At 43.9% G+C, this 139,592-nt stretch overlaps 13 protein-coding genes across 38 annotated transcripts in view; 6 read left to right on the top strand and 7 right to left on the bottom strand.

Moving 5' to 3' along the window:
• katnal1 (katanin p60 subunit A-like 1) overlaps positions 1-5,886 on the bottom strand; it is a 10,739-nt gene extending 4,853 nt beyond the window's left edge. Inside the window, exons 1-6 of one of the 2 annotated variants that reach the window (XM_010755283.3) lie at positions 5,750-5,886; positions 4,925-5,098; positions 3,566-3,726; positions 2,944-3,112; positions 2,733-2,860; positions 2,526-2,631 (exon numbers count right to left, since the gene is read on the bottom strand). In XM_010755283.3, the coding sequence (XP_010753585.2) occupies positions 2,526-2,631; positions 2,733-2,860; positions 2,944-3,112; positions 3,566-3,726; positions 4,925-5,098; positions 5,750-5,755 (744 nt within the window). In that variant the 5' untranslated portion in view covers positions 5,756-5,886. The other variant, XM_027290840.1, reaches the window with a different exon arrangement.
• Positions 5,887-7,300: 1,414 nt separating this feature from the next.
• LOC104938833 (ras-related protein Rab-33B) lies at positions 7,301-10,955 on the bottom strand. 2 transcript variants are annotated; one of them, XM_027290841.1, is made up of 2 exons: positions 10,619-10,955; positions 7,301-8,545 (listed from the first exon to the last, which is right to left on the bottom strand). In XM_027290841.1, exons 1-2 carry the CDS (start codon positions 10,874-10,876, stop codon positions 8,099-8,101), a joined length of 705 nt encoding a protein of 234 aa, XP_027146642.1. In that variant the 5' UTR covers positions 10,877-10,955; the 3' UTR covers positions 7,301-8,098. The 2 variants fall into 2 exon arrangements, with proteins under 2 accessions (XP_027146642.1, XP_027146643.1); XM_027290842.1 differs by having other exon boundaries at positions 7,301-8,539.
• Positions 10,956-13,969: 3,014 nt separating this feature from the next.
• On the bottom strand, positions 13,970-17,605 carry kbtbd7 (kelch repeat and BTB (POZ) domain containing 7). Its single transcript, XM_010733983.3, has one exon. The coding sequence runs from the start codon at positions 17,317-17,319 to the stop codon at positions 15,439-15,441; it is 1,881 nt and encodes a 626-aa protein (XP_010732285.2). The 5' UTR covers positions 17,320-17,605; the 3' UTR covers positions 13,970-15,438.
• Positions 17,606-20,242: 2,637 nt separating this feature from the next.
• On the top strand, positions 20,243-21,904 carry LOC113748245 (tripartite motif-containing protein 16-like; the record flags this gene model as incomplete). The annotated part of the gene is made up of 1 exon (XM_027291344.1): positions 20,243-21,904. A coding segment is annotated over exon 1 (1,662 nt), but the record flags the coding sequence as incomplete, so codon positions are not given.
• Positions 21,905-22,429: 525 nt separating this feature from the next.
• slain1a (SLAIN motif family, member 1a) lies at positions 22,430-32,836 on the bottom strand. 2 transcript variants are annotated; one of them, XM_019257356.2, is made up of 9 exons: positions 32,108-32,834; positions 30,311-30,447; positions 27,932-28,048; positions 26,082-26,192; positions 25,825-25,977; positions 24,860-25,189; positions 23,783-23,971; positions 23,345-23,678; positions 22,430-23,264 (listed from the first exon to the last, which is right to left on the bottom strand). In XM_019257356.2, exons 1-9 carry the CDS (start codon positions 32,584-32,586, stop codon positions 23,189-23,191), a joined length of 1,926 nt encoding a protein of 641 aa, XP_019112901.1. In that variant the 5' UTR covers positions 32,587-32,834; the 3' UTR covers positions 22,430-23,188. The 2 variants fall into 2 exon arrangements, with proteins under 2 accessions (XP_019112901.1, XP_019112902.1); XM_019257357.2 differs by lacking the exon at positions 27,932-28,048 and having other exon boundaries at positions 32,108-32,836.
• A 1,217-nt stretch (positions 32,837-34,053) lies between these two features.
• scel (sciellin) lies at positions 34,054-43,917 on the bottom strand. 7 transcript variants are annotated; one of them, XM_027290761.1, is made up of 28 exons: positions 43,721-43,907; positions 42,570-42,601; positions 42,314-42,383; positions 42,082-42,144; positions 41,861-41,932; positions 41,709-41,741; positions 41,587-41,628; positions 41,475-41,510; positions 41,278-41,337; positions 41,141-41,191; positions 40,823-40,894; positions 40,667-40,735; positions 40,519-40,575; positions 39,590-39,658; positions 39,436-39,489; positions 39,231-39,287; positions 38,693-38,755; positions 38,539-38,592; positions 38,420-38,461; positions 38,273-38,329; positions 38,147-38,191; positions 37,507-37,575; positions 37,337-37,387; positions 37,207-37,254; positions 37,047-37,121; positions 36,302-36,410; positions 34,609-34,711; positions 34,054-34,511 (listed from the first exon to the last, which is right to left on the bottom strand). In XM_027290761.1, the coding sequence occupies exons 2-28, from the start codon at positions 42,586-42,588 to the stop codon at positions 34,495-34,497; spliced, it is 1,557 nt and encodes a 518-aa protein (XP_027146562.1). In that variant the 5' UTR covers positions 42,589-42,601; positions 43,721-43,907; the 3' UTR covers positions 34,054-34,494. The 7 variants fall into 7 exon arrangements, with proteins under 7 accessions (XP_027146562.1, XP_027146563.1, XP_027146564.1 ...); XM_027290762.1 differs by having other exon boundaries at positions 37,207-37,251; XM_027290763.1 differs by lacking the exon at positions 41,861-41,932 and having other exon boundaries at positions 43,721-43,909.
• A 4,039-nt stretch (positions 43,918-47,956) lies between these two features.
• mycbp2 (MYC binding protein 2) lies at positions 47,957-105,665 on the top strand. 17 transcript variants are annotated; one of them, XM_019257378.2, is made up of 85 exons: positions 47,957-48,293; positions 51,962-52,037; positions 57,780-57,995; positions 59,845-59,998; positions 60,109-60,305; positions 61,360-61,602; positions 61,787-61,858; positions 61,988-62,084; positions 62,182-62,255; positions 64,782-64,920; positions 65,455-65,531; positions 67,393-67,597; positions 67,702-67,866; positions 68,056-68,214; positions 68,316-68,520; positions 68,620-68,765; positions 69,210-69,296; positions 69,633-69,737; positions 71,963-72,082; positions 72,190-72,271; positions 72,403-72,520; positions 72,649-73,007; positions 73,091-73,263; positions 73,447-73,572; positions 73,814-73,941; positions 74,318-74,409; positions 74,504-74,638; positions 74,726-74,809; positions 75,053-75,149; positions 75,245-75,437; positions 75,666-75,940; positions 76,028-76,249; positions 76,343-76,534; positions 77,181-77,387; positions 77,483-77,620; positions 78,000-78,178; positions 78,262-78,404; positions 78,487-78,587; positions 78,680-78,898; positions 78,988-79,210; positions 79,530-79,648; positions 79,834-79,921; positions 80,018-80,067; positions 80,159-80,331; positions 80,439-80,583; positions 80,678-80,884; positions 81,135-81,190; positions 81,275-81,390; positions 81,479-81,576; positions 83,068-83,184; positions 83,789-83,929; positions 85,147-85,224; positions 87,289-87,513; positions 88,521-88,653; positions 88,738-88,863; positions 91,404-91,589; positions 93,306-93,410; positions 94,003-95,637; positions 95,724-95,893; positions 95,985-96,232; positions 96,321-96,488; positions 96,768-96,925; positions 97,015-97,214; positions 97,374-97,523; positions 97,615-97,775; positions 97,856-98,012; positions 98,093-98,317; positions 98,438-98,503; positions 98,591-98,830; positions 99,341-99,430; positions 99,521-99,601; positions 99,688-99,954; positions 100,640-100,923; positions 101,011-101,107; positions 101,202-101,321; positions 101,421-101,522; positions 101,598-101,726; positions 101,821-101,953; positions 102,045-102,148; positions 102,682-102,870; positions 102,962-103,069; positions 103,207-103,416; positions 103,500-103,607; positions 103,863-104,028; positions 104,114-105,665. In XM_019257378.2, exons 1-85 carry the CDS (start codon positions 47,992-47,994, stop codon positions 104,227-104,229), a joined length of 14,370 nt encoding a protein of 4,789 aa, XP_019112923.1. In that variant the 5' UTR covers positions 47,957-47,991; the 3' UTR covers positions 104,230-105,665. The 17 variants fall into 17 exon arrangements, with proteins under 17 accessions (XP_019112923.1, XP_019112931.1, XP_019112927.1 ...); XM_019257386.2 differs by having other exon boundaries at positions 69,186-69,296; positions 87,289-87,324; XM_019257382.2 differs by having other exon boundaries at positions 69,186-69,296; positions 87,289-87,405.
• Positions 105,666-107,589: 1,924 nt separating this feature from the next.
• On the top strand, positions 107,590-113,593 carry fbxl3a (F-box and leucine-rich repeat protein 3a). The gene is made up of 5 exons (XM_019257413.2): positions 107,590-107,900; positions 109,463-109,850; positions 109,949-110,071; positions 111,115-111,286; positions 111,383-113,593. Exons 2-5 carry the CDS (start codon positions 109,464-109,466, stop codon positions 112,021-112,023), a joined length of 1,323 nt encoding a protein of 440 aa, XP_019112958.1. The 5' UTR covers positions 107,590-107,900; position 109,463; the 3' UTR covers positions 112,024-113,593.
• A 1,957-nt stretch (positions 113,594-115,550) lies between these two features.
• Positions 115,551-118,265, bottom strand: cln5 (CLN5 lysosomal BMP synthase). Its single transcript, XM_027290806.1, has 4 exons — positions 118,082-118,265; positions 116,975-117,149; positions 116,596-116,821; positions 115,551-116,357 (listed from the first exon to the last, which is right to left on the bottom strand). The coding sequence occupies exons 1-4, from the start codon at positions 118,261-118,263 to the stop codon at positions 115,870-115,872; spliced, it is 1,071 nt and encodes a 356-aa protein (XP_027146607.1). The 5' UTR covers positions 118,264-118,265; the 3' UTR covers positions 115,551-115,869.
• An 810-nt stretch (positions 118,266-119,075) lies between these two features.
• On the top strand, positions 119,076-121,946 carry zgc:162944 (glutamine amidotransferase-like class 1 domain-containing protein 3A, mitochondrial). Its single transcript, XM_010733998.3, has 4 exons — positions 119,076-119,331; positions 120,768-120,939; positions 121,022-121,220; positions 121,486-121,946. Exons 1-4 carry the CDS (start codon positions 119,137-119,139, stop codon positions 121,679-121,681), a joined length of 762 nt encoding a protein of 253 aa, XP_010732300.3. The 5' UTR covers positions 119,076-119,136; the 3' UTR covers positions 121,682-121,946.
• acod1 (aconitate decarboxylase 1) lies at positions 121,936-125,352 on the bottom strand. The gene is made up of 5 exons (XM_010733999.3): positions 125,268-125,352; positions 124,959-125,120; positions 124,621-124,710; positions 124,330-124,529; positions 121,936-123,002 (listed from the first exon to the last, which is right to left on the bottom strand). Exons 1-5 carry the CDS (start codon positions 125,277-125,279, stop codon positions 122,048-122,050), a joined length of 1,419 nt encoding a protein of 472 aa, XP_010732301.3. The 5' UTR covers positions 125,280-125,352; the 3' UTR covers positions 121,936-122,047.
• A 1,907-nt stretch (positions 125,353-127,259) lies between these two features.
• Positions 127,260-128,696, top strand: kctd12.1 (potassium channel tetramerisation domain containing 12.1). The gene has a single exon (XM_010734000.3). The coding sequence runs from the start codon at positions 127,336-127,338 to the stop codon at positions 128,194-128,196; it is 861 nt and encodes a 286-aa protein (XP_010732302.2). The 5' UTR covers positions 127,260-127,335; the 3' UTR covers positions 128,197-128,696.
• A 7,530-nt stretch (positions 128,697-136,226) lies between these two features.
• Positions 136,227-138,049, top strand: LOC104930746 (tripartite motif-containing protein 16). The gene has a single exon (XM_019261503.2). The coding sequence runs from the start codon at positions 136,227-136,229 to the stop codon at positions 137,898-137,900; it is 1,674 nt and encodes a 557-aa protein (XP_019117048.2). The 3' UTR covers positions 137,901-138,049.
• The last annotated feature ends 1,543 nt before the right edge of the window (positions 138,050-139,592 follow it).

Raw genomic sequence — 139,592 nt, 5'->3', positions numbered from 1 at the left:
AGACCCAGAACCAGCTGGAGGAACTACATAGCCCATCTGGCCTGGGAGCTCCTCGGGATCCTCCAGGAGGAGCTGGAATGTGTTGCTGGGAAGAAGAACGTCTGGAGTGCCCTGCTAAACCTGCTGCCACCGCACCCGACCCCGGATAAGAGGAAGAAGATGGACGGATGGACCTACAGTATTTTCTAGTGACTCTCATCGACCGAGCTGGTACCATTCCACACGGTGTTGGGTACCGAGCCGCAGAGATGTTACCACTCTACCACCCTGTTTATTCTCCCAACTTATCTTGACTGAATGCATTTATTTGTTTCAGTCCCTCTCCAGTCAAAGATGTTTTTATTACAGTTCGAACTTCACCGTGCAGAATGATGCAATCCACACGGGCGATGTGGAAACTCGAAGCCTGCAGGTCTTTTTCGGCGAAGTCGGAGACATGTTATGATAGACGTGCGAAGATGATTCAACGGATGCAATTAAAAATAACGAGTTAATTCGCTGGCGGAGTCTTTTGAGGATGCTGGACGGCAGTGATTTCTCTGGTAATCTTCGGCATTAAAAGCCCTCAGTGTTTCAAATCTCAAATACATTAAATATGAATAAGAGTGTGAGCTTGCCGTCAGCGTGGAACTGCAATTATTGTGTATTTTTAGGAGTGAGCTGCTGCAAACTCTGTACGTCATTCCGATCCATTAGAGACAAACTGGTGAGGAAGTACAGCATTTAGATCCGCGGGGCTGATAAACAGGAGGCGAGTGCATCCGCTCCATGACAGTACTACAGATTACACACATGGCACAACTTGTACCCCGACATGGAGCAAGAGAGTATGTGTGTTCCCTCCAAAGTTCAAACAAGGCAACACTGAAGTATTCTGTCCGGATGTGCTGCAGAGAAGTGATGATGATCGTGTTTGCTGTTTAAGCTCTGATTCGTGCAACTCCAATGAGCTCATGCCAACAGAAACACTGATTCGCAGCTGTTCATTCGGTGAGTTTAATGTCAGAGCTGCACTTAATTAGAGGGATGAAACGAGACCGTGGGACTACAACACAACCATTGTAGACTCGGGAATCATCACACATTGTCAGCGCGGCGATGAAATCGGTTATTATTGGGCTTAACGGTGCATGTAAAAGAATTGTCTTCCACTAAACCGAACAGATACAGTTTGAGCTTGTCGCTTTCGTGTCATCGGTTACATACGGTTCTTTTAAATGTCGATACTATTAAACTAACTTTCCATGTCTGATGCAAATCTCTTCTGCTGCCGTCTGACGTTTCTGCATCTGGTTTGTGTACGCTGCTAAACAGATTACGTAAACCACAAAAGGAGCATCGTCTAGTCGCAGTCCTTACTGTCACGCGATGCATACGGCAAATAAAAGGATGGGGCAGACACATTTTTTTATTTAAAACACTGATGTGGGCCGGGTTGATCAGAATCTCAGCAGCAGCAGCAGGTCGGAGTGTAAAGTAATAATCACAAATCCAGCAGGGGAGGACTGAAAACTCAGAGCAGCACAGACCTGTGATGACACAAATAGCTTCAGCCGACGAGTCTTTTAAATGTCTTTTTGTCCTGTGACTAACTTATTAATCATTCTTTGTACTGCATTTCCAGTTATCTGAAGAGAGTCTAAGTGAAGCGTTCAATTATGCATTTATCAGACGCCGTGATGCCGGAGGAAACGATAACATATTGACCCCTCACATGGCCCGCCTGAGGGGGAAGAGTCCTCACATGATGGGAGTTCAGCCGAGGCTGGATACGGAAAGAAACGCCCTGACTGGTCATTCAGCTCAGTCACGCCCATGCTGAGAGGAAGCATGACCGTGCAGGCAAGGGAGAAATGTTAGTGACCGGCTGTTGTACCTGGTTCAAATACAGCTGTATGTACTATAACTTCGTGAAGACGGGGTGCACCAAGTTTTGTAGTTCTGTGAAAAGAAGAAAAGTTTGGAGTCTGAGAGAATGTTCGGGGTCAGCCTTGGTTGTCTGCGCTTCAGCGAGAACTGGACGTGAGATTTTACCTGTCAGTTTTAATATCTGTCAGCGGCAGTTTGCTAGCGAACGTTCTCGTCCTCGAGGGCTAGAGTTTTTACCGTGGCTTGGCAACACCTCAGCTGCTCTGGGACCAATGTCTCCTAGTAGACTTGCGGTCCCGCTTGGAGGGTACTGACGTATTAATCCAGATTTTAACTCCTGAATATCAAACATGTTGATGTCTGCGAGCAATTGGGGAGGACTGGATCGGTTACCAGATGATCTGAACCAGATTTCTCCTCCAGCTGTCAGGATGAATCGACCCAAAGCTCCCGTAGTCTGAGCTTTAGTTACAACTTAAGATAAATATTAAAATGTACACGTCCCTGAGCAGCTATGAGCGAGTATTTGTGCTGCATTCACCTGGTGTTGCAGCTGCAATGAGGTTTTGATTATTTATGAACTTTTCTGTGTAACACAGCCATCCTCGCCTTTGTAAAGAGGCATCAACAGAGTGTGTGTGTTTGTGCGTGTGTACCTTCCAGGGACGACGAATGCCCTTAAAGAAGTCAGGCATCCACATGGGCAGAACTACTGCTTCTCTCAGCAGCTTCTTTGCATCTTCCAGATCAGCAATGTCATCCCTACAGTTCATGCGGAGAACTCAGTCAGCAGTGCTAAGAAAAGACACGTCTCCAGCAGCAAAAAAAAATGTGTATGAAAGAATCTGTTTATGCTACCTTACCAGTGTACGTTAGGGTTACGAGACACGATGTCTCTCTCTAGTGAGTCCACCAGGTCGCTGTCGTATCCTGTGCCGTCAAACTTCTTCTGCTCTACGTCCCCTGGTGTGTCTCCGGCCGCCTTCTTTCCCTGATAAAGAAAGAAGAAGATAATAAAACCCAAACAGGGACAGATTTTAGGTTTCCCCGCTCAATCAGATGCTGTGGACTGACCTTATCGTCTTTGGCCTTCGTGCCTCGGGCGTCTTTGAATCCTGGACGGTCTGGTTTAGGGTTGGCCTGACCACGGCCTCCTGGCCCTGCCCCTCGATGCTGCAGCCCGGGCGACTCCTTCCTCTGCTGCTTCACCGCACTGCTGGGGCGCTTCACTGCGACGGGATTCCTGCAGAGACACAAACAGGCATAATACTTCACACACACCTGCAGACAGGAACATCAAAGATCATGTTCAATGGGGAAAATAGCGGTAATAACGCAGGGTGAAATTAACTTTAAACCAGCTCTGCTAGTTCTCTGGGGAGTTTGATCTCCCCTTCAAAGACGACAGTAAAAAAACAAAACACGGTGAGTCACATTGTTCTAGTGGAGATGAAACTGATTATGCAAATGAGCTCTTTGCACGGCATTTTTTTCTCTTCTGGGTAGCATCAATAATCAGTTCTCCCTGGATCACAGTCGGCACACTAAATAAATGCTACCTCCTGTTTTCACACTAATACCCGAACCAGATTTTATTGGTTCTAGCACACACATTAAAAACTTTGCAGGAAAAGCTCCGTGAAGTTTTATTGCGTGACGACGGACCCTGTATGGAGCACACAGAGGACACACTCACCTGTGCTCTGCAGGGGTGGGAGGGGGCCAAACTGCTGGATCCTCGGGTCTCTCCTCGGACTGAGGGGCGAGGACGTCAGCTGGCTTCTCTGACTTGAAACTCTCGAGCGTGCCCATGATGCCCTTCACCTGCTCGTACTCCTCGGTCAGCTCCTGCCTGACCTGGCCGCGAACAGAAGAGAGAGGAGAGCGCTGTAAAAGTGTGTCGACGTCTGTGGTGAAATGATGTAAGTAAAGGTGAAGTCCATCCATCCATCCATCTTCTGTATCCACTTATCCTCATCAGGGTCACGCGGGGCTGGAACCAATCCCAGCTGACTTAGGGTGAGTTCATTACAGGCCACACCTATGTGCAGGTTAGAGTCACTGCCTGTTAAGTGTATGTATGCTGAGTATTTCTTTGGACTGAGGGAGGAAGCCGGAGTATCCCGACACAGGGAGAACATGCAGACTCCACACGAAAGGCCACAGACGAGGTTCAAACCTTCTTCCTGTGAAGCAACAGTGCTAACCACTGCAGCACCTCAGGAAGACGGTTCCCGTTCTCCCCGAGTCTGTGTGGGTTCACTCCGGGAACTCCAGCTTCCCCCCACAGTCCCAAGACGTGCACTACCTGTCGGAGCCAGAACGTGTGTACATACAGTAGTTTGATTTGTTTGGATCACCTTATTTTTACCTGGGCTCTTGGTGGTGGGAGTTAGACACAGAGGGTCACATGTAGGCTCCAATATTTTCTGTCGACCGCCTCATCATTTAGTACGTCTCACTAATTATCTCATGTAGTTTTAGTTGTTATTCGATCGTTAATAATCGTTACTTTCTTTGCATTATATCACGTCATAGTAAGAGCCTACTCAGCCTCTTAGCTGCCTTTTTTTTTTTTAAGGGATAGTTTAATTCACTAATTCATCAATTAATTGGTGAATTGCCCGTGTCTGTTTGTCTGTATGCGCCCTGTGTTAAAACCCACCTCTTCTCATTGGCTTTTGACACCATGCAGAGTTGATTTTATGTGTATACATGCATATTTTTATTTAATTATGTATTTTATCTTGTGCGGGTAGTGCTTTTTATTTATTCTATTGTTTTTTTTTATCTTTCTATTGTCTACTTCATGTTTCTGTTGTGTTATTTATTGTGTTTTATCTTGTTGTGCAGCACTTTGGAAACCTTGTGTTTGCTCAAAAAATCGTGCTATAGAAATAAAGTGGACTGGACTGTGATGAACTGGTGACTTGTGTAAGGTGTAAGTCAGCTGGGATGGGCTGCTGATAAGGATATAATGGGTCTAATAGCTGAGATAAAAGGCAGAGGCTCCACCTGTGATGACGGTGTAACGCTCAGGTGGTTTATAACTCACCTGTTGCCATTTGACTTTGAGTGCGGGGTCTCTGAGGGACTGGCAGTGTCTGTGGATCTGCTGGATGACGCCCTGGTAGTACACCACAGAGGAGTCATAGTTCCCCAGCAGAGCGTACTCACGACCCTTCTTGGCGTTGTCACATATCTCTGCCAGATTCATGCTGAATAACAGCTACGTGAGGGGGGAACAAGGGAGCTAACGTTAACACGACACAGATTATACACCCGGTGTTTCGGCTTAACGAGCGACCGTGTTAATTGGAGACAAAGGCGGAAAGATACGTAGCCGTCTCAGTGTTTAATTTGTTTGTTATTAACGTTAAAAAACAGCTGCCACGTAGCCGCCTCGGTGTTTAATTTGTTTGGTTTTAACGTTAAAACGTTTTAAAAAATAATAAGTTTGACAGCGTTGTGTTTCAACGGCTCTTGTAACTACGGCAACCGCAGACGCATCCGGGCTCCGACTTAACACGGTCGCTCGTTAACCCGAAACACCTGCAAGAGCATGTCGGTCGTTTTACACCAGGTAAACGCCAGGGACTGTGATATTTTATTTTATTTTTAAATGAACGTGTTGATCACAGACAAGTGCAGCTGGCGGTAAAATCAGCCGACGGTTTAAATCAGCTCAACAGCCCCCGACGTTAGCATTGTTAGCTCCCCTGCTAGGCCACAGAAAGCAAACAAAAACGAATAAATAACGTAAACGTATGCTTAATCCTCCCGGTATGTGTTAAATATGCAAGTAGGCAACAGCAACAGACCGACAGCTTTACATTTCATTCTTCAGACGGCGTGTAAGAGGTGAAAATAGTCCACATACCCGCATTAAAGCGCTTGTTTTGAATCACAGGTTGGAGGAAAGTGTTACCATGGCCGCGGAGAGACGCCGCGTGAAGCATACAGACCGCGCTGCGTTCACGGGCAAGGGGAAAAATGACAACCCCACTACGTGATCGACGACACCAAAGAGAGCCAATCTCACTGTAACATTTGTTTTTTTATCGATCCAGGAGAAGGTTCTTCTCTCGGAATTGCATTATCAGTCGTGTTTATTGTTATACACCATTAACAGTCGTCTGCGTGTACTTTAAACTACAACGTTTGCTAGTTTACAGGATTCCTTTAACGTATCATCAGAGCTATAGCTATGCAACACTTGGCCACTAGTCGTCGCTAAACTGCAGTAATATATTATTATTATTAAGGAGATATAATATTCATGAGTAGGTTTTTATTCATGTATATTCTATTTTTTATATAGTTTTTGTATAGATGTTTATTATTAATAATAATAATACATTTTATTTTCGAAGGCGCCTTTCTGGCACCCAAGGACACCGTACAATAAGTGAGAGTAGACAGCAAATAACAGAAACAAACAAAAAGAACCATAAAAGTATATGAAATTACAAGAATACAACATTAAAAACAGGTTAAAATAGGACAATGCATTTGAATCAGATGGAAAAGGCTGTTGTAAACAGGTGGGTTTTGAGTGCGGACTTGAATTGTGAGAGTGAGTTGATGTTCCTTGTGACGGGGGGTAAAGAGGTCCAGAGCTGGGGAGCAGAGCGACTGAAAGATCTGCTCGCCATGGTGGTGAGACAGGTGGAGGGGGGACATTCAGGTGGATGGAGGAGGAAGATCTGAGGGAGCGAGGTGGAGCAGCAACATGGAGAAGATCCGAGAGATATGGTGGTGCAAGGTTATGAATGGCTTTGAATGTGAGCAGAAGGATTTGTGCAATTTGGCCAGAAACCAGTGGAGCTGTTGCAGGACAGCATGGGTTAACTTCTTGACACAGTTATATATTTATTTTCTATGCAAATGTTGAATTCCCCTGCCCATCTATCTATCTATCTATCTATCTATCTATCTATCTATCTATCTATCTAGCCCACAAAAAACCATTTAACAGGGAAAAAAGGTGGATAAACCTCCGGAAGAGCCACAGAGGAGGACCTCCAGCATCTGTAGATATAAAGGTTCATTCTGAAGTAAGAAAAATGTAAAAAGTCTTACTTTGATTTGTGATTACGCACTAATGAAAACATAATTTGCATATTATATTCCATTTCTGGCATACTCTATTAGTAGTAGAGGCCCCTAAATCTTACACAATGAACCTTCAGTCCTAGCACATGATCTTCATCAGCAGTTCATTGTAATGGAATTATTATTTCTATGTTCTTCTGAACATTTCAAGGACCTCTCGTCTTTGTTGGCTTAAAGATGTCTTTCGCAAAATTTGATAATGAATCAAGATAACCTAAAATCAAATAACTTTATCCTTCATTATATGTGAGTATTTACATGCACAAAGCCTGAGATGGCAGCATAGCAAACAAACACACCAGAAACCTCAAAGATCTACCAATAAAACCATTTTTTATTGATTTGCAGCTTAACATCGTCATAGATCTCCACATTGTTGTAAAGTGTTTTGCATTATTGTACACATGCAACAAAAGTTGTGATTTTACCTCACATCATCATCATCAATACCATCCAGCGTAACAATTTTCAAAGACTGCTGAGCGCCATGCTCACTCATGTGTTTCGAGTGAACCACGTCGATTTGCATTTTCTCCCAAGAGATGGCTACATTTTGTCATAAGCGAGCTCTCTCCAACCAACCGTGTAGGCAAACGAGCTGACACACAATGCTGACGTTCATATTTAGATTAGAGAGGTACGTAATCAGCAGCAGCAGCAGCAGCAGCACCAAAACTCATGCTGCGTTATAAAGAAAATGCACACTTTTTGTTCACAGTTTCAAATTACCTTATTGGTCCCTTCGCTTTCACGTAAATCTATGTTTTCTCCCTTAAATTCACTGCCTGCTTTGAATATTGTAGATAAGTTGTAGCGCTACGAGACGGCTGATTGCATATAATTTGTCTGGGTATTAAAGTGCACTCTGCAATGCTTTGCTTTTTGACTCAAAGTGATTTTATGTGCAGTTTTGAGCTACAAATGTTGGGCATATCTCCACATCCATTCATGCATTTCATTGAAATGTTGATTTAATATTGTGCAAACTTATACTGTCACTAGCTGTGCCTTACATCAGGCAGGGAAAAGGGTAAAACCACAGGAGGCTTCTTCCTTTATTGTTCCTGAAGGCTGTGATGACCTTCGCGCACACTCGTAGACACTCATTAAGACCTCAGCATTGACAAATTGCTGCTTCCTCCTCTCTCTGGTTCCACAGCTGCCTGACGCTGCCCTCACTCAGCTGCTTCAGTCTCATCGGTTTGTGGCTTTTCAGTCTATAAGCCAAAGTCAGAAAGATAGCGTCGACGTGTTCCTTCTCGGCTGGGTCCTTGGCTGAAGTCTCAAACAGTGGGAAGCTGTAGCTGTCGGCGAGACACTGCGCGGCCGAGGTGGGGACCTCCCGGCGGTCCCTCAGGTCGCACTTGTTGCCCACCATGATGCGCGGCACCATGGGCCCGACAGAGTGCCGGCTGCACTCCTCGATCCACTCGGGGATGCTCTCGAAGGAGGTGAGGCTGGTCACGTCGTACACGAAGATGACGGCGTGGACACTGCGGTAGTAGTGCTCCACCATGCTCTTCCTGAAGCGCTCCTGACCTGCCGTGTCCCAGATCTGCAACTGGCACAGCAAAGACAGATACTGACATGACTGATCAATATTTAAAGGATAACACCAGTTTTCCTATTGTCACAGTAACCATTTTGACATGATGTAGTTGGGTGAATGCAGGTGTTTCCTTTTATCCGGGGTCGGGTCGCTGTGGCAGCAGGTCTAGCAGGGCGTTCCAGACGTCCTTCTCATCAGCAACATATTCCAGCTCCTCCTGGAGGATCCCGAGGCGTTCCCAGGTTGGACGTACCCAGGACACCTCCAAAAGGAGGCACCTCGGCTGGTGGCTCTACTCCGAGCTCCCTCCAGATGCTCCTCACCTGATCTCTAAGGCTGAGCTCATTTCGCATGATCTCATTCCTTTGGTCACTACCCAAAGCTCATGAGGGGTTTGAGTGTAGATGGACTGGAAGATTGAGAGCTTTGCCTCCAGTACAGCGTCTGCACCAACCTGCCGGTTCATCTCACGCTCCATTTTCCCCATCACTGAGATACTTGAACTCCAAGGTGGGTCAGCGCAGGTGTTTCCAATGATGTTAATTAAGGTTCAGTTCCATTTGTTGCAGCAGAGACTGACCTGAATGGAACTGGACCTTTATCAGTATCACTGGTAATACCTGTGTTTACTGTTTCATGTCAGAATGGCTGCTGTGACAAAGACTAAAGCCAAACAATGTGTTAGTCTGTCTGTCAATACTCTGTGACTTCCCACCCCGCCTGTCTTGAAAATCTAGTTGAAAAACAGCTGGTTACAGTTTTTAAAAAAAGGCTGAGTCATTTCCTAAAAAAAAAACAGCTGGGCGGTGTAGTTTTTAGCTCAAACAAGCAAACGGTGCATTTCTTTGGGCTATTTTCAGCACAATCCATACAGACGTGGTACATTATTGAGTTTGTATGGCTCAAAATAAACTCCTGTGTGTGTGTGTGGAAGTGAAGGTGAACATGTCACCCAGTGCAAGCTCAACCGTTTTTATTTCATAGATTTTGGACACGGAGGCGTGTGACAAAGAGGAGAGGATGATGAGGTGTCTGTTTCGTGGCGTCGCTGTCGGAAAAGGACAGGCACAAATCATTAATGAATGATGGCTGGGTTCCATTCCTCTGCTTCAGTTTCAGGGTTCTGGCGTTGTTCATGCTGGCTCACTATCGCAATGTCATTCTTGAATGAACGGACATGACTGGACTGAGTGGCAGACGTCATGTGTCACTCGTTGATCGGCTGCACCTCCACCTCCCACCCGGGACAGAAACTTTTCGAGACACTCCCGACTACCACTGGCCTCATCGACAAAGCCCAGGACCCCTTTCTGACACTGACTCTCACCCTCCACCCCTCCGTTACATTAACGTACGGTGTACTGACTCTGCGTGTTACATTAACATCTTTTGGATCTTGAAAAAATATCTGCATACTGTGAACTTTTGCACAGTCTGGTGAAAATCTTCAGGGTATGACGGTTTAAATCTGGTATTTATAGTATTTATATATTTATATATATATATATATAGACATGCCTTCTCCATAGATATGTATGTATATCTTCTAGTCCAGTGTTTTTTAAACTTTTTACACCATGTACCACCTCAGAAAATACTGTGTAACATACTGAAAAATATATATTCTACTGTTGGAGAATATATAAATATGTTTTGTTTATGTTTATGTTTATGTTTACCTATGTACTCCTGTGTATCTATACATACACTGAGAGGAGTCAAATTCAACGCGTGTGTGTACACAAGTGATTATTTGATTATTATACTTGAGAAAGCTCACATACAGTTTGAGAAACAGTGTTCTTATTATTATTATTCTTATTTATTAATGTTTGTACATACATTAAAACAACATAACTATGTGAAAACCTGTTTTTATAAATGTCTGCTGTGTTTTGTTGGTCAACAGAGATGTGCATGTGGTTATTAAATCCACTATAAAAGGATGTTTTTTATTTTTTAATATATGGGGACACCTTTTATAGAGGCAGGCCTGTGTTTGGCACCATGCACAGACTGCACATATTTGCACAGGCTGTTATTTGCATGGATCATTGAGGTGTGTGTGTGTGTGTGTGTTCTCACCTTGATCGTCTCTCCATCGAGCTGCAGCGTCCTCTCTCTGAAATCGACCCCGATCGTCGCCTCTGGGTTTTTCAGGAAAGTGCCCCCGCAGAATCTGTAAGTCAGACACGTCTTCCCGACGTTTGAGTCTCCGATGACGATGATCTTGAAGATCCGAGCCTGCGCAGCGTCATAATCGTGATGCGAGCCGAGCCCCACGGAGTCGTTTTGACAGAAAACGGTGTCAAATCCATCCCCAGGTTTGTTTTCTATTGCCATCGCTCATCTTCTCGCGGTCTGGATGTGAACGGCGCCGAAACATCGCGAGAACACGGAGGACCAATAGACGACAGCGGAACGTTATCGTCACAGAGGTGCTGTAACCGTTATATCAGTGCCGTTATACATGATAACGGCACAGCCACTCACCGTTATTCACCGTTATAGCCACATTTCTACAATATGTTGGTCATTTTTCATTTTATTTGATCTATTTTTGGTTCCCACACCTCTTTTCTTCAACATGTTTATCAAAGAAGTCCTTAAAACAATATCAAATCAAATCAAATCAGATTTTATTTGTACAGCCCAAAGTCACAAAGTACATTTTGCCTCAGAGGGCTTTACAATCTGTACAGGGAGTGACACCCTCTGTCCTTAGACCCTCAGTTCAAGTGAGGAAAAACTTGCCCACAAAAAATATTTTAACAGGGAAAAAAGGTGGAAGAAACCTCAGGAAGAGCCACAGAGGAGGGATCCCTCTCCCAGGACGGACAGACGTGCAATAGATGTCACGTGTACAGGACAAATCAACACAAACATATTGTACAATTACAATAACTGATAAAATGACAATGAATTATAATGAATGATAAAAATGATTACAGTAATAGATATGGTAGTAATAATGACAGTAATAATATGCGTAGTGGACGTCGTGCAGGATCACAACCGCAGCCACGATCCACGAGAACCTGCTGGACGACAGAGCACAGAAACTCCGGGGAAGGTGGGGTCCCCCGGCAGTCTAATCCTATGGCAGCATAACTAAGGGATGACCTGAGCCAGCCCTAACTATAGGCTCTATCAAAAAGGAAAGTCTTATGTCCATTCTTAAAAGTGTTGACCGTGTCTGCCTCCCAAACCCAGAAAGGTAGTTTGTGTCAGAACACGTGCAGCAGCATTCTGAATTAATATAATTTAAAGAAATTAGCATTCTTATGACTTCCCTGAGTATCTCTAATGATTTCTTTTTCATTATTTTAACATCAGTATTTATCTTTTGTTTCGTTAATGTGTTGTTTATTATTATATTGTAAATGTAAATGTACTTTATTTATACAGCCCTTTACAACAGTCCTTTCGGTGTACCAAAGTGCTTTACAGCAGATAATAAATAAAGAGAACAATAAGTAAAAACAAACAAAATGAAAACAATAAAGAACAATAAAAACAATAAAATACAACAAAATAGAATAAGATAAGATAAAAGTGTCATCATATTACTGGGTATTAAAAGCCATCCTAAATAAGTGGGTTTTTAGCCTGGACTTAAAAAGGTCCAGGTCAGAAACAAGACGCATCTAGACGGGGAGCTTATTCCAGAGTCTGGGGGCGGCAACGGAAAAGGCTCAGTCACCCCAGTGTTTGTATTTCAACCTGGGCACTTCCAGCAAAAGTTGATCTTTAGACCTCAGAGCTCTACCAGGTTTGCGGACAGTTAAAAGCTCAGATAAATACGAAGGGGCGAGGCCGTTAGGAGCTTTAAAAACAAATATTAAAAGTTTAAAATCAATTCTATAAAGGACAGGAAGCCAATGAAGGGAGTTAAGAACAGGAGAGATATGCGCATGTCTGCTGGTGTTGGTTAAAAGACGGGCAGCAGCGTTTTGCACAAGTTGAAGTCGACTGAGGGAAGACTGGGAGACGCCGACATAAAGTGCATTGCAGCAGTCTAACCTTGAGCTTATTAAGGCATGGATGGATTTCTCAAGGTCGTGACGGTATTGAATTTATTATGAATAAATACATTAATGAATGATGTAGTAATTGTGACAAAACGTAAAAAAAAAAAGTAGTTACATTTAAAATAAAAGCCTTTTGATTTTCTTTGCCCCTGATGTGATTACGACAGATTAACGACATCAGCAGCAACATTAATATTAAGGTCTAGTAGGTCTGTTGTTATGGACATGTGCGGTCTCCTAACGGCGCTAACGTGGAGCCATGCAGAGTATGAATGCAGTCTGATGTCTTCACAGAGACATGGCTGCACAGGGACACTACAGACCAGAACATCTCCGCTGATGGCTTCCACACTGTCCAGGCTGACCGGGATTGAACCTGTCACATCACAACCAAAGAATAGCTCTGCAGCCCGGATGTTGACCTGTTGACCTGCTTGCGGTTGGACTCCGTCCATACTGTCTGCTGAGACAGATCCCGCATGTCAGCATCGTTGTCCTGTCCATCCCTCCCTCTGCAAATCAACATCTGCCTGCAGCACCATTGGACCTTTTAACATATATAGTTTATATATATATTTTGTTCTTAATAGATGGTTACGTGTTTACATATGTTGTTTATGTTTGTTTGTATACTGGAGTATAGTAACAAAAAATTATTTCCCCCTGGGATTATTAAAGTATTTTTGATTCTGATTCTGATATTAGCATTGTGCTAAACATTACGACATGTAATAAGGACAAATCATCTGATATCTGGAAATAGTCTGGGTCGCAAATCACTGGTACCGTTGTTTTTGGTGGGTCACAGGCTGAAAAGTTTGGGAACCCCTGGTATAGAGCACAGGGGCGTCATCACCAATGACAGTATAAAGAATAGAGAGCGTATGTGTGATCACCCACAGGTTTTCAAAGCTGGAGTGGAGTGTGCAGGACTGAGGACTTATTTCTGTGGTGTGGGATCATTAACATCCGTCTTGTCTTGTCTTATCTTATCTTATTTGATTCTCTGGCCCTTAACAAGTTAATCAATAATAAACCAAACAGTAACACACGTATACCCACCTCTCTATCAGCACAATATGTCGTAATGACTGTCCAAATTCTCAGTTGCTTTGTAGGTGATGTGGTGTCAGACTTTGGCTGCTGTGAAAAAGGTACAGATACTCTCACCTCATGTATAACCCAGTAACACTCCTATACTACAGATTAAATTTTGTACTGTACACTAACTTACTGAACAACATTTAGGAAAAAACACACACACAAACACAAATACTCCTCTGCATCAGACAGATATTTATTTGACACGTACACCAAAACAGCTCTATGATCCAGACCACGAGCCAATCACGCCTTCGACATAATAACACTTCTATCCATCGTACAGAGAGCGAGGGACAACAGCTACACTCATTTACCGGTTTATTACCTGTTTCACAGAGGTGTTGATACAACTTAACGGTCCCTTCGGAGGCTGTGGTTTGTGCACTGAGAGGTGATACAGCTAATAAACTGGTAACTGAGTGCAGGGGGAGGAAAATGGCTTCCAAACATGCAGAAAAAAAAAAGTCCTCCAACTAAAATAATTCATCAGCACCAAACAATATGCAAAACAGCTCGTGAACCTCGATTCCTGCGTGTAACATGAACGTTACAAACCAAATCACAGATAGGAAAAAAACACACACGCACATACACTCCATAAATTTTGTCACCAAAAACCACCGACACCTCATTTAACGACATCGAAAATAAAACTCAATCATGGCATACAGGCCGAAGGCTGATCCTGAGTGAGCGTACAGTGCATTGGCTTCTACATTTTCATAACTGTGTGTGTGTGTGTGTGTGTGTGAGGTCTCGACATAAGCCCTGTATAAACGACCGGTTGCTCGTCATAAACACGAGGCACTTTTAGCTGCCCAACCTTCCAGAAGTCACAGTTATTCAAACTAAATAAAACGTTATTAGCAAATGTTTCTGTCTCAAACTTCACACAAGCAAGGGGTGGGGTGGGGGATCTTCTGCCAATTAAAAGTCAATTTACGCATCATAGGGAGGAGTGCACAGCTCTGCAGCTGTAGCTGAAGTCTCGCTGGTTTGCAAACTAGGAGTGGGAAGAATGTGGGTGCTCACCAGGCAGGAACAATAAAAGAACACGCGGTGGTTCCCTAAACGCCTTTTGGAAAATGTGGCTGACTGACACAGAAGACATAAAGCTTTCCTGCTTTGAACTTAAAAAGCAAGAACGGGCGTCTCTGTGTTTAGGATCTGTGTCAAAAATCTGCTCGTCTTTGTGCTTTAAATGTCATTTCCCTTCTCGGAGAGAATTCAAATTCACAGCCGACGTTAACGACGACGCGCTACACTTTGGTTTCATGCCACATTTTCTCCGTCTAGTCTTGTGCATCTAACTAAGTTTGGAAACCAGTGCATCATGGGAAGTGTAGGATTCAGTGTTTTTCTTCAATTTCTGGGCGTTCTTTGTCGCCAGTGCCCTTAATTTTATGTGCTACATCTCTGGCTTACCCTTCATTCAACTGCTCTTATGAAGGAGGAACCTATCGCTGCACAGTTTTATGTATTTGTCTTGCAAACAAGAGTCTAGCAGACATCATACTGTCCTTCACGCTGGCAGGACTTGAAGTCTTTTGGCCTCACTGTGTGAAAAAAATGAACTAACACCAACTCTTCTTCTCTCGTTCTTTAAATTATCTTTAGTCAGACCGGTGGAGTAAAGATTCTGATGGCTTCTTCTGTCCATGGCTGGCTTTAATACTGAACTGTACATGGATCTGTGCAGACAGAAGCCTGTAAATATCCATTAAGTTATAAATAAGTTAACCCTTTCTTTGACACACTAACACATTTTCACTACCAGTTCTCGTCTGAGAAAGAGCTCGAGCTGCCCGAGTCGAAGTCCACGTCCGTCAGCCCGTCAAGGTCCCAGTCTGAGCCACTGTCGTCGTCCTCCTCCGTGGAGAAGCTGTGCGCGGAGCCGAGGCACGCCGGGTACACGCGTGTCGAAACGCACACGGGCCCCAGGGTGGACACGTACACGGCCATGATGTTCTTCCAGGTGTCTCTGGCGGGGTCGTACTCGTGGATGAGGACTCTGTTTTTGTTGTGCTGCAGTAAAGTCTGAGTGAGGAGGAGCAGCTTGCTGTTGTGTTGGATCACCTGGTAATTTAAAGCGCGGCTGTCGATGGGAATGTCGCCCAGCCTCTTCCACTCGCCCCTGCTGGGGCTGTAGGCTTTCACCACAGGGATGTCGCACACGCAGACTATCTGGTCCTGAAACACGCAGGCCTTGTGGAGCTTGTCCCGCCTCAGTGACCCACAGTGTCGCCAGCGGTTCCTCTTGGGATCATAGCAGAGCATCTTCCGTTTGTTCACCACGTACAAGTGGTCGTTCAGCGTCACTACCTGCATTTTACCCAAAGAGTGAGGCAGAGGAGCCACAAACGTCCACTGGTTCCTCTGGACGCTGTAACACTCCACCTCTTTTAGCCTGCCATCCGTCACCGGGTTCCTTCCACCCAGAAGGTACACGTGGCCGTTCAGGTAGCCCATCCCGGAGTGTATCCTCCCCAGCGGTCTCTCCGCCAACTCCTGCCAGCGGTTGAGCACCGGGTTGTAGAGCCAGAAGTGTTTAGAGAGGTGTGAAGCGAGGAACAAGTTGTTTTCAGGTGTGGAGCAGGCGATTAAGGACTCCATGGTGGAGCGTTTGTAATCCTGACTGCTCAGATCTTCTAAAGGTGGAGCCATGAAATAAAGGTCCTCTGAGTAAGGGTCACAGCACATGATGTTGTCATTGGGCAGGCCGAAGAAGAGGATCATTTCTTTGGCGCTCACGCCTATTCTGTGTTTGGGCGCGTCCAGAGACGCAGACATCCCACAGCTGTCCTCCGCGGACCTGTTGAAGAAATACGCGAGGTACTTCTCGATCAGAGGCATCGCCATGAGGCCCTCCAGGTAACACTTGTCCTTCTCGGCGAACAAGTTCCAGCGGACGCACTTGAGCGCCTGCAAGGCGTCCTCTCTTTTCTGCGGCGCGTTGGCCTCTATCCACTGCAGGGCGGCCGAGCACACCTTCCTCTCGCAGTCCACGTCCAGGGCGTTCAGAGACAGCAGCTCCTTCAGCTGCACCAGGTCCAGCTCGCAGAGATCCCCTCCGAGACACACCTGGATGAAGTTCCTGGCTATGAAGGCCAGCGCGTTCTCCTTGAGCTCGGGGTTGTCGTAGGTGTCTGCGAACTTCAGCACCCCGACGCAGTTGGAGACGTCCAGCCTCCTGGTCATGAAGCTGGAACAGGCCGTCCTGATGTAGTCCAGCTGGAGCATGTTGGCGGCCGCGTACAGCCTCTGCACGTTGCTCTCCGTGATGGTCACCCTGCCTGTGTAGCAGTAATCGATGATGACAGACATGGACTCAGCGTCCACCCCTCGGATGACCACCCTCTCCTGCATGCTCTCGGTCAACCCCCCGGTGAACATGCTCTTGAAGTAGGGGCTTGCAGCTGCAAGGACGTTGCGGCTGCACAGGAACATCTGCTGGATGTCACCTCTGGAGGTCTCACCCTGCAGTGACCCCTCTCCTTCTTCTTCTTCTTCTTCATGCTCGACCCCGATGGTGACATCCCCGAGCAGGCGGCAGTCGTACAGCATCTTCAGCTCTCTCATCAGACCCTGAGCGTGGTCCACGTCCTCCAGCACCTCCGGACCGGTGAAGCAGCTGAGAACAGCCGAGGCCATGGCTGCAAACCCCGGGGAGCTTCTCTGTGATGTTACGATTCAAACGAGAAGACAGTAGGATCACAACATCAACACATGACCAGCTGACCGAACAGCTGAGCGGGTCGCCCGCGTGCACCAAACTCAACAACCCCCCCGCCTGCACGTGGACATAATGCGAGTTTACGTCAGACACGGTCCGGGAATCGAACCCACGCACTGTTCGAGATTTTCTGCTGTTTTCGGTCAGTCAGCTGTTTGGACCGCAGGCTCGTGAAATAACATTGGACGGACGACTTCCGGAGAAGTTACCAAAATAAAACCGTATTGGATTTAAAGTTCATACGCGAATCAGTCTTTGTTTCGCTCTTTATCGACCCCACGTGATTTTAAAACCATGCTTCACCGCTTATCGCTTCCCAACTCTTCGGTTAGTGTTTTTAACCCGCGATGTAAAAAAATGGAATCTCTTATTTTGAAGGCGAACTCGCCTGGCTTCCGCTCGGGCTCTCTGCTCGCTCATACAACCTTGCTAAGAACGGCTTCAGCTCTCTGATTGGTCAGTGTGGAAAGTGAGCCGATTCACTGATTGGTTGAACCGGAGTGAGGTCCGTTAATTTAAATTTAAATTTAAATTTCATTTCATTTCATTTCATTTCATTTCATCAAATTTAAAATTAATTTAATTTTTATTTTTTTTTTATTTATAAATCCACCAATGATGATAAAATATTAAAAGTTTTGTTTATTTATATTTCTTCTTCCTCTACTTCTCATTTTATTATTATTATTATTATTATTATTATTATATTATTATTATTATTATACTATTATTATATTATTAACATTAGTATTATTATATTATTATTATTATTATTGCTATATTATTATTATAACTTATTATTATTATTATTATTATTATTATTGTTATCATTTTATTATTATTATTTATTATATTATTATTTATTATTATTATTATTATTAGTTGTAGTAGTGTAGTAGTAGTAGTTCTGTTATCATTATTGGTAATATCATTTTATTTATTTATTTATTTTAATGTAATTTTTATTTTGTAAATCAGTCTTTATTTTGTTGGCAATCTATATAAATAATAATAATAATAATAATAATAATAATAATAATAATAATAATAATAATAGTTATTTTGATCAAATTATTCTTCCTCTTCTTCTTGTGCAACATTATACAATAATCACATTTTCTCTTACTCTACACTCTTTTTATCGTCACTGTAAATTAAGTAGCTCACTTTAGTGAATGAAGGGGATCCAAAGTGGGTCCAAAACATTTTTATTTATTTTTTTTATCTTTATTGCAAAGCTTAAATTTCTAACAAGACATTTTTTTATCTTTATTGCAAAGCTTAAATTTCTAACAAGACAAAAAGTGGCATGTCTACATAGACTACATTTAAGAGCAGAGTATTTTCACCCAGCTTCAAGTGAATCTACGGTTCAGGTCGTTGATCCTGCGTAGTGCGTCTTGGTTGTGGATGGTCTTGTGGACTGTGATGAGGAAGGGGAAGGCGGAGGGCAGCTCCACCCTACGGCTCAGCTTCTGCTGACCCCAGTGGAGGCATCGCAGCTTCTCAGCCAGGTCCCGTCTGCCTGCTCGCTCCAGTCCATCTTGCAGCAGTTTGGTCTTGTTGGACTTGTCCCATGACTTCTCATACCTGTGAAACATTTGAGATGGGAACAGGAGAATGTCAGCTGAAGATAACCCCAAGATAAAGTCCACACGATAACTAAACATCACAACACATACTGTACCAGTTTTCCAACATGGTCCTCGCCTGGACGCTCTTCTCTGTAGATCTGATGTGGAAGCGTCTGATCTCAGTTCTGTTGAAGCCAAGCTCATACGCCAAAACTGTCCACTCAAAGCCGAGCTGACTGGAAATCTCCTGCAGTGTCTTCAGGTTAATTACAGCGTCCTAAAAAATATATATAAATATCGATTAAATATCTTTGTTGATTTGAAATATATGAAGAAGAAGAAGAACAGATTACAAACACACCTCTTGAGCTTTGTTGGGCATTATCTCAAATTCCAAAAGATCAGCACGTCACAGTCTGAGTCTTCATAAACCTGACTTAACAAACACAGATATTAATTAAACATACATTTACCTTCAAAACTCCAAACAGCAGGCAGAGATTGTGTTCACTTACCCGGTGGTACAATGTGCCAGAAATGAGCATGGTTACTCTGGAGATTCATCATCAACACACTAACCTGTTAAACATTAGTCACTTTAGCTCCAGTGTCCCCCTGTGGAGTTGTTGTCCTCACTTGGTCTCAGGTAAACGAATCTACTCAATAAATAATTGGACTTCACCTTTAGGCTACGATACTTTGGATCGTCATTTTGCCACCATTGATAGTAACTAAGGTTCAGTTCCATTCAGGTCAAACAGAGACAGGGTGCTGTTTATATTACATATAATATAAAGAGTGGACAGCCTATGTGTGACCTCCCATGGTGGATTTACTGCTTTCACCTCCTGATTAATCTAAATAGTGGCAAAGATGTAGGTGTGATACAGGTGTCATTCATCACTGAGCTGAATGACGCCTGTTAGCTCACCTTTTACAGACAGTCGAGGATTTCATCACTGAAGATGAAGAAGATGAAATGATTGCCTTTATTAGTGGTTGTTGGGCTGATGATTGTCACTGACTGGAGGAATGACTCAGCTCTTGATAAGCCCTCCCTCTTCTTCCTGCTCTCAAACACAGCCAGCTCCTCTCTGCTCAGGTGTTTCCTTGTTCCCTCCCCCTCAGATCTACAGTTTGAAGATGGGTGGAACCAACATGTGCTGACGTGTCAGCTGACAGGCCGCATGTTGTTGAGATCAGAGCTCAAACTAGTTTCATTTCTGAGGAAGTCAAACTCAGACAGTCGTCGACGCGGAGAGGAGAAATGGCGCAGCAAGGAAATAAACTGGACCGGGAAACCTTCTCTTGTCCGATCTGTCTGGATCTACTGAAGGATCCGGTGACTACTTCCTGTGGACACAGCTACTGCATGAACTGTATTCAAAACTTCTGGGATGGAGAGGATGAGAAGAGAATCCACAGCTGCCCTCAGTGTAGGCAGACCTTCACACCGAGGCCTGTCCTGAAGAAAAACACCATGTTAGCAGCTTTAGTGGAGGAACTGAAGAAGACTGGACTCCAAGCTGCTCCTGCTGATCACTGCTATGCTGGACCTGAAGATGTGGCCTGTGATGTCTGCACTGGGAGAAAACTGAAAGCTCTGAAGTCCTGTCTGGTCTGTCTGGCCTCTTACTGTGAGAAACACCTCCAGCCTCATCATGATGTAGCTCCATTAAAGAAACACAAGCTGGTGGAGCCCTCCAAGAAGCTCCAGGAGAACATCTGCTCTCGTCATGATGAGGTGATGAAGATGTTCTGCCGTACTGATCAGCAGTGTATCTGTTATCTCTGCTCTGTGGATGAACATAAAGGCCACGACACAGTCTCAGCTGCAGCAGAAAGGACTGAGAGGCAGAGAGAGCTCGAGGTGAGTCGACTAAACATCCAGCAGAGAATCCAGGACAGAGAGAAAGATGTGAAGGAGCTCCAACAGGAGGTGGAGGCTATCAATGGCTCTGCTGATAAAGCAGTGGAGGACAGTGAGAAGATCTTCACTGAGCTGATCCGTCTCATGGAGAAAAGAAGGTCTGATGTGAAGCAGCAGGTCAGATCCCAGCAGGAAACTGAAGTGAGTCGAGTCAAAGATCTTCAGGAGAAGCTGGAGCAGGAGATCACTGAGCTGAAGAGGAAAGACGCTGAGCTGGAGAAGCTCTCACACACAGAGGACCACAACCAGTTTCTACACAACTACCCCTCACTGTCACGACTCAGCCAATCTACAGACTCATCCAGCATCAATATCCGTCCTCTGAGGGACTTTGAGGATGTGACAGCTGCTGTGTCAGAGCTCAGAGATAAACTACAGGACGTTCTGAGGGACCAACGGACAAACATCTCACTGACAGACACTGAAGTCCATGTTTCACTGTCAGGACCAGAACCAGAGCCCAAGACCAGAGCTGAGTTCTTAAAATATTCACGTGAACTCACACTGGATCCAAACACAGCATACACACAGCTGTTATTATCTGAGGGGAACAGAAAAGTGACAAGAATGAGACAACATCAGTCTTATTCTAGTCACCCAGACAGATTCACTGTATATCCTCAGGTCCTGAGTAGAGAGAGACTGACTGGACGTTGTTACTGGGAGGTGGAGAGGAGAGGAGGAGTTGATGTAGCAGTCACATACAAGAATATCAGCAGAGCAGGGATCTCACATGAATGTTTATTTGGATTCAATGACAAATCTTGGAGGTTAGATTGTGACACAAACAGTTATAACTTTTATTACAACAAAGTCCAAACTCCCGTCTCAGGTCCTCGGTCCTCCAGAGTTGGAGTGTACCTGGATCACAGTGCAGGTATTCTGTCCTTCTACAGCGTCTCTGAAACCATGACTCTCCTCCACAGAGTCCAGACCACGTTCACTCAGCCTCTCTATGCTGGACTTCATATTTATTCTGGATCCTCTGCTGAGTTGTGTGAAGTCAAATAGACAGAAGTCATTGAAGGGTTAAATTCTGTGTTTCATGTCTTCAGCTTGTTTTGTTTCCATCATTGTTGCTGACAGCTGATTGTTGTGGCATTTCTTCACCTGTCAATCAAACACTGTGGGCGGTACTTTGCCCTCTTCTCATTGGTGGTTGTGTAAATGTTTGAGTTTCTTTAGGTGGCGCTCCTTCCTGTGTCTGTTTAGCCATGGAGGCTATCACTGCTCATGATGACTTTAGTTTGTATGATCAGAATCAATAAGGAGATGATTCATTCTTTTCTTTGGACATGGACATTTGGACATGGGGACTTATGGAGACTGACTCACTTCTGGAGCCAGCCTCAAGTGGACGTTAGAGGAACTGCAGTTTAGTTTCATGTCCTTCATTTCAACAGCTGTCTCTTTAACAGCAGCATGACTTCATGACTTTCTTCTACATACTTCTTATTTATGAGTAATCTCTTTAAACCACCAAATAAAGTATATTCAAGGGAAAAAACAAACACTTTTTTTTTTAAAGGCTTTTATTCACTTTAAAAACTCACCTCCTCTTTAAATTCTTCTCATCCATAAAAAGCATCAGGGCTCTGTGTGCAATATCATCGGATCGATTATGTTTATCAAAGAACATTAAAAATATCAGCTCTTATGTAAACAATAATGGAAAAGATAAACCGTGTGCACACTTACTTTAACGTGACGTCGTACTTTACTTAAGAAAAACAAAGCATATCATTTATTTTAATGTGTTAATCATAATTCTGATTAAAAGTGCTGCGAGGTCCAGCCAATAAATATAACTGACATGAATTACACTACTTTTTTTTTTTTTTGTAACAAACTTCATATCTGACATCACACAGTCTGACAAAAATGAATAAATCACAAATCATGAAATCATTACAAAGCAAAAAAAGCGTTTTTTGTATTCTGTTGAATGAAAGCCTTAAACTATCCACAATGAAATAAAAAAAAAAACACATTTAACAACTGATTATCAGAATATTGCCAGGTTGCTTCATAGTGTGTCAGTGTGTGTGTGTGTGTGTGTTTCAGCAGGTAGTAAGTTAAAGATCCAGCCTGCTGGACCCGTACTGTTATCGGTCACTACGTCGTCCTTCAGTGGAGAGTAGTGCCTTTTAGAAATGTTAACAGTCACTCTCTCTTGGGTCGCAGCCCAAGACTGGGCCCTCCTGACATCAACATTTTAAATCAGTTGGGTCCCATGCAGTGTTACCCTGTGCACCTCCTCTCGTACGTCAGTTCGTCTGGGCTTCAGTAGCAGCCGTCTTTCCAGCTGCCGTCCCTCAAGGTGCTCAGGGCGGCTAGGCTCTTTGGAGGAGTCAGCAAACTGCAGACGGAAACAAACAAGTCACCCACACTGCCTCCCCATATGTGTCAGACAGATTACCTGTTTATATCTGCCCTCACCTGCGTGTAGGTTGGGTGATTTTGCTTGCACGTGGAAGACCACTCGTTCCCACAAAGGAGGCCGGGCGAGGAAGGGAGCTGCGAGGTATGGCCAACTGGTTGGCGCCGGTCTTTAAAGGTTGCGGTACCAAACTGATGCTCGGTTTTAGGGGCTGAGACAGCGCGGTGCTGCTGGGGATGGAGTGTAGACTGATAGAGCTGGACAGGGAGGTGGAATTGGGGCCCTGCTGCACCGTGGGGCTTACGTAAGCTGTTGCTTTTAGCGGGTGCCGGGTCGTGGTGGGGAAGTTGCCCACGCTTTGGACTCGCTGACTGAGCTGCCCCGGGGAAGGAACTGAAACACAGCAGGAGAACAGTTAGAGGAAATAAGTTTAACATCAGCGACACGACGGCAATCACTGCATTTGGTAGTGCCATGCTTTAAGGAAGGGGTCTTACTGGAGGACTGGAGTCGTGCGAGCCCATTGGATGAGTCAAAACTCTGGCTGCTCCGGAGGGAGGATATCATTGGCAAGGAGGAGGGACCGTGGGAGGGTGGGTTGACGGGGGAAGCCAGGCATGGAATACTGGGAACGCTTGGCATGCTGGGAGCTCGGATCAGATTGGGCATGCTTCTCCGTAGCTTGTCTATGCGACCATATCAACAAAGCAGATCGGGTAATAAGTAATAGTTATAATTAAAAAAGGAAGTCACAGGCCAAGAAATAATCCTGCACACAGAACCAGAACTTGTCATTTTCTCAACTGGGTTTCCGTACGAATTAAACAAACAAGTCATAACGAGTTAATTAGTGAGTTTCCGAGGTGATTTAGTTACTTTTGGACAGAGCCAGGCTGACTGTGTCCCTCACATTCAGACAGGACAGGTGTGTTTGTGTTGAACGTAACCGCCTCTCTCTCAGACCATTGGACACAAACCAAATTAAACTTCTTTGTGTCTTTTTTTTTCTCAGTCAGACTCAGATTTAGAAGCTGGTTCATGAAATAAACAAAGACTGAACACAAGAGGTATCAGAGTTTAGATGTCAGGCTGACTGTGGAGGTTTGACCGGTCTGAACGTCTGATTGGCGGTCACAGCGTGACCTCGAGCTGTGTGTTTTTCTAAAAGTTGGATCCGGCTCGATTCTCCACTGCAGGGCACAGCGTTTTTTTTGGAGGGGGGCGGCACCGTGCAGCCAAAATGGACCACCAGCACTCAAATGAATGGAAGAAACGACATTTTTGCCACAGAGCTGGGTCCTTTTGAATGCAGCCTTATATTTACTGTACAGACATCAGAGTGGTATCAACCTTCTCGTCTCTCTGCAAGCAAACTGCGTATTTTCCTACTATTCCTACACATTCTTAATTAAACATGCAAAGCAGCTGTTTCATGCGATAGAACAAAGTACAGTGACACGCTGTAACTCTTTAGATTCTTCTTGGCACGCACAGAACAGGTCTGGTCAGAAGTCCGGGCACTCATGTTGTTATTTAGGACGATATTCAGCGATCTCGCAACTTAAACATCTCACCTGTGCTATTCCTGTATGCTGTGTGTGTTTCTGTGGTCAGGCTGGAGGGTCCAGAGTACTGGGAGAGTCCACTGAGTGAAAACTGAGGGGTGGCTGAGGTCCGTCTGCAGTCTCTGATACTGGAGAAGGTGTGAGAGTGGGGCAGGCCGCCCCGCTGCATAGACCCTGTGCGGAACAGTCGAGGCTGGGGAGGAGGGAGCTGGTCGTACCCCTCGTCCTCCTCGTCCTCCTCCTCCAGATCCATCTCGCTGCGCCTGAGGGAGTGTAAGGAGAAGCTGGAGCTGCGACGGCTGGCTGTGGCTGAGGTAGAGGCGTAGTCCTGTCGGAGACCTAAAGGGTGACAGATCAATGCTCTCATCTGTGGAAAACACCAACCTGGACCTCATATAGTATGAGATACATTTCTATCTGGAGGCGCCGCTCATACATTATTCAGTGACGAGCTCCTGACCAGACTGATTTTCTCAAAGCTCCTGCATAATTCAACAACACAACATCAGGATATTACTGCATACTGAACTCTTCAAAGGTCAAACATTTATCTTAGTTTTAGCTGGATATCAGCAATGTAGTAATTTATTTCTGTCTCTTCATGAGGTCAAAAATCAGTGTTTTTTAATTTGACTTGATGCCATTCATTTCTATCAAGGCACAGCTGATGAGGACGTGTTAGTGCAGCAATAAGTACTACTCGCATAGAATCAAGGTCCAGTTGTAGAAGCGGATAGTGATTTTACTTATCCACCTACTCCAAATCAACAAAATAGCAGCTAGGAGTCAGCAAGTTAAACCTCCAACCGTATGGGAGCTGATAATTGTACCAAACTGGATTGTGAAACATAGAAAATATAGAGGGTGGATGAATATTTGTTATTTGCAGAGGTGACTGATTTACTTCACGTCCTTTTTTTGTTTTGTTTTTTCTATCCCATTGTGCCTAAAAGACATGCAGACAGTCTACTCACTCTCCTCCTGAAGTCGTGCCATGACCTCCACGTCTGTCATGTCCTGCAGTTTGTAGCTCATAACAGAGATGGTGTCATCCTCCAGCTCCGACACACCCACCTCGCTGTCCAGGGAAGACTGGGGGCTGATCGCTGCATGGCGCCGACCCACGTCTAAAAAAGAAAAAAGAAAAAAAGAGAGAAGACAGCCTGTAAATAATAATTACAGATGGACGGTGACTCACGCCAGATGAAACTGCAGAAATAAATGGTCTTACTGTGGAGAGTGGAGTTCGATAGGAAGGTGGGCGCTCTGTCACTGAAGCTGCAGCTGGGCCTGAGCGGGAGAGTCGGCTGGACAAAGGACTGACCTGATGACGGCAACGGGGCTTGGAAGGAGAAACACAACGACACATAGTGAAGAAGAAGAAGGAGGAGATTAGATCAGTGATGATCAGCCTTACATGCAAATCAAAACTCAACCTGCACTTTGTAAAGTATGGATTATCAGGCAGAAGGTTTTGTTGTTTTATTAGAGTTTGAGCTCCATCTGTTCGACCTCATAATCCCTTCCCTGGAATTTGGTGTAATCTGATTGTAAACTGGAAATAACAGGTTGTTAGGAATCTGGGTTATGTTTACACAGGCAGTATTTTGGAAGCAGCAGACGCTTTTGGCTCTGTGTTCTTATTACTTTGGGTTTGAAATGGAGCGATGACTGTGAGGTTTTAATTTGAACAATTGGAATCATGATGACTCGGCTTCATTTGCACATTTGTGTGAGCTTGAGAGGAAAATAAAAAAAAGCATCAACTGTGGCTGCACTGGGCAGTTTTTAAGGAGATATTCTGGTTAAATAGAAAATGATCAAGACCGATGGCCCTTTCAGACACAACCTGATTCAAGTAGCGCTTTGCTCAGTGCAGCAAAAAAATGTGGTGCAGCACAAGCCGCTGGAATTAATGAGTGTCGGAGCGCAGTCGTGCCGTTGTTTCTAAAAGGGCCATAAAAGTCTAAGTTTGCTCTAATAATGTACGGAAGCCCAAAGCGGTCAAACATTTTATTTGTTTTCTCGAGATCTCGAGTTATTTATGTCATTACGTCAAAATAACAAGTGTTAACAGGATATTTTTCTTGAGATTTCAAGATAACGAAACATTTTCTGAGTTAATGCGATCATTAATTTGGTATCTTGAGAAAACTAAAGAATAATCCAGTATATTAATGATGTTTCCTGCAGAGATTTTACTAGTCTGTCCTTTTGTTTTCTACAGCTCTCTATGTATTTATTTATTTTGAAATGACCCCGAGATAACGGGATTATTTTCACGAGATCTTGAGGTAATGAAACTTTATTTTTCAGAGATTCATAATTTATTAATTTGTGATCTCAAGAGAACAAGTAGTTTAGTATATTAAATCATTGCAGGATGTTTCCTGCAACTGTTTTGCCGAGATCTCAAATGAATCATGTTGTTATCTCGGGAAAACAATGTTTCGTTATCTTGAGATATCGAGATAATTATTCCAGGATAACGAGATTTCTCATTTCGACATAACGACATCAATTATCATGCAAACATTTAGCAGGTAATGTTTTACCATCCTCATCATTTTAGTTGTTGTACTAAACACACATGTTCATGTACATGTTGAGATATTTTGCAGAATAAGTAAATATGAGGATCACATAAATCATCAGGATTCATCCTCTTGGGATCGGGTATATCTGTGTAAACTGTGTAAATATAATTATTTTTTAGATATTTGAGTCTCTCTCCAGTCTACCTGGACCTTGAAGCACCATGAAATAATAATAAATGACTAAAATGATCCATCGGTTGTAATGAAATCTGCACTGACACTAATCAATTGATTGACTCAGTGAATTGTTAAACAAATCCCTGCATCAGCAGACGGTTTTTTGGTCTTGCAAAGGTCAGACCGGCCGACTTAAGATATGTGATCTACGATAACAATCAATACACTTAAGCCCAGCCGCCCTGATCGAGCTACAAACCAGATTAGTTTGTGCCACTGATCTAAATAATCCTCAGCAGAGGTTAGCGACTCTTTCGTGGTTAGCAGGAGGTTACATGCATGTGTGAGTATGTTATGTTCGTGTTACCTGGGGACTCGGTTAGTGCAGCAGTTTTAGTGTAAGGCAGGACGGGGCAGCTGAGGGTGGAGAGCCCCTCTATGCAGCTGTACGGACGGACGGAGGAGACTCCTCGCCTCCGCTTGGCTGGACACAAGATCGTAGCAAAGGACATGTTAGTTATGACTGCTTTTCCATGTAACACACACACACACACACATATATATGTACATCAATTATATTTGAACACGCTCTGCCCAAATGTTAATCTGCTCTTACAGTCAGATGAAGGTTTAGCTTACAGCTGTAGCTTACTGCAGATTTGTCAGGATAAGCACGGATTGTGCATGTCGGCCGCATCCCATTCCCAAAATCAGAATTAGATCCAGTGTGGTCTACTTTGGGATGAGGTGGTTACATTATTTTTTTTTTACATACATTTACATCCCGCTGCATTAAATTCACGGTATAACACTGTCACAGTGCATATTTTATTAATTAAAGTGGTACACTTGTCTGTTAATTGCTTGTTAACAATCTGCAAACCTTAATAAGCGACAATTTATAAACTGCTAATGTAAGATACCCTTTTACAGAGCGATGCTATTCTTTTTCACTAATTAATGCTGACTCACAGTCAGTAAATTTGGCTCAAATGACTTGACTGACATTAGTTAATGTGTGTTCGGTGTGTAAACACAGAGCTCGCCCCTCGCTGATTGGTAGTCAAGAGAGAGGCGCACACCTGACAGAGTGGAGCATTTGGCATTCCTGACACAATTAGGCTGAACCCCGCTGCTGGATAAAAACTCGCATTCACAGCAAGTTACACAAACAACGGCTAGTGGAGCTCAGGGACAAGGATGTATTCATGACCCAGAGGAGGAGAGCCAACCTTCACTGAATACAGCTTCAGAGAAAGAAGAGGACCTTGAACAGCACACACACACACACACACACACACACACACACTAATGAACGTCCAAACAAACACGGATCACAGTTTGGACACAGCAGATCCGTAATATAAGAATAACTGATCACTGTTAAAATCAAAGCACACACACACACACAGTGTAAGAGTCTCTTGCAGAGGCTGTTTGAGCAGCAAGTGCTCTGCAAGTCAACCCAGTTAATGTAAGCACGGTCTCCATGGCAACCATATCCCTCTGCCTATGAGTGTGTAGAAACTGTAAAAGTACACCGAATCTAAAACTGGGTCCAGCAGAAAATATCATCCAAGTAGCACACGAGTATCCTGGTTTCTGTTTGTGCTATCCAGGTTATCTGTGTGATTCCTGTAAATAATCAACAGTTTAGTTGTAAATGTCATATACGGGGCTGCCATGAGTCATAAACAACAAAAAAATATGATGATAAATGATAGTACTGACAATAATCTACATGCTGAAGTGAAGAACTTTAAGGAAAATCCCACAAAAACCCGAGGAGCGTCACCTTCAGCTCCCGAGGTGACTCAGACGGTGCAGAAATGAAAGAGAAACGACATTTTCTGGATGTGGGTGAGTCAAAGACTGCAACACCAAAAGCTGCAGTTCCTCTAACGTCCACTTGAGGCTGGCTCCAGAAGTGAGTCAGTCTCCATCAGTCCCCATGTCCAAATGTCCAACTTCACAGCAGAAATAAACATGTTTACAGCCTGGTACAAAAAACAGTTTTGGTCTCTGTAGCTAATTTCCCCGTTCATGACAACTGTACTGAGGGTGAATTTATATACAACTCACCTGTTCACATTATATTAAGGCTTAAAGTTATGCAGGATTCTTCTTATCTAACTCTCAACAAGTGAGTGGATAAGCATATTTCCTAAAAAATCTGTTTAATATTTCAAAAGCATTTCTTATTTTCCTTTATAAAGTCGAAGATGGAAAACACAAATATAAACAGAACCACTTGTTGGCGGCGTAGTGTAACGGTGATACTTTAACCACAGCTTTATAATCCTCTCTACGCTGTTTTCCACTTAATACAGCGTAATGGCATCCAACCGCACAGCGCGAGTTCCTCCAAATGGAATTGTTTTTCTTGTTACATAAGCGGAGTAGTAAATCCTTTAAACTGATCTTAATTGTTCTCCGGGAGATACTGATAGGTGTAAATGGGAGCCCATCCAACTACCACAGGAATAATCACTCTGTGGGACGTTTGGCTGCGCTACTTTAAAACCCATAAATTTAAAGAGAGTGAGTTAAAAACGGTCGGATGGTGAGAAACGATTGAGCTGGGCACTGTGAGAAAGAAAAACGCTCCCACGGCTCAGAGATCGCTGCAGAAATCCTGCATGTGGAGACATTTTGTGCGCCTAGGAGCTTATGATCACATGTCGGCAGTCAGAGAGACACATGTCCAGACGAAGGACAGTTAATCTGAGTTGTGTGTAAACTCTACCTTGGTCCAGTCTGTGACAGAGGGTCATCTTGGCCAGCTCCACCTCCGGCCCCGGGTGGTCCAGTACCTGCCTGCACCACTGGAGAGGGCTGAGGATACTCTCGCCATGCAGCTTGGCTTTGGGACTCACATACAGCCTGGAACACACACACACACACACACAACTCGTAGTTTAGTTTAGACACTTCTACTGTCACTTTACAGAGAAAACTGAAGTGATACACAACTGTATATCGACTAGTTTTACAGTGGCAATATAATAAAAGGAGTGATTTCCATAAAATCCAAATTCCAGTACACCCTACAAGACTGTAAAATATGCCCTGAAATATAACAGTCATATTGTAAAACCTTTATTTATATGGCATTTTCGGGAATCTATACAGAATAAAGTAGTATTTTGTATATTAAAGACTGTTAATAATACAGTAAAAAATATTTTACGGTCTTTTACTGTCGTGCTTTGGCAGTATTTCACTGTAAAATCTACAGACATATGGAATAAAATGTCAATATTAATCGTTGTAATCAACAGTACGACTCCAGTCCTGTCACCGTAATATTAGAAAAGGTTATTATGTTTTTTTTTACCATAAAAACAACAGGTTTTTTAAATTATTATTTTTATTTTTTACAGTGTACAGGTTTCAGTAATTGTCAATTTACTATGAACTAAACATAAACTATGAAACCAACAGTGTAAAAATAAAAAATTCAAGTGGCGACAGCTTCGTTCAGTGCAGCGTTGTATGGGATGTGATGTGTGTACGTGACTGCTACAGAGAGAGAAACACCAAGCTGTGGGTGGGCAGATATTTATAACGCTGAAACAGTCCATTATTATATTAGATCATAAAGAAAAGATTCCTCTGAAGCTATTTGAATGATTGATTATCAATTCTTACATGAAAAATGACAAATAAATCTGGTTTCAGCTTGTAAAATTTGAGGATTTGCTGCTGCTGTGACTGCTGGCAGGATTTAAAGATGAATTTGGGGAAACTCTGGGAAATTATAACTAGACATCAAACATTTTATACACCAAAAGATGAACCGGTTTAACAAAACAATCAAAATACAGTGGATAATCTTAGTTTGTTGCAGCCCTGTGCAGAAGTAGATCCCCATTTTATCATCTGCTTTGTATCTGATCACTGAAAAATGAGCAAAACAAGATATCGGATTGGAGATCAATAAATCTGTAGGCGTGGGAGTGAACGTGCTACACCCGGATTCCTAAAATATGAACGAAACTGGGTTGTGGAAAAGTGATGTGTCACCTCAAGTAGAGGAACCAAGAAGACATTTTATTCTGCAACTAGGCCATGGTGTTACACCGACTTAGGGGTCAATTAGTGATGTTGAACCGACACGGTGCGTGGATGCTTCATTTGAGCTGTGTGCTACATTTTCCACATCATCACATCAGATACATAAAGCTGGAAACGGTTCAGTAGTCAGTCAGGATGTCAGTGTGTGAGCTATACCTAAGTCAGCAGCAGCAGCAGCAGCTTCAAAGTAGTCCAGCCTGGGGCTGTACACTAACACACAAAGCCGAGCTGTTTCATCACAGGCTGAAGGGGGTCATTGTTTCTAATTTCATCCCCACTGCTGCTGTCTTACTCTGAATAAGACACCTATGCTGCATGCACAGTGCATTTGTGGGATGCAAGAGGCCAGTGTCTGCAAGTCTATCCCAATACTGTGATCAATAACAGGGCAGCATCACATATAATGTCACAAAGCTGTGGCCTATGGAGCATCTATTATTGCCATTGTGATAAACAGAGTAGTTACCAGCTATCAGGCTCTCCGACAGGGAGCACCATGTTCAGGTCCAAGATATCAACCTCATCCAGGACAGTTCCAGAGGCTCCAGCGGTGCTGCTGTCCCCCACAGCGGCGTCAGGAGACACCGAGCTCGGCTGAAAATAGGCGAACGAATCCTCCTCCTCCTCCTCCGCTGGACCTCCGAGTCCCGGTGCGCACGGATGCGTCTGCGCCGGGCTCGAAATGCCATATTTAGCGGAGAAATTGTCACTCGGACACGGCGTCGTAGCGCCTCCGTGCAGACACGGCAGTAACGAGGTCTGGCTGAGATGAGGGCCGATGGAGCAATTGTTTACAGCGTTCGCTCTGCTCCGCAATTGTTCGTTTTGCTTCTCCAGTTTTCGGACCAATTCCTGCAGCTTTAACACCTCCAGCTCCGCGTTGCTGATTTTATTGTTGCCATTGACGTCTGCCATCATCTGGGGGTTTAACACCTCTGCTTCCATTTGGTAAAAAACACATTGAGAGGGGGCAACAACAACAAAAAAACACAGAAGCACGGCCTGCCTGCCTGCAGAGAGGGTCCTATTCAATCCAGAGAGGGTGTCCAGATTCCCCCCCTGTTTGAGGCTACTACACCCGCACACACACACACACACACTCTCTCTCTCTCTCACACACACACACGCTCACTCACAGTTACACACACTGATGCTGCTGCTGCTGCTGGGATGATTATACAGGCTGCATCTCATTGGTCAGCAGCTTGGATTTCAACTCCCATCACACCACTGCTGAGGAGGTATTTATCATGGGCGCCTTACTTGCACACATGCACAGCCCGTGGAGAGGCATTTGCATCCTCTTTGACTCTTTTATGGATCTCCCTTTTTATAGTTTTGGACATGCATCAAAGCCCCAGACTTTATTTTAAAGGTCTAGTGTGTTTACTGTTTTTAGAATATGGCAGAATATAATCTGCATGTTTTCATGTGTGTATAATCACCTGAAAATAACAATTTTAATGTTTTTCTCACCTTGGAATGAGACTTTTATATCTACACTGCACCATGATGGAGTACCATCTTTCTACAGTAGCCCAGAAAGGACAAAATAAACACTAGAAATGTCCTTTAAGGTTTTCCCCTAAACTAATTGTCTTCATGCTGTCAGGGAAACATTTCTGAGGGAGGAAATAAATCATAATTCATTTATATATGTCAAAAGATAACTTTGATATCTTAAAAACACTAAACAGGCAGAATATCCTAAAGGAGATTAAACAAGTTTCTTCAAGATATGACCAGGAATTTTAGGTCAAATGGCCTCCAGAGCATTAAAGTTGTGAATGCAGTAGGGTTGATCATTTTCCGTTATGGTAGAGTACCATAAAAGACATATAAATACATAAATACATATAAACTAAACTGAAGAATGGACACGTTATTAGTATCTCTATAGCATGGCTGTTCCAGATGTACTGTATAAAGCTGATACAGGCCTATAATCAGCGTTTTGACATTATAAATACTCGTCCTTGACTTGTGAGTCTAATACCTGTGCAACTAGATGATATTTTCTTTTATAGATAATATAATACATCTAATAAAGAGACAATATTAGATGAACATATTGTATTTTTGGATGTTTGACGTCTCAAATCACTCTTTAAACATGGAAATATCATTACTCATACATAATCTATGCATGCGTATGGTGCATACTGTTTATACACCTGATCTTTATTCTATGTAAATGTTATTGCTGTTTTTATATATAGGTGGTGCAGTGGTTAGCACCGTGTCTGCTTCTCCTCCCACAGTCCAAAGACATGCACGACTAAATTAACTGCATTCTATACAGTCCACTCATTTAATTTTGATTATTTTAGTAATTTAAAGTAATTACAAATGCAATAACTATTGTAGACTTTAAATGAAATTAGTAAAAGAAAGATAAAGGTTATATTCTGTTGAAATATTTTCATCTTTATTCCATTTTATTCTGCTGCATTCCAATTTGTATTTCTTCATACGGACAATCAAAGCGTGAACAATGACATGAACAAAGAAAAATAGCTAAAGATGCACTGATTGCCTTTATTGCACAAAGAAAAGCCCCCGGCCCAAAAATATTGCAATAATATCTCTTGACATGTAACACACAAGAGTCTCGCTGAAGGCTGCAGACTTAAGGAGAATATCAGAAACGCTTTCCCAGATTTGTGAAAGGACTAAATACAGAGAATATCATGATGTCAACAACTAGCTGCAAAAGTTTGTGTGCCTGTTACTCATTCATAATGTATCTGTTGAATGACAAAACACCCAGATGAAGTAAAATCAAACCCAGGTCACCCAAAAACTGTAATCCATCTTCATGTGTGGATGTCTCCAAGGAAGGCCGGAAAAAACTCAGCGACGCCACTTCTCTGTGGGGGGAAAAGAATATTACCTGGTTAATTCAAGGTGTGTTCATGAATACACATAAAGTGTCTTTCATTTGGAGTTTGACTTTTTTGTTTTTACCTCTGGTGACCTCAAAGCAGTTCTCACAGTGCACCATGCGTTTGTAGATCCACATGCTGTCCCCAGCTTTCATATGACCCAGAGTGCCGTCACACACCTCACACTGCCAGAAACACAAGCAAACAGAGATACACGCTGAGCAGTCAGCTGCACGGCTCCCCACAACATCTTGTTGCTCAGGGGTGGAATATAAATACATTTCCTCAAGTAATCCTGAGGTATCTGTACTCAAAGAAAGACATTCTGCTTTCATATAGGAGGAACATGTTGTGCCTTTCACTCCACATTTATCTGACAGCTGTAGTTACGTTTCTTTGCAGATGACTCCCACACAGGTGTTTCTAATGTCTGTGATTAGACTTCTAAGTCGAGTGTTCGTTGGGTGGAATTATGCAGAGGATAGACCTTTTTCCATTTTGACGTCTACATTTAGTCATTCAAGGTACAGTGCGACAAGGACAAGTTAGTGCAGCAATAAGTACTGTGACAGTTGTAGAGGGGGATAGATTTGTCATGTCCAGTTGTTGGTAGTGTTGTAGAGGAGGACCTCTCTGAAGAGCTGGAGGTCTTCAGCGAAGGTAGAGAGGGACGCCCCTGATCTGGTGGGACGTTCCACCAACGGATGAGAAGAGTTTGGATCGCACATGAGCGTTCATTGGCGGAGAATGCCTGTATAAGGGCATTCAAGTAGATGGGTGCAAAAGTGGAGACTGCAGTCAGTGTCAGGGTTCTGAGTTTAATGTGGGCTGCTACATGTAGCCAGTGGAGCTCAACGAGCAGCGCGGCGACATGTGACCTTTTGGGTTGATTGAAAACTAGGCGGGCTGCAACGTTCTGGATCATCTGGTTTCCCTGTGCAGGCTGGGAGGCCTGTCGGGAGGACGTTACAGGAGTCGAGTCATGAGATAACCACAGCCTGCACCGGCGTTACCAATGATACCATGACTTCATGTGCAAATATTAATATTATTGATCCCAGGACCCAGTTTCACCAAATTTGAAGCCTGCAAGCTGCAATTTCCAACATGACCTAACTTCTTCTTGAGATAATTTTGACATGTTTCTCTACTAAAACTCAAAGTGTGACAGTGAATCAGACATGGGCATGAAAGTGCCCTGCACATCACCCAAATATATCCCCAGTTTGCAAGCAACAGACATTAACGAAACGTGACTGCTGCCATCGTTTGCGATCTACGTCTGAGCAGTGCTGAAGAATCCTCTTCATGAAACAGGCCCAGGGTTTTTTTGGTGAATGCTGACTCACTGTCACACTGTCACAGCTTACTCGGACGCTGAGTCATCGTTAAGGGTTATTAGAAACACCTGCGCTTCACCCACCATGACAAGTCCAAATGTCGGCTGTGAAAAGGCTACAACAAAACCAACCGAAGGGTGAGGAAGAATAGATGTTTGAGTGAAAACACCTTTGTGGTTGGTTTTTGGGATTTTAAATACAAACTATATGATCGCTTTTTAAAAGATTGCATGCAGTATTACTGAATAAACTACAAGTATAACACATATTTGCTCTACAGTACCATAACCAGCCTAAACTTGAAGGCATCAATCAAATCAATGACATTTTTACAGTGTATTATTGTTCTATTTACCTAAGTAGACCATCTTAATGCTTCTTTTTCAACCACTGTTTCTGTCTTTTATGGAGGAGAGACTAAAATAATCTGCCTACCTTGAAGCAGTGTGCGTGGCAGTTGATCTTCATGTCATCCAGGATCATCTTGGCGTCGCCAGTGAAGGGTTTGCGGCAGTAGGTGCACAGGTCCTTCTCGAGCACCGTCCTGTATGTGACAGAGGTTGATGAACATCAGTGAGCATTCTTTACACTGTCAGTGGTTTGTACAAATATTGATGGTGGTTCCCAGAAGGTGAATCCCAACAATTTTGGTCAAGTGATCCCTTGATTTTAACTCTAGTGCCAACCTGAGGTTAAACTCTATATCCACATGTGAATGCAGAATCTGGAGTCACGGGACCAAGATTTTGGTAGGAGCATGTTGGGATAGTATTAACACCTCTTGCGCGGGCATTGGTCTCAGAACCCATCGGCTATCCTCTAAAGTCGATATGCAGGTATCTGAAATGAGCTGAATTTGTTTCTAATCAGACTGCAGAGAAAGTCTTGGCTTCAATATCCATTATCCGTCTTCGCTGCTGCACTGGGAGCCCAAAAACATTGTCCAGTTGTCGTTAGATGAGGTTGACATTTGCGGTTTTGAATGAAATGTCAGTGGAATAAAATTTAGTTCAGACATTCATGCCACCTTCAGGATGAATTCGCTTTCCTTTTTCTGTTCTTTTGAGGTTTATGACCAAATAACTGCAGGATTAGTGACGCTCCTGTGAGCTTCAGCTGTATTTTTTTATTTGGACTGGTTTTGCAAGGTGAAGAGAGCATGGTGTCAGACTTTTCTTACCTCTCAGGAGATGCATACAGGCTCTTGATGGAGGATCTAGAGTAGGATGTATCTGACAGGATGTCGTCCGAGCTGCTGTTCGAGTTTAACACAGTTATAAGTTTCCAGGAGTGACAGTGACAATATTAAACCCAGCCATGTATTTAATATCACTGAATACCTGCTGCTCCTATATGCTGTCGTGTAGGTAGATGGACTGGTGATGCTGCTGACAAAGTGAACCACAGGTCACACGTGAGAAAACGAGAATATTTCTGTAAACTCAAAGATGCTGCATGCATCCGTCATACCTGGAGTCTGATCTGGTGTAACTGTATTTACGGTCGCTGCTGTAGTCCTCACTGTGTGTGCAAACACACGACAGATTAGCCACAATAGAAACGCTGCAGCCACATTTTAATCTGTTTGTACAGACACTCACACACACACACACGCCTGCAAGAGGCAGTCAAATTATTACCTGGGCTTGGTGCTGATGGTGCGGGTGGTGGTGCGGACCGAAGGAACGTCATCAGTGTACGAGCTGTAGCTGTGTGCGTCAAAGAGGGATAGGAATGAGTTGGATATGGTGGCAAATGAACATTTATATACTTAAGTATTTATTTGGATGTTTATAAAGATATTAGAATCAACGCATATCATAAACTAGTTTGCTGATTGCAACCCCATCGCCTCACTTTCTCCTTTCTAGCATGTGAGAGAAACTACGGTGGCAACTCGACCATGAAGGCGTAATCGAGTCAGTTTAGGGCCGCTTTAGAAAACATGATGGATTAACATGGCAGCAGCGCCTGTAGCTATAGAAATCTCATTTTAAGATAACAAAAACATCACAATTTTATTATTTTTTACGCACATTTTATTCAATTTCTGCCATATTCTGTAAATCAAGACACTCTGGACCTTTAAAGTAACTCATTTTAGATCTAGGTTAACTTGGACTTTTTAAAATATTGTATTTTAGTTACCGTAAGTGACAAATTAATAAAAAATGCTCTTGGATTTATTTACTCTAACAAAACATCTGGAGTCACCCATTCCAACAGCAGTAAATAGACAATAAAAAATCAGTTTTCTTGCACAGTCTGCAGCGTGGTTACCTTCGGCGGGTGGTGGATGTCGATGAGTAAGTTGGGCTTTCATCTCTAAAGGACACAAAAGACAGAGTCAGAACAAAGTGGGATAACTTGACTGTACATAGAAACATCTCCGTAAACGGTCGTCACCTGGTGGGTGAGGTGATGGATTTAGGCAGGAGGGTGTCGTACAGGTCATCCACAGGCCTGCAAACATAAAATATGGTGATTATGAGTGCAGTCCTCGTTTTTTTGAGTATGTTTACATTAAAAATGACTGATGAAGGTTTATCTTACGTAGAGGAAGTCGTTGTGGTTGTTGTAATTTTAAAACCATCTCTGAAAAAAACAAGACAAAATATTATTTTCATCCGACTGTCTAATATTTAATGCCGCCGTCACTGAGTGAAACTCACGCATCAGGGCTGCTCTTCACCGTCACAGTCTCAGAGCTGGAGACAGTCGTTTTGCTGTAAAGAACAAAATACATCTTGTTACAGTGTATAATCATTGACTGACTGGTGTCATCACTCATATGATTTATTTTCTGGGGTTAAATGAAAATATCACCTGTCTGTGTAATCATTCTTGATAGACGACGGGATGAGCGTGTCGTAAAGTTTGTCCTCCGCACTGCACAGAAAACACAGCAATCTATGCATCCATGTTCATGATATAAAAAAATTTAACTGGGCATTGGGGACTATTTTCAGCGGTGGACTAATACACATTTGGTGGCAGCAGGATTTTGTGTGTGGGGTGGACTGAAAAAACACGATGATAAAGGAACATTTTACTTGTTTTCAACAGCGCTGGAGCTCTACGACACAGATAAGACACTTCAGGCTTTAATTATAAGTTTGTAAAACTGTTTTTACATATATTTTAGGGGCATTTGAAGCTTTATTCGACAGGAAATTCAAAGGAGATGACATGTAGCAAATGACCCCTGACTGGAATCAAACTGGGTTGCTGCGTTAAGGACTTTAGCCTTGATACATGAGGCGCATGCTTCACCAGTTGATCCTCATATTGATTGTTTTTTAATCAACAGCAGAGAAATAAAGAATATCACCACCAGTCTCATCCACTGTGGGAAGAAACTCACTCAATGTCAGGGCTGCTTTTCACCGTCACAATCTCAGTAGTGGAGTAGGTTCTTTCGCTGCAAAGAGGAAAATATACAGTAATAATTAATAATTGTAATTAATAATTGATTACCTGTACAATTCATTTTCCAAGCTTGGAAGTGGAAATATTATTTTTATCCGACTGTCTAATATTTAATGCCACCGTCACTGAGTGAAACTCACCCATCAGGGCTGCTCTTCACCGTCACAGTCTCAGAGCTGGAGACAGTCGTTTTGCTGTAAAGAACAAAATACATCTTGTTACAGTGTATAATCATTGATTGACTGGTGTCATCACTCATATGATTTATTTTCTGGGGTTAAATGAAAATATCACCTGTCTGTGGGTGAGTAATCATTCTTGATAGACGACGGGATGAGCGTGTCGTAAAGTTTGTCCTCCGCACTGCACAGAAAACACAGCGATGTATGCATTCATGAGAAAAATGTTCTGATATAACAAGTACCTGTAGGATAATATTACTTAATATGTCATTATTACATGTTATCTGAGCTCCAGGGCTGTAAGACAAAGAGTCGGAAGAAGAAGAAGAAGACCACACTCATTCACCTTCAGGCCTTCTGGGCCTCCAGTTAGCCTACATGTCTCTCGTGGTGGAGATTATGTAAGGACTCAGTGACATTGCAATATAAATCTAACCTTGTTATAGTTTTAAAGGCCAACATTAGTCTATATGTTTCATCTCGGTAACAAATCCCAGGAAACCAACTCGGTAATCACTTCTACCCTCTCTCTGTAGCGCTCAACCTCAACCTCAACCCTTGGTTCCTACTGAGGATATTCATATCATTTCATTTGTTTAAAAGAAGCTCAGTCATTTCCTTCATCAGCTGGGCACTGTAGTGTTTAGCAAACATTACTCCAACGGGGGAAAATCGTGCATTTGTTGGGGACTATTTTCAGCGGCGATGCTGTGTGTGGGTTTGACTGAAAAAACACGATAATAAAGGAACATTTTACTTGTTTTTGACAGCGCTGGAGCTCTACGGCACAGATAAGACACTTCAGGCTTTAAATCTAAGTTTGTAGAATTGTTTTTACATATATTTTGGGGGCATTTGAAGCTTTATTCGACAGGAAATTCAGAGGAGACGACATGTAGCAAATGACCCCTGACTGGAACCGAACTGGGTTGCTGCGTTAAGGACTTTATCCTTGATACATGAGGCGCATGCTTCACCAATCAACAGCAGAGAAATAAAGAATATCACCACCAGTCTCATCCACTGTGGGAAGAAACTCACTCAGTGTCAGGGCTGCTTTTCACCGTCACGATCTCAGTAGTGGAGTAGGTTCTTTTGCTGCAAAGAGGAAAATATGCAGTAATAATTAATAATTGTAATTAATAATTGATTACCTGTACAATTCATTTTCCAAGTTTGGAAGTATCACCTGTCTGTGGGTGAGTAATCATTCTTGATAGACGACGGGATGAGCGTGTCGTAAAGCTTGTCCTCCGCACTGCAAATACAAGTTAGATTATGAGTGATGTAAAGATTTTAATTAGACTAATTTAATAAGTTTTTTAATGATCTGATAATATCTTACTCTTTATCACTGGTAACAATTGTCTCAGTCACTTTGGTTGTTCTGGTAGGTGAGTAGGTTGTGTATTGTGCCCTGTGTGAAGATCACAGGTGAGGTTATGTGCCACATTTCAGATGTCTATATCTTTATTTATATTTATTTATACTGTCAGAGGCCCAAAGAGGTCAAATTAGAGCAAAAATTAGAAAAGAGTTTAAAAAACAAATCTAAATTTTGTGTAGCAGATGATCATATTTTTATATTCTTATCTCATGACCCCTCAGATTTATCTTATGAACCAAAACTGATGATTAGGTAGTAGCATATTAAATATTTTACCCTTTGCTTGAAGACTTGACACGCTCGGTGAACGTCGTGGTAACAGGGGATCTGCAAAAAAAAACAAAACTCAGTTGTTATTAAACTGATTAAACGTGTGACAGGACGGTAACATATCAATGCTGTCATATTCTCACCTAAGCGTGGTGGTGGGGCTCTCAGTGCCTCCCCTCTCGGTCACAGTAGTGGTTGTGGTGCTAAAGGAGGAATAAAACAAAACCAGGTTAGAAGATGCTCGGGTGTAGTGCTTTTCTTGTGGCTTTTCTTATTCACATTATTTTTTATTGTTGATTTTTTTTTGCATTGTGTGTAATAAACTGGAGCTTTCACGTACATCTTGGGAGAATCAGACTTCAAGCTTGAATATGAGCTGCAACAAAGAGGTAAGACATTCAGATGATTCCAAATCACTCGATATTGTTGCATTAGATTTGAATGGAATGTACCTTTTAGTGTAGGTGGATGTAGTCTTGCTGGAAGGGAGGGTGCTGCCAATAGAAAAGAAGCAATAGGAATGAGGAATGAGGAGGTGTCTCTATAAATGTGTGTCTATAAATTGAGCACCAACCTGCTCCTCAGCTCATCCTGACTGCCACTGAATCTGCAGGGGGCGGAAATAAAAATAAAATCTGATTTTTTTACAACCGCTGAGATGGAAAAAATCAAAATAATTCATAAATTCTACAGAAAAAGAGACCAGAATGTTAATAAAAATAATACCTCTTGGTGAGAGCCTGCACAGAGGTTGATGTGCGAATAGTTTTGGTGGTAGTAATTTCTTCCGTGTCTGCACTAAGAGCAACACACAATATGTCACAAAACGTAAATGAATGTCTCAGATTATTATTTGTATAACACCCAGTCTCCACAGTAAATATATTTGAATTCTGTCCTTTTATTTGAGGGGGAGAAGTTGAAATGTTTTTGTGTTTGTTTTTTACCCCCCGAGATTCTCAGTGGATCTGTACTGGCTCAGAACAGACCGGCCAAAGTTTGGGTCACGGCTGAAGAGGAGGAAAAAAAAACAAAACAGGAACAAATAAATTCAGTCATACCACAGAGGATGATTCAACACTGAATGTATGAGGAAGGAAAAGTGAGGCGTGAAGTCACACCCAACAGTTTCCTTAGGTGTGTATTTGTGTGGAATGTGTTTTGCGTTGTAGGACTTACTCAACATCTTCATCCTCTTCATCCGCTTTTCGGATCCAGCTGTTGTCCTTCAGGAGGGACGTCTTAGTGGCTGCAAAGACGACATCAGGACGACATGAGTGTTCACATATTTAAATCAGTTAGACATCTTTTAAACACTTAATTTAACCCCTCCGAGGCAAATGTATTTTGATTTGATTTATCATAAGAAAAGCTATTAAATATGTACAAATTAATAAAACTTGAATTGAATTTGATGCTTTTTGTTGTAACTTACTTGATGAGTAGCGGCTCATTTTGTAACTTCACCTGTAAAGAGGGGAAGAGAGTTCATCACACAGTGAAACTACAGCACATGAACCACTAGGTGGCACCGTAGGCTGAGACCTTTCACATATATATATATACATACTCCAGTGCATGTTCAGTGTTAAAGCTTGACCTGAGATCAGCTCACATGCAAACTCATGGAGCTCCTCCAACTAACAAGCCCTCAAATGCACATTCTCCTTCTTCTTTATATTATTGCTATGTTTATTATACATCAAGTTCGGCGTCTGCTCAACCCCAGACTCCCAGATTGAGCCCTGAACTGGTTTGTCTTGATCTGTAGTGACATGACACACCCACCCTCCCTCCACAACACACCTTCTCTAAACAAACCATTGTCAGCACAACAGAAGGGGCGTACAGGTGACATGCCTATTAGCCACTGATGATAAAAATCATGCCCTTTCAACTACGTGCACGCTCCAGCATGAGCACAAACATTTCTATATCAGTAAAACCTCAAGGTGTGTGAAGGCGACATTTGTGCTGTCAGTCACAGTCGAACTGTTTAAAAAGTGCCATTAGTGTGTTTAGTGTTGAGTTTGTCTATATAAATTTGCAGTTTCTAGTAGAAGTAGTCTGACAGGTCCTTGTAACTGATGTCTAGAGGCAAAGAACTTTTCTCTGAGCTTCTCTGACAGTTGAACATGTTCAGATAGATGAAGTATAATCTCCTGTTTCTGCTGTCTACACACATTTGAGCCTTAAGCGTTGTCTTGTGAGGATTTTAAAGTATTTACTTGTGCTGTCTTATTTGTATTTGGACAGGTTGTTTGGCAGTGTGCTTGTTTTCTACAGTATGTTAAGCAATGACAGTTAACAGCAAGCCTGGACAAGAAATCCTGTAAGGTTTGTGTGTGTGATATCTATAAGTAACATGACATGCATTTAATTCCTCACAGTAAAGTTACTTAAAGGTATGGTGTCATGAACACATCTTTAAATCATTACATAATCATAATTTACAACATGTTACACCTATATCACCTTACTGCAAAGCATCTTGTCTCAGAGAACACATAAAATCATTACTTCAAGCTCATTTAAAATGAAATATCACAACTGTAAACTGGCGACGGGTTCAGACGGGATACATACCTCTACAGAAGTCTCCGTGACACACAGGCTGTAGATCAAGCAAACTCTCACTACGACTAGACTCAGGTCTAAACACCTGTCTATTACTCCACACTCACAATCACACCCTTGTCATTCCTTGGCTTGCTTCTTAACCTTAAGGGAGGAGATTCCAAGGCCAACCAAGGGTGTGGCTTTAAACAAACAATCAAAGAATACTCCCTCGCCCTCTCTCACTCACTCTAGATTTTCCTCTTTCCGTCACCACCACCACCAACACCTAAATAATTGCTCTGCTGCCTGTCTGCAGACTGAAAAAAAAGGGAATTGGGTGGAGTGCAGACGGACCTGCAATTCAACTTAGACGTCAGGGAAGTAAAACTGGGTGTGGGATTTTAACCAAGAATAGCCTCGAACTTGAATTAATGGAGGCATTTTTAAATAATAAAACACTTTATTCATATTTTTATACAATATTATATATTATATGATTCAAGATCTTGAATCTTCTACTTGCATTAGGGTATAAAAGTAGTAAAAATATCATTTATATTGATCTTTGGACTTTGAATTTAACATAAGAAACAGCCCCGACTCCAAAGTATTATCTTGCATTGTGCTATGTGTTAAAATCCTGTTGACTTTTTAATGCAACGCTTGGCTGACAGAGGACTTAATGCATGTAACCTCTTCATCAGGATTAATTATCACTAGCTGTGGTCCAATAAATCTCAAAATATCCTGAGACGAGCACTCACTCCTTCACCATCCAGTCATAAAGTAACTTAAACATTAAGATGAGAGTCTAAATCATTACAAGTTCACATAAAACTTGAGTGACAATAACAACCTTAATTATAAATATCATCTTGTCTGTGAACGTGAGCGACATCACTGGGAGTGGCACGTTTTGGAGGGGCAAAGGTAAGAAAAAGGTGCATAGCACTCTGGGGTGTGACAACACGCTTATCGAGCGGCGAACCTCTCCCTGTCACAGTGACGGTATGAAAAGAATGCATTCATGTCTGCAGTGATTAAAAACACGAGTATCATCAGAACGAGGCTCGTTTTTATCAGAAAGATGAATCTGTTATCGCATTTTAAAAGACACAGGACACACAGGCTCAATAACATTACAATAACCTGTGAATTATGATTCATCCTCACTGTTTACATTCAGTCTACTCTGCTGTGATACTGCATGCTGTCATGTACATAACACAACCGGTTGTAGAAACCAGATTTTATTCCATCATTGCACTCCGCACCAGTTTTTAATCAGTGTACAAATGTTATTGTTGTTTTTGATACTTTTTAATAATTACTTATGTTTGCGTTTAGCTGTCAAGTTTTTTAACTGTACTTACAGTGTGTCTATATCTGTATGTACAAACCTTGTATGTGCACACACACCGGGCAGATTAAAGTGATTCTGATTCAAAATAACAGCAATCAAGCTCAGATTTAATTCATAATTAAATAACACACGATGAATTCCTGCAGTCATCAATAATCCCCTTCCCACTTTCTGGATGCATAAATTCCAGTGGTGATGACTAACACTGGGTGGCGATAGAGTTTTAATGATGGAAACTACAATACGGGTTGTGCAACTCTATTAAAATAATTAAATAAAACAAGTTGCTCACGGCAGTGAACGTCCTGATCTTTTCTTTTTTTTTTTACTCTTGGTTAGTCAAAAGAAGCTGAAGAATTGAGTGTAACCTGAAAGAGACGTGAAAGTCAAGACACAACAGCTCGTGTGTGTGTGTCTGTGTGTGTGTGTGTGTGTGTGGTGTGTGTGTGTGTGTGTGTGTGTGTGTGTGTGTGTGTTTCAGGTCCACAGAGAAATACAAACTGACACAATGACTCTGCCCTCAGTTATGAATGAATTAGGAAGTATCGTGTCAGGACGACTGATGACATTGACACACTTTCATATCATGCCAGCGCCTCTATCTATAAAACCCAAACCCCAGTTCCTGGATGTGTGTGTGTATACACACACACACACACACACACACATACACAACTAGATTTCTCTTCTCAGGCCAGTTCAGCTCACGCCTGTTACACTTTCCATCACGGCCTACATATCCTCACACCCCCCCATTCCTGCCTCTGTGTCCTAACAGGACAGTGCTGAGACAACCAAGGGGTTAAATGAGCAGCCTCTGCCTCATCATACTCTTTTTATTTTTATTTTATAACCTTCTACCTAAAGTCCACCAGCAGCGTCAGCAGTTTGTGATCCAGACTTTTGCAACACACTTCGACTGAGCTGCTGCTCCTCATTTCCAGCACTGAAATCCTCCTTTCCTTACGTGTCATGTCAATAAATTCTTCCTCAGCCGGTTGTCAACTCTGATACATGCTGACACTCTGATACTGCGCATGATAATCTCTGAATGCTTCCTGGGTTGCTATGAGAAGAGACTGTAGACCGACCCCTCTCTTGTCATTGGGCCATTGCAATGCCTCACAGCCAATAAAGCACCACTAGAGCCGGTGTGAATCTCTCCCTCTCTCTCTCTGTTTCTCCCCCCTCTGTCTCTCTGTCTTCTCTCTATACATAAACACACCAACATCAACACATACATACATCTGTATCATCTTTTGGCATTAGGGAGATTCAGCATGTTTGGAACACATTCCTGTACTCAGCCAGGCAGACATATGAGTGACATATTACATACATATCTATCTGTGTTTGTGTCCAGCTTTGCATTGCAGTGTTTGCGGCCCACACACACACACACACACACACACACACACACACACACACAGTGTCTCCCACAGTTATCCCCCTGCAGCATTCCTACCTCCTCCTCTTCCTCCTGCACCCTTGCCCCTGTCAGAAGGTGAAAATATATGCAACTATACTTATGAATTATTGCATTACTGAGGTACTTCAGCACTCCCTTCACAATTAGATGTTTAAGTATAAATAAACATATAGTGCATCTAAGTGCAAGCCACATTGTCTATTTTCATAGAAAAGGGTGCATCTTTTGCTGTAGATAAATAAACCTCACCGAAGAAGACGACTGTTCCACTAAGATTTAATCAAAGGCTGCAATTCTTGTGCATACTGATGAGCTTTTTAAATTTTGAGATGCATATTTGCACTGCAGAGAAGTACATTACAAACACTTATCCCAGCTGCTCTTTATTGATAGATAGATAGATAGATAGATAGATAGATAGATAGATAGATAGATAGATAGATAGATAGATAGATAGATAGATCCAGTAGCAGCAGGTGATGCAGTAAATTAAATAAAACAAACAAAAAATTTGACCTATAAGATAAATTTGAATTCAAATTAAGGAAATTAAACGTGTGCAAATTTTTAAAAAACTATATAAAAGCAATAAAATATCAATAAAATTGTTTATAAAAATAAGAATTGCAACTAAAAATAGAGATAAAACTATATACAGTTAAATCAGGATGCAGAAAAAGAATAAAAGTCGCATTTATGGTGCACAATGTTGTGCAAAATGTGCAAAATAAAGAAGATATTCTGAATTATTATATGATAACATAATGCAAAGGTCAATTTTTAGAATAAACTGGGAGGGGCCCTGGATCTGCACATAATTAAATATCCAGATTATACAGCAGCCTGCGTGTTGCATCATATCTTATTATGTGTTTTTGTTAAAATGCATGATTAAAAAAAATGAAATCTAATGATTGCATGAGTCGTATGAAAATATCCCGGCATGCTAGCGACGACGCAAGACTCAGCCAAGGGAGGGGAGGGATGAGGAGGATGATGATGATGATGATGATGATGGAGCTAAGATGGCAGCCCAACTGAGGGTGCTGCCTCTCTGGGGTCAAGAAATATTCAAGGAACGAATGAAACCGAAACACGACGAGGGTCTTCTTGGAAATGTACAGTGACGCTTCTGCAGCTGCACAAGAAGCTGTTATGGCTTGAGAAGATTTAAATATTATATTATATTATATTATATTTTGCAAAAAAAAAAAAAAAAAGGGAGCACCGTGTTGACGCTTGCTTGTGTGTGTGTGCCTGGATCGGAAGAGTTGCACCAGCACCACCACCAGCAGATTGGCTACAATTTGCGCGTATATTAACTGGAAGAGGCGGAGGAGGAGTAGTGGAGGTGGAGGAGGAGGAGAGGAGAGAATAACCGTGGATTTCTGCAACACATAATGTGACATGCGGTGGATTTAATGACTTAGATATCATCTTTTATATATATATATATAAATATATATATATATATATATATATATATATGCATTGTTCTCCAAAACGATGATGTGTGCTGCAGCTGCAGCCGCCGCCACCGGTGCTGGTGGTGCCGGTGCTGGTGCTGGTGGAGGGATTCTGCCCTCCTCGTCGCCGTCGATGGGGCTGGGTGTCAGGGTCATTTCTGGAGCAGGAGCCGAGCTCTCCACCATCGGTTCTGGGATGGGTTCCTGCCCGACACCCGGAGCCCAGTCGGACTGCCGGACTCGGTACCAGCTTTTACTCTCAGGGCGAGCTCTGGCCGAACGATACAGGCGGATTTACACCACCGCCATCAGCGATAAAGAGCAGGGGATAAATCAAGGAAGGTGAGGAGACATCAGGCTGTCACCCGTGCCTGCTAACCGGGCTAAAGCTACACGTTTCACCCCGGCTGCTCAGCGGGCACATCGGCAGCTCACACACCTTTTAAACGTCGCAGCAATAATTCAGCTAGTTGCCACAAATAACAACAAACATTTAACTTTAAAATTAAAACGTGCGCCCTCTCTGCGAGGCTTTTTTGTGTGTGTGTGTGTGTGTGTGTGTGTGTGTTGGGACTTCCCTAGCTCAACGGAGCTAAGCTAAAGCTAACGTTAGCTCACCTCCTCTTTCTCCTCCACCTCCTCTTTCTCCTCCACCTCCTGGTTTAGCTTTGCACACTTTTTTTATTAGGTGGTGTTAATGTTAGTTAAATAAGATAACTACTCCTGTGAGAGGAGGTGGAGGAAAGAGGAGAGAGGAGGAGAAAGTTGCATTAGCAAGGCGTTAGCTCCCCAAGCTAAGCTAAGCTAAGCTGGCTAACTGTCATGACAGCGGTTGGTGGACGTAAACAAACCTACAGCTCTTCTAACACGTTTATTTTATTATTTACCACTATTAAACACCCCTTCTAACACGTTTATTTTATTATTTACCACTATTAAACACCCCTTGCTTCGTTAACGAACACATTCCACCTCATTTGACGTTTTAATTTTAATATAATTTGACGTAACGGCTCAACGGCTCGTGTATGTTTAGGCCCAAACGGCGTCACTTGTGTTTTTTTGTGTGTTTTTAGCTCTAACTGACGTTTCCACCTTAACCCGGGTTTAACTTTTAACGTAGATTACGGATTTATTTATCAATAAACGTGCTACAGACAAACCCAGGTTATCACTCCTTTTAATTCTGGGTGCATATGTGTGCTAAAGCCCGTCAGACATGCATGAGTGAGTGAGGATGTGTTAGGTTGGATGAACTCATAAGCGGGTAATACAGTTACGTCATTGTAAGTCAGTCAGTCAGGTTGTAGCTCGGGTGGATGTATGTTTGCATGCATGCAGCATCCACCCTCCACAAACTCAGCTGTTATTCCTGTGCAGCACACACACACACACACACACACAAACACACATGTGACATGCACCGACTCCTAAATTCACACACACCTGTCATGTTGTTTTGAGTCTTAGCTCATGCATTATGTTGTTTATTTACATCCTGTTGTCATAAACAATAGATATATAGATAGAAAGATGTTTTTAAGGTGCAGTGTGTGCAGATTTGGGGACTTTATTTTCAGAATAAGGCAGACACGGACTACAGTATTCATAACTATGTTTTCATGCGTGTGTAGTCACCTAAAAATCAGAATATTTTGGTTTTTTGTTGCTTTAAAATAATCCTTTTATATCTAGAGAGACAGATAGATAGATAAATATACTTTATTTATCATCATGATGGTTGTACTTGGAGAGACAAATATTTTCTGAGGTGGTAAAAAGTTTGAGAAACGCTTGACTACAATATTCATAACTATGTTTTGATGCATGTGTAGTCACCTGAAAATAAGAATATTTTGGTTTTTGTTGCTTTAAAATAACCCTTTCATATCTAGATGTATAGATGGATAGATAAATTTACATTATTTGTCATCATGATGGTTGTACTTCGAGAGACAAATATTTTCTGTGATCGTAAAAAGTTTGAGAAACGCTGGACTACAATACTCATAACTATGTTTTCGTGCATGTGTAGTCACCTGAAAATAAGAATATTTTGGTTTTTGTTGCTTTAAAATAATCATTTTTATATCTAGATGGATAGATAAATATACTTTGTTTATCATCATGATGGTTGTACTTGGAGAGACAAATATTTTCTGAGGTGGTAAAAAGTTTGAGAAATGCTTGACTACAATATTCATAACTATGTTTTCGTGCATGTGTAGTCACCTGAAAATAAGAATATTTTGGTTTTTGTCGCTTTAAAATAATCCTTATATATCTACAGTGGGAGCCCAGAACAGACAAACTAAATACTGACTCTGCACAGGGTACTTTAACGTGTTGTTGTTTCTGCTTTACACTAAGAAGGCGAGGGTGATGTGAGGAGATCGCAATGCAACGATTAGACCACTAGATGCAGCTTGTATCAGTGTGTCCTTACACAGCTGACAGAAGTCTGAGTTAATAAATACATAATTAATAAATCCAGGTGACTATTCTTTATGATACTTAAAGCATAACTTCGATGTCCCATACTAGATATAAAAATTGGCTCCAACATTCCAGCCCCTAAAATCTTAAATGTAGCAGTTACAGATAATACAGCCTGTTTTAAATACATATATCCTTTTTACATACTAACAAAAATGTCCAGTTTTGATCCATTCTTCAGACTTCAGGAGACAGAGTTTGTTGATGGGTCTCCATCTGTTTGTTCTTCCTCACACTCTCAGGATATCTTGGTCGAGGATTTGGTTCAGCGTTTTCCATATCCTACAAATATATTAAATATAAATTACATTACAAAACTCAACAATGCAGGCATACACTGTGTACAAATAGACACAAAGTAGATCAAATAAAGTCTATTATCGCGGTATAAATAGATTCAAAGGACATATTGTTCTATCGTGTACGAATTATACTTCTGTGCAGTGAACTTCAGTCAGAGAATGAGTCAGTGTGTCAGCTGTACATATCCAAATATCAAGAAGGATCGTAGTTTGAACCTCAGCTGAGGCCTTTCTGTGTGGAGTTGATAAACTTGAACAGGTTATTTGGTGACTCTGTGTGATCGTCCAGGGTGTACCCCGCCTCCTGCCTCTAATAAGTCAGCTGGGTTAGGCTCCAGCCCCCCCACCATGACCCCGATGAGGACACATACAGACAGACGATACAAAAACAAACACAACAAACAAAAACAGCAACAATAATATAACTAAAATAAATGAGCATCTTGTTTGTATCCGGTCTGTGTGCTGCCTCTAGTCTGTCAGTGGTGGACTCAGAACTTTCTCCTCCTCTTTAGGTGTAGAGACGTGATAGTGGTGCATGCATATGTTTAGATATTTAAAAACAAAGCTGATCAAATGTAAAACTCTTCTCATATTCTCAAGAAGCAACTTTTTTTTTTATGCTTATAAGCTCTTAGAAATCAATATTTAGTGATGCCATCTGGATACAACTCCCATAATTCATAAATAATAAGAATTTAGGCGCGTCGAGCTATAAATGTACAGAAATATTACATCAACACTTTTAAAACAGCAGATTTAAAGTGCGTGAGTAATAATCTTTACTAATTCATGCACCGCCTTTCTGTTTTTAGTAGTAGTAATTATGTTTGTGCGCTCTCTGGCATTCGGCGCTGGCATCCTGATTTGTTTAAGTTTTCAAATCCAGAAACACAGATTTCAAACTTCTGCCGGTTGTGGAGCTCCATCAGGATGTTTAACACCGGTTCAGGTGACGACTGCTACACCTCTGAAAGCCTACGCCCCCTCAAAGACGGTGCAGTCTGTCAAAAGTTAAAATTTAGGTTACGATTCAAAACAAAGCACATCATGCCCGGCTTCACGTGGGGGATGTTTACCTTCCTTTTTTTTCTCACATCATCATCACATTTCTAATAAAGCTTGTGATCTTAAATGTTTTGCTGTCTGCTCGAGTGTTGCCTAAGCCTTCTGTATATTTTGCAACACTGAGTGATCGCTGTGTTGTTTCAGGGGGAAGAAGGCTTTGAGCAAGAAGAAACTGAAAAGGCGACAGAAGGTCAAGTCAAAAGTCAAATCAAGAACAAAGGTAAGAGACAAATTCCACAGTTATTCTATGTGCTGCTGTATTTATACTTGGATATGATGAATAGATACGTACGGCTTCAATGTGGAATGTTTGTTTTTATACCATAATAAAATATATTTATTAATGCCTCTCGATAAAAAACGCCCCGTTAAATCACAAGTAGACACTCACAGTGCTGCTCAACACGTTTCGTAGATATAATTAAATATTTTCATGCAGTGTGTTTTTGCATTTTCTTTATATATTAACGTGACTGTAAGTTTTAATTGAACCGTCACAGCCTTCACCGTCCCTCCAGCTGCTTTGACTCGGTACAGATCGAGGACGAGGTTAAAGACGAGGTTAGATTCTCTGCTGTCCTGACGGTTGTTGGCAGAAACATGATTATCATTCATCCATCCATCCATCCATCCATCCATCCACGAAGCCGGGAAGAGGTGGATGGGCACAATGTGAGACACACGGGGAGTGGCTCTGGCTCCGGCTCCGGCTTGTGCATGATGGCCTGTTGCCGAGCGACCTAATGTGTTCCACGTCTCCATGGCAACACTCGCCTGCCTCCATCTCCTTCATCCAAAGAAGAGGGGATACGTAGTCCGTATCAGAGGATGTGGTTGTTGTTGTTTTTTTTTTAAACTAAAATGATCCTGAAGTTTTGACAACAGATATAATCCTGTCAGATTATGTTGACTCACCTCGCTTCCCGTTGCTTGCGCTGTAATATTCTTAATTATTCTGGTGTCTGGATTTAACTTTGTTATACTTACTACACAAGTTTTTTAAATTATTTTTCCAGCAACTTACTTGGCAGGCGAAGGTGCAAGAGATAAATGTGAAAGTATCAGAGAAGAACAGAGGCTCATCTTTCACTTCAAAACTATCCCAGACAAGAAAGATTCAGCTCTGTTCTCTTCAGCTCGACTTGTTCAGTGAGTCGATCCACTGTGCAGACAGTAGACACTAGCCCCGGCTGACAGGCAGGTATAATAGCGCTGGCAGTTACTGTGTTGTGTATGTGTTGCGCTCACTCTCTTGTCAAGCCTCTCGCGCTGACATAGTTGGACAAGAGTGAGCGACAAGAGGGGGGACTCTTCTTCTTCTTTTGTCCGCCTGCTGTGCTATCAACATGTGAAAGTGGAGACGGAACAAAACACAGCATAAACACTCATCAGGCTAATTAGGACGGTGATGGTGATGTAACGTCTCTCTTTCAAAAACTATAATTATAACGGCGGGCGAAATTGTGCAGAGTTATACATTCAATAGAATCACATCGAATGATGTGACGTCTATATAATCTGTAAAATCCACTCGACAGCAGCGGCTCACCTCTCTGACTTTTCTTCTTCAAATTTGAGTTCAAGATTGGCAGAAACAAGTACATCAATAATACAAGTATACAAGTATTATTATTTCATGCTGTTGGCATCTTCAACCTTGAATTCTGGGACTCCTCCACTGCTTGCTGATGTGCCTCACTTTCTATGAAATGTTTAGTCACAGTGGTTTGTAAGGATGTGTTTCCTTACTGGTAGCATCGTGTGTGAACGAGCTGCCGTACGTGATCACGGACACGCTGTCATACAGTTACGAGGTGTCACTTTGTTTGATACGTCTTGAGAAAGGTCCTGAAACGTGACCCACACGTTGACTTTTAATGAATCGATGCAGAGGTGACGGGTGTTTGATTCCCTGCAACACAAAAGAGACCAAGAAAGTGGTGTGTGTGTGTGTTTGTGTGTGTGTTGCTTTCTACTTATCGAATCACAATTATTTTCCATCCTTAAAAGGCCCAGTTTGTGCCTCTCATGGCGACATGGTTCATGATTCAGGGTTCAGGTGGAAAACCTGGAAAACCTGGAAAAGGTAGAAGCTACTTTTCCAGTCATTGAAACATCCAGAAATTGATTAAAAGGACCAAATATCTTGGAAATAATCTAATAATAATCAAAGTAGTAAGTCTTGGTCTTGGTCTTGGTCTTAAGGCTTAACGTTATGCAGGATTAAGAGCGTGGGCGCTTTGATTGACAGGTTAATGTGGTTACAGATGGCTTGTTTGAACCGATGATCCACGTCTTTGCCGATTTAGATTAGCCTGGAGGTGGAAGAGCTACCAGTAGTTGGTGAGGAAGCTCTTCTAAAGCTAAAAAAAAAACATACCAGTGCTGATCACGTCTAACAAGGCCAGACCACCTTATTGTCCGGTGAACAGTGATAGATGTAGCCGTCCAACTCCTTCATCACAAACACGCTGTGTCATCAAGAAAGAAGGGGGGTTTAACGTGTCAATACGAGGCCTGCTGCTAAATTAATTATGTGACCGTTCTACGACCGAGCAAGTGCCGCCTGTTAAGTCTGAAAAAATCCTGGGAAAGGTCCTGGAAAATGACTTGAACCCTGACAGAGCTCTGAAAAAATAAATACGTAGTGATAGTTTGGAAAAGGATGTTTAACAAAACTAAACGCTGATCGAGAAATCTCGAGGACTCCTTTAATCGTCTGAATGAAAGAATATTCTCCATCTGCTGCGTGTTACCAAAGATCTTTTAACTTGTTGTGCCGCCTCTGTTTCAACAAACAAAGATAGTAGCCAGAAGTCGACACAGTCGACATGCTTTGACTGACTTTTCATTCGATGTTTAGAAGAGGATCTACGTGTAACTGTGGATTATCTGATCAATAGTCAATAGGATTTTATGGTATATGTACTCATCCGACTAACAGTCAGTTCACTTGAGCCTCTGCTGCTTTGGAAAAAACTTCTATCCTTTATTTTTTTTTTCCACAAAGGCAGCGATCCGGAATAGCTGTATCTGTCCGGTGTGGTTAGAAGCTCTGTGGCAGCTTTCTCCGAAGCTTTTAGATGCCCATTAAATCAGCAGAGAAGTGCTGCACACAGCAATGCGAGAAAAGCCCTGAGATGAGCAGCAGCAGCGTGTCTGTGTTTGTGTCACGGGTTGGTGAGAGGAAGAAACCCACGAAACATCAGCAGCGTGTCTGTGTTTGTGTCGCGACAGAACTCGAAGGTATCGCTTTTTTCAGGAGCTGCCAAGGCCAACTCACACCGAACGCGGAACGGAAGCGGAACGGCACCACCGCGGTCACCGTAGCATTTAGAATCCAGTCTAGTCAATGAGAGCACTCACACCGGGCGCGGATCAGACGCGGATCAGAAGCGTCCCAGAAGCGGCTCTCCGCGCCACGGCGCGAGCTTTCCGCAGGATTTCTATTTCTTCCGCGAGCCGCGGCTGAACCTCGTAAATTTCAACAGAGCACTGCGCACCAGACAGGAAACCGGGCCTTGAATCAACGTAATAAACTTCCGCCCCCTTTCAAAATAAAACACAATACGCAGTTCATGTAGCTTTTTACAACTTCACATCAACGTGACGTCATGACCGGTGGCACCAGGTGATCAAAGATCGATCAAAGGGTCTCAACGAGAGACTAATTGTTGAAGTGGAACAACACACAATCATTTATGACACAACAGATGCTTTTTATAATCTCCTCCACGTCGGAGAAGCAAAGTCAGCTGTTTGTTGTTGTTGTTTTCTTTATACACTGTTTATCGCGAGGTCTCAGGTATGTCCAGGATTCTCGCGTGATCTCATGATCTCGCGTGAATACGGCCGGCTCGCTCCGCTTCCGTTCCGCGTCCGTTCCGCGTTCGGTGTGAGTCCCGTGTCAGTCAAACATGTGAGGGCCGAGGTTTCAGCTGTTTGGTTTGCGAGATGCGACCAATCAGATGTAGCGTGACGTGTCTGAAATTGCTGATCCTATAGTCGTAGTCGGAGACAATCAATCGCAGACAGAGTGGAGACGATGCAAGATCTGTGATGTTTGGTGCTAAAAGTAAAAGGATATCTGGATGATAATACGACGACACAACATACATGAGATTAAATAGTGGTCTGCTGTTGGTGTGTGGTTAGGAATTTGGTTGATCTGGTTAAATAAACTAGAAATGGAGATGGTTAAATATTACATGCATATTTAGTATATTAGACAAATCAACCAGCAGCGCTCAGCTTGGACACACTCTTTTGTTTTCCTGTCACCTCCCAACAAACCCTTTTCCCCTCCCTTGCTTTATTAAGTTTGTGTTATCATATCATATGTCAGTTTTAAATCTTCCTAAGTGCTCTTTCCAGGCAATATTTCCCTTTTGTGAAAGGTTGGACGGGTACTTTGTTACTCCAGCAGTAAGACGGGAGAGCAGCAGTCGCGGCGCTGTTGAGATGAGAGCGCAGCGAATATCCTCCCCGCTGGTTTGAGCCGAGAATGAATGACCTCTCTCCCCAAATAGATGACATCACCCTCTGTGATTGTGATGCCAAAAGCGCAACACTGCAAGAGAGAGGCACAGTGGATCAATAGGATTTCTCTAGAGGTTGCCTCGCGGGCTGTTAGTTAAAAAATGCCTGGGACGGAGGAAGCGTATCAGTTAGTTGGCTTATCAAGTTTCTCTGTGGAGTGCCGTCTCTCTAATCATAGTGATCGTTTGTGTTTAAGCGCCGCTGCAATGATTTTATTAGAGCTTTTCCCTCTTGGCTTATCCGCCTCATTTACATACAAGTCAAGACAACATAACACTGCTAAACTAAAACCCCCCGAAATGACCATTAAAGTGTCTGTAACTCACTCGGAGTGTATAGAGAGTTATCGCCTGAATGTTCAGCTCCACTCTGAGCTTTATTGTTGGCTGCTCTGTAAAATTAAGTGGTGGGAAGAGGAAGTAACATAAACCAGATATTTTTTGGTTAAAAACAGATTAATTACAACAAAGGAGGCGAGGCACTAAAAGAGAAACAAAGAGCAGATGCGAACTAATATTTAAATTTTCATCTAATTAAGTGTGTGAATCAGTAAACTTAATTAAACCAGCCCTGTCCTGATATGACAAAGGAAAGGACCCCTGGTCCTCCAGGCAGGGATGAGTAGGTGGCCACGTTTAGCACCCTCGGTGAATATTGGACCTGTGTTTGTCACGTGACTCCAAATGAAAGCCAACGTTTCTCTGTAAAAACAAGCTGATGAGTCAAAAGCTGATGACATGTCGACGCTGTGTTCAAGTTTAACTTGAAAAGTGTCTCTTTTGGTTATGTAACTGTGTTAAGCCGGTGTTGAAATGGGAAAACACTCGCTAAGCTCAGTGTGTACAAAAGTGAGCTTCAAAGCAGAAGGTGGAGTCGTTTCATGTCACTGACTTAGACGTAAGGACGATGACAGAACTGATTGCGTAAAGACTGTATGTCTATACAAAAGCTTTACCCTCTCGGCCTGATGCAGTGATTTATAATTTGGTTTTCAACATCTGCCCGGAGTCCCCTCTGGGTTTAGATTTGAGAGCCGTGATTTCCCTCCTAACGCAGGATGAGAAATTAGCCCACTTATCGTGGGCAGCAGGGACTTGTTTTGGTTAGGTGTGTCATTAATGGATGTGCTCTAAAAATTCCCTCCTTAAGCAACCGCATGAGTCACGAACAGTTGAGAGACGTAAACCTAAAATGAATGAATGAATGAGCGGCCTGTCGTGGGATATGATGTTTACAACTCCTGTTATACGCGCTGCAGCACGTCACTTTCCACTTTGGTCCACTGAAGTCTAACTGTAATCAAACAAACGGTGGCGTAGTGTATCGATGCAATTCGAAGTGGTATACTCGTGCCCACCACGAAGAGGTTCTGCTGACCTTGCCGAAAACACTCACCCCTCTCTGTTTTTCCCCCTCTCTACAGGCCGAGAGTCTAGATGGAGCCCTCTGCGTGCCGGACATCAAGCTGCATAGCAACCCATCCGCGTTCAACGTCTACTGCAACGTGCGGCACTGTGTGCTGGACTGGCAGCAGAGAGAGGCCTCCCTGGCACTGGCTTCCCGGAGCTCGGTGCAGAGCGGCGACTCGGACAGCGAGGAGGAGGAAGAGTACCGCGAGCCGGCCGTGAAGCTGCCAAAGGTATGAACCGGGAACACGGAGGAGGTACTGCTCATGTGGCGGCATCAAGGCGAGAGACGTAGCCAGTGCCCTTTATCGTAGGGAGGCCACAATCCGTTTTCTCTGTGGGCTCATCTTTTTTTATTGTTGTGATGATTAGTCACTTTAACGGAGGTTTGAGACCTCCATCCTGGGAGGATTACAGCCTCTGTGAGTCGGCCGGTTTATCTTTATTAGTCTGAATCAAAGCTGTGGGTTTTTATTTGAAATGTGAACTCTTTCTCGTTGGGGAACAATTTTCCAATTCACCGTCTGTAAGCACAGTCGACTGTTTTGGTTAGTTTACTTTGTATTCAGGCAAAGTCTCGCTAGCATGCACCTGGGCATGTGCAACTATTGCTGTTCTGTAGGATAACATGAAACAAGGGAAACCAACAAACATCTGAGGCAGCGTGTCAAAGGTTTATTTGAGGACATAAATGGCTCCCTGTGTGTGGAGATCACACGAGAATCAGCTTCAAGCTTCAAGCTACACTCTTGTGTCTGAACCACGGCTGATTCGTGACCCCTTCCTTTAGTGAGACTAAATGAAATTATTTAAAAACAGTTTGAATGAAATGAAACTGAGATATCACTGGTATGTTATTTAAAATAAGTTTTGCATTTCCTGAAATATTTTGTTTCAATATCAACCTGTCACGTTCGTTTATGTAGTGCACAGATACATCCATGATTAGTTATGAACTAAAAGGTAAAATTAAAGTTTCAACAGCTCCAAACAGGAAACATTATGAAGAGAAGTGCTGATCAGGAGTGACACTTTTCTAGAACAGAAACTTTATCGATCTCTCGAGGGGAACATGTTTTTTTTTTTGTTACATGCACTTTTACTGGAAATTCAACCACACACGCACGCACACAGGATGTCTCGTAGACATGCAAATGTGGAGAGAGATGGTGGAGTGATGGGCAGCCACCCAGAGCGGCGCCCTGAAAACAGTAGGGGGGCTTCAGTGCCTTGTTTGAGGGCACCTCGGCAGTGCCCAGGAGGTGAGCTGACACCTCTCCAGCTACCAGTCCACCTTCCATACTTTGGTCCGTACTGGACTTGAACCGGCCACCCTCCAGTTTGTAAGACAAGTCCCTACGGACTGAGCTACTCCTACTACTCTCGACTGTGGCTACTGCTACTGACTGAGAGTATTTCAGGAGAAACCAACGGCACTGAACCCTGAAGGCTTTTATTGATGGAAAATCCCCAACAAAGTCTTTTTACGTCACGTGAATTGATCGAACAAGCTTGAATCGACATCCGTTCATCTACATTCAGTTTTTCATGCACAGTATCGTACATATCTTGTTTTATCGTTTCCAGTCGGCATCATTTAATCCGCCGTTTGTCTGTTCTACTTATTTTACGACTTACTGACTCACTGATGCTTCGCTTTCATTTCATTGTTACGTAACGAGAAGGAACATTGAAGCATTATTTGATTCACTAACAAGCGAGCTGCAGCCTTTTCTAGGCCAAACTCCTGCCTGTGCTTCTCCGTGCACTCGAGTGCTCCGTCATTATTCAAAATGTTAATAGTGGATGTTGAAGCAGTAGTAACTGTGCATACTACGAGCCTCCAGCAGAATGGAGGTTGGTTTGACTGTAGGAAGAAAACATCAACTCCAAGTCTGCTCATCAACAATATTAACACGACGATTAAATGTAAACCAACAGAGAGTGTTTTTAAAGCTGCATCTTTGTGCTGTGTAAAGGGGTGTCACTGCTAGTCCGACTAGAATTGGACTGTGGTTTGACAGCATGGTGTTCATTAGCTCACAGAAATGTGATTCTTTCCGTGTGTGTGTGCGTGTGCAGATCATTGGCATCGGCCTGTGCGGGGTATTTGAGCTGATAAAAGAGACTCGGTTCTCTCACCCCTCGCTGTGCCTGCGTAGCCTGCAGGCTTTGTTGGACATGCTGCAGGGACAACAGCCTGAGGGCTTTCAGACCGAGCCTCCCGATGTGCTAGGTAAGGCTGAGAAAACACACGTGTGCGGTTTTAATAAGTCCAAATGTGTAGATTAAAATATGTTATTCTCTTTTTAACATAAATGTCTACCACTTGTACACTCCGCTCAGAGTCTCTATTCCAGTTGTTGTTGGAGACGACAGTCCGGAGCACGGGGCCCAACGACCCGACAGGACAGGCCATCACCGCTCTGTCCTGCGCCTGCCTCTTCAGCCTGGTGGTGGCCTGGGGCGACACTGGCAAAATCCTGCAGGCCGTCTCCGCCATCCTCACCAACAACGGCAGCCACGCCTGCCAGACGATACAGGTAACGAACCATAAATTTAAATGTAGCAGTACGACCGTGTTCTCCACCTTTTTATTTTGCATTTCTGCCATTGATATGAAAAAAAACCCCGATAAATATCAGCCTGTCCACACATGCCGGGCTCCTCCTGGCACATGTAACGACGGATCAGATCTTCATGCTGGCCACCTGTTCTTTAACACGGAACGAATGTATTTATCTCAGGAGAGGAACGCCAGGTGATCCCCGTGTTTGTACTCGGTAAAGCACAAGCTGGAATAACGTTGTTGTTGTTGTCCTGTTTTCTGATCAGCCGCCACCAAAACATTTGTACCCATCTATGATCCAAGTTTTTTCCTAGGGCATTTTCGAAGGGTAAAATAACATCCGGCTCCTCTGTATATTTGCTTTAGAGCAGAGAGGCTCGGGGGAGTGTCTGGACAGCACAAATTGAGTTTTGGAAAATGTCAAGCCACTCACGATTCTCCCGTTTGATTTCGTTAGCCTTCCTGCATTCTTGCGTCAATTAGCCGGTCTTCTGTTCGCTTCGATCTCCGGCCTGTCCTCTCTTTTCTCTTTTAGCAGCGTACTTTAGTTTGTGACCATAAAAATGTTCCTTTAACCTGCACACGGACAAAGTTCCCACACTTTAACAGAGCTGCAGACTTCATAGCCTCATACAGTTATCCCCCACAGATGCAGCTCTGTGTGTGTGAGAGTGTTTTTTTCCCGGTTGCTCATCTTTTAGGCATCGACTGCACTGTGAGTCATCACAATGGCAGACGGGCTGATGGGAAGTGTGGGTTTACGTGCCTGTGTGTTTGTTTATGTGTGAACAGTGAGATCAGAGATGTGTGTGTTACACCTGCCACAGAAGTGTGTGTGTGTGAAAACAAAACATGCACAAGTACAGTAACCACAGTCTCAGCTGCTAATACGAGAATCTGACTCGATCAGCAAGAAGAAGCTCGCCAGCCACTTCCCCCTGGTGCATAAAACACACCTCATTATGTCACATTACAAGTCTGCGGTTGTGCGATCTCTCACCATCCGCGTCCTCCCTAAATCTCGCCAGGTGCCCACCATACTGAACGCACTACAGAGGAGCGTGCAGGCCGTCCTGGTGGGAAAGATCCAGATCCAGGATTGGTTCGGGAACGGCATCAAACGCGCAGCCCTGATGAACAAGTGGGTCCTGAAAGAGGTGGCCATTGACGAGGACGAGCGCTGCCTTCTGCAGACTGACGGGTCCTTCCTGTACTTGCTCTGCAAGGATGGACTCTACAAAGTGGGCTCTGGATACAGCGGCACTGTCAGGGTACGAAGCACGCAAAGCTGCATATGTCCAGAATATCTCCAGCAGCTAGCAGCAGTTTTACGATTCTCTCTTGTTATAAATAGATGAATGACCGACATTGAATGCCAGCGTTTGTAGTCGTCTGTTGAGTTAAGGTTTGCCAGTGTTTGTGATTGTCTACTCGTGTGTTATGAACGCCTCACAGGGCCACGTGTACAACTCCACGTCTCGTATCAGGAATCGGAAAGAGAAGAGGTCATGGCTGGGCTTTGCTCAGGTAGGTTTTCATTAAGATCGAGTATGTAGAAATGTTCAGGTCACACTTGAACTTAGAGTTGACCTTCATGTGACTTCAGGGATTTTGGTGATTTGCCATCAGCAGCAGTGTTTGTGTTGTGTCTTTAAGGGGTACTTGTTGTATCGGGACACGAGTAACCACACAATGTCAGCCATCAAGATCAACCCTGAGACTCTGGAGCACGAGGGGACCGTCTCCATGCCAGGTGAAAACTATTTTATTTGTCTTGTTTCAGAAATGGAATGAAGTCATGAAAGTTCCCGTTAACAAAATGTCGGGCGTCGCTCTGATCGTCTTTGCAGGTCAACATTCAGACGGACAGAACATCATCTTCACAGACGGAGAGTACATCAACCAGATCGCAGCCTGCAAAGACGTACGTTTTAACGTTGCTCCTCATCGCCATGACAACACAAAATAACATGCATCATCTATCTTAGGGCCGAATTCCACCGGGCACGATTGCGATCCAACTGTCTGAGCCGATCGTATCCGTTCCAGTCAATGTTTCGAACCCCATCAGAAGTGCCACGGTCTGTTTCAGAAGTGAAGCTAAGCTCGACTCCCCCCGAGAATACGAGACAATTTCTGCAGCACAAGCAGTCTGCGTGAATCTGCACAGATCAGATCGAGCTGGCAGGAAGTCAGATGCAGGAACTTCCGAACATAAAAACAACAACAATTTAACTATGTAGCATATTTACATATTTACATATTTAGAGGCTCCCAAATCTGAGCCAGTTAACAAAGTCTGACGGGCAAAATGCTTCTGAAAGAGCGGTATAACTTCTGGTGGGGTTTGAAGTCGTGTCTGCAATGTGACGGAGGCATGCCTGGTCTGGTTTTGGTTTTAGGCTCTTCAAGAAAATAAATTTTAAATTTGCTCAACATCAGTGGGGAATTAATTAATTCAACCCAGCAAAGAAACTCAGCTGTACCGCCCTTCTCTGCTGGAAGCGAGGTGGAGAAAGCTGACTTTATTTTGCTCTTACAAGATTGTAGTAGTGCTAAATTCAGTGCTTGAATAGTCACTGACTCATCCTGAACTACATTACAGAGGTTAAGTTATGTGCTGATAGAGTCAATCATAATCTCAGTGATTCCTATTGAAGGAAAAGCATCTTTGTCCGTCGTCACCTTCTTTCTACAGCACGATCAAACCACTTTTTTATCACGTGCCTTTATAAAAAAACAAATCTTTTGTTAGTTAACACGAGCGCCGTGAAGCAGCTGTCACTTCTCCTGCTCTTTAGGCCCTAACCTCAGATTCAAGAGGCCTCAGCTGATCACCAGCTGTGCCACAGCGAGGAGGGAGGGGTGCATCTGTGTCTGTGTTTATATGTGCACGAGTGTGTTGGGTATATGTGGGCGTGGCAGAGAGGACAGTGGCACCAGATGTGGGTATATTCTCCAGAGAGCTTAATCTCTCAAGCAGTTATCTGCATAAGCACTCTGTAACGTGAGTGTGGGGGGAGGGGAAATGTGAAGTCTGTGTATGTGTGCCGCCGCAGCTCGCTTTCCTCCCGGAGAGTAGTCTCAAGGCTAATCAAGGGGCGGGGTACCGGGTGGGGGGAGTCCTCAGAAGCTACATGCATTTTAAATGAGCCAGCCCCGGTCGAGGAAAACCAAGTGCAGTGATGGGGGGTTTGATGGGAAGAGGTAGGAGGCGACGTAGGGAGGAAAAGTCACCATCATCTTCTCGCCTAAATAATTACTTTGGTTGCCATTTTTATACTAAATTTCCCACCCTGGGATAGGAGGAGCGCTTATTTAATCATTTGAGTGGCAGATGTGCTCCACACAAAGAACAAGAGATGAGTTCGTGAAAACCCGGACCATCCCCACACTATCCGTCATCATTTTTATATCCACGTTATCTCTCGGTTATTCCCTCTAAACCACGTCTCCGGCAGTTGCATCATCCGTTATGTTTTGCGCGCGACAAACTGTGACAGTAAAAGACCGTAAAATATGACATCAGTGTTTTTCTGTATAATTAACAGTCTCTAGTATAAATTACGGTATAACCATTTCTAAATTACGGTAAAAGGATATATTTATTTTTCATATTTTAAAACATGTTTAGATTTTACAATGAAATACTGCCAAACCATGACAGAAAAAAAACATGCCATTAAATAATATGGTGTTTTACTGAATACTGTAAAACACAGACATATTTTAAAACCTTTATTTATACGGCATTTTAAGAGAATGTATACAGAATAGAGTAGTATTTTAAAATGTCATTAAATATTACAGTGTTTTTCTGTATAACAGATGACAGTCTCTAGTATAAAATAATACATAAATGCTCCATAAATAAAGGTTTTGAAATATAGCTGTATACAGGAAAACCCAGTCATGGCTCATGGCGTATTTTATGGTGTTTTACTGTCGTTTTTTCGCTGTAAAATTGACATTTTTTACAGTGTAGCTAAGCTTTCTGCCACAAAATGACTTTACTATAGATCTTCTCCTCAAAAATGACAGCTGTGACAGTTGCGTCATCTGTTATGAGGTCTGCATTGAGAGTTGCGGCTCGGTGTTGCATCCTTCGTGCTGTTGTTAAGATAAATGGACACTGGTTGTGGGTTTAAGTTGCTAAAAGCACTCTTAAAATATGTATGCACAGATTTTGTAACTCCAAGCCACACCTCCCCTCGTAGATGACTCAAACATACTGCAGCTACAGTTGATAATCCATGTTTTAATCCGAATAATGTATGTCAGAAATCATTCAGCTGTTCATTCTAAGGGCTCCATCAAATTCGGTCAGATATGTTTTCATTAAATCTTGTGTCCTAACTCTGTTAGACAGACTCTAAATTCCACACTGTAGCAATGTTGAGTCATGAAACTTAACAGCGGTTCCTCCTCCTGTTGGCTCTGACTCCTGCAGGATGGTTTCGTGGTGCGGATCTATACTATGAGCTCAGACCCGGCCCTGCAGCAGGAACTGCAGCTGAAGCTGGCAAGGAAATGTCTTCACGCCTGCGGCATCTCTCTCTTTGACCTCGAGAAGGATCTGCACATCATCAGTAAGTGATATTAAAATATCTGTTGGAGGCAAACACACACCAGATCCAGGACTTTTCATGCTATAGAGCCTCTTTCACACAGATCTAGACATTACCCAGAGGAGCTATATGTAAGAATGCACTGCCCCGACACTAAACAGACTTTACCCTGCCACGGTATGAAGTCTGTGTAATATCCCATTGAGCAGCTGATTGTCCAGAGAATTCGCAGTGAGCGAGTGGGCGTGTTGATGACGTTTCTACTGCCACATGTAAACAAAACACCATTTCCACATTGTGCTTTTTGCGTCACGTCCTGCCTCGTGCACGCTCTACCCACTCGCCTAAATCAAACAGTATTTCCAGTAGGCTCCATGTGTGAAAGGGCAACTCCGGACAACGTCCTGACCCGATTCTCCAGACACTGTCTCCGCAGTTCACATGAGAAAGCGGCTTATGTGTTCCGACAAGGCTGCAAACGTGTCCGACCTTGTTCAAAACTCAAAAAATCACACATCCCAACCTTTAGTGTCATCGTGTTGTCCTCTCTCTCAGGTACGGGCTTTGATGAAGAGGCAGCGCTGCTCGGAGCCGGCAGGGAGTTTGCTCTGATGAAAACTGCCTCAGGAAAGGTGAGAGTGAACATCTTTTCTGACATTTTAACAAAAACGAAAACTGGAACAGACTCAACCGCTGAGCTCCAACAAGCTTTTGTCTCGCTGTTGACAGGACGGGCACTTTAGAAGGTGAAACAAGGAAATAAAAAGCTCTAAATTAATTAGGTTTTCTTTCTTCTATGTGGCCGCTTATAAAAATTAACATTCCCTTAGTTCATGACATCTGTATGTAGTTAGCTGTAGTCAGATTTTCCTCGGATCTCATCGTCTTGTGGCCCTTGATGCTAAATTGTCTTTAAATAATGCGAAATGAAGCAGCAGGATGTCTCGTGGTCTTTGCACTGTTTACTCTGCTCTGGACTCATGAGTGATTATATGCACCCTGAGCTCGTGAAGTGATGCCCGTGCTTAACTAACCGGAAGTGATTAGAGTATTTCACCCAGCTAAGCAGCAGCTCTGACTTGTAGTGTAATGTCCACTTTGAGGAAAACACACCAGGGCTCACTGCAAGTGTGTAACTACTGTTGTTTATGAACTTCTATAAAAGCAGAAACACAAACGTGAATATAAGTATTGGTAGAGTAAACAGCAGAGATATTATGAGCGTGTCTCAGACTGCAGGGCGTTTGTAATCGACCCATCACTGTAGGGAGAAAACGTTTTCTTCAGGAAGATTTCTCACATTTTCATGCAGGCCGTCTTGGTGAGAGGAGAATGCTAACTATGTAGTTTGTTTGGGGGTGTGGAGGGTGTGGTTGTGTGCACTATAGGTGTGGTACAGTGCAGTGTGCTTCTTTTGTAGATAGCAGTCCAGGGCAGTTAGTTGTCTGTTGCACATTTCTGGGTCTGTAATCTCACAGCGCACTTTATCTGCAGATTAACTCTAACCCAGACCGGCTGGATGGGTAAAAATAGGAGCAGCTGACCTGTATCTCACCACAAAGTTCACTCATCACTTGTGCTGGACATTAGGCCGGACGTGTGATATTAGGATAAGAGTCAAAGGCCGGCTGTTTACGGGTTTACAAGCCGTGTGCTCTCTGCATGCAATGCTGTTGTGATTGCATAATTTGTCAGATGATTTGAGTCATAAAGACTTCTTTCACCCCCAGCAGCAGCTTTTGTACACGTATCTGTGATTTGAATGGTGAAATACTACAAAGACGAGCTAATGCCGCGTTCAGACTGAAAATAACATTTCATGCTCTTAGTGAGTGTCCTCGCTAAGAGCACCGTGTTGATGTAGCGGAGATGTTTGTTGCCACAGTGGCCTCCGGCAAAAGATGTCAGACAATTTAACCCTACACTGTCGAGAAAAAACGACAGCTATTGTTTTACGGTAAAAAACTGTCGCCGGAATTTTACCGTAATAAATGCAATATAAATATTCCTAATATTACAGTAAAAGGATATTAGTACTGCTGATTTCACGTTTGAGGTTGGCGTTTTATTCCATATTTTAAAATGTCTGTAGAGTTTCCCTCTGTACAGTAAAACACGGACATATTTGAAAACCCTTATTTATATGGTATTTTAAGGGAATTTATGCAGAATAAAGTCGTATTTTAAAATATGCCTTTAAGTATTACAGTATTTTACTGTGTAATGAACAGTCTCCAATATAAAGTACTACTTTATTCCATACAAATTTCCTTAAAATGCTGCATAAATAAAGGTTTTGAAATATTACTGTATACAGGAAAACATGATTTGACAGTTTTTCACCGTAAAATCTACAGACATTTTTTTTTAGAGTGCTAAGCTTTTTGCCACAAAATGGATTTTCTACAGATCCTCAACTCCTCAAAAAGGACAGCCATGAGCAAACAATTTCTTATTCCTAATCTTTTGCATGTGTTTGGTCCTTCCTCACAGATTTACTACACAGGAAAGTACCAAAGTCTCGGTATAAAGCAGGGCGGCCCGTCAGCAGGGAAATGGGTGGAACTGCCCGTCACAAAATCCCCCAAGATCTCTCAGTTCTCAGTCGGCCACGATGGATCTCATGCACTGCTGGTGGCCGAAGATGGAAGTGTGTTCTTCACAGGTTCTGCCAGCAAGGGCGAGGACGGAGAGTCCAGTAAGACCATTTGCAAAATATCTACTTTAACACAGAATCAAAGCTGCCTCAGTTCAAATTCTGACGGTGATGTCTGTTTTTGTTTTCGTTTTCTTCCTCTGCAGCTAAAAGTCGCAGACAGCCCAAGCCGTACAAGCCCAAGAAGATGATCAAATTAGAGACCAAGACAGCAGTGTACACAGCGTGTAACAACGGCAGCAGCAGCATCGTCACTAAGGACGGAGAGCTCTACATGTTTGGCAAAGATGCTATTTACAGTGACAGCACCTGTGAGTTAACTAGGACATTTCAGATCCTCAACTTCAGGGAATTTTTGAGATATTTTAATAGTTTGATGTCACCGTCTACATTTCTTTGATAGAGACAGATGAAAGACCTTCAGAATAAACATATGTCTATAAATATTCGTCTGTTTGAAGCCACGTTAGTCACTTTCATCATTACTTTTCTCTCCACAGGCCAGGTGACAGACCTGAAAGGTCACTTTGTAACTCAGGTTGCCATGGGTAAGGCCCATACGTGTGTTCTGACCAAGAGTGGTGAAGTGTGGACATTCGGGGTGAATAACAAGGGTCAGTGTGGCAGAGACACTGGATCCATGAGCCAGGCAGGGAAAGGTGAGCACATGGATAAACAGATGCACATTTCAACTTGCTGCATATTGTGCTACGCTCAACCTGATGGCGTGTGTGTGTGCTTGTTTTTGTTGTTGTTGTAGCGTTTGGCGTAGAGAGCATGGCCACGGCCATGGACGAAGACCTGGAGGACGAGCTGGAAGAGAAGGAAGAGAAGAGCATGATGTGTCAGCCGGGCATGCACAAGTGGAAGCTGGACCAGTGCATGGTCTGCACGGTGTGTGGAGACTGCACCGGTTACGGCGCTAGCTGTGTTAGCAGTGGACGCCCAGACAGAGTACCAGGAGGGTAAGAAGACACAACAACTGGAAGCCAGTTGGAATGCTATGATGATCTATAGGAATATAATATTTTTTTCTGTCTCTGTTTGCATCTCTCTGTTACCAGCATCTGCGGCTGTGGGTCTGGAGAGTCTGGCTGCTCGGCATGTGGGTGTTGCAAGGCCTGCGCCAGGGAGCTGGATGGCCAGGAGGCCAGACAGAGAGGCATCTTTGATGCCGTGAAGGAGATGATTCCACTGGACTTGCTGCTTGGTATGCCAGCTGATCATCTTACATGACTTCATGTTCTCTCCCCTTGCATCGCTCTGTCATTCACACAGTATCTACATCACATCCTCCGCTCATGTTCTGCTGATTAAAACGACGTCTGTAATCGATCAGAATAACTGACCGTCTCGAGCAGAGATGCTGTACGTCCTCCTCAACTACACCAGCGCGCTGTCTGTTGCTTGGATGCAGTGTTTCGTCGTCGCTCATCCTTTTTTTTTGTTGTTTTTATTCTTGTGTTGTGCAGAGTCATTGCTTCTCCATCACGTCTCTCCATCATTCATTGATGTGTGTCTTGTTTTGTTCTGCTCTGCTTCATCTTCCCTCCTCTTCCTCCTCCTCCTCCTCCTCCTCGTCCTGCATCCTGTCTGGGCTGCCTGTACCTGGGGCCTTTTATGTTTTCAGCTGTGCCTGTCCCTCCCCCTCCAGGAGTAAACATTGAGGAGCACATTCAGATCCGTCAGGAGGAGAAACGGCAGAGGATTAACCGCCGGCACAGGCTGGAGGAAGGCAGAGGTACGGATTCGAGCTGCACAGAATGTTTTTACACTTTATGAAGTTCAGATTTCTATGACAGAGAATCAAACGCAGGGTCAGGGAGAGTGAGAAAGTGGGAGTGGAGGTTAATGCTAATAGCTACAAACACGATGTCCATCCCTCTTTTTTTTTAGTTTTGAATAACTTTCAGGTGCTGAGTCAGCTCGGGTGTTGTGCCTTGGTGACTTCCCCCTTGCTTGTGTCTTTAATTATTTTTCAGCGTGTGTGTGTGCATTGTTGTGGTGTAGTATTATTATGTGTTCTTTCCCATTTGTAAGCATTGTGCATGCATGTGAAAGTTTCTTTCTCCCCCAGGCCCCCTTGTTTTTCCTGGTCCCATTTTTATGAACCAGCGTGAGCAGGCCCTAGCCAGAATAAGACCCCTTCAGGCACTAAGGCATAAACGGGACAAGCACAAAGGTACTACGGTCTTCACTAACTCAACGGGTGCAGAGACACCCCCTTTTTTTGACTCATCTCCCAGTCTGGCTGTCCCGCCCACCTCCTCTCTCACTCTCTTGACGGCTGGACTCTTGTGTAGCGTCACCAGGTCTCATGGTAACAAACAGTGTAGCCTGTTGGCAGTAAGGACTCACTGTGACTCGCAGTGGGGAAATGACTGGGAAACCTTTAGACCGGGTCCAATCGCCTGGTTCCCTTTTTTGAATTTGACTAATTTTATGTTGTGTTAATTATTTTAACATAGGAAATTTGTTATACTAATTCATTTTCTGGGTTCTAATTCTCCGAGTTGGATGCCTGCTCTGCCCGCTGCTGCTGCTGCTGCTGTTGTTGTTTAGACCTAAATAGAAATCAATGGTCTTGTCTAACTGGATTTACCGTCAGCTCATGTCACTTCATGGGTACAACTGCAGCATTACAAGCAAGGCCAAACAGCGAGTGCTGGGGAGAGCAAGCTTTGACGCACAGGAAGCTGAGAAATACGACACAGATTGTTCTAATATTATAAAAATATAATGTTTATTACATTTTCCAGCCACAAAAAACAAACCTCCAACTACTTATGTGTTACACTTGAAGGCATGAGATCTAAGTACATCTACATCGACATACATTCATGTTCACACACACATATAAGGGAGCGCTCAGTCCCATCATAGTCGACAGCGATGCAGCAAATAAAATGACAATAATGTTTTGTTGAAAGAAAATAAACAAATAAAGATAATAAGTAAAATTAATATCCAACATTTATAACCCAGAAACGTCAGTTAGCCATTTTTCTTTATCGCCATCTATCATCTCTTTTAATATCTTAAAATTTAAATCTGTTTGATAGATATTCCATTGGTAGTAGCTCAAATGTCACGAGTAGATGGTGCATTATCAGGATTGTTAAATTTAAAATAAATGGATCAGACATGACTACCAAATCAATGAACATCAGAGATACATTTGTGAATGACAGTCATCCTGTATTTGTATTTGTTTTGCCCTCCTGAGTCGCAGCTACCTAGATCGTGGTCGTGGCAAACCGCCGTCCTCCAATCACAAGAAGGACGCACGACGGCGCCTTCATTTACTGTATTCAGAGCAAATTATACTTGAAGCATCAAACACCACGCACAAATAGCCACTATGAAACTTATAAATCTTTGAACTATGACTGGATGGATGCTTGCACAAATAAAGAGCTGGTACTTCTACATCTGCCTGTCTAAGCTGCTGCTGCTTTTCTTTCCGATAGGTGGTGAAGGTTTGAGTGGAACTGTTTTTTTCATGCCAGCATTGTGCCCTTGTTGATGCTAAATGTCCATCTAATATGTGAACCTTCTGAATAAGACCTGTTAAGGACGAGTGGCATGTTTAGTTGTTCCACTGTCACATGTGGAAACAATGATGCCACAGTGTAGCAGCAGTGGGTTCCTCTTTAATGTCTGTAAGGCTTTCTCCTTCATGGGTTTACACTCATGAAGACGCTCACGGACACTGGCGTTTCCATCTGTGACCTCCCAATTAGCTTTTAAGTGTGCTCCTGATTTTTATTTTTTTGTTGTTGCTGTGATTGAGAGTTCAACTTTCAATCCTCCCTCACAAACGTTTGGTCATGAGCCATTTTTCCTTTTTTAAGTTCAAGTATTAAAACTTAAAGCTGTTGTCTCATCCGGCTGGCCTCAGTTACAGAGGTGAACCGCAATAAGCTGGTTCCTGGTCCAAAAAGGTATTGACAGTCATTATATTTACTGTAATGCATGGGTCTCTGTCCAACTTTTTTCCCCACTCACACACACACCACAACTGTGACCTCTTACACAGGGCTCAGGGTAAACCAGATTTCCACGTCCTGATTGAACACAGACGGATGCTAAAAAAAGAGAATTAGATTTGCCGAACAAACAATCTTCTACATCTGCAATGGGACTGGTTGCCAAAAGCCTTTCTGTCATAGAGGTTTTGTTCCCTTGTTTCTATTTCGGCATGCTTTTTTCCCCCCCTTCTCTCCGTTTTCTTTTGAATCCTCTTTTCCCTCCAGCTCGGTTTTCCAGGACTGTGCGAGACATCCACCTCTGCGGTCTGAAGTTGCCGCTAAACTTCACTCTCTCTCTCTTTCTCTCTCTCTCTCTATCTCTCTCTTCCCCGTTGTTCTCTACTCAAATGTGCTGACTTGAGTGTTTGCCTCGTAGATGGTAGCAGCGAGCGCGGAGAGAAGGATGCCAGCAAAATCACCACCTACCCTCCGGGGGCAGTGAGATTTGACTGCGAACTGAGAGCTGTGCAGGTCAGCTGCGGCTTTCACCACTCGGGTAGGTTGATTTCCCTCACGGCTACTTCTGCTCGTGCATCGTCGGCATATATTGGTAACTCTGAAGTCAAGAGAGTGAGAATATAACAGTCACCTGTTGCTTCACAGTGGTGCTGATGGAGAACGGAGATGTCTACACATTTGGTTACGGCCAACACGGGCAGCTTGGACACGGAGACGTGAACTCCAGGTACTAAACATTCAAACACAAAGTCTGCTGTTGCTAGATGTGTGTTCATGAAAGCTAGCCACTTGGGTATTACAGGCCAGAGTTTCACTTTGTCATTTTAAAGTACTAAACTAGATATTTCTACCTGCCAGGGGTTCTCCAACTCTGGTGCAGGCGCTTCCAGGTCCCAGTATACAGGTGACGGCAGGCAGCAACCACACGGCCGTTCTCCTCATGGATGGACAGGTGTTTACATTCGGCAGCTTCTCGGTAAGACAAGCATCCCCCCTGTTATTATAATGTGAAAACAGCTGCTCGTTGAGATTCTTTAGGTAAAGATCACTGTACTGACCACAAACTGCTCTGGAGAGTGAATATACATCTTCTTGTTTTTCCAGAAAGGGCAGCTGGGTCGGCCCATCCTAGATATGCCCTACTGGAACGCCAAGCCGTCTCCAATGCCCAACATCGGTGCCAAATACGGACGAAAGGCCACCTGGATCGGCGCCAGCGGAGACCAGACGTTCCTGCGGATCGATGAGGCTCTTATCAACTCCCATGTCCTCGCTACTTCAGAGATCTTTGCCAGCAAACACATTATTGGCCTCGTGCCCTCCTCTGTGTCTGAACCGCCTCCATTTAAATCTTTGCTTATCAACAAAGTGGATGGAAGCTGCAGGACCTTCAATGACTCCGAGCAGGAGGACCTGCAGGGGTTCGGCCTGTGTCTGGACCCTGTGTATGATGTCATATGGAGGTCAGTAAAATGCAAATAGAGTGTACCATTCAACCCAAGTTTTAGGATTTAGTTTAACCTGTCCCCCTCTCTCCATGCTCCAGGTTTCTGCCAGCCTCAAGAGAGATGCTGTGCTACAACGCAGTGATAGCCGATGCGAGGATGCCCTCTGCCACAGATCTGCAGGCTCGCTGTAGCATCCTCAGTCCAGAGCTTGCATTGCCCTCAGGATCACATGCAACCACCACTCGCTCTCATGGAGCCCTACACATCCTCGGTAATCCCTCGCTCAAACCTTTCAGCAACATGTCTGAATCTTAGTGTCTTATGAATATGTACATGAAAGCTACAATTTGATCTGAGGCAGATTTGCTGTGAGATCGTGTGATCAAACAGTATGATGATGAATTGGAATCAAAGAGGAAATACTAAAAGGAAGTATACTGTGTTGTCCACTAAGGTTGCCTGGATACTCTGGCAGCCATGCAGGAGCTGAAAATGGGTGTAGCCAGCGCAGAGGAAGAAACCCAGGCGGTGATGAAGGTCTACTCCAAGGAGGACTACAGTGTGGTGAACCGCTTTGAGAGTAAGTGGGTTCTTTGTGCAGGATACATGTTAAATGATGTATGAAGTTACCAGAAGAGATAAGTTTGGTTTGTGATTATTTAACCTCAGTTACCTTAATTTTACCTTTTTTCAAGTTAAAGCTGCTGAAAATCTGAAACCTAAATATTCAGTTTATCGTCTTTAGTGATTTTAAAAGTGGATAAACAACTTCTCTGTAGGTTGCATATCCGTATTGATCGTGAGTGTGTGTGATGTTATAGGTCACGGTGGGGGTTGGGGCTACTCGGCGCACTCTGTGGAGGCCATCCGCTTCTGTGCTGATGCAGACATCCTGCTCGGTGGGCTTGGCCTCTTCGGGGGACGAGGGGAGTACACCGCCAAGATCAAGGTACGCTGTTGAATGCATTTGAATGCTTGCGTTGCTCCCAGTGCCCACACTTCAATCATGTAGCGTGTGCTGCTGCAGATCTTCTACTCAGGTGTCTCAAATGCACTAAATAAAAGTTACCCTGGACTGTCAGCTGGAATATTTTACTCAGTTTTCTGCTACAAATCCACAAAAAGAATTAGAGCACAGCTTTAAAAAATTGGAAAATCATTAAGTTGTGTGACCAACAGCTTTAAAAAATTGGAAAATCATTAAGTTGTGTGACCACAATCAATGCAAAGCTTGAATTATTGCATTGGTGTATATATAAACTCCCTAGAAATAATACAAGAGGAGCTGTTTCCAGTATATTAACCCTTGTCCTGTTGTTGTGCAGCTCTTTGAGCTCGGACCTGACGGCGGTGACCATGAGACAGACGGCGATCTGTTGGCTGAGACTGATGTGCTGGCTTACGACTGCGCCGCCAGGTAAAGTTTGACTTTGCCGATATGTTTTGGTGAGCTCACGGAAGTTTATGATCTCTGTATTTGCTGTTAATGTTGTTGTTTTTTGTTATTTTAGGGAGAAATATGCCATGATGTTCGATGAGCCGGTGCTGCTGCAGCTGGGCTGGTGGTATGTGGCGTGGGCTCGAGTGTCCGGGCCCAGCAGTGACTGCGGCTCACATGGACAGGCTACCATTACTACTGATGATGGGTAAAACCAATTCCATTTAAATGAATATGTTTAGTTTGCATAAGTACGAACATTAATCACAGCTCTTTTCATTTCTGTTTTTTTTAGTGTGGTCTTTCAGTTCAAGAGCTCCAAGAAGTCGAACAACGGTACAGATGTAAACGCGGGTCAAATACCTCAGCTTCTTTACAGGTGAGTCAAACTCCCTTAAGTTAATTAACAGCAATGCAAACTTATTTCATCTTGTCAAACGAATAATTTTAATGGCTTCTTTCTTTTGTCATTAAAGTTTTTATTAATTCAAACCTTAAAATAAACATAAACATCGACAGACAACATATGATGAGTTTTTACATACATCTTTTCATGATCTGTGAGTTGTATAAGGTGATTCCATAATTGGATTTAATTGCTTCTTTTGTATTTTAACATTAGGCTTCCTTCAAACGATGGCAATGCATCTAAAGGGAAACAGCAGACCAGTGAACCAGTCCACATCCTTAAGCGCTCATTCGCTCGCACAGTCTCAGTGGTGAGTACCGTCTCTGTGTTTTAAACAGTGTTTCACCTCCTCTCTGTCCAGAGCGTTGACAGGTGATTTTTTTTTTGTTTTGTTTTTGTGTGTAGGAGTGTTTCGAGTCTCTGCTGAGCATCCTTCACTGGAGCTGGACCACGTTGGTTTTGGGCGTGGAGGAGCTGCGAGGGCTGAAGGGCTTCCAGTACACGGCCACCCTGCTAGACCTGGAGAGGCTGCGCTTCGTGGGCACGTGTTGCCTCCGCCTGCTCAGGGTCTACATCTGTGAGATCTTCCCCATCGCTGGTAGGAATGCAGAGGAGTTAACATCGTTGTTACGCAGTGATCCACATTGATGCTGCTTCGAAACTATTAGAATAAGCCATGACGATGTTTCCTAAAACTGCTATGTTTGTGGCCTAGAAATCATTGAAGCCTCTACAGATAAAATAGTAGTGTAAAATAGTAAAACCTTTCTTTTATTCAGAGCGTAGCTTCTGATAAGGTCTCACGTTGTTTTTCTTTGATTTCTAGCCAGCACCAAAGCTGTAGTGGAGGAGTCGAGCAAGCTGGCAGAGTGCGTGGGAAAGACGCGCAGCCTGCTGAAGAAGATCCTGTCAGAAGGCATGGACAACTGCCTGACCAAGCTGGACAACGACCCCCAGGGCTACTTGTCCCAGCCTTTAACCCTGCTGGAAGCCGTGCTGCAGGAGTGTCACAACACCTTCACCGCCTGCTTCCATTCTTTCTACCCGACCCCAGCTCTGCAGTGGGCATGCCTCTGTGACCTGCTCAACTGCCTGGACCAGGTCGGTAACAGCAGACCGCGGCATAATTCCCCCTATTATTTATCTGTGATGTAGTGACACGTCTTGTGTTCCGTTCCTGTTTTTAAGGACATCGCCGAGGCCAACTTTCGAACATCCAGCAGCCGTCTGCTGGCGGCCGTGATGTCCGCTCTGTGCAACACCTCAGTCAAGCTGACGTCCATCCTGCCCATCGCGTACGACGGGGAAGTGCTGCTGCGTTCGCTGGTCAAACAAGTCAGCACGGAGAACGACTCTGCCCTCGCTCACCGCTTCCCCCTGCTGGTGGCCCACATGGAGAAACTAAGCCACGTGAGTATTTGCAATGTCGTGAACCCGCACATCATCAGGGATCAAAATGGTGGAGATGTTTCTGATGGATGGACCGTTTTTTACTCCCATTAGACGGAGGAGAACCTGATGGGCATGACCAGTTTCCGGGAGGTTCTGGAGAAGATGCTGGTGATCGTGGTGCTGCCGGTGAGGAAGAGTTTGAGGAAGGAGGTGGAGCTGTTCTCCCCGCACCTGGTCTCCAACACCTGTGGTCTGCTGGCCTCCATCGTCTCCGAGCTCACCGCCTCGGCCCTCGGCTCCGAGGTAACTTTAACTCCCACCGACAGCCGACTAAACTAAGACGTAGATGCGATCTGTCAGGGAGGCTGCACGTCTTCATCGTGCCATGTATTGTTATCAAACTATCTTTTCATGCGTGGGAAAAGATGTTTTTGCTGATTCATTAAGCAGCTGAGACAGATATCTGTCACTCTCCCTCACATTGTTCATTAATTTATCATCACTCTCTCTCTGTTCAAACGCATACCCATGTACTGCAGTCAGGACTTAAAGCTCCCGTTGTCATAGTGACTGGATGGCAGTTGTCGGCACCACTGCCCCCCCCCAGTCTGTTGTCAGGGAAACAACTCTTCCTCCCCAGAGCACCTGAAGAGGTCCCTCTGCAGTCGTGCCTGTGTCTCTGTAGTCAGCAGGCTGATATAAATAGTAACAGTTTGTATTTCGCCCAACACAAGATGTTTTTATTCTCAGTTTATTTCAGATGATGTATATTTTAGAGACCATCCATTTCCTCTGCACTGTTTTTGTCTCACATTGCTGATCCTCACATTTTTAAGCACGACTTTTATTCAGGATTTTATCGTTTGCTAATATTTGCTGATTCAGCTCTCGAGACGTGTCGGGTTTGATACGTTTGGCCGCATCTCTCATCGTGTCTTTGTGTCATCAGGTCGATGGGCTGAACTCGCTGCACTCCGTCAAAGCGTCTCCCAACCGTTTCACCAAAACGAGCCAGGGTCGGAGCTGGAACACGGGCAACGGCTCTCCGGACGCCATCTGCCTGACGGTGGACAAGCCGGGCGTTGTGCTGGTGGGCGTCTGTGTCTACGGCGGAGGGGGCATCCATGAGTATGAACTGGAGGTGCTGGCAGATGATGTAAGTCATCATGGATCATTTCCAGATTTATTCTTTTGTGGTATTTGATAGTTTTTTAACCATCTTTTTAAACACGTTTCTCCCTCTCATTTCAGGCACAGACGGAGCACCCGGGAGACTCAGCACATTCTCACAGGTGGACGTCCTTAGAGCTGGTGAAGGGCACCTACAGCACTGATGATTCTCCCAGCGATATCGCTGAGATCCGCCTTGACAAGGCTGTGCCACTCAAGGTACACAGAAACAATACATGCCTGGGGTTATAATTAGGTGTCGTGGTTATCACAGCGACACAGTTTGGGGTAGAGAGCCAAAGGCAATGCACCGGCCAACACTTGTCACTCAGGATCCCTCCCCCCACTGTGTGTGCCGTCATCCATGTAGTGTTTTAGGATGAAGTATCCCTTGAAGGTGGTTAGTAACTTGGTAAAAATATAAAGATGAGATCATAGTTCAGATCCTAGGCGTGAAGATTGAGGACAGGAATGTAGATGAGACATGAAGGAGATGTCCAGGTCTAGTGTAAGCCAGAGACTAGGTGGTTGCAAGAAGCCCAAGTGGTTAGGGTGTTGCTGTTGATATAGTCTCACTGATGACTGTATTCTCTTGCAGGAAGGGGTAAAGTACGCTGTCCGATTACGAAACTACGGCAGCCGGACGGCTAACGGCGATGGAGGTATGACCACGGTGCAGTGCTCTGACGGTATGTCCTTCACCTTCAGCACCTGCAGCTTGAGCAGCAACGGGACCAACCAGACCAGAGGACAGATCCCACAGATTCTCTACTACAGGTAAAACACGAAGCTGACACTTTGTAATATCTCATCTCTGAAGTATTTTTTTTATCTGACGTGAGTTTTTCTCGTGGCTGAAGGAGCGAATACGACGGAGACCTCCAGTCTCAGCTGCTGAGCAAAGCCAACGAGGAGGACAAGAACTGCAGCAGAGCTCTGTCTGTGGTCAGCGCTGTGGTCAGAGCTGCGAAGGACCTGCTGCACAGAGCTTTCGCTGTCGATGGTAAGCACAACAAACTTATTAATAATAGCTATTACTCTTGAATTAAATGTGTTTAACATGTGTGTACTTTTATTATCTCCAGTGGATGATATTCCTGAGCTGTTAAGTTCCTCCAGCCTCTTCTCCATGCTCCTGCCTCTTATCCTGGCCTACATCGGCCCCGTGGCTGCTTCTGTGCCTAAGGTAAGAGGTCAAACCAGGATCCTTCATCTTCATCATCTGTGTCTCTTCCTGATGTAGCATTGTGGTAAACTTGCCTCCTCTTCATCGTCCAGGCTGCCGTCGAGGTCTTTGGGCTCGTTCAGGAGTTGTTACCTGCCGTCTCTGCCCTCAACCAAAAATACGCCCCACCCACCTTCAATCCCAATCAATCAACAGACAGCACGACCGGCAACCAGCCCGAGCAGGGCCTGTCAGCTTGCACCACCTCAAACCACTACTCAGTAATCGAGAGTGACCACCCGTACAAACAAGCCGGAGTCACACAGTACAGGGTAAGACGTCCTAATTTAATCTGAGAACAGAAGAGACACAAATCTAATTTCAGTTTAAACTAATCTCGCTCTGTATCACCTCGCCTCAGGTTTCATTCCCAGACTGCGTCCGCTGGACCACCATCGAGTTCGATCCGCAGTGTGGCACGGCGCAGCCGGAGGATGTCCTCCGCCTGCTCATCCCCAGCCGTACCCTCCACCTGTCCAGCCTCGGCGGCAAACCTTTGGTGCACGATACGATCAACACCTGGACCGAGCTCAAGAAGTTCTCGGGCTCCACGGGCTGGCCGACCACAGTCTTAGTACTGCCAGGTACGAGAGGCTGAGCAGACGAACCTCATGAGAGTTAATCTGACTATAACATCACAATATATCCCCACATTCCACAAGCCAAGAGACTTAAGCGACTTTGAGCATAAATAAGGCGTGATTGAGCAGCAACGTCATTCGATGCCCGGCCAGTTGCAGTTCATTGTTCTCATATGTGCTTTAATCTCCTTAATGATACTTTAGTGATCCACCTGCTGCAGCAGGCAGCCATAAATTCACCAGCGATTATCCACAGAGCTGTGCGATACTGCCCGTCTCTCTCTCATTTCAACTTCTATTTGTTCGTCCTCTGCACTTTCAGGAAATGAAATTCTGTTCTCACTGGAAACGGCGTCGGACTACGTCAAAGATGAGAAAGCTTGCTTTTACGGCTTCAAGTGTGTCGCTGTGGGATACGAGTTCAACCCCGGTCCAGATGAGGTACTGACACGCTCGTATATTCTTCTGTCGGCCGCGTAGCAGAGTGCGCGGCAGGCTGGCCTTCCATCTTCCTGTTTAATGGCCTCTTGTGTCTGAGATACTTTAAGATTTTAAGCTTGTGCAGGCAAGAAAACAAATGCTGAATGTTAGAATACCTCCTTGATTTAACATTCTGAACACTTTAGGGTACCATTCTGCTCGAGAAAGAGTTGGCCTACCTGGGCAGTGTGTGTGCTGCAGCTCTGATGAAGAAAGACCTGGCTCTCCCTATAGGTATGGCGATAATCTGTTTTTGTATTCATCTATAATGCGCGTTGTGTTTGACTGCTGGAGACAAATTAATATCGTGTAATCCTTTTTTAATTTAAGGTAATGAACTGGAGGACGATCTTGAGATTCTCGAGGAAGCCTCTCTTCAGGTTAGTCCTCTTTTAAATTCTTTTGCACTTTAACATCTCTTCAGCACTCTTCCTTCCTTCCTTGATTCCTATTTCCTTTGACCTCACCCAGGTGTGCAAGTCCCACTCTGGCATCCTGGGGAAGGGTCTGGCCTTGTCTCATTCCCCCACCATCCTGGAGGCCCTGGAGGGAAATCTGCCCCTGCACCTCCAAACCAACGAACACTCTTTCCTGGAAGACTTCATCACCTGCGTGCAGAGCTCAAGCGGAGGACGTCTGGCCAGGTGAATGACGTGGCAGCAGCCACCCTGCACAGCTCTGACTGTCTCTTGTGACCTCACAGAAGAAAGACATGAACTGTCTCTCTCCGTTTGTGCTGTGTTACATTCAGGTGGCTGCAGCCAGACTCTTACGCAGACCCCCAGAAGACCTCTCTGATCCTGAACAAAGATGACATCCGCTGTGGATGGCCAGCCACCGTGGTTGTACAGACCAAAGACCAGTATGGAGATGTGGTGCACGTTCCTAACATGAAGGTCAGAATGACTGTTTCCGCTTCAGTCGGTTTGCTATTCTCCGTCCCTCCAGAGTCGCACAAGTCTGACTGTGTGTTGTCTCGTTCACGTCCAGGTGGAGGTGAAGGCTGTTCCTGTTTCACAGAAGAAGTCGATGCAGCCCGAGAACATGAAGAAGCTGCAGCGGCTGCCTGGAAGCTCCTCGCCTTCGTCATCTGGGCCTGACCTAACGTTTGGAGGTTTGCCCATGCCCAAGCTGGAGGCCACGTACGAGCCCATGATCGTGAAAGAGGCTCGATACATCGCGATTACTATGATGAAGGTGAGCCTCATGCAACACTCACTCACTAGCTCACTTGTTTACATTTAGAAGGCTGCAGATGCTCCACAAGGGGGAGCTACTTGGACCTTATGAGATCTTGTACACATGCAGTTTAGACCTGCAGATGTAGAGAGCAATAACCGCAGAAATATCAACATGTGAGCCAGTTTTCTGTGTTTTTGGACCTGTTAATAAGTCAGAATGGTTATATTTGTGTTATAATTTAGTTTTTGTTGTTTCCTTCATCCAGGCGTATGAAAACTACTCATTTGAAGAGCTGCGCTTTGCTTCCCCCACCCCAAAGAGGTAAAGTGAGCTGGAACACAGAAATGAAAATGCATGCTTCAGTGAGCTTCAGTTCACGTATTTATCGATCATTTCCCCCCACAGACCCAGTGAGAACATGCTGATTCGTGCCAACACTGACGGAACCTACAGCGCCAACTGGACTCCGGGAGCTGTAGGCCTCTACACAATCCACGTCACCATCGACGGCATCGAGATAGGTACGTCGTCGCGAATGGCTGACGTACGATGAGGTGGCTAACGGCAAGCGTTGAGCTCTAAATGGTGTTTTGTTCTTTTCTCTTTAAGATGCTGGTTTGGAGGTAGAAGTCAAAGACCCTCCCAAAGGCATGATACCACCTGGAACCCAGATGGTCAAACCAAAGGCTGAACCTCAGCCGAGCAAGGTGAGCTTCTCCTTTCCTTTCTGGTTAAGCAGTGATGGCATGAACGTGCACATAAACACACCTAGAGACTGCGTGCATGCTTGCCATCACCCATCAAACGCAATTCAACAGAGACCAGAAACAATTGGTCCTATCCTGTTTACCTGTTAATGCCAGTTTGTGAGTAAATGACTGAAAAGCCACATTAGGAAATATTTTCATACAAGCTCTGAAACAAGGAACTCCTTGTTTTGGTTTGCTGGTCCATAGAAAGCAACGGACACGGCAACTGACAGGACTGTGTCCTGTCCTGTTTCTGATGACGAGGATTAAAAAATAAACGAGTGAACAGATTCAGGTATTTGGCTCAGACAGATAGAGGCAGATATTTTTATCAAGACTTGGCAGACTGGATCAGGGCTTCTGGGTTTGGACCTCCCTTTAGATCCATCAGGAGGGCTCCAGTGTGACGTCGCTTTACTTTGTTGAATGATGAGGTCATGTCAAGGCTGATCCCTGTGAGTGTGTTAGGCCGGCAGGGTGTCAGAGCTGCTGGTTGTGTGTCTATTTATGTTTGATGTAACCGCAGTGAAACAATCAGGAAATAACTTTTTATTTAGCTCATTAACCGACACTCTCTCTCTCAAACCATCGGACACAAAACAAATTACTTTGTGTCGCTGTTTTGCAGCGTAAATTGTGAGTCAGACTCCGGTTTAGAAGCTGGTTCATGAAATAAACAAAGCCAGAACACAACAGGTAGAGTATCAGAGTTTAGATTTCAGGCTGACTGTGGAGGTTTGACTGAGCTGAGCGCCTGATCTGCAGCTGCAGCTGCGTTTTTTCCTAAAGTTGGATCTGGCTCGACTTCTCTGCTGCAGGTCGTGGCTTTTTTTGGACTGCCACAGCCAAAACGCACCACCCCGACTCAAATGAGCAGGAAAAACTTGCGACCTTATCACGTCATTTTTGCCACTTAGTGCAGGTTCTGTAGCTTAGCCTTGTCATCTAGTTAAACTTGCAGTGATTGGAAGTGACTTCAAACGTAGATATTTGCGAGGCATGTTTGGGGGTCATCATCATTTTGTGAAACTTGTGGTATTTTTAACAACGGGGAAACAAGCAAAAGTTATTTGCCTCAAATCAGCGCTGTGTTTATTTCTTTGGAACGCGTGTTCCGTGATTTTCCACGCACCGGTTTAGACGTAGATGGAGAGAGTGAAGTTCAGACTGACTCCATCTAACTGGTGCTACTGAAAACTCCTTAAAGTTTCCTCATTTCGCTTTCGCTGTTTCTGCGCAGGTAGCAGGTGTGGGTTTTAACGCATACAATCTCCCACTGTCAACTTGTCCTGCCTCCTCTTTTTCCTCCTCCTCCTCCTCCTCCTCCTCTTCCTCCTCCTCCTGCTGCACTCTTCTTGTCTTTTATTTTGTTTTTTTCCTCCCTTCCTCCTTCTCTATTCTTTGCTCCTTGCCGCTCACGGTCTCCATCTCCCCCTCTGCTTCTCTCAGGTCCGCAAATTTGTGTCCAAGGACAGCGCAGGCCTGCGTGTGCGTAGTCACCCCTCCCTGCAGAGTGAACAGATAGGCATAGTGCATGTCAATGGCACCATCACTTTCATTGACGAGGTAATCGACTATAAGACCAGGCAGAATTTTGCTATTATACTAGCTGGAGCACTAGCCTCTTTGATCCTGTCTCTTTGTTTTTTCTTTAAATCAGTAAAGATACAATCATAAGTATTTTTTTTTAACTATAATTCTTTGTCTATATTTATAGTTTTAAGTCCTCTTCCATGTGTAATGTGTGATTAGCTCTCTAAATAATAACTACTTTCTTTCAAAGCTTATAAATTTGTTGCTCTTACTTTATTTTGCTTCATACTCTTGCGAGGCACTCTGAGGCTTCACGAAAGACATAAATCCGTAAAAAGAAGTGATGTTTTCAATGTAAAAATTCAAATTATAGCACATATTTACTGCATTTGTCTGCACCTCCACCCTTTTAGTAACAGCACTGGTGACATTTCTCACCTGCACCCTGCTGTGACGTCAATCCACCGTCCTCTAATTCGACTTGAGCCTTTCCTGCAGCCTCAGACGTGTTCATGTGTGTATGTACGGTGTTTATGTGTGTGTGTGAGTGTGTGCGTGTGTGAGGGCGCTGCCCACCCTGTTTCCATAGTAACGGGATGGCACGGCTCTGCTTTTTTGTTGCTTGTTTTCCCTGTAGATCCACAATGATGATGGTGTGTGGCTCAGGCTCAATGATGAAACAGTAAAGAAGTATGTTCCCAGCATGAATGGGTACACTGAAGCCTGGTGCCTCTCTTTTAACCAGCACCTGGGCAGGAGCCTACTGGTCCCAGCCGACGTAAGTAGAAGAAAAGGCGCGCCGAGCGGTCTAATAACGACAGAGGCTCACTGCGCTGTTCATTTGGGGGGAAAAAAGTTCAGCGATCATCTTTGTTGTTAATAGTTTTTTTTTTAAAGGACTCTAGTGGTTGGCACACACTCCCCAAATGCACTCGAAGCATGGTAAACTTCATCAGAGGTTAACTGCTGGGGTGTTACTCTTGCATGAAGCATCTATTTGAGCAACACTGAGTTTGAAACCCTTCACTAACACTAACTGTGCAAAGGAACAAGAGCAGCAGCTGGGGATGGAAGCGTGCATGCATTAACTCATATCCGAAGGCAGAAAGTTGACCATACCGTGTGTTTTTAGTTAGACACGACACATGCCTAAGGTGTAGTACATGTTTAGTGCAACCCCAATGCAGGAATTGACAGAAAAAAGGTAGCAAAGGTAGCATTTTCCTTCTTTTCCTCATTGCCTCTCACTCACGATTCATAAACACTTGCACACCCACAGCATGCGATAACAAAGTTGTCTCTCACATTTTTTGCTCCATGCCACAAAAACCGCCACGACAGAATCACGTATGGGTGTATTTCAAACACACGATTTATACCGGGGTAACGGGGTGGAAAGTAGCTCAAAGATCAGGTGGTTTTCTGTCATGAAGCAATCACCGGGGGCAACAGAAAGTTTCAATGAGGGCGGGAGGGTGAATTTTACCTCTATTGCTCTACAATTCCACCTTTGCATTGGGAAGCTTTTAGGAGCTAGAAGGCTTCCATGTACGGTCTCTGTCTGAACAGCATGACATACCACATCATCCAAGTGGGGAATTTTTTTGGAAGTTTCTCCTTCACGTGTCTCTTTCATTTGGTCGTAGATTTGGAAACACTGACCCTGTGGTGTTCTTTTTCTGCCCCCCTGCAACTGCAACTGGGTTCTTGTATATTCTGTATTCTTTGACAGGCTTTGCCTGTATTCGCAGTCCCCCTCCTCCCCCCCTTATTTTACGAGTGCTCCACCATTTCACTAACCGGCCTGTCTTGACACTCTTCTTCTTCACCTCCTCAAATAACCTCCCGATGCTGGAAATTACAGAGGAGCCAAGCCAAAAACTATTTATTCTTTCTTCCAAAAAAATACATGAGCGTCTTCCCCCATTCTGTTTTCTCTCTCTCTCTTCTCTCGTCATGTACTGTTTCTTGACTGTCTCACGATCTGTTGCTCAGAATGTCTTTAACGCTAGCCAAGGAGTCAGGGATATCGGCTTTTTGTCGTGGACTCCCTTAACTATATTCCCGCCACAGGTGAGTTGTATGAAGGAGGGATAAATAGCTTGACTTGCCCGTCCCATAGCTTATCATCTATCTGTTCTTCTACGTGTCCTCTTGAACCCCTTGTGACTTTGTTATTCTTCTCACAGTGTTACAATCAGACATAAGAGGCCGAGCCACAGTTGCATGGTTGTCTGTTTTTGTTTCATTTTTGATGATGCAGCGACGGCTGCTGTCCAATAGTCTCCCGCAGGGGATTTTTTTTTTTTTTAAGTAACTACTGTTGATCTTGTATGTTGCATGGGGTTGAAGATACTAAGTCCAGTCTGTTGCATGAGGTTTCGTTTGAAAGGCTTGTGACATATTTGTGTCCTCGTGTGTCATAGCATGCCTCCCCTGCAGACTGTGTGAAAACAAGTGACTTCGTATGAGTTAATGGTTATTTAACTACGTCACCACAGTGTTGAATGGATGTTGAATTCATTTGTTGTTTGGTTCTTCAGTGATACTGAAACTTTCAACCTGTGTATATACAGTACATGCATTTTTAATATGTGTTGTGGACGATGACGATGGAAGTCTGTAGAGGTTTTTAGTTATCCATTAAATTTGATACTTCATCCGGGTACAGTAGTTTCTGCTGAGAGTTAGATCAGAATGATGCCACTCTGATATTTGTCGACATCACTCCAAAAGCAAAATCACAGTCTACACAACTGAAAAAGAAGATTCTCTTCAGAGTGAACCCAAAAGAAACTAGAAAGAAATTAGAGAAAGACAACCCAAACTTCCTAAACTAATCAAAAACAGGGGCGGTCGGTAGCGTAGTGGGTTAAGAGCAGTGACTATTTACAAGTGTGGTGACAATCTAAAGTGACACTTACTTAGCGAAGCGAATTCTCAGTCACAACCAGAACACGAGGAGGAGAACCAGGCTGCACTCCCAGCCGAGTCTCCTCATCTTGTGGCAGAAACTGGCTCTTAAATAGGCCACAACCCGATCAACCAGCTGGAGTTCAGCACCCATGCAAAGACACAGGACAGAAAAACACAGAAACATTAAACACAAACGTTTTCGCTGTAACACCTCCAGCCAGCAGCTGGGTATCTTAGTTTAAGATACAAACGAGGACAAACGTCTCTATAGTTCTAACTCATGACCCACAATCTCCATCAAACCCCAACTTCTTGTTTTTGTTCAGAATGATGAATCAAAATATAACCGTTAGATGTTTGTAGCATTTACTGACTAACCAGCTACCGGCTGTAGCTTCATGTTTGATGGACGTATATGAGAGTGGTTCTTCATTTAACTCCCTGCAAGAACTGCAAATAATTCCCAGAAGAAAGCCTGATTGATTTACACTTGCGCGATATGAGAAATTAATGAACGGCATTTATCTTTTTATTATAAAATCACATTTTATTTATACAGGGTTAGGGGTGTCATGATTCACGATTCAATTTGACGTCTCTCTTTACTGGTTTCATGCCCTGACATTTTAAAATATTGTTTACCTGGTATCTAACGTGGCACACTTTGGCTACATGTTATATTAAACTAAATTCACTACAGAGTCACTACATAGACGACAGAAGGGTCCTTTACTTTTAAAGGTCCAGTGTGTAATTTTTAGTATTTGTTGACAGAAATGGAATACAATATTCATTAGTATGTTTTCATTAGTGTATAATCACCTGAAAATAAGAATAGTTCGAGCCCTTCATATCTACGATGAGAGCGGGTCCTCTTCCACGAAGTCTGATCTAGATATAACCTGTGAAGTGAGGTGTGAGTTTTTCTTACTTGGTTTCAATCTGCAAATTCACAGCTCGGTGCCACTAAACCCTACACACTGGACCTTTTAAAAGGGGGGCTTGTGTGCCACAGTCATAGAAAGGTGCATGCTATGAGGCATGCTCATTTTGATTGATTTTCAAAATAAAATCAAAATTGTGACACCCCTATTCAGGGCAGGTTGGTCGAGCACTGTGTGTGCTAGCAGTGTGATATTTCACTGTAATATTTCAGGACATAAATTTTTGTCTCTTTTCTTATTTTTGCAGCCTGTTAACGCATGCTCTTACCTCTTGCAGGAGGTCAGGGGCCAATCGGAGGAGAACGTAAAGGAGGTGAGCAGCTGCCCTTCCCACGAGGCCCCCATTCGGGTGCAGAACAGGGCAGGGCAGGGCGGCGGCCCGGGGCTTTATAAGGTAGTGAAGACCGGCCCCTCTGGTCACAACATCAGAAGCTGCCCAAACCTTAGGGGTATCCCCATTGGAATGTTAGTACTTGGCAACAAGGTCAAGGCCATAGGCGAGGTACGCACTCACCCCAAATGATGCAATGTGTTTTTTGTGGCAGGATTTGAATAAATCAGTCTGTTTCAGATCACCTCATGTAACGTAGCTGATGTTAGTAGATTTTGGCCTGAATTCTCAGAAAGTAGAGTTCCCTCTTTCTCCTGATTTTTTTTTTTTTTTGAGTGTGACGGATCTAATCTCTCTTTCTCTAACGGGAATGCGTCGGGGTGTTTCTGGGCGTGTGGGTGTGTGTTCTGTATCTTTCCACTCGTTGAGGCTCCTGCGGCTGCAAACATTCCCGCGTGCTTTTCTGACTTCACTCATTTCAGTTTCAGGGTGTCACATTCAGCCGACCTCGAGACTTCTCAGTGGAAGTCTGATCACACAATGCTGGAAGCCTTTTCTGTGCCTTGACTCTTATCTTTCTTGCACTTTTAACAAACCCTGTCAATAACTTGGTACTTTACACTTTGTCTGAATTGTCTCTGGCCTGGTGATGAGTGGAGCCTGTCAATGGCTGCTGTGGTGTGTCATGCTGTTCAATAGTTTCCTCTCTGAGCCTGTACTGGAATGCCTTGTCTGGATCTGAGAGGTGCAGCCTGCACATACTAATACTTCCGTCTATGTCTGTTTGTTTTTTCTAAAATGATAATATTTCAGGGAAACTTCATGCATTTACCTTTCAATAAGCTCCCCCCTTTCTTATAGTAAGTTTGTTTTTTGTATTTTAGCTACAGCTGTCAGTTTTTGTCCTGCAGTGTCTGCTGAAACACAAAATCAAATTCATGTGATCTACTCCTGTGGATTTTTGTACGTGTCAATCAGATGAATTGAATGTTTGCATGTTAGTGATCCACCGTAGCCGAGTTTGTGTCTGTGCAGTAATAACGTGGATGGACTGAGGTCGATGGCTATGACTGTTTTTTCTGATGATGGATGAGAGAGTGTGTGTGTGTTTGTGAGAGTGAGAGAGACAAGTGTTCAGTGTGTGAGAGGACGGATAAAGAGTGTCGTTTGTGTATCAGGTGGTCAACTCAGAGGGGACCTGGGTACAGCTGGATAAGAACAGTGTAGTGGAGTTTTGCGAGAGCGATGAAGGAGAAGCGTGGTCGCTGGCCAGAGACCGCGGCGGGAATCAGTACCTCCGCCACGATGACGGTAAGCCACGCTCGGCGTTTCGAGGAACATTTGCGAGATGTGATGAACTTGTAGGATAAACGTCGTTTTGATCTGCTCTCGTAGAACAAGTGCTGCTCGAGCACGGGGCTCAGACCCCGCCGCCCAGCCCTTTCTCCGTGCAGGCGTTCAACAGAGCCACGACTTCAAACGGAGCTCAGGGCTTCGACTACGGCATCTCCAACAACAAAGGTGAGGTCGTCTCGGTGCAGAGGGAGCTAAAATAACACATCAGTAACACATCCTTAATCTGCATACCACTTTGCTTTAAACATCCACTCTGCTGTCCATTCACATTTTTAAGTTTTTGAGTCCTCAGGCTTCAAAGTTAACAGATGTATGCCTCACCTCTGACTTCCTTCCACACTTGTCTCGACTATTCCCTGCTCTGCCTTACCTCTCCACATGCTTTGGACTGTTGTCGACACATCTCAGGTGTAAAAACGTAGACGTTTCACCTTCTTTTATTTAGAACGAGGGTGTTACAAATCACTTTGACCCCCCCCACACACAATTTATAGCAGCTCACCCACGAGGTATATGCGATCCAGTATGGGTCAGTCAATCTCACAGATCTATCATCTCTTTTTATTTATGCATGCTTTTTTATTTTATTTTATCGTGTCTACTGTTGTTATTTCATGCCTAACATCTCAGCAATGTCAGGCCTGTGTCTGTGTGCATGGGCCAGTCAATGTGCTTTCATTCATTCGGACTCCCATGGGTGTGTGTAGGCGATAACTGGCCCTGAACACGTGTCTGTGTTTTCACCCCCTTTTTTGTGAAAACTTTTGATCACTTACATAATCATCGTTTTTTTTTTTTATTGAATACCGACAAACATCGCCTGAATGAATTCATCGATTCTCGCTCCACCATCAAAGATTGGCTGGCCCTGAATATGTTTGTGTATCTTTCTGCCTGAATATCACGCTGACGCTGTGTCAATTGTCTTTCAAACGGCTTACTTCTTCCTTTCTGCTTTGAAAAAAAAAATTAAAAAAGGAGGCTGACCTGTTGAGACACTCAACAATGCTAATCAGAGAACCGTGATATAAAGTTATCGGTCTTGATGTCACGGTGCTGCCGTACAAAACCCAGATGCAGATTTGCACTTTATATGTTTGGGCTTTGACCAGAAAAGCACCGTATGAATTCAAGTCTTTGTTTGGCAGATCACAGATCTGATTGCCTCTAAACCTTCCTGTTATTTACTGCGCTGAATGCTAATCTGTGCAGTCTGCAGGGAGATGGAGATGCACCTGAATCTGAAGCTCATAAGCCTTCTGTGTGACCGCAGAGGTTTCTGACAAGAAGACAGACGAGTCATTTAATTGTCACTCTGGCTGGCATAAACACGGACAGCACCCCTGCACAGACTGCTTGTTGAACTTGCGCGTTCGTCTGAAGTGCTTCTTGGTACCAGACGATCAAGCTACCCCAGAATTCAGCTGTAAGCACACATGTGCTGAACAGGAACCCCTCTAAACACCAAACTCAGGATGCTGCAGGCTTCTGCACCTCTGAACTGTCTAACGGGAGCTTTGAATCACCAAACGCCCCGTGTGATGCATCCATCGTGCTGTGAGGCAGCATTATAAATGAATCGCCTTCACATTGGTCAGCTTGACACGCCAGTCTGTGCCAAAGCTCTTTGAGCAAGTCGCTCGCTGACAGGTGACTCTTCGATGTTCAGTCATTTCCTCATGGCTCCACCGAGGCAGCCTCGCATCGATGAACCGTCTGTACGTCGCAGATCTTTGTCAATATCTCCCGTGTTTGCGCTCAGAAACGACACAGTGACTGGGTTTTGTATCCGGTTGACAACTAATCAGTGGCGTCGAGACGGTGGGAGACTTTTGAACGACAACTGATACAGTGTCAGCTCAGTAAAACAGTACACGGAGAAAGATTCAGTTTCTCCCAGTGCATGACTTCTGATGAGGATTCTTACCGTAAAAATGAAGCCCCCTCTCTGCCCCTCCCTCTAAATGTCCCCAGATAGATTTGTGAAATGGGAGGAGCCCCCACGTATTTTTATAACCCTCAATCAGTCAATATAGGGACAAAACAGAAGAATACAGCTAAATTCTGAAGTCCAACTGAAGTCTGTGACTGGTTCTGTCTTCTCCTTTGACAGAAAATAAACTCTTATGTTCTTAAAGTCAGTGAAAGGAACTTGACTTTCAGTTTTGGCGCCTAAATCAGATGCTGCTCAGATGGACCTTGTCCAACGCTGACATGCCACATGAGCCTTTCTTCTTCCTCTTTAATAATAAAAATAATGAACTGCATTAAAACTTGTTTGACTGTAAAAAGAGGCGACGAAATGTGATTTCAGTTGGACTTTAAGGCCATCACTTTAGTCTTCTTTTAACAGTTTAATGTTCCTTTCACTCTCCGTTAACAGACGATGTTTCTTGAACCTTTTTGACTTCAATCAAATGATTCACGACCCAGTCGCTCACCTTTTTAGGATTCCCCGACAACCCATCTTCTTCTTTTTTCTAGCGTTGAAAGTGTCGAGCGTAGAACTTTTCAAACCCGTGACCCTGAAGACTCGATATATATAAATATCTCCTCCCGTTTCGCTTATCTGTTGCGTTGTGGAAGAAGACTGAATGACTGATTTAGACAAATAAACTCTGAATGATCCTCACCCCCTCTTTGGAAAACCTCAAACCGTAGCATAAGCTGTAGTTTTTCCCCATCCTCTGTCTCCATGTTTGCAGGTGACCGGTTGAGTGCCATACTGAATTCCATTCAGTCTGGGCCCTTCCTCTCAGCAGCTCCCTCCTCCTCCGTATTTGAGCAAGCCGCCCAACCTCCCTCCTCCTCCTCCTCCTCCCTTGTCCACAGCCCATTTGTGTTTGGACAATCCCCCTCCCAACTGTCTCAGCCACAACCACAGCTTCTGAGTAAGTCTGTCCTGCTTTCTGACAGCGCTTGCTTGCACAGGTGTTGATCCTTTTTTTGTTTTGTTCTTGTATTCGTTAAATTCGTTGATTTTTATTTTATCTGGGGAGGGCAGGAGTGATGTGCGCACACATAACAGTTGTGCGGTTATGTTCTACAGTGCTGAAATATCCTAAACAAGCCCACGTGTCTATTATTCAATGTTGAAATCTTGTTTTTTGACAAGCCTTTAAATAAAATCTACACTGGCAAGATTTCAAACATGGATATTAGACATCTTGTTAAAAGGTATATTTATGGCATGTGCTAAGTAATAAGCTGAGTTGCTTATTTTTCTGCTTGCTCTCTTGTTAAGTCAGCTTTTTTTTTTTCCTTCATCGCCTTCTTTGCTGCTTTAACTCCAGATCTGCATTTTTCATCCTTTTATTAACAACCTTCATTCTCTGCCTCAACCAGCCCAGCAAATGTACAAACACCAGTCACTGTTAACAGTCTAAATAACCTTAAAAACAAGACATATAACACCTACTGACAGTTTGCACTTCCACTGGAGAAACACAAAATACCACAAGGGAATATGTTAGGAGAGGATCCCAAATATCTGTGTATCTGTTTGTACCTTCAGTCTACGTACGTAGCTCTCTCTCTCTCCCCGTCTGTCTTTCTTTCTCTCCACTCGTGATCTTCTCTTTCTTTTTTACCTGGTTGTCTATTTCTTGCAGATCCGGGAGGTGTCTTTAGAAAATGCATAAATTAATAATTTGTGCTCTCAATTTAGCATCCAGCTCACTTATCACCTTCATATCATCAGTCTTACTGTGCATAGACCGTTTGGATCACTGGGATTGAATACAGTAGAGATATGTGGCTGTTTAAAAACGATGCTGTGAAGGCTCAGTGTATAGAAACTCTTTCCTCTCTGTAGAACAACATGATTCTTGTATTCAGTGATTATACACTCATAAAAGCATACGTATGCATATTATATTTAATTCACATTCGCCATATCCTGTCGATAGATGCTCCCAGAAATATGAGTGCAAAGATAAAGACGGGCGCAACCCAAGAATCTCCTACCCGAGCGTAAAGCTCACAGTGGTGAGTCAGCGTTTTAGGGTTAGTGGCGATGAATCTGAGGGAAGCACGGTGAGCTGTGTCGATCATTTGCAACGCCTGTGCAAAAGATCCCTGTAATCCAATATAGGTGAAATAAACTCTGAACGCGTGGCTGAAAAGTCAGAGATTCGTCGATCAGAATCAGATATTTGAAGGAATATTCTGCGGCCGACCCTCCAGAGGAGTCTGAACCGTCAGAAATAGTTTTTTGTCGTCGTCTTCCACCTTCCAGCTGATTGAATGCAGCACCCCAAAGGTGTTTCCTTCCCTCTGCAACAGGGGAGGAGGCTATAGGAGGATATACATGATACTAAACCTGAAAGCACAAATTACCAAATGTTGCGTGCAGCACCTCCACGGCTCTGTAATCTCTCGTTCCCTCTTATACATGTCTCTCTCTCTTCATGTCTCTACTTCTCTGTTGATCTTCCTGTCTCTTTAAGGTTTTTGCCTCTTTCTATATTTCAAGCTCTTGACTTGATGCCATTGCCTCTTTGTGCTTCCTTCCTTCCTTCCTTCTTTCCTTCCTCCCTCTCTGTGGTGGCTCCCTTGCATTCCATGCCTCGTTCCTTTACCTGCTCCACTGTTTTTCCTCGCTGTAGATGGTTCGTCACGCAGCCTTGCTTCTCGCGAGCGTGCGCACAAAAGCAGTGTGTCCGTGGCTGGGCATGGTACTGCTGTCTCGTCTGTCGTTCTAAGGCAAAAGGGTGGGTAAACCACAGCATGCATGCCTCCCTCAGACTGAACAGAGGGTGGGTAGGAATTCAATAAAGAACTGTTGAACGGGTTTTGTTTGTTAGATGGTAAAAACATTTTGTTAGTTCTAACATTACAAACTGTAGCCCTGAAGTAGAACATAACGTATTAACGTGAGAACTTATTAAGTTCAGTTTAAAAATAGGTGGACCTTAAATGCTTTTACTAGACTAATGGTGGAAGATTTCCACTCCTGAGTTATCACTAAGGCTAGATATATTAGTAGGAGAGGCCCCAGGACTGGGCTGGAATCATCTTTCATCAGTTCTTCCATGGTCCACAAGCTTTCTTCATCCATCTCAGAGTTTGTCTGCTACAGTATCAGACAGAAAAGAGGCTGTGGGAGAAACACCCAGCTAGTAAAGTAAAAGTTTAAAAGAGAATCACTCACTGTTTAACATCTTTCACCTTTGGAGCTTTCTTTCTGCCCTTGATTTCATTTTATCTTCACTCTCCACTCAGTTGCCTTGAGTTAAATGTTTATACTCCACTGATTTGGTCCTTTTAGTGCAATTGTGCTTGATTATGTTTATTAACGTTTAGGTGAGCGAGGGAACCTGATGCCGGGCGCTCGGCCCATGTCTCCAGCCTCCAAACACCGCCAAGAGAACCGCTCACCCAAGCAGGAGAGTCGGGGAAGCCGCTCGTCCGAGCAGAGCAGGGTCAAGACAGGGGAGGGTGGACTCTCGGCGAGCGAGGCCCTCATCCTGCGGTCGGACACGGGCAAACTGAGGTCCGACTCTCACAGCCGCTCCCACTCGCCCAATCACAACACTCTGCAGGCGCTAAAGGCAGACGGGAGAACCCCGGGACTCAGGGCCGAGTCCCCGAACCCCGGCTCTCGCTCCTCCTCTCCCAAACAAAAAGTGTCCTCTTCAGGCAGGTCTAGTCCCTCCAGCGCTTCCTCCCAGCACTCCTCTTCGACTCACCACGACAAGAACCTTCCACCTAAAGTTAGCCCTTCTTCCAAAGCCCGACTGGACCCTCCCAGAGAGAGGTCCAAATCGGATTCATACACTCTGGATCCAGACACACTAAGAAAAAAGAAAGTCCCACTTACAGAGCCGCTTAGAGGCAGGTCTACCTCTCCCAAACCTAAACTGTCTCCTAAAGATCCAAACAAAGGAGTCATCAGTAACACTGAGAACCGTGTTCCCTCTCCTCACGTGACCCAAGAGAACCTCCACAGCGAAGTGGTCGAGGTGTGCACCTCGAGTGCTCTCCTCTCCAACGAGGACGGCAACGACGAGAACGTGGAGGTCCGTAACGCTGAGGAGGGATCGTGCAAGGTGCACTTTAGCATCGGCAAAGCTCCCGTCAAAGAGGAGCTCGAGAGCCGCTCTTCACCCAAAGTCAGCCGCAAAACCTCCAGTCGACACACCCGCCCTAAAAAAGACAAATCTGGCCCGTTGTTTAAAGGTGAGAGCACGTCGAGGGTCACAGAACCTGCCAAACAAGCCATGTCACCCTCTGTGGCCGAATGTGCGCGAGCAGTTTTCGCGGCATTCCTGTGGCATGAAGGTATCGTCCACGACGCCATGGCCTGCTCCTCCTTCCTCAAGTTTAACCCCGACTTAACCAAAGAGCACGCCCCCATCCGAAGCTCCCTGGGAGGACAGGGCGCTGAGGAGAAGGAGAGCAAGTTAAAGAACCGCCACTCCTTAGAGATTTCTTCCGCTCTTAACATGTTTAACATCGCTCCACACGGGCCGGACATCTCCAAGATGGGAAGCATCAACAAAAACAAGGTGCTGTCCATGCTGAAAGAGCCTCCGCTGCCGGAGAAGTGCGAGGACGGCAAAGGAGACGCCGTTTCCTACGAGACGACCTCTCATCCCTCCATGAGGGCGAAGTCGATCTTACCTTTGACGTTGCAGCATCTGGTGGCGTTCTGGGAGGACATCTCTATGGCCACCATCAAGGCAGCCACTCAGAACATGATCTTCCCCAGCCCGGGGTCCAGCGCCATCCTGAAAAAGAAGGAACACGAGAAAGACAGTAAAAAGGCAAAGAAGGAGAAGAAGAAAAGGGAGAAGGCGGAGGTGCGTCCAAGAGGAAATCTGTTTGGAGAGATGGCACAGCTCGCCATGGGTGGACCGGAGAAAGACACCATCTGTGAGCTGTGCGGGGAATCTCACCCTTACCCCGTCACCTACCACATGAGACAGGCTCACCCAGGTAAGAGAACAGGAGGTTGATTCAAATATAACTTTACAAAATGTACTCTGTGCCTTGAACGTCGCTTCTTGTTGTTTCCGTGGCAGGCTGTGGCCGCTACGCTGGAGGTCAGGGTTACAACAGCATTGGCCACTTCTGTGGCGGTTGGGCAGGAAACTGTGGAGATGGAGGTATCGGCGGCAGCACCTGGTACCTGGTGTGTGATCGATGTCGGGAAAAATACCTGAGAGAGAAACAGACTGCCGCCAGAGAAAAGGTATCCTCCAGTGCTTGAATGTGTCCCTGAACGCATCATCATCATACTCGTTTACATTTCAATCAAAACCAATCTGCACGTTTTTCTCCAGGTGAAGCAATCCAGGAAGAAACCTCTGCAGGTGAAGACTCCGAGGGCGTTGCCCACTATGGAGGCTCACCAGGTGATCCGGGCGAACGCTTTGTTCCTGCTGTCCTTGAGCAGCGCTGCCGAGCCCAGCATGCTGTGCCACCACCCGCCCCGACCGCTGCACTCCCAGCTGCTGCCCAGCCTCAAGGAGGGCGTGTCGGACGAACTCCCCAATAAAATGGGCTGCCTCTACCTACAGACGCTAGCTAGGTATCTGACAGCTCAGGTTGTCTTTGACAGATAATGGAGCTCCGACAGTAATGTTCTCGTGTAATGATTCGAGTCTCTCGTCTCTCAGGCAACACACTGAAAACTTCGGGGCCTACCAAGACGATAACCTCTTCCAGGACGAGATGAGGTATCTGCGCTCAACGTCGGTTCCTGCGCCGTACATTTCAGTCACTCCGGACGCATGCCCCAATGTGTTCGAGGAACCAGAGAGCAACATGAAATCAATGCCTCCCAGGTAGAACGTCTCAGCCCTTTAATGACTTCCATGGAAGATCAAGTTGCTGTTATCGTTTGAGATGTTGAAATCAGCTCCCACTCTCTCCCTTCATAGTTTGACTCACTGGCTCTCTGGTTAGAACTAATTTAGGTGGTTTTGTCAAGCAAAAACTGAACTTTGGTACGAAGTTGGCCCTTTCTAAGTGGTCGACTGCATCTCTGTTACAGCTCGTTGTTTTGTCAGCAAACATATTTCTACACGTCTTCATGGTTGATGTCCATGTGTGCTCTCTTTCAGTCTTGAGACCAGTCCAATCACAGACAGCGACACAGCGAAGCGCACAGTGTTTCAGAGGTCTTACTCTGTCGTAGCATCTGAGTATGACAAGCAACACTCGCCTTCTCCAGCCCGGGTCAAAGCCGTGCCCAGACGGAGGGTCCATAGCGGCGACGCAGGTAATTATCTGAGAAGTGATTAGTGGTTACTGAACGATAAGCGATGCATCATCTGTAACATCAACCTCCTTTTCCTCCCCCATGCACAGAGGTGGGCTCATCCCTGTTACGGCACCCGTCTCCCGAGCTGTCAAGGCTGATCTCGGCCCACGGCTCCCTCAGTAAGGGGGAGAGGAACTTCCAGTGGCCCGTCTTAGCTTTTGTTATCCAGCATCACGACCTGGAGGGCCTGGAGGTGGCAATGAGGCACGCGCTGAGGAAGTCTGCCTGCAGGGTGTTCGCCATGGAGGTACGGATGTTTAGGCTGCGACATCTCTCTGCAGTTTATACAGCAGTGACTCACGAGTGTATGCTGGATATTGTTAGTTAATCAGTTAGATTTGCATACTTAATTGGCTAATAGACTTGTACTCCAAGACTAATTAGTGTGATTTTCTTGTGATGTCAGGCTTTCAACTGGCTGCTGTGCAATGTGATCCAGACCACCTCTCTGCACGACATCCTTTGGCACTTTGTAGCATCTCTCACGCCATCACCGTTTGAACCCGAGGACGAGGAAGATGAGGAGAACAAGGGGAACAAAGAAATTGTGGAACAGGTAATGATAAACGTCAAAAAGCAGACGCTGTTACTTTGGTTTTGTTTGTTGCATCTTCTGATCCTGAACGTCTCCGCCCGGCGCCCCGCAGGAAAGAGACCTCGGCGTTTGTGAACACCCTCTGTCGGACATCGTTATTGCCGGAGAGGCGGCTCATCCGCTCCCCCACACCTTCCACCGCCTCCTTCAGACCATCTCTGACCTCATGATGTCGCTTCCCAGTGGCAGCTCACTTCAGCAGATGGCACTCAGGTACAGCGTATCACTACCGTCGTTTTTCTTCACTTCATGATCAATTTATCGGAAATTAACTCAGCAACTTCTTCTTCTAGGTGCTGGAGTCTCAAGTTCAAGCAGTCCGACCACCAGTTCCTGCACCAAAGCAACGTTTTCCATCACATCAACAACATCTTGTCCAAGTCCGACGATGGGGACAGTGAGGAGAGCTTCAACATCAGTGTGCAGTCAGGCTACGAAGCGATGAGCCAGGCGAGAAAACAACAACTTCCTCACATCTTCTGTTGTTCTTTTGTTATGCATCTGTGTAACATATCTGTGTTTGACAACAGGATCTCTGCTTGGTGACCTGTCTGAAGGACCTGACCAGCGTGGTGGACATCAAGACGTCCAGTCGTCCCGCCATGATCGGCAGCCTGACCGACGGCTCCACGGAGACCTTCTGGGAATCCGGAGACGAGGACAAGAACAAGACAAAGAGCATCACCATCAGCTGCGTGAAGGGCATCAACGCCTCCAATGTGTCCGTTCATGTAGACAACTCCAGAGACATCGGGGTAAGAGGGGACAACAAACCAGGGATAAAACGCTGCGTGGTGTCGTTAAAAAAAAGAAATCAGGTCATGATGGAAATGATGATGAAGTATTTATAAGTCTGTCCTCTGTCGTATGCACAGAACAAAGTGACATCAGTGACATTCCTGTGTGGAAAAGCAATAGAAGACCTCTGCAGGATCAAACAGGTACAGTTTGTGGTTGGTGCACCTTGGTTGATCATTACATCACAGATTTACACTGTGAAACATCACCGTGCTGCTTTTATATCCAAGGTTGACCTCGACTCCCGTCACATGGGCTGGGTGACGAGCGAGCTTCCCGGAGGGGATCATCACGTGATCAAGGTGGAGCTGAAAGGTCCGGAGAACACCCTGAGGGTGCGTCAGGTGAAGGTCCTCGGTTGGAAAGAGGGCGAGAGCATCAAGATCCTCGGACAGATCTCTGCCAGCATGGCCCAACAGAAGAACTGCGAGGCGGAGACGCTCCGAGTGTTTCGCCTCATCACCTCACAGGTCTGTCTGGGGGGATTGTAAACACTATCACAGCCACAAACTTCACTCTATAGACATAATTCTAACATCAAAATGTTTGAAAATCTGTGTTAGTTGCTCACGTAAACCTGCTGAAGCTGTTGGACTCACAGTTTTGGCTCTGTTACCTCAGAAGTTTCAGGATCACTCACCAACTGCTGCGTTTACTCCCATATTAACTGTGAGCAGAAATTTCTGGAGTACAGCAAACGGACCTCGATCTAGCGGTCACATTTTTAACAAATTAAATATGTACACGTTCAGCAAGACCTCAGGATGCTTATAATCGGGTCTGTGCATTGATGCGAGCTCCGGTTTGCCGACAGCTGTCTGTTGTTTGAGGGTTACTTTCGAGGCTGCAGTTTAAGTTGACTGTTAGTTTTAGAGCAGTCCACCAATCAGAGCAGAGCAGCTGGTTGCCGGGCAGAAATTCACTATTGGAAACAATGTAAAATAAATAATAATTAATGTGAAAATTACTTTTTCATTCAGGTGTTTGGGAAACTTATCTGTGGAGACGCGGAGCCGACTCCAGAGCAGGAGGAGAAAAACCTGCTTTCGTCACCCGAGGGAGAAGACAAGGTGTGCGCTGTCACATTGTGACAAACGTTCAGTTAATCGACTCGAATATTAAGCCAGCTTTAATCAAATGTTTTATTTCTTTATGAACAGGTGCCATCTGACGCAGACCTTAAAGAGCACATGGTGGGAATCATCTTCAGCAGGAGCAAACTGACCAACCTGCAGAAACAGGTGAGCAGTCAGTTCCTCTGAGCGTTCGTCAGGACGAGTCATCGCGACCTCAGCCCTCTTAATCTAAAGCGTTCATTCACTTCCAGGTGTGCGCGCACATCGTCCAGGCGATCCGCATGGAGGCCACGCGCGTGAGGGAGGAGTGGGAGCACGCCATCTCCAGCAAAGAGAACGCCAACTCGCAGCCCAGCGACGACGACGCCTCCTCAGACGCCTACTGCTTCGAGCTCCTGTCCATGGTCCTGGCTCTGAGTGGCTCCAACGTCGGCCGCCAGTACCTGGCCCAGCAGCTGACGCTCATGCAAGACCTGTTCTCTCTGCTGCACACGGCTTCCCCTCGAGTACAGAGACAGGTAAATGCACAGTTAGTTACTTAGTTTTTGATTCTCCGCCTTCCTCCCGCAGTCTAAAGACACGCAGGTTTATTGGTGACTCTAAATTGCCCTCGGTGTGAATGTGGATGGTTGTACCCGTGATAAGCCGGTCCAAAGCCTGGATTGTTTACATCTGTGTTTGATAGCCGGTAGTGTTCTTCTTCTGGTCTGCATTTCCTGGCCCTGTTGTTACATCTTGCTACATTACCGCCACCTACTGTCAGTCGGTGGAATAGCATGAAACTGGCAGCTTGTCAGGCACACTTTAAAAAAACATCCTGACATTAGTATTACTAGTGGTCAAAGACATCACAGGGTGCATTTCAACCAAATACTGTCCTTCACTGTTGGTCAAAATGCAGCTATGAATGAGACACTGAACATTTTTTAATCTAATGTTATGAAATAAACTTTATCCTGGTTTTAAAAGTCACACTGTTGTCCTCTTAGCATGCAGATTCTCTTAGATGTTGACGTGCGGAGACATTGCACTGCCGGGCTCTTCATCCGTCAGTTTGCATAGATTGTTAAGCTGTTGGATGCCAATGTGTTTGGTCTTTTACAGCGGGGACACATGCAGTCTAGTATACACTAGATTAGATTAAACCTGACATAGATCAGTAGATTTGTGTTCACTGTACTAACGATGCTGATCTCGTCTCAGGTAACGTCGTTGCTGAGGCGCGTGCTTCCGGAGGTCACGCCGGTGCGCCTCGCCAGCATCATCGGCGTGAAGGCGCTGCCGCCGGCGGACATCAGCGACATCATCCACTCCACGGAAAAGGGCGACTGGAACAAGCTCTGCATCCTCGACATGTTCCTGGGCTGCATTGCCAAAGCCCTCACTGTGCAGCTGAAAGCCAAAGGCACCACCATCTCCGGCACCGCCGGCATGACCGCCGGAAAAGGGGTCACCACCGTCACCCTGCCCATGATCTTCAACTCCAGGTGAGTGTGTGCGCACGTCTGGATAATCAGAGCGGCGTTTGAGGTGCAGTTTAAGGTAATCGGCATTTATCTTTCTGTCGTGCTCAGCTACATCCGCAGAGGGGAGAGCCACTGGTGGATGAAAGGCTCAACTCCTCCTCAGATCGCAGAGATCATCATAAAGCTGGTTAAAGACATGGCAGCTGTAAGTTCTTTTCTTTTAACTCCCAGCGCGCCTAAACTTTGGTTTTAGTGTGAAAAGTGTCTTTAACGTGGTCGCTTGCTGTTTTTTTTTTTAGGGACACCTTTCAGACGCTTGGTCTAGAGTCACCAAAAATGCAATCGCTGAGACGATCATAGCGTTGACCAAAATGGAGGAGGAGCACCGCTCTCCTGTGCGCTGTATCGCCACCACAAGGGTACGGACTCGAATGTTATCGAGCGCCCGGCGTGTATCCATGTTTCCGAATGCCTTGTATTAACCGATCATGGATTATTTATCTTTTTCTGTCTCATAGCTGTGGCTGGCATTAGCGTCACTGTGCGTGCTGGACCAGGACCACGTCGACAGGCTGTCCTCCGGCCGCTGGATGGGCAAAGACGGACAGCAGAAGCAGATGGTGAGTGACGGTGACGGTAAAAGTCGAATGGCAGGAGAATAACAAACTGATTGGCTCTTCTCCGTCTGTGCACAGCCCATGTGTGACAACCACGACGACGGCGAGACAGCGGCCATCATCCTGTGCAACATGTGTGGAAACCTCTGCACCGACTGCGACCGCTTCCTCCACCTGCACCGACGCACGCGCTCTCACCAGAGACAGGTTGGCTTCCGTCCACACACCTCTCGTTTCGATAGCCCGGTGCTTCTTCCGGTAGTAGCGCTTCACTGCTGATTATCTTCACGGCTGCTTTCAGGTGTTCAAGGAGGAAGAGGAGGCCATAAAGGTAGATCTCCACGAAGGCTGCGGGAGGACGAAGCTCTTCTGGCTCATGGCGCTGGCAGACTCTAAAACAATGAAGGCAATGGTGGAGTTCAGAGAGCACACAGGTAACGCAGCGACAGAACACACCGCTGTGCTTGCATGGCTTCTCTTGCTGCATGTAGTTCTACTCTGACACGTCTGTTGTTGTTCCTGCAGGTAAACCAGCATCCAGCAGCTCGGACGCCTGCAGGTTCTGCGGTACGAGGAATGGAACTGAGCTGTCTGCAGTGGGCAGCGTCTGCTCAGACCCAGACTGTCAGGTACGAGACAACAAGAAGATTTAACCACCTCATTAATCTAACTAATTATGCTATATACTGTCTGGTCTTGGTCTCATCTTGGTCTCAACCCCTCAAAGTCGTAGTCTTGTCTCAGTCTTGATTCAAAACACGCATGACGTGGTCACAATAAGCACACTCTGGTGTCTTAACTGGGCTCCCCGCCTACGAAAGGTCCTCCCTGCAGCGATCTGTGGTCCACGGACGTTTTCTTTGCTGTGTGCCGTTCGCTCTCTCTCCATGTGTTCCCAGCTAGTTCTCTCTCTGCGATGCTATATTCTCCATACTCCCTCTGTAGCCTAGTTAGCACCGTTATCTTCATCTTATTGGGATGAGAGCTTACGTTCCCCATGATAACAGATCGTGGTTTGTACATTCTCCTGCCGCCTCAGAAAGAATCGTCTGTGGTGAGCCTTGCATGTAACAGGTGAACTGTGGCCCAACATAAAGCAGTGCTGTGTAGTAAAGTGTATATTTTACACATTGTTCACCAGTTTGTCTCATGTCTCCCTCAGGAGTACGCTAAGTTGGCCTGCAGTAAAACTCATTCTTGTGGACACCCCTGTGGAGGAGTCAAGAACGAGGAGACCTGCCTTCCGTGTCTGCACGGCTGTGACAAGAGCACCGGCTGTCTGAAGCAGGACGCAGACGACATGTGTATGATCTGCTTCACCGAGGCGCTCTCTGCCGCTCCCGCAGTACAGGTAGCTCTAAACACGAGTGTTTGTCCGTCAGGTGAATGCGAGCGAGTTCCACTTCAGATTTTTTAACGTTTGACTCTTTGTCTTCTCTCAGCTGGACTGCACTCATGTGTTCCACCTTCAGTGCACTCGTCGTGTCCTTGAAAACCGCTGGCTCGGGCCCAGAATCACATTCGGGTTTATGTTGTGTCCCATTTGCAAGGTGAGACGTTGCCAGAGCTTCTCTGACTGAAGAGGCCCGAGCTCTGTGTTCTGTGGATTCCCTCGCAGACTGTGACTGCTCTGTCTTCTTTGTGAACTCAGCCTGGTTTGTTTGTTTGTTTCATTGTTTGGCTCCAGAACAAAATCAATCACTCGGTGATCAAGGACCTGCTCGACCCGATTAAGGAGCTCTACGAGGACGTGAGGAGAAAGGCTCTGATGAGGCTGGAGTACGAAGGACTGCATAAGAGCGAGGCAATAACGACGCCAGGAGCACGTTTCCACAACGACCCTGCTGGATTCGCCATGAACAGATATGCATACTATGTCTGCTACAAGTGCAAGAAGGTGCTGTATAGACAAAGTCTTTTTTTTTTTCATTTAAATATCATGTAAGGAGGTCAGATCTGATCTTTGCCTCTTATTTTCAGGCCTATTTTGGGGGAGAGGCTCGCTGCGATGCGGAGGCAGGACAGGGGGACGACTACGACCCCAGTGAGCTGATCTGTGGAGCATGCTCAGATGTCTCCAGGGCTCAGGTGGGTAAATGTGTGTGTGTGTGTGTGTGTGTGAGGATCCTGATGTTAGTATGGCTAGGTTAAAGGCTGAGCCTGAAGACTGGAAACAGCGGAAGTCTAACATCAGGTTTGATCAGCCCAGACGGGGAACTTCACCGCCTGAGTGCACCTGAGTCCACCTGTAACGGCACCTACCTGTCAATCAAAGCATTCAAAACAATCTCCACATGCGTTCACGGAAATATAATCCCGTGATCGTTGTTTACTTCTCACCAGATGTGCTCCAAGCATGGCACAGACTTCCTGGAGTATAAATGCCGGTACTGCTGCTCGGTGGCTGTTTTCTTCTGCTTTGGCACCACACACTTCTGCAACGCCTGCCACGATGACTTCCAGAGGATGACCAGCGTCCCCAAGGAGGAGCTGCCCCATTGTCCTGCAGGTAAGACTACACTCCTCTGGAAAGTGTTGGATTATAATCAGAGTGCACATGAAGTAATAAGTGACGTGTTGTCTTTGTATCGCAGGGCCTAAAGGTAAGCAGCTGGAGGGTACCGAGTGCCCTCTGCACGTGGTTCACCCACCGACGGGGGAGGAGTTCGCCCTGGGTTGCGGTGTGTGCAGAAACGCCCACACCTTTTAAAAACAACAACAAAAGACTTTTGTAACTGAAAACCAGTTTGTCTACTGTGATTTCTGGCTGCTGCTGCTGCCGCTGCTGCTGCTGCTGCTGAAGCCCAGCCGTGAAAACTCTGGCTCTTGCAAATTGTCGAGACTCCCTGGACCAAACCCGGGACCAGGTTTTCCACTCTGACACCTCAAGAGTCCTCAGGTCTGCTCTTCTAACCAACATCAGTATCCGGGGGTTCTGCTACGAACAACGAGCCGTGGCTCCCTCTGGATTCATCCGAGTAAAACCTGAATAAAGAAAAAAAAAAAAAAGAACAATAGAGTTTTAAAAAATTTAAAAAAAGAAGAAAAAATAACTTGTGACGTGTTTGCATGCGGCCGGTGTATTCCCTCGGCTTCTATAGACGTTGCACACCTCCTGATCACTGAAGTGTAACAGATTAAAGATTGAATATGAAAGAAGTTTGCTTAAAAAAGCAACTGATGATCAGCGTGGATTAAAAAAAAAAACAAAGGAAAAAAATGAATAAAGGAACAGGCCGTATTTCCAGCTTCCTAACTATAAATTTAAAATATTGTTGTATGTAAACTTTTTTTCGTAATCTTGTACAGTATTCTCCGCTGTCAAGTGCATCAAGGGTTGACGGACAAAACACAAAAAAACAAAAAAAAGAAACACGAGTCGGTGGATAAGACTGTTAAGAATATTATGTTCGGGAGGAAAATAGTGTACGATTTATCTAATCTTGTATATAATGATACTATTCAAAAAAAACAAAAAAAATAGCTGTATTCCGAAGTTGCTACTCTTCACTTCAGTTTTGTTTGATATTCTGGGTTATGTTTTGAGCCAGAACTTTTAATGAAGTGCAATACTGGGTGTGCCTCCTATTTTGCAGCTGTTTAACCTATGGAATGTATGTCAATAAAGCCACTGTACATTTTTATACAGTAGACAGTCGTAATTCCCCGCCCTGCCCACAAACACACACACACACACTCTCTCTTCTAGATGTCAGATCTCTTCTGTTGTCTGGAAAATGAGAAGGAGGAGCCTGGCACATACATGCATACATACAAGTGAATGAAGGTGGATGTAAATCCTGTTAGCAGCTCCATCATTTAAAAAAAAAAACAAGAAAAGTACCAAATCCTACAAGTAATACACACAAAAAGAAAAAACCTTGCAGTGAGACTGATTACAGCTGAATGATTCAAAGGGGGCCAGTCCTCACACCAAATAAAAATTGTGCACCTGTAATGCTTTTCCCCTAGTAGGAGGCAAATGTGGGGGGGGACGGGACCGTGGGGAAGAACAGAGTGTGGATAGAAAAAAAGCAGCTGCTGTTATATAAAAAAAAAAGCTTAATACTTGTGAATCTGCTCTGTAATATCTGTGGTGGATGGAGTTGAATGGTAAATAAACCAGGTTCTCTGTTTCGCAAAGTATACACGTGTCATTTTTTAAATGTTAACGTGTCCGTTAAGTTACCTTCATCTGCTCTGTCGTGTGTTCATGTGGAAGATTTCATGCATGCATGTGTCATCGCTGTAAATATCTCAGCTGAGAGGAGAAAAAATACCAAAGATGCATTACTCTGCTGCCAAACTGCAGTGGATTCAATGTGTTTGCTATGTTTGTGCATCCACTTATAACCGCTTCTCCTCATCCCAACATGACTTAGGCCGAGAGGTGGGATACACCCTGTACAAGTCACCGGCTCATCAACCATTCACACTCACGTATACACCTACGGGCAATTTAGAGTCACCAATTAACCTGTTAAGTGCATGTCTTCGAAGGCCAGAGTACTCAGAGAGAGAACCCACACAGACAACATGCAAACTCCACACAGAAAGACAGCACTCCACTTAAAATCAATTTAATTTAACTTCCACTAAGAACTTTACAAAACAGAAAACTATATAAAAGTAAACAGATTGTTTTTATATATAGAATGAAGAAACAGGACTACAAGTAAAGATGTAGTATATTAATAGTAAACACAGGTGTTACAATGGTACTACTTAAAGGTCCAGTGTGTAGGATTTAGTTGCATCTAGTGGACCAATCGCTGCATTGCAACCTCCTCACATCACCCTCACCTTCTTAGTGTAAAGGAGAAACAACAACACTTTAAAGCAGACCCGGGCATTAGACGGCCCGTGGGCCACATCTGGCCCGTCGGCTGTACCTATTCGGCCCGCGTGAGGTTACCCAGAAATTAGAAATAAATACAGTACGATCAGTGCTTTTATTTTGAAGGCGATTTACAATGTGCTGCACAAAAGAGACAATTGAACTGTTGCTAAATGGCATCTCATGCTAAAAAAAGTAAAGTTTACAGAGTGTAGACTTTGTAACAAGCATTTTTTCATTGTATTCTACATCAAGAGGTGTGTGTGTAAGTCAGTGCTAAAAATGAACCATGTTATTGATGATGTAACTAAAATAGTTAAACTATTATTTAACTTACTCCACATTAACATGTATGCATGTATTACCAGTAGTATGGGGTGCCGTTTGTAAAGCGACTCACGTTGAAAATAACAGCAACATTTTGTCACATTTAGCTTCAAACAATGTTTAAAAATTTTTGAGTCACTTTTTTACAAACAATTTACAACAATATTTGTCAACTTAGAGATATTTTAAATATTTAAATCCAAATGTTAAATGTTACACCTAAATCTAAATGTTAAATCTAAATGTTAAATCTAAATCTAAATGTTAAATCTAAATGTTTAGTCTAAATCAAAATGTTAAATCTAAATGTTAAATCTAAATCTAAATGTTAAATGTTAAATCTAAATGTTAAATGTTAAATCTAAATGTTAAATCTTAAATCTAAATAGCAGCTCAAAACCATATTTACTGCATTTTATAAAGCAATGAAATTAATATTTAGCAGATTGATTGAGTACCGAGTATTGGTCTGGCCCTCCACGACCTTTGCAGTATCTCATGTGGCCCCTTGGGAAAATTAATTGCCCACCCCTACTTTAAAGGGCCCTGTCTAGAGTCAGTATTAAGTTTGTCTGTTCTGGGCTACCGTAGACACATGGTGTTTCAACATGGCGGGCTCTATGAAAGAGAACCCGCTCCCACCGTAGATATAAAAAAAACAAAGGACTACAAATAAAGATGTGTGTGTTATTGTAGTATCTTAATAGTAAACCCGGGTGTTACAATGATACTACTTAATGTCAGAGTGGCTGTGGTTGTTATTTAAGCCACACAGTTATATGTCAGAGTGGGTCTCTTCAGGTAAAACCAGGTGAGATGTATCTGTTTTTCACTCCGTAGTGAGTCATCACTCCGTAGTGAGTCATCACTCGCTCACAGACGATCTCCGCCAACAGCCATTTCGCATTGGACCTCCCATGATGCACCGCGGGCTGCTGTCACAACAACATTTCGCCATTTCAGGTTCGAGGAGGCCGAAAGAAAATCAACTCCTGCGAGAGAAGAAACCGGGTCAGCTTCACTTACAACACACAGAACATCTGGTTACTTGTTCCTCTGTCGAACCGAGCCGGTTCTAGCTCTCCGATGCGTGTTCTCGGGCTGCTGCGGATGAGTTTGTCCAGCGTGAGCCCGGGCTGAAGCGTCGCCGCGGCGGACGGATTTTACTGCTAACGGCGGCTAGCGGAGCTGCTGCTAACTGAGTGTAAACAAACAAGGTGAGAGGCTTTTACCTGACCGAGCTGAGCTTTACCTGAGCGACACATCAGTAAAGTGTTTAATGTTAAAATACACGAGGATAAATCTGCACTTTAAAGGCGCGGGATACCGTTTATTATCGTGTAAGGCGACATGTAACGCCTGCTAAGCTGCGTGAGGTAACTTAGTGAGTCAGCCCAGGTGTGCAGTCAGCTGATGTAACATAAAACATTATATATAGACACATAACGTCAATATATAGACATATAACTTCAATATATAGACATATAACTTCAGTATATAGACATATAACATCAGTATATAGACATATAACATCAGTATATAGACATATAACGTCAACATATAGACATATAACTTCAATATATAGACACATAACTTCAACATATAGACATATAACATCAACATATACACATATAACTTCAATATATAGACACATAAAATCCACATATAGGCATATAACATCAGTATATAGACATAACATCAATATATACACATATAACATCAACATATACACATATAACTTCAATATATAGACATAACATCAACATATACACATATAACTTCAATATATAGACACATAAAATCCACATATAGACATATAACATCAGTATATAGACATAACATCAGTATATAGACATATAACTTCAATATATAGACATGTAACTTCAATATATAGACATATAACATCAATATATAGACACATAACATCAACATATACACATATAACATCAATATATAGACATATAACTTCAATATATAGACATATAACAACATATAGACATATAACATCAGGATATAGACATATAACTTCAATACATTATACAGAGAGATACTTTATAGATGCATGAGACACAGTAAACATGCATTAAAATCAGCTGCATAGATACAAATAGAAAACTATGTAACAATCATTTATTAATAGAAATAAGAGTTAAAAAAACCTCATAAAAACTATATGTAATTAAGTTAGACTGTAGAAAATGAATGAAAGTCTGTGCAGAGGTGGTGCAGGTTAAAACTCGCCTCCATCCTAAATGCTAAGTCCTGTTATGTTGACCAGTTTAATAATTATATAATAACACTTAGCTTAATGACACACATAATTACACCTGTGTATATATGTGTATACACAGTTTCTTCTGTTATTCATATTTATATCTGCTCTACTACTTCTGCACGTTGCATTTCGTTGTCTCAGCACTTTAACTTTGTGCAGTGACAGTGAGGTTTAATCTCATCTAATCCTCCTCCATCATATAACAGACATGTTTATCACACTCCCTGTGGGGGAATAACTGAAATATTCTTTTTTAAAAATTATACGAAACATTATACGATCAAAATATGTCATTAAAATAAGATATGGGATGGCTGGAATGTGATTTAAAATCATTTTTGTGTCCCTTGAAACATTTGGTTTCAGTATGCTGTGTAGTTCTTGTTCTTGGCCGTGATTGAATTCAACGTTGAAGTAGAAAGAAGTAGACCTTCAACAGAAAGACAGCATTGTGGGGAAGAGGTTAAACTGTTTGGACTCATTTTGATCATCTTGGTTTCTCAGGATGAAGCGGATCAAAGGAGGAGAGGAGGGCGGCGACAGCTCCTCCAGTAACAGCCCACCGGAGGCTCGCAAGAAGGTGCGTAAGCCGACGAGCGAGGAGTCTGCAGAGGCGGCGGCGGCGGCCAGCGGGTCACCAGAGAGCGACTGGACTCGACTACCTCAGGAACTCCTGCTGCACATCTTCCAGTACCTCCCGTTGCTGGATCGGGCTTACGCCTCTCAGGTGTGCCGCGGGTGGAACCAGGCTTTCCACATGCCGGAGCTGTGGAGATGCTTCGAGTTTGAGCTCAACCAGCCGGCCAGCTCTTACTTGAAAGCTACACACCCGGACCTCATCAAACAGATCATCAAGAGGCACTCCAACCACCTCCAGTATGTCAGCTTCAAGGTGAGGGTGGACGACGCGTATCCTGATTACAATGTGCCGGCACCATCTGCTCGGAAACGTTGTTTTTGTGACGTTCGGCCTTTGTTTGTGTTCACCAGGTGGACAGCAGTACAGAGTCTGCAGAGGCAGCCTGTGATATCCTCTCACAGCTGGTGAACTGCTCACTGAAGACCTTGGGGCTCATCTCCACAGCCAGGCCCAGCTTCATGGAGGTTCCTAAGGTATAATTAACACAGCGTCTGGGTGTTTATCGTCTTTCCACGGTGCGATCCTCAGAGCCGCGGCCGAGTGTGTTAATAATCGGTTAATGGCATAGTTTTAATATTCTCTTCTTATCTGAACAGCAGTGTTTGTTCTCATGCATGGCCGAGGATAAGGATGTAATTACTTCCAAGGCCTTTCAAGGACACAGGGTGTTATTTTGTCTCTTAATGCAGCCTGACATTGTTCCTGTGGACTCTTCAGAAGCACACAGCTCTGGGAAACTGTCACTCGCGTATTATTGTTTTTTAAGGACACGAGAAAACCTTTGAACTTTGCTGACGAGGAGAGACAGTGAAAGTGTCGCACGCGTCTTTTCTTTTGACCGGTTGCACAAAAGTGTTTTATATTCTATATTCCACCGGGAACAGACAAGACGTGTTCCATGTACGATTAGCCCTGGTGGCCGATATGTTCAACGTTTCAAACGCCACCAGAAGCTTGGCGGTCTGTTTCAGAAGCTGTTGCCCAGCAAACAGCCCTCATCAATCTGCATCGAGCAGCACGAGCTGGCCGGAAGTCAGACACAGAAACAGCATAGAGAATCCAGTCGATTTTCAAAATAAAACACCCCGTGCTTCAAAAAAAAACACTAAAAAGGGAACCAAGTTAACCAGGTGGCAGATTTACAAGCACGTGAATTGAGGAGAAATGACGAACGAAATCTGAAACTCTCCTGGTGGAGTTTGAAGTCATGTGGCCCGGTGGGGTTTCACAGTTTGAGCACCTCTAAAGTAAGAGTTACTGCACGGCTGTTCTGTTTTAACTATCAAACCGGCTGCTCAGTCTAAGTTAACAGCAGATTCTTCACAGCTCGGTCGGTTTTTCTGTTAAACCCAGAAGTTTAGTCGAGGGCAGTCAGGCAGAGATCTGTTGTCAGCATGCAGTTAATGCTCGGAGAGTCCTTTGCCTCATTATTTACAAATGTACAAACGATTCCACACTGATCAATCGTGATGTAGGACGGAGGGTGACCGTGTTATAATTCTTTGTCCTCTCACAGTCTCACTTCATCTCAGCTCTGACCGTCGTGTTTGTCAACTCCAAGTCGCTGTCCTCGCTGAAGATTGACGACACGCCCGTGGACGATCCGTCCCTGAAGGTGCTGGTGGCCAACAACAGCGACACCCTGAAGCTGCTGAAGATGAGCAGCTGCCCTCACGTCTCCCCAGCAGGTACAGAGACTCCTCAGTGCACAACGCTAAACGCGTCATGTCTGTTTCTCAGCGTAGGGATGTCTGTGTCACGCTTGATTGTGTCCATGTTTGCAGGCATCCTGTGTGTGGCAGACCAGTGTCACGGGCTGAGAGAGCTTGCGTTGAACTACCACCTCCTGAGCGATGAACTCCTGCTGGCTCTCTCCTCGGAGAAACACGTCCACCTGGAGCACTTGCGGATCGACGTGGTGAGCGAGAACCCCAGCCAGCACTTCCACACCATCAAGAAGAGCAGCTGGGACGCCATGGTGCGGCACTCGCCCAAATTCAACCTGGTCATGTACTTCTTCCTCTACGAGGACGAGTTCGGCCCGTTCTTCAACGAGGAGATCCCCGTCACGCACCTCTACTTCGGCCGCTCCGTCAGCAAGGAGGTCCTGGGCCGCGTCGGCCTCCACTGCCCTCGTCTGGTGGAGCTGGTGGTGTGCGCCAACGGCCTGCGTCCTCTGGATGAGGAGCTGATCCGCATCGCCAAGCACTGCACCCAGCTGTCGGCCATCGGCCTGGGCGAGTGCGAGGTCTCCTGCAGCGCGTTCGTGGAGTTTGTCAAGATGTGCGGCAGGAGGCTCTCCCAGCTGTCCATCATGGAGGAGGTGCTGATTCCGGATCACAAATACTCCCTGGACGAGATCCACTGGGAGGTCTCCAAGCATCTGGGCCGAGTCTGGTTCCCAGACATGATGCCGACGTGGTAGAGCGAAGCCACAGAGGCGCACAGAGTTCAGGTTTGTGGCGTAGAACATCGATGGCCTCGCGCGTTTGCAGTGAAACGGGACGTGTGGCACCTGACTGCTGTGAAAAAATGTCGTCACGTCACGCCAACGCCACATAAATCTCTGCCTGTTATCTTCAAAGTGGACCGTGGAATCCTGCTTCGCCTGCCAGGCCGGCTTCTGCACATACTGAACGACAACAACACAGACGGAAAGCAATGTTTTTATAACCCCAACATGAAGTCATAGCCTCGTTATGATCACCTACATTACGAGAGTGTGTGTGTGTTTTGATGTTTCTAACATTGTGAAGTGAATCGCGGTGGTCCGGCTGCACATTTTGCAGTTCTGTAAAATCCAGTCTGACAGAAGCTCTGCACAAATGCAACATTGGAGGTTTGCGAACCGCTGCGCTGTTCTTTGTACATAGCGAGGTGGCAGAAGGCGTTCAGTCAGGACTCGTTTTAAAATGAATTTAAGAGCCGCGGAGCTCGATCACGCTTCAAAACAAACAAGAAGACGGAACACGAACGTGTAAATAGGTCTCTGTCTTTGTCACGTGAAGGTGTACAGTGTTGATTGATGTCATAGACTTTTATTTTCCTGCCTCGCGCATTAATCGGCTTCACGTTAATCTCTCGGTTTTTGTATAAATCAAGTTTCTGTACAGTCACATAGATTTCGTAAAGCACTTTAGATGAATACCAAATCCTAGTCGGGACAGACCGAAGACAATCTTTGTAGTGCTCCAGTATTTCCAGATTCTAACGCTATATATTTCCACCGCGCTGCGGCTCTGTTGAATCAGACGCCGAGCGCGGTGCGATGCAGTAACAAAAGCGATAATTACTGAAATTATTTTGTGTAAATATAAATGTCGGCGAGTCTCGACCTCCGCGCTCATATCGCTTTGTAAAGATTCTATCGACAGCGCGGTTATTAGCTTATGAAGCACGCTGGGAATGCAGAACTCCCCCTTAGTGTCTCTCAGGTGCATTAAATCATGTTTCCTAAATAGGTTTCATTTGTATCTTCTGCTATTTGCCTGTTCAAGCTCCTAATATCGTTGTGAATATCCGCCCTCCTCCTCCTCCTCCTCAGGTCGCCGTCACGGCGCCGTGCCGGAGGAGAGGAAGCATTCGTCCTTCGTCGTCACAAACGCATCTTGTCTTTTTGCAGTTTTCAGAGATTTGGCAAGTCAGATGAGTGGAACAAACTTTTTTTCCTTTAAGAAGGAAGTCAAATGCATCTGTATATAAAACGCTGTGTGTTTGATTATGAATAGAAATGTACTTATTTCTTTATTTCGCCCTCTGTCGGGGTTTGAAGTTTCCTTAATTAACGGCTCTTTTATAAAAACCAGAGTGCGAGTTACCCTTTATTATTATTATTAATATTATTATTATTATTATTATTAGATGGGTCTTTTTCATACTGTAGACACCAGAGAAGATGAAGCTGTGTAATTTATTGATTATGGATACTGCTTTTGTAATGAATTTGTGTTTTTCAGTTCTACAAAGAAGGAGCGATAAGAGTAGACCAGCAGCAAGACGAACTTCAGACGAGTCCAAAAGTTTTTTTTTTTAACCCACTACCTCCAAATTATGAATCATTCATCAACACGCAGGAGAGATTTTAACGAGTGAATCAACCCCCTGCACTCTTTATGCAGAAGAATCTGGATGTTTATGGCACTAAAATCACATTAAAGCAGTGTGTGTAGTGCTGACTTTCTTGGCTTTCTCTCTGCACAGTCACCAAATTCGGATCGACTTTCTTGGCTTTCTCTCTGCACAGTCACCAAATTCGGATCCTAGAGGTTATCTTTGAGATTTTAGAGAAGAAAAATGTGAAATTTAAAAGGTCCAGTGTGCAATTTTTAGGAGTATATGTTGTCAAAAGTGGAATATAATAATCATCAGCATGTTTTTATTAGTAGAATTCTTATTTTTCAGGTGATTATTAGTGTATAATAACCTGAAAATAAGAATTAGAGAGAGACAGATGCTGACAAAAACAAACATTTTGTCTAAATTTTGTCGTAATTTAAGACAAAGAGTTATTGGTGGTGTAAAAAACTTCTGGACGGCGCCGGATGTCGATCTGCAGACGACGCTGCTCCCTTTGATTCGCGTCATATCGGGCGTTTCATGTAGACGGGAAACGCTTCTTATCCCGGATGGATTGGTCTCTGTGCTGATGTACTTTAGCCTCTCGATGGTACAGTAACATATCTTCAGTGCTCGAAAGGGAAGGTCGTGTCTCCGTAATCTCGCTGCTCTAACCTCATTCGTCCTCCAGCTGGTTCTTTTAGGAGTAAACGGACCTTTTCAGTTCTGCTTCTGTGTGGCACAGTGCTTCGTCTACTTTGCTTTACTGGTCATCTGTCTTGAATTTAAAATCATTGTTTTAGACATGCGATCTTATACCGGTAATAAAAAAAATAATTGTGAATGTACTCTTTGCATGTGTCATTTCATTATTTTACACACACTGCAGTCATTCTCACACTTTTATTAAAGCTGTGCACAGTTAGACTCCAATAAAAAGGTGTATATACACAATAAAACAAGTTATTAACAAGTGGAGGAGGAAAACATCTGCACATTTAGATCTCTAGTTACAAATCTGAATTCAGATATTTAAGACTGGATCTGATGTGGGGGTTATTTTTGTGACAGTGCCCTCAGGTTGTAAAGTAAATGCACGGATCCTCGTGGTTCCTGTACTCTCTAGACTTGATTTGGAGTCAGAGCTGTCCAATTATGGTTCTGGAGGAAGATCTCATCAACACGTTTAAGAGTCATTAATTAATTTTTAATAGAGCTGAGTCGTTTGAGTCCTGAACCATCCCTTAGTTATGCTGCTATAGGCCATGATGCACTGAGCTCTCCATCTGTGCACACTCATGTCCTACTACATCATCTATCTACTATTTTACTAATTCATACCTTTCCTACTTGTTAAAATATTCTACTTTTTCCACGTTCAGATTTTCCATTAAAATGAATGGAACAACTTTCAAATGTTTCTCCAAACCTTCAAAACATTCAACCTTAACTACTTCTACATACTTTGTGCTACAGAAACCGTTCAAACATCACAACATTCAACGTTCACGTTCTTTTTCCACAATTTTTCCATTAAAATGAATGGAACAACTTTCAAATTTTTCTATAAAACTTTAAAACTTTCTGCTATAGACGTAATTCAAACTTTATTCTATTGTTTTTCAGCTCATTTCACATTTTTGCATCGTGCATTTCAGCAGAAGGCATCCGCACCACATTTTCTGCAGGAAATGCAGTTTTCTAGTCACAATTATCACGATTTTCTGCAGGAAATGCAGTTTTCTAGTCACAATTATCACGATGTAATAGTAAATTTAATGTCTTTGTTTCAATCACTGGAGATGCACAACTTCCCCCTTCTTCACTCAGGACACCAGCTCCTTTTGTCTCTGTAAATAGTGATGCATAGCTTCCCCCCTTCCTTAAACAAAAGGCATCCAGCTCCTTTTGTCTTTGTGAATTGTGACGCCTAGACTCAACTTTGCACCTGAATACGAGATCCTGCAAGATACGTCAGGTGTAAAGCACAGCATTGCTGCTGTCATGAGATAACTTTTGTGGTGCTATATAAAGAAAACTGACTTGTAGGTGTGCACCAAATTAACCACCCCTGTGCAGAGAACATACTTACTTACTACTAATTAACATTTTTGGCTTTCGGACAATCCTTTAATCAAAAAGCAAAAACAAAGAAACAAAAATCAGCTTAATTATTAATGAACCTCGATGAAAACACTGCAGTAAAAGTTCGACGTTAAGGCAAAGGCACTTCTTCGTACGTGATCTGCACGTAGGGAGGCTTCATCGGCAGAAACCAGTACTCAAAGTTGTAGTAGAGGTAGAAGCTCTTGTCCAACACCACCTTTGTGTAAGCCTCCAGCAGACTCAAGGCGAAGTCCACGATCGACTGGTGCGGTCTGAACGTGTAGTAAAATTTACGGATGTCCATGGCCAGGTTCTTCAGAGCGGGCTGCCCGAATATGGCGCTGTCGTTGCCTAGGTAGGTGGGCTCTCCGCTGAACAGGTAGATCTTGGTGTAATTGGTCTGAGTTCTGCTCGACAGTTTGGCTCCCAGCTTGGACAGCTTCCTGTACGTGCGGTGGACGAACTGGGAGCAGTCGTAAGACTCGAACCACACCGTGGTGTTGGGGCTGGGGTCGGAGCGAACTGTCCACGTCTCGTAGTAGATCCCGGTCTCGTTGTCGCTTTGAACCCACTCGGCCATGTCGTTGAACTGGTTCCCTGGAGAAAGACAGAAAAACACTCTTTAATACGGGAAACACCAGCAAGTCCGACGATTGGAGCTCACTTCTCTACATCTACCTGTTAACAGAGGTGTTGTAGCCATGAATGCACTAGGAGAAAACAATGGAACGCCACATGAACGGAGTCTGTGCTGTAACATCTTGCAAACATGTGGGGTGATCAGCAGTCCAATCCACTCATACTATATGTACAGGTATATGTTCTGTTGTCTCACCTGTGATCTCTCCGAGTTTCTCCAAGGTGCCGTTCTGGGACCAGTGTTCGTCATCGATGCCTTCAAAGAAGCAGGCGGCTCCTTGGTTGCACCAGAAAGGTGCCGCCACCTCTGGCCTCAGGTGAGGGAAGGTGCAGTTACCCAGCTGAAAGAGCTCGTACCACTCCATGGTGTAGTTGGCTCCCGTCTCTGCGCTGCTGAACCCGACGGCATCGTGCATGATATGCTGTGAACGGACACGTACAGCTGTGTTTCTATCAATAAAGTACCCAAGTTGCACTTCCTTTTTTAACAACTACACTATATTTAAATCACCAATCTGTGTCAGATTGTTTCACCTCGATGTTTTAAATGATCTGTGGATGATTCATGCACTCACAAATTTCCCCAGCATGTCTCCATACTTGAACTCCCACACGGGCGTTTGCAGCCGATAAACCGAGATGACGTCGCTGTCTCTCATGTAGGGAATCCGTCCGTCTCGGTCTCCGGTGGGACAGAACGGGTAGAGAGCTTCGCAGTAAGAATCCACGTCAGGGCGACTATCAAAGCGTCTAAAGAGGGAGGCAACATGAGGACACTTCATAACACTACAGACGCTTCTCTGTAACAAGGTTATAAGATAAGACATATAATAATATCACATTCTACGCAGATGATACCCAGCTCTATCTTAACTGTGACCCAGGATGCTGGCAACTCCTCTAAACCGTCTTCAAGTGGATGTCAAAAAAATGTTCTGCAGCTTGATATTTGGTCATTATTTCTGGTAAAAATGTTCTGCAGCTTGATATTTGGTCATTATTTCTGGTAAAATGTATATAAAAACAGCTTGTACATGCATGAAAGATTTCCTGTTATGGTTGGTGTCTTTGGACTGCGTGAGGGAACCGGAGAGAACATGCAAACCAAGTTCAGATCTAGATTGCACCGTTGCTCTCTGGCTACAGAGTTGAAGATTTTATTTTATTGTCCTTGGACGGACCTGTGTGAGGAGATCAGGGCTGAAAACACACGTTTATAAAAGTCTTATTATCTTATTTACATAACATGCAAAATGCAAAATATTATTGATTTATCGCTTTTAACTCGTGTTATTGTTGTTGGTTTTCTCACTGTTCACTGTGCTTATTATTATTACCACATTAAAAATCATAAACAGTGCTTACAAACAAACTTCAGCCCTGCTGTTGCACAGAACACCGGCTGCATCACATTTCTCTACAATTAGATTTCACATGGGGAGATGCTCCAGATTCCAAAGTTTTCCAGAGTCACGTGAACGCACCACAAGCTCCTTTGTTTCTTCATTAAACTAAATTAAAAATTAAAAATTAAAATTCTGTTTAACAGTTCGAGCAGATTAAACTCAGAGTAATAATAAATAATAATAAATAATAATCAGGTCTGTAGTTTTTGAAAAGTTACTTTTTTGCAGGAACTTTTCTGAGTCACATGACCTGAGCACAGAGAGGGAGAAGCTTACCTGTACGGAACGGGCCACTGCTGCCGACCCTGCCACACCTGGACTGAGAGACGCATGGAGGAAGAGGAGCAGGCGGAGAGACAGGACGGAGTGAGACAGGACAGAGTGAGACGCACAGAGTGAGACATGTTGGACAGACCAGAGACAGGCTGATCCTTCCTCTGTGGGACTGACTTCCTCATCACATGATTTTTTGATGAAATGAAGTCACGTGACGAGAGTCACTGGGAGTTTTTCATTCGTGTTGGACCAAATGTTTAGAAAATAAATATATTTAAATAAAATAATAATAAATAAATGAATAAAAACAAGAAAAATATCGATGAATAAATTAGGAAATTAATTAATTATATATTTTTAAAAATCTTTTTTAAATATTTATTGTTATTCAGGCTCTTTTACCGGCATTTATGTATTTATTTATGGAATTATGACGGTATTCATCAAATAAAATAAAAAATAAATAATTATTATAATGTATATAATAAATACCGTAAAAAAGCCTAATTTTTTTAATTTATATAAAATTAAAAGTTGCTGGAAAAAATATATAGTTTTTTGTGTTATTGATTTCCTTATATTTCAATTCGTTAATTACTTTATTTATTATTATTTATTTATTTATTTATTATTTATTTATTTATTATTCCTGTATCACTTTTGGGCCCCACTAATCGAGGACAAACTTTGACAAAATTATTAATTATTAAATATATACTGAGATGAAAAATAATAATATAATAATCCACATTTGAAAATAAATATTTCTTATTTTTTTAATTTATTATTATTTATTTACTATTTTAGAATGTATTTATTGTTATTGTTTATTTATATTTCTTTATTAATGTCATGCATGGTTCATTTAGTTCTCCCTTAGTTAAATTACTTTTAATTAATTTGCTCAAATTAAGGATAACCTATTTAAAGAGGAATAAATAAATAAATAAATATGAAATAATATAAATTAAGTAAACAATAAGTTTCGGTCCACCGGGGGACGCTGACGCACCGTGACTCCGGTTCAAGCCTCTGAAGAAGAAACCCGTTGCGCCATGCTCGCTGTGCTGCAGCGCTGTGCTCGTGACCTGCGGACCTTCAGGACGGTTCGGACTCTGAACCAGAACTTCTGCAGCGCACACATGGACAAACGCGTGGCCGTGGTGTTGGCGGGCTGCGGGGTCTATGACGGCACCGAGATCCACGAGGCCTCCGCTGTCCTGGTGCACCTGAGCAGAGGAGGCGCGCGTGTAAGTCTGATCCGCTCATACTGTCAGTGTGTGTGTGTGTGTGTGTGTGTGTGTGTGTGTGTGTGTGTGTGTGTGTGTGTGTGTGTGTGTGTGTGTCAGATGCAATGCAACAGATGAGGAAATTTACTGTGGAAGCAATCTGACACACTTCTACACACTTTCAGCACCTGTGTGTGTGTGTGTGTGTGAGACAGGTGTGTGTGTGTGTGTGTGTGTGAGAGAGTGTGAGAGAGAAATAAAAAATAAAGTGTGTGTGTGTGTGTGTGTGTGAGAAATAAAAAATAAAGTGTGTGTGTGTCAGTGTCAGATGCAACAGATGAGGAAATTTACTGTGGAAGCAACCTGACACACTTCTACACACTTTCAGCACCTGTGTGTGTGTGTGTGTGTGTGTGTGAGAGTCTTCAGGTTCTATAATATCCTGAACAGGTGTAATGTATTTCTGCAACTCAACTTTAAAGGTGTAATGTGACACGTTATACAGACAAATAATATGTGAATCAATATATTTCAGGCTTTTATTTGTTTTGATTTTGCTGATTGGGACTTTTCAGTTTCAGAAAACCTCAAATTCCAAAACTCAGGAAATTAGAATATTGCTTGAAGTCGATAAAAAAGTATTTTAAATATAAAAACGTCAGACCTCTGAAAGTAAAACCTTGCATCTGGACTTGGCTGGCTTGACAACAGGAATTGGACATTTGAAGAACAAGTCCAGCATCCGCCTGCGTGTCGCTTCTCTTGAAGTCCTCATGAAGTTCCCCCACTCTTTCCTGAACATCCCTCCGGCTTGCACACCGTTTTTCTTCCACTTAACCGTCCGTTAATGTGCTCTGAGGCAGCACTCAGCTTCTTTTGCTCTCACTTTGTGTGTCTTACCCAGCTTGTGCAGGGAGTCACTGATGGTTTTCTGCACGAGCAGTCTTCAGTGATTGTGAATTCTTCTAAACCAAAGACACAGACGTTTTAAAGGCTCGGGACCCTTTTGCAGGTGTTTTTGGATTACTTACCTGATGAGTGTGTGACATGTTGAAGCTTTTCACAGTATTCTAATTTTTTGAGGTTTTAATAAGCTGTAAATCATAATCAGCAAAATTACAGCAAAGAAATTCTTGAGATATCTCACTTTGCATGTAATGTGTCGGTTTCAGGTTTTATGTTGAATAAAACAACTTTTACACCATATTCAAATTTTCCGAGTAGTACTTATCATGCATTCAACGTATCCTGGCTTGGACATTTGTTGGCATTTCATGTGTGTGGTTGTATCTGTTGTACTCTGAATGCCTCTCAGACATATCGACATCATTAAAATCTCTATCAGCAAGAAATGTAGCAGTCCTGATCGATGACCACCTTCTCTGATCACGTTGCCTCAGTTGCGTGGTCCTGCAGCTGGCCGATGGGTGTTCTTGACTTTGCTTTATCCACCGCAGGTCAACATGTTCGCCCCCAACATCGACCAGATGCACGTGGTGAATCACGTGAAAGGCGAACCGTCGGAGGAGAAGAGGAACGTGTTGGTGGAGAGCGCCAGACTGGCCCGTGGAAACATCCAGGACCTGTCCAAACTCAGCGTCAAAGAGCACGATGCCATCATATTCCCAGGTCTGATCACAACGCAACCCGCTCCCTCGCCTGCACATGATCTCACCCTGTAAATAAATCTTATTTTTGCGACGTCTTGTAGGTGGTTTTGGGGCGGCAAAGAACCTGTGCACGTGGGCGGTGCAGGGGAAGGACTGCTCCGTCAACGACGAGGTCAAAGCCGCGCTGCAGGCCTTCCACGGAGAAGGGAAACCCATCGGCCTCTGCTGCATCTCGCCCGTTCTGGCTGCCAAGGTGTTACCCGGCTGTGAGGTCACCGTCGGCCTCGAGAAGGATGACAAGTGAGTCGCATGAGCACAACAGACATGTGTGAAAGGGTTAACACCGTCGATTTACACAGCAAAGTCTGTCTGCAGGTCTCGGAGGAGAACTACGAGATTCAAGAAAGATCTGGACTCGTGTCAGTAAACTTTTCTGCAGGTTTTGAGACATCTGTCTTCCATTTCTTCCGGCTCAGTTCGTAGTGCTCGCAGCTCGTCTTTTTTTTGGAACAATCCACACTGTTTGTGTGTCAAAGCAGCTAAAACACCGTGTGTTTGTTTTCAGGTACCCCAATACTACCGACACCGCAGCCGCCATCAACCAGCTGGGCTGCAAACACGTGAGCAAGAGCGTCAGCGAGAGCCACGTGGACGCCAAGAACAAGGTGGTCACCACCTGCGCGTTCATGTGCGACGCTCCGATGCACGAAGTGTTCGACGGGATCGGAGCGATGGTGCAGGACGTGCTGAAACTCGCCTGATTGTCGAAAAGACGGCGGAAACAGAGAGGGCTGTTGTTTCAGTGAGCTTTATTGTAGCTGCCTGCTGAACAGAGATCGCTGTAGAATGATGTTACAGTAACTTCTTGATCTAAAGCACTTCCAGATACTAAAATATACATCTGTAGCAGTAATGATCTGATTTTATTTTGCAAAAATCTGTTTGGTTGTGTTCTGATGCTGCGGAGGAGCCTCAAGAGGGCGATGTTGATGCATTTTTAGAAAATCAGCAATAAAACGAGTAAAAGAAAATCACTTTATATCCTGTATAAATATTTACATTTTTATAGTTCATTCTTGTGCAAGTTGAACACATCAAATGGCTTCACACACACATACACACACACACTACATCGAGCTGTATAACTGCTCCTGTTGACTGCTTGTCATTGTCAGATATAAACCCAACACTGAGCTCTCCCTCACTCTCTCGATGTTTCCTATCACCTCGATCACGCCCTCCACTCCCTCCGTGCACAACACGGACGAAGCGTTAACGCTGAACTTCCCCACCAGGTCCTCCTGACTCAGTGGCTTCCTCCAGTGGCCGTAAAAGGTATCGCACCTGGCCACGTGGCTCTGCCCCTGATGTGTTTCCACCTCGACCTCGCAGTACATCTTGTCAAAGTTGGGTTGGTTAGCTTTCGGGGTCTCCACCTTGACTTTGGACAGGAGCTCCTTCAGAGCGGGGCGGTTAATCTGAGCTTCGCTGTAGGAAGACACCGTCACTTTGTCGTCCAGCAGGGCGGAGCAGGCGTTGAACTGAAACGAGTGCCTTGCTTGGTGCTCCGTGGCGGGAAAGGGGCAGTCGATGTACTTGGATGGAGGCACTCGAAGGGTGACCTGCCTGATCTGGCTGAGGTCAAAGTTCCCGACTTCATTTGCAAGCTTTGCTCGGGCTGCCAACGCTGCATCCACGACCCAGTGCATCCCCAGATGAGCAGGGATGCGCTTGAAGGCCACATCCTGATCTTCCAGAATCCACCTGAAGTCACCAGAGGCGCAGTCTGTCATCGCTGAAGGGCTGTAGTCCTTGTAGTAAACCCCAAACCCACGGTCCAAATCCAGGATGTCTGGATTCCCCTCTAGACCCAACTGGGCCAGCTGAGCGGCCTCCAGGCCTCTCCGAGCTGCGTTTCCTATGTGGAGAGGTTTGGTTTGCGTGGCAGTGTTGGCCAGGGGAGCCCCGGCAGAGGAGGCTGCGATGGCGAGAGCGTGGCTGCACTGTGCAGGGGACAGACCCAGGAGCTTAGCTGAGGCTGCAGCGCTGCCCATCACCCCGACAACACTGGGAGGGTGGAATCTGAGAGAGGAGATGAAGTCATTAGTAAATTAATCAGTTTATATTATGATCAAGTCATTTTTCAGGCTTGAATGCTGCCAGGCAAGTGAATCATATTTGATACATGAGTTTTGGATACAATCAGACACATGCAGTGCAGGGATAATCCACCAGGGATCATCATGCACCAACAGGCTGCTGTCAATCAGTGACTCACAAGTGTTTGTCTTAAGATGAGAAACTTAAACTACTTAAACTCCAATAGGAATATTTAATGAACTGATGCAATGTAAAACTACTTCATATTTCATAACTTAATTTATAGTAAAACCTTGTCGAAAATGTGTTTATCAAATCCGACACAGCAGGTGTTTTAGCAAATCTGTCAATTATCATTTTATTGATTATTTATAGCATTTCATGCATTATGCATTCAATAAAGCAACATACAGTATTTTTCCTTAATTAAGTAAACTAATAAAAGGTTTAAATGGCATAATTATTTATATTTAGAGTGGCATGGAGCAGTTAGAGGTGACGATGAGGAAGAGTTACAACGTGACCAGACAAGTGCAGAAGTCTAGAAACCAACACGAACACAGGACACGACAATTACAATTTGTATTTGAAACTCAAAGTTTAATGGTTTAATGTTGTTTATGTTACTTTTTTAAATAGGTTTTTAGTGGTTTAAGATAAACAAACTATGAGCAATAAATTACCGATGTATTAAATATGATACAAATTAAAACTCATATATGCAAACTAATATATATTTTCTTTTATTTGCCAGAAAGTTTCAAAAACATCTGAATTTTCTGAAAGTTATTTCATGTTTCAGGCTTCACATGGTTAAATGTGTTTGCTGCTTTTCTTCTTATGTGAAGAAAATAATCACAGATAAACATCCGAATGATGAATTTTCATTATTTTCTGACATTTTACAGACCAAACAATCAATAATCCATAAATCCAGATTGGCAGATTAATGGATAATGGCAATAACTGATATTTGGAGACGTGTTTTGATGCCTCTGGTTTAAACAAACAAAAAAAAAACTTTTTTCCACTTTTTTTTTTTTTTTGCAGGTTTTGAGACATCTGTCTTCGATTTCTACCGGCTCTGTTCGTGGTTCTCGCAATTATATTTGAGAAACTTGACAGCCGCTTGTCTTTTTTGGAACAATCCACAGACCTTGCTGTGAAAAGTTTCTATTGAAGAAACAGTGTTGACAGTGAGGAGTATGGATTATCAGGATAAGCTCACTCTGGAGACAGATGTTGCTGATGTTAAAGTCTTCAGACTCCACCTCGAGTCTTCTCAGGTACTGTAGATTTTATATCTCACCTTTCAGGGATGTTGTAGGCCTCTCTGGAAAACCTCATGAGTCGTCCCTGCACCTCGATGCCAACATTGAAGGCCAGCAGCAGGTCTAGACCAGAAGGCTGTCTGGGCAGTGCGTCTGCCAGAGCCAACAGAGCCGGCAGCACAGCTCCTGAAGGATGAGTAGCAGGGTGCCAGGTGTCGTCAAAGTCCATGGAGTGAACCTGTCACCGAACAGCGTGACAGAGAACGGATGATCACAAGTCCAACCAATGTTTTCTACACACCACGATGCATTTATGTGACCGAGCTTACCGCGATGCCGTTGACAAACGCAGCGTAGTGAGGAGGAAGACTCATCTGAGATTTACCCCAAACGCTGCTCCTCTCGTCAGACGTGAACATCTGCAATCAGACACGTGGATGTGAGGAACAGTGTGCAATTAATTATGGGTGTAACTCTGAGGATTTCCAACAAACACAATTATGAACAAAGAGCAGCATCACAGCAAGGAAATGAAGCACAGACACTGCACAATAATGACTCATACTAATTCAATCTGTGTTTCTGTCAACAGTTATGAGCTTTAGTTTCAGATCAACACAGATGACTTCTGACGAGGACAAATAAATATAGAAACAGTTTACTGAACCTGGCTGTACTTGAGAGCCTTGTTGAAGACGGCTGTCCTGGTTCCAAGCAGCCCGACTCCCAGGGTGTCCAGCATCATCCTTTTGCTCCTGTTGATCACACCATCTGTCAGCTGAGTGGTGTTGAGGGCATGGATAGCAGCTCCAAAGCTCTCTGTGATACCCTGGAAAGGTGAAAGAGGGTCAGTCAATGCAAACCTTTTCCAGAGACAGTACAGCCGTAAGGGATCCAACCAGGGAAAGAAATTCAAATATGCTGCATCTGTCTGTTTAAACTCAGAAAATCTGTGAGGATGAGAGAACAGCAGTACCTTGCGTAGCATCGCTGTAGCCAGACAATGTCTTCAAGTGTCAAAACATCCAAGCGCAGGACGCTTTTATAGGTGATTCTCCTTCTGAAGGCTGGACTTCCAAATTTCCAAAGTGGCAAAACAGAAAAACCCACCATGATGAGAAGTGGGCAGTTTCACATTGACTGGACAGTGTTTGTAATGCCTTTTTTCCTAAATGTGACCACACTGGCTTTTAATCATAAAAGCCTGAGCTGCGACTCTGACGGTTATTAAAGTAAATTAAAGAAAATATAAAACATCCTGTGAGATAGAAAAGTTACTAAAAGAACAGACCTCTGTGTTTTTAAAGAATTAAAAATAAAAAGTGAATCTGTGTTTATGTTTTTAAACCTGCAGGGCTGTGATTATATAATATAATATCTATGATATAATATATATAACATCTTGGTAAGAGGGCTTTTTTTGGATCAGCTGACTCGCACATAGCCGTCTAACACAGCGGCTGTATTTCACAACCAGTTTTTAGATGACTGGAAAGGAAATTCTGGCTCTGGGAAGTTATGCAAGCACAAAATCACATGAGCATTTGAAAATATGTTCATGAAAATAACCTTTCCTACGACAGATGCCGGTTGGTGAGCAACATCTAACATTTTCTGTGGCTGATCGACCTCCACGTGCCTTTAGATGTAACGCCCGATGAGTTATTATTATATCAATTTGATATCCTGTATTTGTTTCCTGCTTAAACATGTGTATGACATGTAGTGAATTTAGTTGAGTTCATTAGATGAGCACTGCTCTGATCATGTAAACAACCTGCATGTACAATTATTATTCAGTGATTCACTGTGTCACATTTAAGAGGAGCAACCTTTCCAAGAATGCAGATACAAAGGAAAACATTGTTTTTCGTGTTAATTTATGTGCATTAAAAACAAATGTATTCATTTAATTTGTTAAATACTGTCATTACGCCTCCTTTTCCATGAGTCCTTATGTTGATTTAATTATTTTTCCACGTAAAAATGTGTCAATCATTTGATTTATTTCAACCAGCTCTGTCCCCTCTGTCAGGGTGTAATCACAACATCCCAAAGTCTGACTGGAGACCTTTGTGCTGTGTCACTCCTCAAGCTACACGTTATCCAACACACCCCAACGATAACTCTCTGAACCTGGACTGTCTGGAGTACGTATCTGAGCAGAGTCGGTGTGTCAGCGATCACATTGTGGGGTCATAATGGCTCATCTGGGATCCCAGGGCAAGAGGCGGGGTACACCCTGGACAGAGAGGCCCCAAACCAGGGAATAATCTTGCTGTGAGGCGGCACCACCAATGCCCTATATATATATTTCACAATTCACAGTAAATATACCTAATGTATGATGTGATGTATGTGTGTGTATCTGTTTTGTCCCAGTTCTCGAGAATGACTCAGTCACATCATGAGAACGTCTCTCTGTGGACAAACAGTCGGTTCTCACAAGGTTAACCTCTCGTAGTCCTCACTTCTTCTAAATGCCGGTTCAGGGACCAGGGTTAAGCCTCTTTCTGTGTGTGTGTGTGTGTGTGTGTGTGTGTGTGTGTGTGTGTGTGTGTGTGTGTGTGTTTGAGAGAGAGGCTGCATTTCACTCAGAGTTGCAATGGGTGTCACTATTTCCATATTTTCCAAACATTTCTTGATTTCAAGGCTGTGTGTGTGTGTGTGTGTGTGTGTGTTCTCTGGGATATTTAAAAATCACACAACACTGATTTCATGAATCAAAATAATAATCAGATCATATTAATGAAGCCAAACAAGGCGGGAAAAAGAACAAATGACACCTGATCAAATGTTTGTGTGCTTTAAGTGATGCTCTCTCTACACACACACACACACACACACACACACACACACTTTTTCACAGTCATATTATGGTTAAATGTCAATGTAGTAGCAGCCCTCCTCCTGTCGCGCACGCGCACTTTACGCGCGCGCACGAGCCCATGCCCTTCATAAACCAGCCCCTGCCTCTTCTGTCTCCAGCTCAGTGTCTCTCACTGATCCCACATCAGTGAAGCAGCAGCGGCCACACAGAGAAGATGGCACTGGCCGACACGGAGCGCGCAGTGTCCAACTGTGGAGACTCTCCGTTTTCGGAGATCATCGAGCTGAATGTCGGCGGGCAGGTTTATGTGACCAGACACAAAACTCTCATCGCAGTGCCAGACACGCTGCTGTGGAACATGTTCAGCAAGAAGACACCAAAGGATTTGGCGAGAGACAGCAAAGGGCGCTTCTTCTTGGACAGGGACGGCTTCTTGTTCCGTTACATCCTAGATTATCTCCGGGACCTGAACTTGGTCCTCCCGGACTACTTCCCCGAGAAGAGTCGGCTGCAGAGGGAGGCTGACTTTTTCCAGCTGCGGGACCTTGCCAAGCGTCTCAGTCCCCGGGTGAGTAAGGACAATTCAATCAGCGAGGAGATCAGCCAGAGTGACACGGAGGAAGGCGCGCAGCAGTGCTGCTCCACCGCCGGCATGGAGACTTTACGCACCATGTCGGTCAGCGGCACCATGCGCTCCCCGTCACTGGACTCCAGAAAGTCGGGTTATATCACGGTAGGATACCGCGGCTCGTACACCATCGGCAGAGACATCCAAACCGACGCCAAATTCAGGAGAGTGGCGCGCATCACCGTGTGCGGGAAGACGTCTCTGGCCAAAGAAGTGTTTGGTGACACGCTGAACGAGAGCAGAGACCCGGACAGACCCCCGGAGAGATACACATCCCGGTACTACCTCAAGTATAATTTTCTAGAGCAGGCGTTTGACAAGCTGACAGAAGCTGGTTTCCACATGGTGGCCTGCAGCTCCACAGGCACCTGCGCCTACACCAGCAACGATCCAAACGAGGACAAAATATGGACAAGCTACACTGAATATGTCTTCTGCCGGGAATAACGAACAGCACACATGTTGGTGTATATAGACATTTCATAATCTAGAGGGGAATGTCTTTAAAAAGTATTGCATTTGCTGTCTTTGGGTGACTGACTGCAAAGATGTTGCTCCATTATTCTAGTCACAGTCAGGTAGCAGTACTATCCCGTAAATGCCCCTAAATAGATGAAACAAACATGTTTGACAGTCCAAGAGAGAAGCAGGGCATCACCTGAGTTGATCCTTGGAAGACACCATCCCATTATAGTGCATGTCAATGTTTCAGTCATACCTGACCCAGTGTTTTGTGGACTGAGCGGGATCCAAGAGCAGACCAAGCAGCATTTAGTATTCAGTGTCATTGTAACTTCTAGACCTGCTTGATCACATGTTCGGTCAAGTTTTGTATAACCTAGTATCTTCTTCTTATCACTGACATGATTGTAAGTGTATGTGCTTTTCTTGATAGAGTTGTATTTGTTGTTGAAGATGAAATAAAATCTTATACTCTGCTATTCTCAGCCGTTTTGCCAGCTATCGTCGTCTATAACATCTGCACAAATGAGAGGGATGCCCAAAACCTGCCACAGTGTTTTAACCGAGAAGAAGCTTCTTTCCCCGGGTCGAACTTAGTCCATCACTCCTGTATACAGCCATTTCAAAGCATTGTGTCTATTCCTGTCCAGCCTCACCCTGTTATTAAACCACACATGCAGAGAAACCTCCACATCTGAATACAGTCAGCGTGTAAATATCGCAGGACAGTCTGCTCCCACCACAAATTCAGCTGCCATGCATGCACGTGTATATAGGATGCAAATAGTGCAGCTGTGCACACATGACATCATTATCATTTCAAGTGTAAATAATGAAAGGGTCCAGCTGCACACAAAACAAGAGGGTCCAGTCATGCCAGGGACTCTGGATGAATGGAGAGTGGATTGGTGGCACCTCTGCTGGGAGAGCAGAATTATTTTCCCTGCATACATCCGGCCTGGGATTATGTGTTTCATTCAGACATGAGAGAAATATGGATTTATATTCAGAGCCAGTGGTGGGATTATAGCACTTAAAGGGGGCTGATGGACCAGAGGAGGCAGTGATGTAAGCTCTGTAGTGGTCCAGGGACATCCAGCCTTGGGTTTCACTCGCTCATTGTGGATGGATCAAGACACATGTTGACATGTTTGTGGACAGCCCTGTAGTTTTTTTCTTTACACTAGGAAGGAGAAGGTGAGGCGAGTGGTTTGCAATCTGCAACCGGTATCATAAATTTATAGGAAATAACATTTATATATATATATTGTACACTAAAATCTGTACAATTACAGAAAATATCTGTAAATTAACAACCAAACTGTTATTTTTGAATATTACACCAATGATGCAAATTCTAGTTATTTCTCATTTTTGTACAGAAATATTATTTATACAGTATTTTCTGAAATTACATACAATTATATGTAAAAATCATAGTAATTATCATTATATAAATGTTTATCCATGCTAAGAATTCAATGTTTTTTTAATTTAATGTAAAACTTATTTGTCATTTATGTGTATTGTCACTTGATTGAAGGGGTCTGAGCTGCTTGAACACACTTGACACAGAGCCAACATGTGCAATGAGTTGCTTCTACCCAAAGCATGAACTCTGCTCCTATGAACTTTAATAACAGATCAACAAGTAACTAAACCAAGTAACTAAACACAAACTGCTAACTCTGAAGCTCTTCTTGTCATTTTCTTTAACATCTCATCAGGAAAACAGTAACACTGCAGACCGTCAGGCGTGTAGAAGTCCAAACTCTGTCTCAGTGTCTGGTTCCTTTGGATATATTTCAAATACATGGAAGAGTTTAAGAGGACTTTGGTTTTAAACATGTCTGCCAAACATTTTATAACATCCTTCCAGAAATGCTGGAACTTTAGACATAAAGTATCTTTCCTTGTTCCTCTTAAATCACTGCAACATTCTCCTGTTTCTCTGACACCGCTACACTGAATGATGTTTCCTGCAGTGATTGAACAGACTATTCTTTAGTCTGAATGATATTTTTATCTTAGGAAAACAAAGTTATTGTTATCTTGAGATCTCAAGAAAATCATCTTGGGGAAACATTTATTATTTCAACATAATGACAGTTAACTTAAAGAAAAACAGAGGAAATAAAATATATGAATGTATCTGTTCATATTTTCTTTTGACATATAACTGCAAATATTTATGAAGTTCATTTGAAAAATAATAAATGAATGGATCAAGGAGAAAAGGTTTTTATGAACAAGTGTTCTCATGCATGCTTAATACTCGTTTTGATTTCCCCCGAGTCGACTGAGAGGATTTGAGGACGCATGCTTTATTTGAAGACCTGGATTATCTCTATTATTTATTTCAGTATTTCAACAAAGGACTAAAAAAAAAAAAAGAGTGTTGGACTCTTTGAGCCGAGACAGGCAGAGATGTGACTGTGCAGGTTGCATAATCCAGACGAGTGACACACTGCAGAAGGATCAGCTGCCGATGACTCTTCACAGACATCTGCAAATGTTTCAATAGCCATGATATAGTCACACGCCTTCACATATGTAAATGATGCTTTGTGGAATAGAAGGGTGGGTTTTTAACGAGCTGTAAATAAATGTGTTAAATCTTAGAAAAGAAAGAATACTGGAGATAAAAACACAAGTTTTAAATACATTTCTTTGATGCTTACACACCAGATTATTAATAATTACTCTGTTGTTGTTGCCTGGTCCAGCTTTCTTTGGACCAAGTCCAGTGAATCCACCCTGGATCAGTCACAGATATCAGCCTCCAAACAATCACTGACTCACACACACGTTTACACACAGTACAGTGAGAGTCTCCACCTACTTGCACGTCTCTCTGGACTGTGGGAGGAAACCCGGCTGCTGAACCAATCGTTGAACACATTGTGCACTCGTAGTCATTAATACATTTCAGACAGTTTATATAGAGAGAGCGAGCTGGGCTTTATACCCCTCCTGGAGATGCTCGTTATCTATAATTTGAATTAAATGATTAGAAATACTAAATGAGAGTCCATTTGGATTAAAGATTTTGTTTTAACGAATGTCTAATTTATATATCATTATATTTATATTTATCTTTATTCTGGTAATGCTTCATTCAGACTATACTTCACTCGTCTTTTTAGTGTTTATAATATATATTTAACCCTAAACTCAGCATATGACTGTAAATATATTGCTCTGACTGCACATTTCTTATTGTCTTGTACTGTTTAACAAACACAAGGGAGGGAAATAGGAAGACACAGAACAGTACAGGCAATATAAAGGTATTTTGTATTGATTCTGACGTTTTATCGTACACACGATGACAGAGTAAACATGAATGAGTTGACTATACTTTAAGTTCCTGTGATGGTGTAACCTTTCACTACAATGGAAATGCATTAAATGGGCTGTCAGGTTTGTCAGCGTGAGCGATGATGAGATAACAGAGAACAAAAAAAGGAAGTTGAAAGACAAAGTGAGGCGAGAGCTGCAGGAAAACATCAGGATTGAGGGAGAATTGACTTTTTCACATGCTGCTGCTCTTCCCTGTCTCATATGTTTATGTCTGTTTGTAATATTTCCCTTCTCTCTCTGTATGCATGCTGCACGTGGGGCTCCCTGACGTGAACCTCGGCTGAACAGGACTGTTTAAATTCCACACATGGGTCCGGGATGCGCTTCAGCTTCCTGAGTTATTTTAGATCAAAGTCGGTTTTCATTAGCACATCGCAACAGTAACTCCCGACCAAAGGCTTCATTATTCCAATTAAAGTTTGAGTCAGAAATACATTTTGAACTTGACTTCACAACAGGGGATTACGAATCAGTATCAGCGTGTTCATGGGAGGATAGCTCCCGCAGTTATGTGAGAGCATAAAATGATGTTTCACGGGCTCACAGTGTTAGCAGAGCCCAGGAGAAACAGATATCAAAAATATTATACAGTATAATAATGCACTTTTAGTTAGAATCAGTAAAAATATATAAATATTCAGAAATTTTACAGTAATTTTCTGTTGTTTTTTTATAAATTGTACACAAAACTCTGTAAAATTACGAACATTATCTGTAAATTAACTTTTATTTTAAGTATTATCTAAAATTAAACATGTGACTCATTATTCTTTGTTTTTAATTTTAAAGTAAATCCTATTAGTTTTATATTTATGTGTATCATCACTTGATTGAATGTTCGAATCGTAATATTTCAGAATATAGAAAGATTTCTAGCTTTTGACATAAAGACTAGAACAGTGACGCTGACATTTCAACAGTTTTGTGTCTTCTTCTCTCTAGGAAAGAGAGGGTGAGGCGAGTGGTTTGCAATCTGCAGCTACACTGCTGTATGCCACTAGATTCTACATGCTGGTCCTGTGTTTTATGGTCGTGCACTCGTGTAACTTTGCTGCCTTCTGGTATCTGGATAATAGAAAAATTTTGTCTCAGCTGATTTCCTGTGGTTAAATTAAGGTTAAATAAATAAATGTTCATAATAAAGAATGAGCTAATATCCACACATCAACAGCAAGAGGTTAAATGATCACATAGGGTGTATGATACTGCAGCTCATTGTAAGACCGAGGGCCGTAATAAAAGAGAATATACTGAGATACAGAACAGAGACACATAAACAGAAGCGTGCACAGACGTTTTGATGGACAGTCGCACATTTTATAGCCCATTCTTTCTTTAAAAGACTGATATATTTCTGCTCATTCATAATAGAGGGGCTATGGCACGAAACAAACGTCCCATACTGACATTACACCGGGGGGAAACATTGCTGCTACATGATTTGCACCCGGACCATTCAGCCACATGATGCCCTGCAAATGACATGCTGTGCAATATATAGAATGAAGCCTATATCAAATCAAATATATATATATTATATAATCATGGTATTCATATGAAGCTTGAATGAATGAATGGATGCCAACACTGAGGACGATAACCTTGAACAGTGCTTGCTCAACGAGACATGACTCGCTAACATGAGAGCAAGAACAACAATAACAACAATTACCATAAATTATATATTCATAGCAAAGAGGATTCATGTGGTCCAGAGGGACACAAAGAGGGCAAAGCAGCTCGAGCCACTGCCACACTGCGTCATGTGTGTTTGGATCCCGCTGAGCCTTAAGTATGATGTCACTGCCACCGGAGCTACTGCTGATTGTTACAGCTCACATATGGCAAATCTTTCTAACATCTCTTATTTCAGACTCCTTTCATTTCAGACGATTGCAAATGTCATCGTTTGTGATCAGCGGCATCCAGAATATGTCCCGATCACCTGAGCTGAGACTGCTCCATCCATTCATGTGGCCATTAAGCCTCCTTCCTTATCATGCCAGCTGAGTTCTTTTGGAAAATTATAGTCATCAAATACAGAATGCTCTTTCTTCTATGAAATCTGACTTATAAACCGTCGGGGCCACTCGTCGCACATGAAGGCCTTTCATTTAAGTGTTCTCTCTGCATTCCTTGGGTTGCTGCAAATCAGATGTCCTTTAAAGCAAGCACGGCATTTGTTATCTGCCCTAATTCTGTGAATGGTTTTAATTCCCTGCGTGGCTGCAGCTGATTGCATGTACCCTTTATGCTCTTTTCTGGTTGATTCCTGCACCATGTTTTACAAAGTAATCTGAACATTTCTCTAAAATATCTCCTCTCTTTTTCATCGTCTGTTCTTCTTCTTTCATTTGGCATCCATAAAAAGTGCTTTTATTTTGTTACAACACGCTTTAAATGATGTATTCGATGTCATGTAACATCTAGGATTTTTCTTGTCGAATCTGGGAGGTTGTTACAAGTTGTCTGAGTCACCCTACGAGTGTAGAATTAGTCCACAATGACAGGGTTAGGTCTGCACGAATGTGGTCTGGTGGTTTTTGCATGAATTCAATTTTTTTGGTTTTCCACATCTGGCTTGGTTTTTGGGAAGACGCCTTTCTGTGTACGAGAGACAGAAATTACAGGGTGCAGTTACTCTAAAAGAGCAAAGTATCGAATTAGATGCTTACGTCCAAGTTTAGAAATAGGCTTGATTAATGTGTCGACGTATTAAACCGGACAAAAGTGTAAAGCAGAGTCAGTCGGCGTTACGGGAAAAACTACAGCTACAGCTCTATATGAACTGATACATGGTAATTAGGGTACTACCAGGGAAAAGGCAATTAATTCACATTCAGTGCAACTTCTTTTTTTAACTTTAGAGAGTACAACTTAGCCTGTAACAGCTTCTCTAAGATGTACTTTCAACAATACTCTGGGTCCAATTAAAGAATAGCTGTACTTGTGTAATACATGGCAGGAATAATTTAAATTACAGGCTTGAACATGAACCGCAGCTTCTCTGGTTTCCTTTACAGGCTCCTCTTTAGCCATTAAACTTCCCTGGATGAAGCATTCACAGTTCACCAAGTAAGCTCATGTCATATTTCCATACTAAACTTGAATATATATAATATAACAGCAGAAAGGATGTCCACTAGTTTCTCAAGAAGTTCTGCATGTTACTGGCTGTGTTTGAGAAAATCGGCACCACTCTCACATCTGTATGGTAAATATGTAGCTAGAGCCAGCAGCTGGTTACAAAGTAACGCGTTAGAGTACTCCAATTACTTTTTTCGTGTAACGTAATGCGTTAGTTTTGTGTGTTGAGTAATCAGTAACTTTGTTATTTTTAAAGAAGTATTCCGACTGCGGCCTGCTTTTTGTCAGACAGTACTGTGCCACCTGTGGATGTGTCAGCGGAGGCGCAGCGCTGTGATGAAGGTTCTGTGCCCTCCTGACCTACGTTACCTGTGTGTGTGTGTGTGTGTGTGTGTGTGTGTGTGTGTGTGTGTGTGAAGGCAGGATGTCAGAGTGGACAGCTTTTGAGTCGTGGAAGTAACGCACGTTATTTTCATCTCTCAAGGACAAGAACATAACGGTAAAAAGCACACTCTGCGTTGGTGAAAAGCTTCTATCGTTTCCACTTCCACTTTAAAAAAAACATCTTGTATCCAAGCAGCACTCTATCACCCTGGTAGCAAAGCCTGCTGAGGAAGACGACGGTGGTGCACCAGTGAGTTTTAGCTCAGCTAATGACACCCACCTGTCAATCAAAGCGTCCACGCTCTTAATCCTGCATAACTTTAAGCCTTAATATAATGTGAACAGGTGAGTTGTATATAAATTCACCCTCAGTACAGTTGTCATGAACGGGGAAATTAGCTACAGAGACCAAAACTGTTTTTTGTACCAGGCTGTAAACATGTTTATTTCTGCTGTGAAGTTGGACATTTGGACATGGGGACTTATGGAGACTGACTCACTTCTTCTGGAGTCTTGTTGCTGTATAGGTTTGTGGTTGTGCAAACTTGAACTACTTTACATACTGTATAATATTTACAGTAAACGTGTGTAATACATTTGAACTCACTGGTTTCCAAAGAAAAGAACAAAGGTGACAAAATGGCAGCTGGTGATGCTCCTGTGTTTGTAGTCCTCGTCTCTGACAGCTCACCTTTTACAGACAGTCGAGGATTTCATCACTGAAGATGAAGAAGATGAAATGATTGCCTTTATTAGTGGTTGTTGGGCTGATGATTGTCACTGACTGGAGGATTTACCTTTATTTCACCTTCAGATCAGCGTATTTTAGAAAAGTCTTCTGGTTTCTTTTGGACTCATTTCCAGGTGAAACTTTAACATGAACTATTTTCTTCACAGCGATCAAAGTGTATGAACTCTACAGATCATTTACAAGCTCCTCTTCCTGGAATGACTCAGCTCTTGATAAGCCCTCCCTCTTCTTCCTGCTCTCAAACACAGCCAGCTCCTCTCTGCTCATGTTTCCTTGTTCCCTCCCCCTCAGATCTACAGTTTGAAGATGGGTGGAACCAACATGTGCTGACGTGTCAGCTGACAGGCCGCATGTTGTTGAGATCAGAGCTCAAACTAGTTTCATTTCTGAGAAAGTCAAACTCAGACAGTCGACGACGCGGAGAGGAGAAATGGCGCAGCAAGGAAATAAACTGGACCGGGAAACCTTCTCTTGTCCGATCTGTCTGGATCTACTGAAGGATCCGGTGGCTATTCCCTGTGGACACAGCTACTGCATGAACTGTATTCAAAACTTCTGGGATGGAGAGGATGAGAAGAGAATCCACAGCTGCCCTCAGTGTAGGCAGACCTTCACACCGAGGCCTGTCCTGATGAAAAGCACCATGTTAGCAGCTTTAGTGGAGGAACTGAAGAAGACTGGACTCCAAGCTGCTCCTGATGATCACTGCTATGCTGGACCTGAAGATGTGGCCTGTGATGTCTGCACTGGGAGAAAACTGAAAGCTCTGAAGTCCTGTCTGGTCTGTCTGATATCCTATTGTGAGAAACACCTCCAGCCTCACTTTGAATCCCCCGCCTTTGAGAAACACAAGCTGGTGGAGCCCTCCAAGAAGCTCCAGGAGAACATCTGCTCTCGTCATGATGAGGTGATGAAGATGTTCTGCCGTACTGATCAGCAGTGTATCTGTTATCTCTGCTCTGTGGATGAACATAAAGGCCACGACACAGTCTCAGCTGCAGCAGAAAGGACTGAGAGGCAGAGAGAGCTCGAGGTGAGTCGACTAAACATCCAGCAGAGAATCCAGGACAGAGAGAAAGATGTGAAGGAGCTCCAACAGGAGGTGGAGGCTATCAATGGCTCTGCTGATAAAGCAGTGGAGGACAGTGAGAAGATCTTCACTGAGCTGATCCGTCTCATGGAGAAAAGAAGGTCTGATGTGAAGCAGCAGGTCAGATCCCAGCAGGAAGCTGAAGTGAGTCGAGTCAAAGATCTTGAGGAGAAGCTGGAGCAGGAGATCACTGAGCTGAAGAGGAAAGACGCTGATCTGAAGAAGCTCTCACACACAGAGGACCACAACCAGTTTCTACACAACTACCCCTCACTGTCACGACTCAGCCAATCTACAGACTCATCCAGCATCAATATCCGTCCTCTGAGGGACTTTGAGGATGTGACAGCTGCTGTGTCAGAGCTCAGAGATAAACTACAGGACGTTCTGAGGGACCAACGGACAAACATCTCACTGACAGACACTGAAGTCCATGTTTCACTGTCAGGACCAGAACCAGAGCCCAAGACCAGAGCTGAGTTCTTAAAATATTCACGTGAACTCACACTGGATCCAAACACAGCAGACACACTGCTGTTATTATCTGAGGGGAACAGAAAAGTGACAAGAATGAAACAACCTCAGTCTTATCCTAGTCACCCAGACAGATTCACTAACTGGCCTCAGGTCCTGAGTAGAGAGAGTCTGACTGGACGTTGTTACTGGGAGGTGGAGTGGAGAGGAGGAGGAGTTTATGTAGCAGTCACATACAAGAATATCAGCAGAGCAGGGAGATCAGGTGAATGTTTATTTGGATTCAATGACAAATCTTGGTCGTTATATTGTTTCACAGACAGTTATGAGTTTTATTACAACAAAGTCCAAACTCCCGTCTCAGGTCCTGTGTCCTCCAGAGTTGGAGTGTACCTGGATCACAGTGCAGGTGTTCTGTCCTTCTACAGCGTCTCTGAAACCATGACTCTCCTCCACAGAGTCCAGACCACGTTCACTCAGCCTCTCTATGCTGGACTTGGGATTTATTCTGGATCTGCTGAGTTGTGTGAAGTGAAATAGACAGAAGTCATTGAAGGGTTAAATTCTGTGTTTCATGTCTTCAGCTTGTTTTGTTTCCATCATTGTTGCTGACAGCTGATTGTTGTGGCATTTCTTCACCTGTCAATCAAACACTGTGGGCGGTACTTTGCCCTCTTCTCATTGGTGGTTGTGTAAATGTTTGAGTTTCTTTAGGTGGCGCTCCTTCCTGTGTCTGTTTAGCCATGGAGGCTATCACTGCTCATGATGACTTTAGTTTGTATGATCAGAATCAATAAGGAGATGATTCATTCTTTTCTTGTACATATGTGAGATTCAATGAAGAAACAACATTTAGTTTGTGTCTCAGTCAATAAAGAGGATTTATTACACAGACTGCAAGTCTTCATGTTTTCATTGAACATGTCTCTAAATGAACTCCCTGCATTCACCCTGTTTATTTCACTGAGCTGCTTTCTCGTGGTTAAAGTGACAAATAAAGTTGAGTTTGAACTGAAGGTGACTGACAGTGAAGAAGAAGAACAGACAGATGGATCACCACAGACTGTAGAAAACATGGATGCAGTCGTGACAAAGTGCCGTTGTGAAGCTCCGTGTGGTCGCTCTGGTCGTCTCCGTCTGGGCGGTCCTGCCTCCGCCGCCTCCCGACTAATCTAAAAATGGTTATAGAGGCGGAGCTGAATGAAGCCTGGTTGGTCAAACAAGCCACCTGTGACCACACCCACCTGTCAATCAAAGCGTCCACACTCTTAACGAGAGCAGATGTTCTCCTGGAGCTTCTTGGAGGGCTCCACCAGCTTGTGTTTTACAAATGTAGGTGATTCATGATGAGGCTGGAGGGGTTTCTCACAGTAAGAGGCCAGACAGACCAGACAGGACTTCAGAGCTTTCAGTTTTCTCCCAGTGCAGAATCACAGGCCACATCTTCAGGTCCAGCATAGCAGTGATCATCAGGAGCAGCTTGGAGTCCAGTCTCTTCAGTTCCCTCCATAAAGCTGCTAACATGGTGTTTTTCTTCAGGACAGGCCCCGGTGTGAAGGTCTGCCTACACTGAGGGCAGCTGTGGATTCTTTCTCATCCTCTCCACCCAGAAGTTGAATACAGTTCATGCAGTAGCTGTGTCCACAGGAAGTAAGTCCCGGATCCTTCAGTAGATCCAGACAGATCGGACAAGAGAAGGTTTCCCGGTCCAGTTTATTTCCTTGCTGCGCCATTTCTCCTCTCTGCGTCGACGACTGTCTGAGTTTGACTTCCTCAAAAGAACTAGTGAACTGATCTAACAACATGGGGCTCAGCTGAAGTCAGCAATGTTGGTTCCACCATCTTCAAACTGTAGATCTGAGGGGAGGGAACAGGAAACACCTGAGCAGAGAGGAGCTGCTGTGTTTGAGAGCAGGAAGAAGAGGGAGGGCTTCAGAGCTGAGTCATTCGCAGGAAGAAGTAGACTGAGTCATCATGTCGCTGTGACATGTAGCACTGATGAGCAAGCCCTCAACAGCTGTCAAGTAAATAAAGGTCCCACGGACATCATCACCACACCACTAATAGGCAATCATTTCATCTTCTTCATCTTCAGTGATGAAATCCTCGACTGTCTGTAAAAGGTGAGCTGTCAGAGACGAGGACTACAAACACAGGAGCATCACCAGCTGCCATTTTGTCACCTTGTTCTTTTCTTTGGAAACCAGTCAGTTCAAATGTATTACACACGTT

This window comes from Larimichthys crocea, chromosome XVIII (assembly GCF_000972845.2).
Source record: "Larimichthys crocea isolate SSNF chromosome XVIII, L_crocea_2.0, whole genome shotgun sequence".
Lineage (NCBI taxonomy): Eukaryota > Metazoa > Chordata > Actinopteri > Sciaenidae > Larimichthys > Larimichthys crocea.
This window is presented reverse-complemented; position numbering and strand designations above follow the sequence as displayed.

Excerpts from the sequence above, each read along its gene's own strand:
- kbtbd7 (XM_010733983.3), bottom strand. The coding sequence starts at position 17,319 with ATGGCCTCGGCTGTTCTCAGCTGCTTCACCGGTCCGGAGGTGCTGGAG.
- slain1a (XM_019257356.2), bottom strand. The coding sequence starts at position 32,586 with ATGGAAGCAGAGGTGTTAAACCCCCAGATGATGGCAGACGTCAATGGC. Across the intron at positions 28,049-30,310 it reads CTGTCACAGACTGGACCAAG|CCAAGCGGAGGCGAGGAGTC; the intron begins GTAGAGTTTACA and ends TCTTGTGTCCAG. Across the intron at positions 25,978-26,081 it reads ATCGAACTCCACTCTCCACA|ACGTGGGTCGGCGCCATGCA; the intron begins GTAAGACCATTT and ends TTTCTTTTTTAG.
- zgc:162944 (XM_010733998.3), top strand. The coding sequence starts at position 119,137 with ATGCTCGCTGTGCTGCAGCGCTGTGCTCGTGACCTGCGGACCTTCAGG. Across the intron at positions 120,940-121,021 it reads CGATGCCATCATATTCCCAG|GTGGTTTTGGGGCGGCAAAG; the intron begins GTCTGATCACAA and ends GACGTCTTGTAG. Across the intron at positions 121,221-121,485 it reads GGCCTCGAGAAGGATGACAA|GTACCCCAATACTACCGACA; the intron begins GTGAGTCGCATG and ends GTTTGTTTTCAG.
- scel (XM_027290761.1), bottom strand. Across the intron at positions 42,145-42,313 it reads GAAGAGGATGAAGATGTTGA|CCGTGACCCAAACTTTGGCC; the intron begins GTAAGTCCTACA and ends CCTCCTCTTCAG. Across the intron at positions 40,576-40,666 it reads GATTACTCACCCACAGACAG|CAAAAGAACCTACTCCACTA; the intron begins GTGATACTTCCA and ends TCCTCTTTGCAG.
- acod1 (XM_010733999.3), bottom strand. Across the intron at positions 124,530-124,620 it reads CGTTTGTCAACGGCATCGCG|GTTCACTCCATGGACTTTGA; the intron begins GTAAGCTCGGTC and ends GTTCGGTGACAG. Across the intron at positions 123,003-124,329 it reads GCCTACAACATCCCTGAAAG|ATTCCACCCTCCCAGTGTTG; the intron begins GTGAGATATAAA and ends CTCCTCTCTCAG.
- LOC104930746 (XM_019261503.2), top strand. The coding sequence starts at position 136,227 with ATGGCGCAGCAAGGAAATAAACTGGACCGGGAAACCTTCTCTTGTCCG.
- mycbp2 (XM_019257377.2), top strand. The coding sequence starts at position 47,992 with ATGATGTGTGCTGCAGCTGCAGCCGCCGCCACCGGTGCTGGTGGTGCC. Across the intron at positions 61,859-61,987 it reads CATGGCTGGGCTTTGCTCAG|GGGTACTTGTTGTATCGGGA; the intron begins GTAGGTTTTCAT and ends TGTGTCTTTAAG. Across the intron at positions 69,738-71,962 it reads TAAACGGGACAAGCACAAAG|ATGGTAGCAGCGAGCGCGGA; the intron begins GTACTACGGTCT and ends TTTGCCTCGTAG.
- LOC104938833 (XM_027290841.1), bottom strand. The coding sequence starts at position 10,876 with ATGGCAATAGAAAACAAACCTGGGGATGGATTTGACACCGTTTTCTGT. Across the intron at positions 8,546-10,618 it reads TCGATGGAGAGACGATCAAG|TTGCAGATCTGGGACACGGC; the intron begins GTGAGAACACAC and ends TTGCTGTGCCAG.
- cln5 (XM_027290806.1), bottom strand. The coding sequence starts at position 118,263 with ATGAGGAAGTCAGTCCCACAGAGGAAGGATCAGCCTGTCTCTGGTCTG. Across the intron at positions 117,150-118,081 it reads CAGTGGCCCGTTCCGTACAG|ACGCTTTGATAGTCGCCCTG; the intron begins GTAAGCTTCTCC and ends CTCCCTCTTTAG. Across the intron at positions 116,358-116,595 it reads GAAACTCGGAGAGATCACAG|GGAACCAGTTCAACGACATG; the intron begins GTGAGACAACAG and ends GTCTTTCTCCAG.
- kctd12.1 (XM_010734000.3), top strand. The coding sequence starts at position 127,336 with ATGGCACTGGCCGACACGGAGCGCGCAGTGTCCAACTGTGGAGACTCT.
- fbxl3a (XM_019257413.2), top strand. The coding sequence starts at position 109,464 with ATGAAGCGGATCAAAGGAGGAGAGGAGGGCGGCGACAGCTCCTCCAGT. Across the intron at positions 109,851-109,948 it reads TCCAGTATGTCAGCTTCAAG|GTGGACAGCAGTACAGAGTC; the intron begins GTGAGGGTGGAC and ends TGTGTTCACCAG. Across the intron at positions 110,072-111,114 it reads GCTTCATGGAGGTTCCTAAG|TCTCACTTCATCTCAGCTCT; the intron begins GTATAATTAACA and ends GTCCTCTCACAG.